Source organism: Nicotiana tomentosiformis, chromosome 1 (assembly GCF_000390325.3).
Source record: "Nicotiana tomentosiformis chromosome 1, ASM39032v3, whole genome shotgun sequence".
NCBI lineage: Eukaryota > Viridiplantae > Streptophyta > Magnoliopsida > Solanales > Solanaceae > Nicotiana > Nicotiana tomentosiformis.
Genome location: NC_090812.1, coordinates 28,681,229 through 28,825,407, shown reverse-complemented (window position 1 = coordinate 28,825,407; position 144,179 = coordinate 28,681,229). Strand labels below are relative to the sequence as shown.

Genomic DNA, 144,179 nt, shown 5'->3' with positions numbered 1-144,179 from the left:
GGTCTACTATTTTGATAGGGCTTGAAATGGCTCGTCCACACTAGCCTTACGTGGATCACGGCTCCCACGAGCCGGCCCACCATTTTTAAAAATTATTTTTCATATTTCTTAAAATTTAAGTTTTAACCTAAAATCCAATATATATAATTACAAGCCTGAAAACATACATATTGGATAGAAAGTTTCTGCAAAACTTAATAGCTTTTGATATTGTTCTAATAGATTACTGTAAAACTCAAAAAATGAGGACAGTATTTCATTTATTAAAAGTCATTACTCAAAACAAACTACTCAAAAATATTTTCAAGATGCTCATGACATATCCAACACCAACAAATCATCATCATCAAGCACATCTGAATCCTCTTGTAAAATAAAGATGTATTAACATCTTCATTTTCATCTGTATCTATAATTAAATGCAATGTTAATTAGCTAAACATTAAGAAATAACTAAAATTTTAAGAAAAATATATTTAGATTCACATAAAAATATTACTAGTTTGAGATTGGACTACCCTTCTTGTTATTTTTAGTTGCCTATATTTTTTATATTTTTAATTAAATATATTTATTAACCCACGGGCCGGCCTAACCCAGCCTCCGTCAAGCCTCCTGGATCACGGGCTTACTGGGTCAGGCTTAAAAACTTTGTTTTTAAATGGACTGTAAAAATTTTAGCCCAACCCTATTAAATCACGGGCTGGATTAGGCCGGTTTAACTGGCCAAGCCCATATTGACGGCTCTACCTATAGACTACCCGCATAAAATTTAAACTTAATAACATTATAAATTATTGATAAGATGATTCACAAAAATGGTTGGCATGAGAATCTTATTAATTACTATCAAATGTCTGGTCACATAGGAGGTGCATGCAAGTCATAACGAGCCCAGATTTGGTCGAGAGGGCAAGAATTGCCAGAATTGAGCCTTAGCCAAGGTTTGCCACCTCCACTCCAATGCAACAAACTAATAGGACCAGCATGTATATTTCTGCAACTTCCCCTCAAATTATCCCCGCCTAGTCCATGTTGGTTCCATTTTTGGTGAATTGGTGCTATCTTCCCTCCAAACACCAATAAAAATGGTGGCAATGAACCAAGCTCATATATTCTATGAACTCTCTGAATCTTCATCCATCTCTCTAGTTTCCTTGTATATCTATATTTCCTCCATTTACTCAAATCAATCACCATCACACCTGAAAAATGTCAATAGCTTTAGCTATATCATCTAGTTCTTTCAAAAATCAATCTAGACTTTAATGTGTTAAGGTGTTCTGCAACAATAGGAAACGATATATAGTAAGCCTTATTCTGAAAACTAAACAGTGCGCTACATAAGTTATTATAACATGTTAAAATATAGTCACAGTGTAAAAAGTCAGTGTGGATAAGTTAAATTTGCATGATTTAGTAGTTGACTCTTCCACAAATGGCTCTTTCTTCCTAAAGCGCAAAAGTATTATTAACTCAAATTGCAGCCCACCCTACTACATAAACTAAAAATAGCTGGTGTATGTATAATATATGCATAATTTATGCATTACATGTGTGTAATTGTGTATAATCAATATATAATCTATGTACATGGCTAGAAAAAGTAAACAATTAATATGGTCGGCTATTTGTATAAAAAATACCGTATGTTTTAGCTCCCGTTTGCCTTTGGGAGTTTTTTTTTCAAATTTTATTTTTAAATATCTATTTGTTTATAGATTGTAACCATTTTTTTGGCAAATTTTGAAAATAAAATCTTCAAATTCCAAAAACAGATCTAGAGTAATTTTTGAAGTTTTTTAATCACAAAACTTCAAAAACAATTCAAGTAAAATACATGTTCAAATACAATTTCAACTTTCAAAAACCATTTTTAAGACTATCTTCAAAAATTTATTTGTTCAAGTTTCAATCAAATCTATGTCCAAACGCTTGGTTGTTGAAACATGGTAAATTAGGTAAGGATGGACATATATGTATATTCTTTACTATTTGCATTTTGTCAAAGTGCTAGAGTCTTGCATATTGGTTGAACCATTCTTTAGAAAGACTATCCAATATGATCATAAACAATTACATTTAAATATATATATCATACCTGTGTTGAAGTAACAAGGTCTCCGGCCACGGAATACGCGAAAAAACTTCTTGTGAGACCAAAATTTGGGCGTAAAATAATTGGTGAAATTAGCATGGCAGTACTCAGGTGATCCCACAGTTCTTGATCCAAGACTTGTTCTCCACAGACTGGAAATGTCATCAACTAAAATGATATCAGAATCCAAGTATATTACCCTTTCAACACATGGCTCTAAGAGTTCAGCTAAGTAATTCCTTGCATAATTCAATGGATGTTCAAGAGCATCCCTTATGGTAGAAGAAATCTTCTTCTGCACAATCCCTGGATTGAAATAGTAAATCTTGAATGCCAATAAAGGGAAGATTTTTTCCAAGTGGGGTTCAGGATTTGTAGTGTCTGAGGAAATGAAATGGAAGAAGAGATTTTCAGGGCAGTGAGAATGTCGAAGGATTGAATGAATTGCAGCAACCGAGCCGCGAAGGAATTTAGTGTCAAGGGTCATGGAAATATGGACTAAAGAAGGATTGCAGATTTTTGAGCTAGTAGAACTTGTGGGAAATATTGCACATTTGGCTGAGTTCTTGAAATGAGCTGATTGTCTATAGTTGAACAAAGGATCATGATTTGAATTTGATGATTTTATTGCTTCTGTAGGAGGGGAGGATTGTAGAAAAGGATAGGCCAAAATGATCACAATTGAAATGGTGATCATCAAGCTTGAAATTTCAGTAAAACAAGTCATTTTTTTCTCTGTGCTAAGATCTTCTTGGCTTCCCTTTTTAGAATTGAATCTCATAGAAAAAGCAGAAGATAAGGGAAGTAAATTGGAGTGATAATCCTTTTTGCTGCTTTCCCTTTCCCACCACCAGAAAGTTCTTCTTCTACGTATACATATCTTCTCTTCTTCTTGCTTCAACTTTAGTGTCTTTTCAGGTTTACCAATAAGAACAAATTGACTGAAGGGCAGTTTAATAGGAACAGGTGTTTGGACTCTGTCTTCTACCGCAGTTATCATGTGGAAAAGAAATTAAAGTTTCACTCTTTGTTTTTGGAGGTGGGACCCTTCCTACTTACCTTGTAGGCCAATTCAAATATTTGAGTCTCTCACTACTACTAGTGACTAATTACCTTTTTTTTTCCTTTTTGCCCAACGGAGATTAAAGTGAATATTGGCTTAACATATACTTAGATTTCACCTAATATCCCCTTCATCTAAATTTCTAGACCCTTTCCAATGGTCTTAATCAATATCAAAGTTCAGATAAAATTGATTCATTTTTCCTATAGTATGTTTCAAATATTGGTTTTAAACTACATGAATATCACTCCATAAGAGATTTTTTTCATATCAAAATAACAAAGAAATACATCTGTAATGTTAGTCAAAATTAACTTGATAATCTTGGAATAAACTTTTTGAGACATGGATTATTACATCAAGAGAAAAAAAGGCATTGAGAATTGATAAGTAAGAAAAATATTGATTGCAGTTGAACTTTTGAATTATATAATATTCGTAAAGAAATAATATAACGCAGGTATGATTTTAGATATTTAATATTAGTTGTCGAAAGAAGCAACGCTATATATATACCTTATGAATTGTTGCTTCTCTAGAGAGGAGAAGAAGAAAATTTCCACCATATGAATCTTCCTGCACCTTGCTATGATGACATGATTGAAGAAAGTCAAGGTGCATTTTATTCTGGAAAAAAATAGAAGAAAAAAAGAGAGATTAAAGTTCTATATATTTATCCTTATCGTGATTATCTTTATTTGCCTATCTCTAGGAAGATAGAGTTCTACAGCCATATGTAATATACAGTTATCTGGCAATATGATCATCATATTTGTACTGTGTTAAATAAAAATCTGAGTAGTGATTTTGGTTTTAGTTTTATACTCCAATGCTATCCTTTAAGTATCCGAGTAGTATTATTGAATATTCCTTCATTAAAGTTCTTACATGAAAATTCATATGCTAATTATATGGACGATGCTTTACGTTAACACTTAACAGTAGGTGAACATTATGAATTATAACGTATTCTACTTTAATTTAATTAATTTTGTTGCTTTTCGAGAGTAGACTCTGTGCGAAGCGAATGAATCCCTTGGTGCGAATTGCAGGATCATTAATTTCGTTCAGAGTATTATTTGAATGGTTCCATAGCGTGTAGACGGGATTTGAGATTGTGATGGTTTTATTATTTACTTCCTGTCCCAAAAGAATTGAAGTGCATTCAGATTTCTTAAGAGCTGAGGATGTAATTCTATTCTACATAATATCCAAAATTTCTTTTAGGGAATCCTAATCTTACGATACCTTAACTACCAGCTTTCAACTATTCTTAACAAATCAATTTTTCTTAGCACTTGAAATTTTTTAGTTCTTCTCAACTTGTTATTCTTAATTGGAAAGCTATCTACTTCCGCAATTTAGGTTAATGTACCACACAATCCCTTAACATCAAATTTTTCTTAAGTTAAAAAGTCAAATTAATGTGGGGGCTACACGAGGAAGCTGAACTTGTTCGCAATTCAACTTTACCATACTTAAGTGCATGATTTGAATCATTTTCGTAATTCTAGATATTGAAATTTGGTTCCTCCAAACGGTAAATAATGCCAAGTTGCCAACAATATTGCCTCGGAAGTTTCCACCCAAAAGCATGGTTCATTTTGCAAAATGTAAGAGAGTTTCACTTTTATATTGGCATTGAAATTTACACTATTAACACTTGAACTATAACATAACAATATAATAAGCGAAATTAGTAACGATAAATAAGATAGGCATGAGATCGCGATATCAACCTAATTATATGTGTTGGTGATGGAATTCGACCTCACTCTCACCATTTCAGCTCCTCAACTTTGACAGAGAAACGAGTAAATGAAGAAGAAAGAGATGAGTCAAAGAGTTCGGAGTCTTCGATGTGTTTGGCAAATGTTATCAAAGAGAATTAAAAGGCTTGATAGATAAGGAGTCATGTGTTAAAATCACAACGCTTGATAAATATTTTGATGGATTAAATCAGAACCATCCGATTAGAATCCAAGGAAGACTAAATAATGATGAAAATTCTGGAAGCTTCCTACACAGTGAAAAACTCTCTACACGTGAGGGGAATAAAAGTTAATAAGGTTTGTTATTTTGTAGCCAATGTAATTAATACACATAGGATATACATCTTTCTTTTTTCTTTTTCTTTACTAGATATAATTTTTATTTATGCACAGTCCCTGTACAGATTGATTCATTCAATTCAATGAAAATCACATAAAAATTTTCCAAGTCTCGTCTCTGATTTCCAATATGGTATCAGAGCATTAGAGTTTTCTAATTCTTTCTTCTTTTCAATCTAAGCTTTCATCATCATCATGACACCATCTTCAACTGTCGATGAAACATCTTCAGGAATAACTATAATTTCCATTGATACAACTCATCCCTATTTTCTACATGCCTCCGATGCTCTATGAATGGTTCTTGTCAACACCCCTTTTGATGGACGTGCTTATCCTGTATGGAGGAGATCTATTTTGATCTCTCTTTCAGCTAAAAATAAGTTGGGATTCATAAATGGGTCTTCTCCAACCCCAGCTCTCACTGCCACTGATTTCAAAACCTGGAGCAGATGTAATGACATGGTTACATCCTGATTGTTGAACTCTCTCTCCAAAGTAATAGCTGACAGTGTTCTCTACTCAAAGACTGCAAAAGACCTTTGGACAAATCTGGAGCATAGGTTTGGTCAGCCTAATGGTTTTAAGTTATATCACCTACAGTAAGAACTCGCAGATTTAGTTCAAGGTTCCCTTAACATAGCTGGTTACTTCACAAAAATAAAAGTATTATGGGATGAGTTGGACACTCTGAACAGTAATATGATTTGTTCTTGCGACTGTAATTATGGTAAAAAATAAAAAATATCGTAATTTAAAGAAAATAAAAGGCTAATCTAATTTCTTATGGGATTGAATAAGACCTATGGACCAGCAAGAAGTAATATCCTAATGATTAACCCATTACAAACTTTTAACTATGCCTATTCCCTATTGATGCAAGATGAGAACCAAAGAGAGATACATGTCAACACGCACTTCTCAGGAGATGGCTCTTCATTTCTGGCAGGATGTACACAACATACTACACAACTATCTTCAAGAAATTATTTCAGCACATAACAGAAAAATGGAAGCATAGCTAACAATGGAAATAATGCCTATAAAGGAAAGAGAAATGCTATGATGTGTTCTTATTGTAAGATGCCTAATGTTAAAAATTCCTATAGAATCATAGGATTCCCAACCAACTTCAAGTTCACAAAGACTAAAAAATTTCAAGGTCCTGTGAAGGGAAATTCTGCTGCAGCTATGGATCAAACAGAGGGAGCTAACAACAACATCACTGAGGGTCCTCAGTTTGCACAGCAATTGGCATCAGAAAGATTCACACAGTCGGTCTCTCTCTTAAACTAGATTCAAGTGGAAAAACCTGCTGAATTTAATGCAAACTCAGCAAATGGTATATTTCTTACAAACTATGTCTCGTGTTATTCTTTAGCTAATTCAAATTTAAGTTTCTGGATCATAGATTTTGGAGCATCTGAGCATATGTGCTTTAATTCTGAGTCTTTCCAATCTCGATTTCCCTTTTCTACTTCATTACTTATCAAGCTACCTAATTCTTCAAAGGTAAGAGTCACTCATGCAGGGAATGTTTCTCTTTTTTCAGGGCTAGTTTTAACTAGTGTTTTATATATTCCCGGTTTCAGATATAATCTACTTTCTGTTCATAGACTTTGTAAGAGGTTCAAATGTCTCTTAGCATTCGCTTCTTTTGGGTGTATTTTGCAGGGCCCTCCCATGAAGAGCCCTCAAATTTTTGGTAAAGCTCGGGATGGTCTTTATCTTTTGGAGTATAGTATAACAAAGTTTAGTAGTCACTCTTCAGTAGTTGTAGTTCCTTTACCTAAAAAATGTCATTCTAATTCTGTTTCAGTTAGTTTACCAATTTCTACAAGAACAAAATCTGATGTAAAATTATAGCATGTAAGACTGGGGCATTTTCCTTCTCAAGCAATGAAATACATCAGTTTTATTTTATTTTTACCCAATTCTATTTGTTCTTGTGAGATATGTTCTTTAGGTAGACAATCTAAGTTGCCTTTCCCAATCAGTCAAATTAAATCTAAAAGCATTTTTGATTTAATACACATTGACACTTGGGGTCCTTTCAGAGTTCCTACTTATAATGGTTATAAATATTTTCTCATAATTGTGGATGATTTCAGTAGAGAAACTTGGACATATTTGCTGAGTACTAAGAGCAATGCATTTCCAGTTTTAAAGTGGCTTCTTAGTATGGTGGAAAGACAGTTTGCTTCCAAAATTAAAGTTATAAGATCAGATAATTCTTTGAAATTAGGGAAGGGTACAGAAGAATCTGCATTTCTGAATTCCCAAGGCAGTTTGCATTAAAGATCATGCGCGGCCACACCTCAACAAAATGGAATTGTTGATAAAAAGCACAGGCACCTTCTAGAGATTGCTAGAGCATTATTGTTTCAGTATAAACTTCTTATTTTGCTATTGGGGAGAATGTATTTTGACTGCTACCTTTCTTATCAATACATTTCCTTCTAGGGTTCTTCAAGGCAAAACTTCTTATGAACTACTGTTTTCTGAGTCACCCTCTTATCATTTCCTCATATCTTTTGGATGTTTGTGTTATGTTTCCGCCTTATCTCATAACAGAAGCAAATTTGAGCCTAGGGCAAAGGCTTGTGTCTTCTTAGGATATCTTACTGGGCAAAAGGGCTACGAAGTGTTGGATTTGGAAACTAAAAAGGTTTTTGTCTCAAGGGATGTCAAGTTCTGTGAAGACATATTTCCCTTTTCCTCTTCTAATGCTGCCTCACCTTTGTTTCCCTCCCCTGTTCCCTCAGATCATTCTGCCACACATACATAGTTTGATTCTCCTCCAATCTCACATCCAAGCTCACCTTCCTCACTTGTACATTCTCCATTGCCCTCACAGCCTGCTTCCCCACCTACTTCCCATACTTATCCTATATTTCCTAATCCCATCTCTCTTTCTTCACCACCCATACAACTTCTTGGGCTCAAAAGATCTCAGAGACCCAATTTAGGTACTAAGCCTAGTCATTTGAAGGATTATGTTTGCAATAACATATACCCCACTGATCTTACTATCACCTGCCTTGCTACTCCATCTACACCTTCTATTTTTTCCTTCAATGCTCTATCTACTCAGAGTCAACATATTCTCAGTTCTCTTTCACCTATCATAGAACCTACTAGTTATTCCCAAGCTAGTTCTCATGCAGGATGGAAACAAGCAATGGATTGATAGATTGAGGCTTTAGAATCTAATCAAACATGGGATGTTGCAGTTCTTCCACCTGGAAAGAAAGCTTTACCATGTAAGTGGGTCTATAAGGTAAAACAACATGCAGATGGGAGTATTGAGAGGCTAAAAGCTAGACTAGTCATCAAGGGTGACATACAAAGAGAGGGGATCTATTACACTAAGATATTTTTCGTAGTCAAAATGATTACTATCAAGTTTCTTATCTCAGTTGCTATCAAAAAGGGGCGGCAATACATTTCTACATGGGGACTTGCAGGAAGAAGTTTACATGAAGTTTCCTGCAGGTCTGTCCCCACCTAGTTCTCACCATGTTTGCAAATTAAGGAAATCCCTTTATGAACTTAAACAAGCCTCGAGACAATGGTATGCACGGCTTGCAGGGGCTCTTAACTTTAAGGGTTTTTCATCATCTCTTAATGATTACGCCTTATTTTTTAAGAAGACTGGTGATTTCATTTCTATTATTGTTGTCTATGTTGACGACATTCTAATCACACGCAATCATCCTATTGAACTTTCTGAGCTCAAATCATTTTTACATTCTGAATTTAAGATTAAGGACCTTGGTCGGCTACACTATTTCTTGGGTATGGAAATTTTAACAGAAAATGAGGGGCTCATTGTCACTCAAAGGAAATTCATAGAGGAATTACTTATAAAGTTTGACTGCACTGATCTTCCAGTTGTTTCTTCTCCGTTGGACCCCTCCTCATAACTCACTGCTGACTCTGATCCTCCTTTAGCTAATGCCACTGTTTATCGCAGACTTATAGGTAAACTCAACTACTTGACTCACACTCGCCCTGATCTTTCCTTTGCTGTTTTGACTCTAAGTTAATACATGCAAAGGCCATGTCTTGGTCACTTTACTGCTGCTTTAAGGGTCCTCCGATATATTCGTGCAAATCCAGGGCAAGGTCTATTCCTGAATGCCAAACCTTTATTTTCTCTATTGGCTTTATGTGATGCCGATTGGGCTACCTACCGTGACACTCGCTAGTTCATTAGTGGTTTTTTCATCAGCTTGGGTGGATCTCCTATCTCTTGGAAATTATAGAAACAACCATCTATTTCTTTATCCTCTGCCGAAGCTGAATATCGATCAATGAGACGACTGGTTGTCGAACTCACTTGGCTCACTCGTCTCCTTGCTAGTACTAGAAAAATCCCAAACAAAATTATTTGGACTTATATAAATTTATACTACGACTGGGAATTGGAGAAAGGGGGGAGGGGAGGGGAGATTACAAATATCTAATAGTGAAAAGTCAATATTATACTACAGCTCCATGTGCTTTAACCATTTAGTTTCCAGAAAAATCAACATTGTTATAAAAAGAAAGGAACAAAAAGATAGGAAAATTGGATTTGGAAAAAAAAAAAAAGGAAAAAAGAATCATTACTATGTGAAAAAGAAATATACCAAACTCTCTTTCACCGCCAGTTCTGGTGCCCGTTTATTATGATAGCAAGGCTGCTATACACATTGCCCGGAACCCTATTTTCCACGAACGAACTAAACATGTTGATCTCGACTGCCATTTTGTATGCCAGTAGTTCCTTTATGGGCTGATATCTCTCTCATTAGTGCCTTCACGCTCACAGCTTGCTGATTTATTCACCAAGCCTTTGCTCGGCCCTTTGCACAAATCCATCCTTGGCAAGTGTGATGACCCAAAATGTTATCTTTAAATTTAATAATTAATTACATATTCTAAGACTTCGAAAAGTACTATTTATCATTCCTCGACTTGCGTGAACAGTCCGTACAATCTTCCGAAAATTTTTCATGTGAAAAATAGATTAAAATATAAAATAGAGCTTTAAAACTCAATTGAGTTGACTTTGGTCAATATTTTAAGCAAATGACTAGGATCAGTATTTTGACAGTTCTGATAGGTCCGTATAATGATTCGGTACTTGAGAGTATGCCCGAAATCGAATTCCGAGGTCCCTAGCCCGAGATATGAAATTTTGATGAAAAATTAAAAGTTTGAAAGATTAAGGATTCTTAAGAATTTACTGATATTAGATTTATTCACACCGGGTATGTATTTTGGTTCTGGAGCTCGGTATAGGTCCACAATAATATTTGTGACTTGTCTGTCAAATTTGCTGAGAATCGGAGTTGATTTGACATGATTCGGACGTCCGATTGTGAAAATATAAGTTTTAAAGTTTTCTTGAAAATTTCATTCGATTTGGGGTTCAATTCGTAGTTCTAGCTATTATTTTGGAGATTTAAACGCGCGAGAAAGTTCGTATGATATTTTAGGACTTGGGTGCATGTTTGGTTTGGAGCCCCGAGGGCTCGGGTGAGTTTCGGATAGGCTACGGGATGATTTCGAACATAGAAAAATCTAGTTTGCTGCAGACTTCAGGCTTCTGGTGTGTTCTTCTTCGCGTTCGCGAACGCGAAGAGCAAATTGGGCTGGCACATTTTGTGCTTCGCATTTTCGACAGAGGGAATGCATTCGCGAAGGGTCGAGGTGCAAAGTTTCGCGTTCTCGATCGAAGCCTCGCGTCCGCGAAGGGAAAGAGACTAGCCAAGAAAATTGCCTTCGCGTTCGCGAAGGCCAAGCCAGGCAAGCATCGCGTTCGCGAGGTAGCCCTTACGTTCGCAAAGAGTAAAATTGGACAGCGTAAATTTGTACTTCGCGAACGCGAGGCACTGACCGCGTTCGCGAAGGGTAAAAGTTCTAGAAATAGTACTTAAGTTCTGAAAAATGGGATTCGTCCCATTTTCAACCATTTTTTATTTTTGAGCTCGGGTAAGGCGATTCTTGGGCGATATTCACAGAAAAATATTGGGGTAAGTGTTCCTTATCCTATATTGGTTATATTTCATGATTCCTTGCTCATTTACATCATGAATCCGTGAATTTATGGAAGAAAAATCAGATTTTAAAAAATCTTCCAAAAATAAAAATTTAAGATTTGAAGGTCTATTTGACATCGGAATTCGAATTTCGCAAGTTTTTTCTGGATTTGAGACGTGGGTCCCACTGTCAAAAATTTAAATGAATTTCGAATTTTAGTCCGAAAAATTAGTAAATTCATATGGAATTAATTCCTATGATTCGTATTGAGTATATCAAATTGTTTGTGAATAGATTTGACACTTTTGGAGACAAATTCAAAAGGAAAAGTTGTGGTCGAATAATTTATTAGAATTTGCAAAGCGAGGTAAGTGGTTAACCTTGACTTGAGGGAATAGAACCCTTAAACTATTTGTTATGTGAAATGCATGTGAACGACGTATAGGCGAGGTGACGAGTATCTATACGTCGTCAAATTAATTGTTTGCATAATTACTTGAAAAATCATAAATCGTTTTAAATCATGAATTAATTATTATAATAATTATTTCTCTTCAATTCTTTGTCAAATATTAATTCTTGAATTCCTGCAATAATTGTTACATGCTATTTGATTTATGTGTCTTAATTGTTATATGACATTTAGCACACTAAATATTAAAGTGTCTATTTTCTCTATGATTTTCATAACTAATTGCTAATTGTCATTATTTGTTCATAAATAAATTATAATTATTGTATGCCTTGATGCTTAATAGTTTCTCATTGGACGTGGTACTTATTGAAGTAATTTTTATTATATTTATGAGTTTTTTAAAGTTATATTGGGGGAACGGGTTGCACGCCGCAACGTAAATGAAAGTGTGTGTATATATATATATATATATATATATATATATATATATATATATATATATTGGGGGATCGGATTACACGCCGCAACAGACTTATTAAAAAGTCTATATTGGGGGATCGGATTGCACGCCGCAACAGACTTATTTAAAAGTCTATTTTGGGGGATCAGATTGCACGCTGCAACAGACTTATTTAAAAGTCTATATTGGGGGATGGGATTCCACGCCGCAACGGACTTATTTAAAAGTCTATATTAGGGGATCGGATTGCACGCCGCAACAGACTTATTTAAAAGTCTACATATACTTGATTAAAATAAATATATGGGAGGGTTGAAAATGAATATGTTGTGTGAGTTGGGTATGCTGCAACGGAAATTGATTGAAATAATAATTGGTTATGACTGCTGAGTTGGCTTCAACTATTAAAAATGAGTTACCTGATTTATTTCTATTATTGTTGTTATTACTATTATTGCGTACAGGTTAATGTGAGTGACCTGCCTTAGCCTCGTCACTACTTCGTTGAGGTTAGGCTCAGCACTTACCAGTACATGGGGTCGGTTGTACTGATACTACACTCTGCACTTCTTGGGCAGATTTCGGAGTTGGTCCCAGCGACGTACCATAGACTTGCTCGGATTTCAGCTACTCAGAGGAGACTTGAGATATAACTGCACAGCGTCCGCAGTTTTGAAGTCCCCGTCTATCTTATTTCAATTGTGTATTTATTTTTAGACAGCTTTATTTTATTCAGACCTTTATTTGTATTATTCTAGAAGCTCGTGCACTTGTAACACTAATTCTGGGATGGTATTTAGACACCGTTATTTTTATGGATTATTCACAACATTTTAGACTTTACTTCCGCATTTGTTTCTTTGTTATTAATAAATTAAAAAATTATTTTAAAATGGATAATATTATTCTAACGTTGGCTTGCCTAGCAAGTGAAATGTTAGGCGCTATCATGGTGAGAAGGTGGAAATTTCGGATCGTGACAGCAAGTTGGAAGTTTTTTCGATTCCCTCCAACTTGAGGGGGATGATGGAATTCGACCTCACTCTCATAATTTTAGCTCCTCGCTTTTGACAGAGAAACGAGTAAATGAATAAGAAAGAGATGAGTCAAAGAGTTTCGAGTCTTCGATATTTTTGGCAAATGTTATCAGTCAAAGACAATTAAAAGGCTTGATAGATAAGGAGCCACGTGTTCATATTACAACGTTTGATAAATGTTTTGATGGGTTAAATCAGAACCATCCGATTAGAATCCAAGGAAGACTAAATAATGATGAGAATTCTGGAAGCTTCGTACACGGTGAAAAACTCTTTACACGTGAGAGGAATAAAAGTTAGTTAGGTTTGTTATTTTGTAGCCAATGTAATTAATACACATAGGACGTACATTTTTATTTTTATTTTTTTTACCAGATATAATTTATATTTATACACAGTTCCAGTACAGATTGATTCATTCAATGAAAATGAAAATCACAGAAAATTTTCTCAACCCTCGTCTCTGATTTCCAATAGTTGGGTCACACGTAGAATAATTGAACGCTTCAAATTAGAAACACCACAATTTCACATCCGTGCAACTTGTAGTATATATCCGTTTAGTCAGCCCATTGAAGAAAACTTGGAATTGGCAAAAAATTTGAGTGATCAACTTTACAAAACAAAGCAAAATAAACTTTTGCAGAATCTCAATTGTATCATCCAATTTAGGAAGCAAACAACCAACAACTGACATAACTAAAAAGGCATTTCCAATCATCAGCACCTTAATACATCATACTACAATTTCACTTTCTTCCTATCTTTTGCCGAATACCAAAATCAAGCACTTTCTTTTGAGAATTCGGAATCAAAGTGTGATTTTTTTGGACTCAAGCGACAAAAATAGGTTAAAAAAAATTGAGCACAATTTTATATATAGCGCGGTTATTCACCGCGCTATACCTTAACGACAGTTTTGTCCGTTAAGGTATAGCGCGGTGAATAATCACGCTATATTTGAACTTAAAATGGGCGGAAGGTATAGCGCGCATATATAAGGTGTTATAATATAGCGCCTTATATATGCGCGCTAGACCTATATAAAATACCGTGCCATCTCCTTCCCCCACCAGACGCGAACCGGCACACCCCCAAACAAAAATATCGCCCCCCCCCCCCCCCCCCTTCCCCCTTCCCCCTTAAAAGAAAAAAAACTCAGGGAGCCCACCCGTCCTACAAAAAGTGTATCTTCTAGGTATTGTAGCAATCTTACACTGGATCTAAGGCGTTATTACGTAGTGGATTGCTCGTTTCGGCCCCCAAATCATCAAATCTTCACCTTTCAAAAAAATATAAATCGAAGTATTCCGACTTACTTTTTGTTAAAACTCGTGTATAAAAAATACGTATTAGTTAATTTTTACTGTGATCTATATTTTTTCGTGATTGTTTTGTGATTTAATTAATTTGTTATTTTTTATCCGGATTAGATTATTGTTGTGGTAAAAAATAGTAAAATAGATAAATTATTATTTTATGAATAATTAATGTTATTAGTTGTTATAAAAATATTTATTAGTTATTTTTTACTGTGGTATATGTATTTTCGTGATTGTTTTGTGATTAAATTAATTTGTTATTTTTTATCTGAATTAGTTTATTTATGTGCTAAAAGATTAGTAAAATTGATAAATTGTTATTTGCCCTTTAGTGTTATGTTGTGCCCGTAATTATAATATAGTGCCCGTAATTATAATCTAGTGCCCTTTAGCGTAGTAAAATGTAGTGTTATTTAGCGTAATATCTTTGTAGTTATTGAAATTAATTATTTAATTATATGTTAACCCCAAAAATATTTGAAAAAAAAGATGATAGTTCAAACACAAACTCTCTCGAATGTTAGTCAACAAATATAAGAAAATAACATTAAAAATAACAATATTTGTCAAACTAAGTATTTTTACATGAATACTTATTAATTATATCATGTATAGTTATAAAATAATAAACCAACATATAAAATAAGAAACAAACATATAAAATAAGAAACAAACATAGAAAATAATAAACTATCATATAAAATAATAAACTAAGATATAAAATAAGAAACTAACATATAAAATAAGAAACAAACATATAAAATAATAAACTAACGTATAAAATAATAAACTAACATATAAAATAATTAACTAACATATAAAATAATAAACTAACATATAAAATAATAAATTAACATATAAAATAATAATATAGAAAATGTATCAACTTAAATAATAATATAGTAAAAATATCAATTAAATATTAATATAAAAGATATTGCAATATATTTAAAGACGTTAAGCAATCAAAAAGAAAAATACTTTAATTAATATTGTTCAATTTACAGACATCGTCATGGAGGTTCCCTCTATGCATCCCGGACCTGCATCTCGAGAGCTATTGTTCCTATATGGCAACCATAGGTCTTCATACATATGGGATGGGTAGTGTTCCTCCCAGACATTCCACCCCAGACGTATAGACGATATGTGGAAGTTCATTAGGGACCACCCACTCCATCCTCGTATAGTTAGACTCCTTCAGGATACGGGTTTCTACAGGATCATAAAGATCGGCCAGTTGCAGTTCGGCTGGGCGTTGATCACGGCTATGATAGAGCGGTGTCGATTGAAGACGCACACATTTCATCTACCCATCGGCGAGGCTACCATCACGCTTGAGGACGTGGAGGTTCTCTTCGGGCTGCCGGTTGATGGATTACCTGTAGCTTACCCGCATGCCCTTAGAGACTATAGAGGAATGCATTACCTGCATATGTTGCAGCGACTCATCGGTTTCTAGCCAGCGGAGGGGACTGCATTGAGTGGGGCGAGTCGATTGCAGTTGACGGCCGTCTGGCAGCATCTGCAGCATGGATGCGGAGATTATGAATCATTCACCGGCAGAGGATATCGAACAGCACACGAGATTTTTGTTGCTACTGATATTTGGTGGTGTACTATTCCCGAACACTTCGAGAAACCTAGTTAGCTTGATATTTCTACATCATCTGGAGCGGCTAGATAATTTACCTGGTTACAGATGGGATGCAGTTGTTCTAGGTTACCTGTATAGGCAGATGTGTCGGGCGTGCATGGGCACCCACAGAGACGTTGCCGGATTTTTACTGCTGCTGCAGGTGAAAATATAGTCAATTCTTTTCATAGTTATAACATACATAGTAAAAACATACTTTAAATTTTACGTCCACAATCTATATTAGGTTTGGGCCCGGGAGCGGTTCCTGCAGTTCCAGCCACCTCTACCACATATGGCTCCAGATGCACCACCTTCACCGTTTCTCCCTTTTGCTTGGAGATGGGTTGATAGGCGAGGCTACGAACGTGAGTTTGAGGCTCGACATTTTCTCCCCTATTACAGGGAATTATTGGATTTGCTTGAAGGCGCGCAGGTACATATATACTTAAGTTTACTTGGCCTGGCTTTATATGTGTTGCGTTTACTGACGATTCCTGTGTTTAATTAATAGTTCGTATGTAGGCCATACAGCGACGCGCTCATAGCTGGTTTGCCCGATTATTGCTCTCGCAGCCGAGCTATGTGGAGCTCTTCCGTCCCACTAATATGTCTCAATATTGTCGAGCATCATGCCACCGAGCAAGTCCTTCGCTAGTTTGGTATATCGCAGCTTGTACCTATTCCGCCCACTAGGATTAGGACACATTACCAGCGGGATGATCGTTCCAAGGTTGACCAGACATACTTGGCCTGGCTAGAGGCCTAGATTGAGGTTTGGGACCAGAGGTATGACCTGATTCCGCCACCCCCTCCACCTGAGCGTACGGATGGCGAGCATGAGTATATAGGTTAGTATCGCAGCATTACCCGACTTCTCATCGAGAATCCCGTTCATCGCGCTGGTGGTCGGTACATTCCATATGCCTGGAGGCATGAGGCACTGGTATGTTATTTATTATACTTACTTTTAACGTTACATTATTCTTCCGTAATTAATATTTTACATGTTATGTAGGTTATTGGCTTACATCAGTTCTACCAGTTGGATTACAGATGTTGCAGTACACCGGCGAGGGAGCGACAGCTTTGCATGAGTATAGCCGTCGGGTTACTGATCTTGCTACCGAGACATTGAAACGTGCCCGAGATGATGAGCGCTTAGGATACGAGGCTGCTTATGTGCCGCCACAGGAGTACCATCATGGGCCACCAGTTGAGCATGAATGTGGTAGACGAGGCAGGCGTGGGCAGAGAGGAAAGGGTGTCCCACGAGGTCGTGGTGGTCGGCGAGGACGGGGTCCCCAACAAGGGGGTGCTGAGGCACCCATGGACGATATTATAGATGATCAATCGGATGACCACCCTGAGCCACACGATGCTCATCATGACATGCCACCATTCAGCCTTCAGTTGTCGCCAGGGACTTCGCAGGTGACCCTGTCACCTCCATTATTGATCGCGGGCAGGGCCATTACGCGATAGGAGTGGGATCAATATTTTCTTGATCCCCCAGAGCCATCGACGGTTGCTGATTCCCGTCCGACACGAGAGGTGCATAGTGAGCGACGACTGAGTTATGGATCATCACCGAGGGATGCTGAGGATCTAGCATATACTTCATCTACTCCAGTACACCTCGATGTTCCGACAGAGCCTTGCGGCGCTACTCATGTGCAGGTTTGTTTTTATTACTATTATTTCTATTTGTTTTTATCTCATTGATTAGTCAGTAATATCTAAAGCGTTTTTAATTTTTTTTAAAGACATCGGCATCACCCATCACGGAGGTCGCATTGTGCGATACTGAGATGCCGGAAACGGATGATCTTATTCAGGAGCCCGCTGAGACCATGGTATGACCATTAAAAAAAACTCCTAACACGTACGTTAGTAATTATTATTTCATATAGTAAAATATCTTATTATTCTGTAGGTTACTGCCAGCCCGACGGCCGCATCTACCGAGTTTGTCAGCCTTACCAACGATCATGCTACATCGCATCCTCCGATAAAGAGGCGACGCGATGAGGATGAGCCTGATAGCGTAGCTGGGCGGGGTGGGATGCGCCTCAGGCCAGCCAATGTTTTAAAGCATACAGGCTGTGGGACACATTGATATTTATTATTATTATTTGTATATATGACATTAAATATTTAATAGCAACATTATTTATGTTTTAAATAATTTGCGCATGTGTTTTTATTTCTCGAGATATTTATTAGTTTAACACTTCAACACAAAACAAAATGACATCTTAACATAAAATTTAAATTCATTACCAATTAAAGATAATACATGACACGTACAACATAAAAATAAAATACTACACTCAACGCATCAATGTGTTTGTTTAGTCACTATCGCCCATTATTCTGTGCTTCAACCACTTAAATTTCTCCTCCAACCTATTTTTTTCTTCTTCTGCCTCTTTTAGTTTCTCCTCCAATGCTGCAAGTTGTTCTTGTAGTTTTACGATCTGGAGTTCGTATTCACCGGTTAGATTCCAAATGTTTAGCAAACATGATTTGTAGTATTCCTGATTAATGGGTTCATCATACCATTCATCAAAATCATATTTCTTTCCGTCCTACCAATGAGAGAATAACACAAGACTGTTACTTAACATGTTATATAAAAAGTATTAACAAACATTTCTTCCAAGAATAATAACTTACAACTTGTTTACCCATCCAACGTTTGCGTCCCAAATTGCAATTTGACCAACATGGCTTCAAAATCGCACGTTTGCCACAGTAACACTTTAGTACGTAATTGCATCCAAACATGTCGTAATGCTCAAAAATGGAAAATTAATGGAAAGTTTTTCACTTCGTTTTGTTACGATGCAAATAATAACTAAAATGCGTGAGGTTTTTATAGGTAGTTAAAAGTGATTTTAGGTTACATAACGCATATTAGTGAGGCGTTATGTTTCACGTGATAATGATTCTTTCGGGTACAAGTGGGTCTAGCTTTTTCAGGTCATCAGCTTTTTCAGTCCGACAGCTTTTTCAGGTCGACATGACAATACACATAGCGCATATTGGTGAGGCGCTATGTTTTGCATGATAATAATTCTTTCGGGTACAACTTGGTCCAGCATTTCAGGTCATCAACTTTTTCAGGTCGGCAGCTTTTTCAAGTCGACATGACAATACACATAGCGCATATTGGTGAGGCGCTATGTTTCGTGTGATAATGAATCATTCGGGTACAAGTGGTCCAGCATTTCATGTCAACGGCTTTTTCAGGCCGAAAGTTTTTTCAGGTCGACATGACAATACACATAGCGCATATTGGTGAGGCACTATGTTTCGCATTCTTACAGGTCGATATGCAACTTAGTTCTTCTTAAGTTGAACCAAGAGATCAATATGCAAATACCAGTTGAAGAACAAAAACATCATCCAATTCAGAAATGCCACTAACACTTAATAATTAGTTTATGAAGAGGCAAAAAGGTGAAGGTAGTTCAAAAGATCCAAATGAAACACGTCATAACACAATCGATCCCTACCTTGTAAAAAATATGCTAGGTTGTTATACTGATTTGGTTGATGACAAGTGGTATGGTGTTCTGCGTCCCTTGGAAAATAAGCCTATCAATATACACACTGATCTCAAAGTTGCAGGACACATTATTGAGGGTGAAGCGCATTCTACAAAGCCTGAGGGTATGCGAATTTGGGGTGAACGACATTTGATGAAGGAGATTCTAGAGATGGAAAAGGCACTTGTTGTTCATCATGCAATGGATGATCTTAACTACCTGGAAGTAACGGAGGATTAGTATTGGGATTTATTAGAAAATGAAAAATTGCATAGAGACAAAGATTATCCTATTTTTCCAACAGTTGTCGAGTGGGAGGGACTACCTAAGTTTCTACCACAGACGTTGGATGTAGGAGTCCCATATTGTTGTAGAAATCAAGAAAGCGGTCTTATTGATGATAGCGATGAAATACGAGAAATGTGTGTCAACTAGGGCCTAGATTACGATGCCCTTGGTCACGAAGGGTGCGTACAAGATGTTGACGAAGAAGATGAAGACGGCGACAATGAAATAGTGCCAGACAGCGACGATAATAGGGAATGACAATTATTTTTTATTCCTTGGGGTGTATGTTAAATTATTGTATTAAATCTTTAATTCAAAATATCAATTAGATTTAACCCCATTGGAAACAGAATTTTATTTCATACATCTTGCACCCTGAACATTTACATAAATTTAGTACAACAAAATTCTCCAATAAAACACAATGTTTATCCTTGATAATTGGGCACACTGGATGAACTGCCACCTGGAGCTGAAATACCACCGCTTCCCAAACCAGATGAAGGACATTTATGGCGATCGTGTCCAGTTTTGGAACATATGCCACATTTACGCGCATAAACGGTATCACCAACATCCATTTGGTTCCGTATACACGAAATGTTTTGCACTTGCCGTTGACGCACATAATCCTTGTTACACACCATTTTAAATAATTCTGGCAGGCAATAATGCTCAGCACCCACTGGCTGTAACTGCCCACTATGGGTATTTAAGTATGCAGCAACACTATATTCTTTATCAACGTACCTCATTGCCGCGAAACCTGTATGTTGAAAGCACTTCATGGCATGTGAGCATGGCAAGTGATAGATTGACCATTTTCCACAAGAGCATAATCTTCTGGCTTTATTGACGGTGTGTTTATTATTCCCACGGTTGTGATGCAGACCAGTGTGAACTTCAAAAATATTTCGCTCGCTGCAATACTGCAAAAATGAATGTCATTGTGCTTATTTCCTATATTTCTCAAATCGTTTCATTGATTATGGCATAAATGCAACACCCAATTCCATCAATGACGATGCACCTCTAGATCTTTCAACAAACCTCTACACCATCTGCTTGAATGACATCCGCACCATGGTAGTGACTGGCAATCCACGTGTAGACTTCAATAACCCATTGAAAGACTCTGACACATTTATAGTCAGAATTCTCCATCTTCTACCACCATCTGCATGTAAAGTCCACTTGTCAAGATCATGTCGCATCAACCAACGATAGGCTTCTGGGTCTTCCTGCCTAATCAATTCCATTCGCCTCCTGAATTTACACTCTTGGTGATCTGTTACGGTCATCCACATTAAATCATGCAAGTCCTTATTCGGATAAGCCCTCTGGAAATTGGCCTTCAAGTGCCTAACACATTAACAGTGGTAGGCATATGGTTTCTGCCATGCACGCAAATTCTATATAGAACTTAAAATACCGACATGCCGATCAGATATTAGACAAATACCTTAACGTTGTTTGATAACATGCTCCTTCAAGTGGTTCAAAACCAATTTCCACGTCTCTTGGCTTTCATTGGCACAAATAGCAAATGCTAGGTGGAATATAATTCCATTAGCATCTACAGCAACGGCGATCAACAACTTAATATCATACTTTCCATAGACATGAGTGTCGTCTATGGATATTACCGGCTGACAATGCAGAAAACCATCAATGGCTGGTTTAAATGCCCAGAACACATATCTAAATATGTATTCTGGTATTTCCGGACTCCATTCAAGCTTCCATTCAACAACCGTTCTGGGATTAAAGTGTTGCAATGTAGCCATGTACCTGGGTAAAGCGGCAAATGAATTATCCCAGTTACCATAAACAATTTCAAACGCACGTTTATGCCCAAAAAATGCCTTTATTTTGGTAATGGTACATCCATATACCTGGTGGATAGATGGTATACACTTTTTGATCTTTTACCTTATGGACGCTTCAATATGTGAAATCAAGACAAGAGAAATTAAGTCAACATTCAAGTTAAAACGATTCCCACTGAATGTATCCATTTCACAATTGTGGGTTCCAATGTATTTCCCTACAATCCACATATTTATTTTCAACTTTCTCGCACGCAGCATCCAATTACAACCTTGAAACCATCTACGACAAATAACCTTATTGTAACGACCCGATCGGTCATTTTGAGTATTATAATCCCACTTCCCTATTTACTGCTCAAATTGTACTTTACAGTTGTTGTGTGAATTGCCGGGGTAATTGGTTCGGGTCCGGTAAGGTTTTGGAATGAATTGGAATACTTAGTTCCAAGGTTTAAAGCTTAAGTTAAAATAGTGATCGGATTTCGGTTTATGTCTAAACGACCCCGGAATAGAGTTTTGATGATTCTAATAGCTCTGTATGGTGATTTTGGACTTAGGAGCGTGTCCAAAAAATTATTTGGAGTTCCGTAGTGGAATTAGGCTTAAAATGCCGAAAGTTGAATTTTTGAAAGTTTGACCGGGGGTTGATTTTTTGATATCGGGGCCTGAATCCGATTCTGAAAATTAAAATAGGTCCGTAATGTGAAATATGACTTGTGTGCAAAATTTGATGTCATTCCGGATTGATTTGATGTGTTTCGGCACAAGATATAGAATTTAAAAGTTCAAAGTTTATAGATTTTGATTTGAGATTTGATTCGATGTTTTGATATTATTTGATGTGATTTGAGGCCTCGGGTAGGTCCATGTTATGTTATGGAACGTGTTGGTATATTTGGTTGAGGTCCCGAGGGGCTTAGATGTATTTTTGGATCATTGGTTGAGAGATTAATAAACTTAAGAAATTTGGGAGTTTGTACATGGTCAATATCGGGTCAAGACGACTTCTTATCAGTGTTTTGAATGCGCGAGCAGGTCCATAGCGTATTTTATAATTGAAATTCATATATGGTTTGTGTCCGAGAGGTTCCGGATGAGTTTCGGGGTGAGTTTTGAGCGAGTCCGGGCATTTCGGCACTCTAATATTGTTCTGGCACTTTTGGGGGTGCGGACTGCACATTTTTGGGTGGTGAGGCAAAGGAGGGGCGCGGACCGCACATAAGAGTGTGGACCGCAGCAGAATTTCGTGGCCGCGCTTGGAATTTCGCGGACCGCAAAATTCTGTCCGCCGCCGCGCTCCAGGGAGTTTTGCAGATTCGCCGGTCCGATTTCGGAAGCCTATAAATTTTGATCTACAAGGAATTTTGAGATGATTAAAAAAAAAAAATTGTAGCTCTTCGTGTCTAGTTTCTAAAAAGATAAAGAAATCATCATTTATATATCTGTAGAGAAATCTGTAGCAAAAATACTAAAGCCTGGCAGTGCAACCACCAAGAATTTCGCGGACCGCACCAGTTTTTCGCTACCACAAGACCTGTGAGGCGCGGCTGCGCTCAAAATATTTTGGACCGCGAAGTGGGAGATACGAGGTGCACTATATAAATGGGGTTTAGGGTATTATTTCACATCTTTGGACCTAGGGAGCTCGGTTTGTGGCGATTTTTCGTGGGTTTTTTAAGAAATTCATCGGGGTAAGTGATTCTAACTCGAATTTGGTTAATATGCATGAATATATCAATGATTTCATCATCTGATTAGTACTTTGAGGTGTAAATTTGGGGGAAATTGTAGAAACTTCATAAAATGAATTTTCGAGATTTGAACATCGATTCGGAGTCGGATTTGAGTGAAATTAGTATGGTTGAACTTGTAATTGGATGGGTTATCGGATTTTGTGAGTTTCGTCGGATTTCGAGACATGGGCCCCACAATTGAGTTTTGGGGCATAAATTTCAAATTTTATGGAAAATATTAGTATTTTGATATGGAATTAATTCCTATAAATTGTGTGGACTGAATTAAATTAATTGTGGTAGATTCGAGCCGTTCGGGAGTTGATACGCGCATAATGGGATTATTGGAGCATTGTTTAGCTTGCTCGACATTGGATTTGGCACGTTCAAGGTAAGTAACTCTTCTAATCTTGGAGCTGAGGGTATGAACCCTGAATATATGTATTTCGTGAATTATTGGGAAGTGACGCACATACTAGGTAACGGGCGTGTGGGCATGTACTATAGAAATTATGATATAATTATTTCTGTGAAATTTTATAGTTAAATAATCTTGGCATTTTCCATGCGATTTTATGTGTTAAAGAAATCGAGCTAAAAAGCATATTAAAAATCTTGTTAAGGTTATGTGCCAGTATTTTGGGACCTACAGAGGTCATATTGCTGGGAATTATTTGTTTTAAATAGAAAATTCATACTCAGTCATATTTATTTCATTGCATATCATATCTCAGTCTCTGTTGTAATTTATTGATACATTATATCATCATTTTCGGGTTGTTTTCATGATATTGTGAGCCCATGAGAGAGAGAGACTGGAGAGATTGATGAATGAGTGCGGCCGAGGGCTTGATTGATTCTGATATTGATACTATGGCACGTGAGTTGTCCGTGCGGTTATTAGCGCTTGGGCTGAAGGAGCCCCTCCGGAGTCTGTACACACCCCCAGTGAGCGTGGTTGATATTATTGAGGGATGGATCTTCCCTGGACATGGATCTTGTCCAAAATATATATATCTGGAGATGGATCTTCTCCACGGGCTGGATTGGCTCTACTCGGTACTGAGTGACTGATGATCAGTTTATGTGTATATTCCGGGATGGAGCTTACCTGGGCCGGATTAGCCATATACAGTACCGAGTAATTGGGCATGATGAGTGGAATGTGTGAGAAAGGGAGATTGAGTACTCTGAGAGTGTAAGTACATGAGTTCATCTATGAATGAGTTCAAACTTATTCATAGTTTTGGCAACTTCGGTAAACGATTTGGGTTTTCATTGATTTACTTGAAAGGCAAAACTATTTTCAAAAATCATGTTTTGTTGAGCATTTAATTGTTGAGTTACTTCTGATATTATTTGCTTTATTTTGTTTTGGACTAGTGGTTTTGGACTCGACCTTGGTAGAATCTCGTCACTACTTTCAACCTAAGGCTAGGTGTGTTACTTACTCCGTACATGGAGTCGGTTGTACTGATACTACACTTTTGCACAATGCATGCAGATGTTGGTTGTTATTGTTGCTGTGCTCGATGGTTGCGGGATTTGAAGATGTACCTGCATTCCTGTTGTATCTGCCTCTTGTTCATGGTAGCCTTAGATTTATAAAAGCTTTGTTTATGTACTATTCAAACAGACTAAGTATTATTTCATTTCCGTTTTGTATACTCGATTTTTAGAATCTCATGATTTATACTACCAGTTCTTGGGAATTGTATAAGATTAAGACCTTTATTTACTTAAATTGCTTAAATAATTATTATTGGAATGGGATAGTTGGTAATTGGCTTACCTAACGGGTTGGGTTAGGTGCCATCACGATTAGTTGGATTTTGGGTCGTGACAAGGTGGTATCAGAGCTCTAGGTTCATAGGTTCTACAAGTCATGAGCAAGTGTCTAGTAGAGTTTTGCAGATCGGTATGATGACGTCCATACCTATCTTCAAGAGGCTACATAGAATTTAAGATATATACTTCCCATCTTTCTTTATTTATCGTGCGAAATTGATTCAGCTTGAGACATAACTCTTTGAATTCCTTCCACGTATTCGTATGCGCACATGAGCGCTCGATATCAGCTATGCATCACCGGCTTGTGATTCTATGAACGAGGTTCGAGATGTGTATTATGTGTTTTGGTGATGGGCCAGTCTGGAGGATTTGAGGCCGGGTTTAGACCGCAGCTTAAGTTCGGTAGCTTCAGTTGTAACTTGTACAATTGGACTCATATGTCCGGTAATGACCCTACAGTGGAATTTGTGGCTCGATGAGCAGTGGAATGTCTTTGTGATGAGTATGATGTAACTGCGAGTCATGTTAAGACGATTTGAATATGACGAGAAGTGTTTCCTTGAAAAGTAAAGGAAGGCCATTGAGTGCTTGATTTTTGTTTTGATATGACGTACGGTCTCGAGTGTGAATATTTTGAAGGATCTTTCACGTTGTTAAGTTTTTGGAAAAACTAAATTCTCATGTCTTGTTAATAAGTTTGGACTTGGAAAGACTAAGTGATTTCGTAGTAATTGTGACTGCGAAAAGGGGTATAACAAGATACCAATTTGAGGCTAAGCAGGTGGGTTATCCCCTGCGGAGTAATCTACGTAGGTATGTTCCTTATATGTGAGTGGAGAGTTTCTTTTCCGCCAGCAGGGCCTATGCGTGGAGATTTGAATTTGAATCTGGCTGAGAAAGTTGATTTGAGTGTCAAGAGAATGATTGCGATCTTAGCGGATGATTGAGGTATTTTTATGGTTGGCGTTGTATGAGCTTGAGAAGGATTTTTGCTTTACGGACTACATTATTATGACAGTAACAGAGTATGGGTATTGTGAATTATGGAGTGTTTTAATCTATGGCTTTGAGCCAAGTGGGGGGGTCTGCCATCGACAATTTGATTTCATGGTTATGTGTTAAATTTTAATTTTTGGTCTGAGGCATACTTATGGGTTAGTTATGACTTGCAGAGGTGGAGTTTGAGAATGACTTCAGTAAGGAAATTTCTATATACGGGTTATGGCACTTTAGGAGTATAGGAAAATCGTGGGATGAGTGAGTTATTATTAGTGAATGATATAGTGCGCACGGAGTATGAATTTAATAGGTAGTGTTAAAGTGGAGTTACTTCTTCGAGTGTCATTGTACTAATGGGGCACGAGTCTTTTGGCCCTTTTGGACGGTGTAATTTGGATTTAAATAAAGTGGGTGACTCTCAAGAAAGTTCCAATAGGTTCGAGGTTTATATATAGCAATTGAGAATTTCACCGGACTTGTGTATGGATTCTACATTTTTGTATAAGAAAGGTAAGAAGAACAATTTCAAATTCACATGAGGTATTCTGAGAGTGAGTGTTACAGTTGTGGTATTTTTGAAGGTACTTAAGAAGAATACAGTTGCTTATGGGTCGTAAGGCATTGTGGTTCTATGCTAGGTTTGTGGGGTGAGCTGTGGCTAAAGATTGTGGCATTTTAGCAAGGAGAAGTAGCAATCCGAAGATAAATTCGGAAGAAACTCGAAGAAAATAAGATGACTGGGTAGTAGGTTGGATCAGTATGGTAATGGATATGATCGGTTCTTTGGGTGCTTATGATGTTGGGGTTTTCTACAGGTGCTTTGTGGCAATACACCTGGGTTTGGCGACCTACATGACCAGAGTTGATTTGGGGGTCCATTGGTAGGCCCAATTAAGATGTGTCATTCTGTTGATGTTGAACTTATTCGTGTTCTGAAATGATCTGTGAGCTACTCATTTATGCTATGAGGAGTTGTGATTCATTGGTTATGTGCATGATGGTGCGGTTCTATTTAAGCTTTATAGCAGAATTTGAGCGTATTTGGGTATTGCATGATCGACCGCATAATGGTTATGTTCTTTCAGGTTTTGTGTGGCATTTTTGTCATTTTCCTCTCCGTCATTATTGATTTTTGAGCAGGGTGACTCGAGGTATATGTTATGGACTAGCGCTTGGATGGGGTCACGCATTGCAGTGGAATTATGTTAAGGTATGAACCTTGTGTTAGAATCGGGTGATGGTTCTATGGTGTATGATGAATTTTCAGTGTTTCTTTGTGGCGGTACTTGTTAATCTGGTGGGGCAGTTCTCTCATTTGAGTCATTTTTCATGACTGGGTACATTTGAATTGTAGCTTATTGGTGCTCGGATTGCACGGGTTGTGGCTCTAAGTTATATTGGAGTGGTATGTCTTTGGAACAGTTATGTTTAGTAATATAAGGTCATTGGACCTGGAATGGGTACTATCAGGTTTAAGTTCGGTATATTCAGCAGCATATTATTGAAAGTCGGCTCAGAAAGTGATTACGGTTCTGGTTGGGGCGAGAGAGCTCCGTGACTTGGTAATGTGGTGAGTGGTCATGAAATTTCGCATGTTTCTTTTATTATCAACAATGTGCGAAGGTTTTGGGATAAGGTTTGGTTTGATATGGGTTTAATACTAGTAGGTGGTTGGTTTTGGAGTAGTCACTGCGATCAGGAATAGTGTTACGAGCATGCGAGTTGTGTAATATGTTAGGTGATTATGCCTGTGGTTATGGTGATGGTTATGGATTGATACAGCTTTTTCAAACTCATACATTGTGTAATGTAAGATTCGTGTCTTGAAAGAAATTCTAAAGGTTGGAAATTAAATTCCAAGGTTTATGGGCTAAAGTTAAATCAATGATTGCAGTGGTATTGTGTTGTCAAGCCTATATGGATTAGGGTGACGGAGGTTCATCCCCGGGTATGTGTGTGGTAAGATGGAACAGTGATTTGATGGCTTGGAAACAACTCTTGGCACGTTCGAGGACGAACGTATGTTTAAGTGGGGGAGAATATAACGACCCGGCTGGTCGTTTTGAGTATTACAACACCGCTTCCCCATTTACTATTCAAATTGTACTTTACAGTTGTTGTGTGAATTGCCGGGGTAATTGGTTTTGGTCCGGTGAGGTTTTGGAATGAATTGGAACACTTAGTTCCAAGGTTTAAAGCCTAAGTTAAAATAGTGACCGGATGTCGGTTTATGTGAAAACGACCCCGGAATGGAGTTTTGATGATTTTAATAGCTCCGTATGGTAATTTTGGACTTAGGAGCGTGTCCGGAAAATTATTTGGAGTTCCGTAGTGGAATTAGGCTTGAAATGCTGAAAGTTGAATTTTTGAAAGTTTGACCGGGGGGGTTCACTTTTTGATATCGGGGCCGGAATCTGATTCTGGAAATTAAAATAGGTTCGTAATGTGCAATGTGACTTGTGTGCAAACTTTGAAGTCATTCTGTATTGATTTGATGTGTTTCGGCACAAGATATAGAATTTGAAAGTTCAAAGTTTATAGATTTTGATTTGAGATGCGATTCGACATTTTGATGTTATTTGATGTGATTTGAGGCCTCGAGTAGGTCCGTGTTATGTTATGGAACATGTTGGTATATTTGGTTGAGGTCCCGAGGGGATTGGGTGTATTTTTGGATCATTGGTTGAGAGATTAACAAAGTTAAGAAATTTTGAAGTTTGGCCATGGTCAATATCGGGTCAAGAAGACCTCTTTTCAGTGTTTTGAGTGCGCGTGCAGGTCCGTAGCGTATTTTATGATTGAAATTCATATATGGTTTGTGTCCCGGAGGTTCCAAATGAGTTTTGGGGTGAGTTTTGAGCGAGTCCGGGCATTTCGGCACTCTAATATTATTCTGGCACTTTTGGGGGTGCGGACCGCACATTTTTTGGGTGGTGAGGCGAAGGAGGGACGCGGACCGCACATAAAAGTGTGTACCGCAGCAAAATTTTTGCGGCCGTGCTTGGAATTTCGCAGACCGCACAATTCTGTCTGTGGCCGCGCTCCAGGGAGTTCTGCAGATTCGTCGGTCCGACTTCGGAAGCCTATATCTTTTGATCTACAAAGAATTTTCTGATGATTCAAAAATAAAGGTTGTAGCCCTTCGTGTCTAGTTTCAAGAAAGGTAAAGAAGTCATCATTTATATATCTGTAAAGAAAGTTATGGCCAAACTACTAAAGCCTGGCAGTGCAGCCACCAAGAATTTCGCGGACCGCACCAGTTTTTCGCGACCGTAAGACCAGTGAGGCGCGGCCGCGCTCAAAATTTTGCGGACCGCGAAGTGGGATATAAGAGGTGCACTATATAAACGGGGTTTAGGGTATTATTTCACATTTTTTGACCTAGGGAGCTCGGTTTGTGGTGATTTTTCGTGGGTTTTTCAAGAAATTCATCGGGGTAAGTGATTCTAACTTGAATTTGGTTAATATACATGAATATATCAATGATTTCATCATATGATTAGTACTTTGAGGTGGAAATTTTGGGGAAATTGTAGAAACTTCATAAAATGAATTTTCGAGATTTGAACACCGATTCGGAGTCGTAATTGGATGGGTTGTCGATTTTATGAGTTTCATCGGATTTCGAGACGTGGGCCCCACGATTGAGTTTTAGGGCGTAAATTTTGGATTTTATGGAAAATATTAGTATTTTGATATGAAATTAATTCCTATAAATTGTGTGGACTGAATCAAATTAATTGTGGTAGATTCGAGCCACTCGGGAGTTGATACGCGCATAATGGGATTTCTGGAGCATTGTTTAGCCTGCTCGACATTGGATTCGGCTCGTTCGAGGTAAGTAACTCTTCTAATCTTGGAGCTGAGGGTATGAATCCTAAATATATGTATTTTCTGAATTGTTAGGAGGTGACGCACATGCTAGATGACGGGCGTGTGGGCGTGCACTATAGAAATTGTGATATAATTGTTTCTGTGGAATTTTGTAGTTAAATAATCTTGAAATTTCTATGCTGTTTTATGTGTTAAAGAAATTGAGCTGAAAAGCATATTAAAAATCATATTAAGGTTATATGCCAGTATTTTGGGACCCACAGAGGTCATATTACTGTGAATTATTTGTTTTAAATTGAAAATTCATACTAGTCATATTCATTTCATTGCATATCATATCTCAGTCTCTGTTGTAATTTATTGATACATTATATCATCATTTTCGGGTTGTTTTCATGACATTGTGAGCCCATGAGAGAGAGAGACTGGAGAGATTGATGAATGAGTGAGGCCGAGGGCTTGATTTATTCTGATATTGATACTATGGCACGTGAGTTGTCCGTGCGGTTATTAGCGCTTGGGCTGAAGGAGCCCCTCCGGAGTCTGTACACACCCCCAGTGAGCGTGGTTGATATTATTGAGGGATGGATCTTCCCTGGACATGGATCTTGTCCGAAATATATATATATGGAGATGGATCTTTTCCACGGGCTGGATTGGCTCTACTCGGTACTGAGTGACTGATGATCAGTTTATGTGTATATTCCGGGATGGATCTTACCTGGGCCGGATTAGCCATATACAGTACTGAGTGATTGGGCATGATGAGTGGAATGTGTGAGAAAGAAAGATTGAGTACTCTGAGAGTGTGAGTACATGAATTCATCTCTAAGGTATATTGCATTGACATGCACACGTGACATACAGGCATAGAGATGTATTTTTCTCATGTTGTACGTTATCACATTAATCATGATTTCTCACATATGTTGACATATGGGCATAGTGATGTATTTGTTTTTCACTGGTTATTTGGAAAGAAAATGAAACATCTTATTTATTATTGAAAGGATTTTGGGAAAATTATTGTTTTTAAAACTTATTCATAGTTTTGGCAACTTCGGTAAACGATTTGGGTTTTCATTTATGTACTTAAAAGGCAGAACTATTTTCAAAAAGCATGTTTTGTTGAGCATTTGATCGTTGAGTTACTTTTGGTATTATTTGCTTTATGTTATTTTGAACTAGTGGTTTTGGACTCGACCTTGGTAGAAGTTAGTCACTACTTTCAACCTAAGGCTAGGTTTTGTTACTTACTCAGTACATGGGGTCGGTTGTACTGATACTACACTTCTGCACATTGCATGCAGATGTTGGCTGTTGTTGTTGCTTTGCTCGATGGTTGCGGGATTTGAAGATGTACCTGCATTCCTGTAGTAGCTGCCTCTTGTTCATGGTAGCCTTAGATTTATAAAAGCTCTGTTTATGTACTATTCAAACAAACTATATATTATTTCATTTCCGTTTTGTATACTCTATTCTTAGAAGCTCATGATTTGTACTACCAGTTCTTGGGGATTGTATAAGATTAAGACCTTTATTTACTTTAATTGCTTTAATAATTATTATTGGAATGAGATAGTTGGTAATTGACTTACCTAATGGGTTAGGTTATCTCGACTAGTGGAATTTTGGGTCGTGACACTTGCATACTTCCGGAGATGACTCATGAACCAAGATCTCACGACACCCTTTTAAGATGTTCATTCGCATCGCCCTGGTTAGGCGCGCTTTATCAGCAAAAAGCATGCCCTTTGACAGCATCGTTGCTCTAGATTCATCCCACATTGTTGTCCGAATTTTGTCAAGATCCCTTGTGAGGGCATCAACATCCAGCATACTTGGCAACTGATCAAGGTAGGGAACATCCCTTGTATGAAACGGTACATGGGACTCATACACTCTTAGTCTAACGGGAGGTGGAGCGTGCTCCCTCGTCAAATCAGATTCATCATTCTCGTCCTCATCACTGTCACCCTCATCAGGGAATGGTGTGTCATCTCCAGACTCGTCAGCACTGTTGTCATAATCTCTATCATCTTACTAACTCTGCGCATCTGCCAGATCCCGATTAAAGATGTCGTCTTCGGGCAATTGAGTAAGAACATGACCTTCAAGTTGCTCGTTTTCACTGCACAACTAATAAAATAATGAGTTTCTCAAATTCATCCAAACTTTACATATAAACTTTATCACTTCACTTACAAAGCATAATTTGTTCATATCCCATGATGCACATTATCCTGTTGGTGATGACTCCCGGATGGACCACCATGATACATCACACCAAAACTAGGCATATTCTAACTGTTTGTTGGTTCATAACTTGTAAAATTTATATCTGGTTGGTACCCCCTGTGGAATATATGAGTGTTAATACAAATTCAATATATAAAAATAAACATCGTAACCCAAAGGAAAATTGTAGTTTACCATTCGGCTTGTGGATTATGTAAACTTGGGGATAAATTATGTCCTCACTCCTCATTCGCCCGTGGAGATAAGTTTAGATCAGGTCAAACTCTTTCACCCGGAACCTGTTCGGCTAAAACTTCTCTAAAATAATCACCCGATGATTTAGGATATCTCTACTTTGCGGAACCTCATTATTGCGAACATCTTCAGCCTTGACGTACATTTTCAACATTTTTATCACAAGAAGTTCCCGGTGTTCATTCGCAGTACTCAAAAAATCTATCAGAGTTTCATCGTTTTCGATGTTAAATTCGGTATAACAAGCAACCCCTTGCGGAGTAATAGAATACGGATATCTTCCGGTTACTTTAATATTCATCGAACATTTGCTCACACTAATATTTTTTCATGGTAGCCTTAGATTTATAAAAGCTTTGTTTATGTACTATTCAAACAGACTATGTATTATTTCATTTCCGTTTTGTATACTCTATTCTTAGAAGCTCATGATTTGTACTACCAGTTCTTGGAGATTGTATAAGATTAAGACCTTTATTTACTTAAATTGCTTTAATAATTATTATTGGAATGGGATAGTTGGTAATTGGCTTACCTAACGGGTTGGGTTAGGTGCCATCACGACTAGTTGGATTTTGGGTCGTGACAAGGTGGTATCAGAGCTCTAGGTTCATAGGTTCTACAAGTCATGAGCAAGTGTCTAGTAGAGTCTTGCAGATCGGTATGATGACGTCCATACTTATCTTCGAGAGGCTACAGGGCATTTAAGATATATACTTCCCATCTTTCTTTCTTTATCGTGCGAAATTGATTTAGCTTGAGACATAACTTTTTGAATTCCTTCCACGTATTCGTATGCGCACATGAGCACTTGGTATCAGCTATGCATCACCGGCTTGTGATTCTATGAACGAGGTTTGAGATGTGTTTTATGTGTTTTGGTGATGGGCCAGTCTGGAGGATTTGAGTCCAGGTTTAGACCGCAGCTTAAGTTCGGTAGCTTCAGTTGTAACTTGTACAATTGGACTCATATGTCCGGTAATGACCCTACAGTGGAATTTGTGGCTCGATGAGCGGTGGAATGTCTTTGTGATGAGTATGATGTAACTGCGGGGCGTGTTAAGACGATTTGAATATGACGAGAAGTATTTCCTTGAAATGTAAAGGAAGGCCATTTAGTGCTTGATTTTCGTTTTGATGTGACGTACGGTCTCGAGTGTGAATGTTTTGAAGTATCTTTAACGTTGTTAAGTTTTTGGACAAACTAAATTCTCATGTCTTGTTAATAAGTTTGGACTTGGAAAGACTAAATGATTTCGTAGTAATTGTGACTGCGAAAAGGGGTATAACAAGATACCAATTTGAGGCTAAGCAAGTGGGTTATCCCCTGCGGAGTAATCTATATAGGTATGTTCCTTATATGTGAGTGGAGAGTTTCTTTTCCGCTAGCAGGGCGTATGCGTGGAGATTTGAATTTGAATCTGGCTGAGAAAGTTGACTTGAGTGTCAAGAGAATGATTGCGAGCTTAGCGGATGATTGAGGTATTTTTATGATTGTCGTTGTATGAGCTTGAGAAGAATTTTTGTTGTACGGACTATGTTATTATGACAGTAACAGAGTATGGGTATTGTGAATTATGGAGTGTTTTAATCTATGGCTTTGAGCCAAATGGGGGGGTCTGCCATCGATAATTTGATTTCATGGTTATGTGTTAAATTTTAATTTTTGGTCTGAGGCATACTTGTGGGTTAGTTATGACTTGCAGAGGTGGAGTTCGAGAATGACTTCAGTAAGAAAATTTCTATATACAGGTTATGGCACTTTAGGAGTATAGGAAAATCGTGGGATGAGTGAGTAGTTATTAGTGAATGATGTAGTGCGCACGGAGTATGAATTTAATAGGTAGTGTTAAAGTGGAGTTACTTCTTCGATTGTTGTTGTGCTAATGGGGCACGTGTCTTTTGGCCCTTTTGGGCGGTGTAATTTGTATTTGAACAAAGTGGGTGACTCTCAAAAAAATTCTAATAGGTTCGAGGTTTATATATAGCAATTGAGAATTTCACCGGACTTGTGTATGGATTCTACATTTTTGTATAAGAAAGGTAAGAAGAACAATTTCAAATTCACATGAGGTATTCTTAGAGTGAGTGTTATAGTTGTGGTATTTTTGAAAGTACTTAAGAAGAATATAGTTGCTTATGGGTCGTAGGGCGTTATGGTTCCATTCTAAGTTTGTGGGGTGAGCTGTGGCTAAAGATCGTGGCATTTTAGCAAGGAGAAGTAGCAATCCGAAGATAAATTCAGAAGAAACTCGAAGAAAATAAGACGACTGGGTAGTAGGTTGGATCAGTATGGTAATGGATATGATCGGTTCTTTGGGTGCTTATGATGTTGGGGTTTTCTACAGGTGCTTTGTGGCAATACACCTGGGTTTGGCGACCTACATGACCAGAGTTGATTTGGGGGTCCATTGATAGGCCCAATTAAGATGTGTCATTCTGTTGATGTTGAACTTATTCGTGTTCTGAAATAATCTGTGAGCTACTCATTTATGCTATGAGGAGTTGTGATTCATTGGTTATGTGCACAGATGGTGCGGTTCTATTTAAGCTTTATAGCGGAATTTGAGCGTATTTGGGTATTGCATGATCGACCGCGTAATGGTTATGTTCTTTCAAGTTTTATTTGGCATTTTTGTCATTTGCCTCTCCGTCATTATTGATTTTTGAGCAGGGTGACTCGAGGTATATGTTATGGACTAGTGTTTGGATGGGGTCACGCATTGCAGCGAAGTTATATTAAGGTATGAACCTTGTGTTAGAATCGGGTGATGGTTCTATGGTGTATGATGAATTTTCAGCATTTCGTTGTGGCAGTACTTGTTAATCTGGCGGGGCAGTTCTCTCATTTGAGTCATTTTTCATGACTGGGTACATTTGAATTGTTGTTTATTGGTGCACGGATTGCACGGGTTGTGGCTCTGAGTTATATTGGTATGGTATGTCTGTGGAACAGTTATGTTTAGTAATATAAGGTCAGTGGACCTGGAATGGGTATTATCAGGTTTAATTTTGGTATATTCGGGAGTATAATATTAAAAGTCGACTCAGAAAGTGATTACGATTCTAGTTGGGGCGAGAGAGCTCCGTGACTTGTTGATCTGGTGAGTGGTCATAAAATTTTGCGTGTTTCTTTTATTATCAACAGTGTGTGCATAATAGAATTTCTGAAGCATTGTTTAGCTTGCTCGACATTGGATTCGGCTCGTTCGTGGTAAGTAACTCTTCTAATCTTGGAGCTGAGGGTATGAACCCTAAATATATGTATTTTATGAATTGTTGGGAAGTGACGCACATGCTAGATGACGGGCGTGTGGGCATGCACTATAGAAATTGTGATATAATTGTTTTTGTGGAATTTTATAGTTAAATAATCTTGGCATTTTCCATGCGGTTTTATGTGTTAAAGAAATTGAGCTGAAAAGTATACTAAAAATCATGTTAAGTTTAGGTGCCAGTATTTTGGGACCCACAGAGGTCATATTGTTATGAATTATTTGTTTTAAATTGAAAATTCATACTTAGTCATATTTATTTCATTGCATATCATATCTCAGTCTCTGTTGTTATTTATTGATACATTATATCATCATTTTCGTGTTGTTTTCATGACATTGTGAGCCCATGAGATAGAGAGACTGGTGAGATTGATGAATGAGTGAGGCCGAGGGCCTGATTGATTCTGATATTGATACTATGGCGCGTGAGTTTTCTGTGCGGTTATTAGCGCTTGGACTGAAGGAGCCCCTCCGGAGTCTGTACACACCCCTAGTGAGCGCGGTTGATATTATTGAGGGATGGATCTTCCCTGGACATGGATCTTGTCCGAAGTATATATATCTGGAGATGGATATTTTCCACGGGCTGGATTAACTCTACTCGGTACTGAGTGACTGATGATCAGTTGATGTGTATATTCTGGGATGGATCTTCCCTGGGCCGGATTGGCCATATACAGTACCGAGTGATTGGGCATGATGAGTGGAATGTGTGAGAAAGGAAGATTGAGTCGTCTGAGAGTGTGAGTACATGAGTTCATCTCTTAGGTATATTGCATTGACATGCACACGTGACATACATGCATAGAGATATATTTTTCTCATGTTGTATGGTATCACATCATTCATGATTTCTCACACATGTTGACATATGGGTATAGTGATGCATTTGTTTTTCACTGGTTATTTGGAAAGAAAATGAAATATCTTATTTATTATTGAAAGGATTTTGGGAAAATTATTGTTTTTCAAACTTATTCATAGTTTTGGCAACTTCGATAAACGATTTGGGTTTTCATTGATGTACTTGAAAGGCAGAACTATTTTTAGAAATCATGTTTTGTGTAGCATTTGATCGTTGAGTTACTTCTGGTATTATTTGCTTTATGTTATTTTGGACTAGTGATTTTGGACCCGACCTTGGTAGAAGCTAGTCACTACTTCCAATTTAAGGCTAGGTTTGTTACTTACTCAGTACATGGGGTCAGTTGTACTGCTACTACACTTCTGCACATTGCGTGCAGATGTTGGCTGTTGTTGTTATTGTGCTCGATGGTTGCGGGATTTGAAGATGTACATGTGTTCCAGTTGTAGCTGTCTCTTGTTCATGGTAGCCTTAGATTTATAAAAGCTCTGTTTATGTACTATTCAAACAGACTATGTATTATTTCATTTCCGTTTTGTATACTCTATTCTTAGAAGCTCATGATTTGTACTACTAGTTCTTGGGGATTGAATAAGATTAAGAACTTTATTTACTTAAATTGCTTTAATAATTATTATTGAAATGAGATAGCTGGTAATTGGCTTACCTAACGGGTTGGGTTAGGTGCCATCACGACTAGTTAGATTTTGGGTCGTGACACTTGTATACTTCCGGAGATGACTCATGAACCACGATCTCATGACACTCTTTTATGATGTTCATTCGCACCGCCCTGCTTAGGCGCGCTTTATCAGCAAAAAATATGCCCTTTGGTGATGACTCACGGTTGCTCTAGATTCATCCCACATTGTTGTCCGAATTTTGTCAAGATCCCTTGTGAGGGCATCAACATCCGGCATACTTGTAAACTGATCAAGGTAGGGAACATCCCTTGAATGAAACGGCACATGGGACTTGTACACTCATGGTCTAACGGGAGGTGGAGCGTGCTCCCTCGTCAAATCAGGTTCATCATTTTCGTCCTCATCACTGTCACCCTCATCAGGAAATGGTGTGTCATCTCCAGACTCGTCAGCACTATTGTCATAATCACTATCATCTTCCTAACTCTGCGCATCTTCCAGATCCCGATTAAATATGTCGTCTTTGGGCAATTGAGTAAGGACATGACCTTCAAGTTGCTCGTTTTCACTGCACAACCAATAAAATAATGAGTTTCTCAAATTCATCCAAACTTTACATATAAACTTTATCACTTCACTTACAAAGCATAATGTGTTCATATCCCATGATGCACATTATCCTGTTGGTGATGACTCCCGGATGGACTACCATGATCCATCACACCAAAACTAGGCATATTCTAACTGTCTCTTGGTTCATAACTTATAAAATTCATATCTGGATGGTACCCCGTGTAGAATATATGAGTGTTAATATAAATTCAATACATAAAAATAAACATCGTAACACAAAGAAAAATTGTAATTTACCACTCGGCTTGTGGATTATATAAACTTGGGGATAAATTATGTCCTTACTCCTCATTCGCCCGTGGAGATAAGTTTAGATCAGGTCAAACTCTTTCACCCGGAACCTGTTCGGCTAAAACTTCTCCAAAATAATCACCCGATGATTTAGGGATATCTCTACTTTGCGGAACCTCATTATTGCGAACGTCTTCAGCCTTGACGTACATTTCCAACATTTTTATCACAAAAAGTTCCCGGTGTTCATTCGCAGTCCTCAAAAAATCTATCAGAGTTTCATCATTTTCGATGTTAAACTCGGCATAACAAGCAACCCCTTGCGGAGTAACAGAATACGGATATCTTCCGGTTACTTTAATATTCACCGAACGTTTGCTCACACTCATTTTTTTTACATAACAACGATACCAATCTATCGTACCCCATTGTAAGTGGCAACTTAATATGACACTGTGGAGAACAACTATAGCGTATTGAGTTATTATCTGCCACAACCTCACCCCCTCCCCCTCCCCAATATAATGAAACTCTAATTTTTCGCTTTTCGAACATTATGACAAAATACAAAATAACTTAACGAACAAATATTTCGGAAGACTTGAAGGATCCTGACTGGATTTTTATCAAATTCTGAAACTCCTTAAATAAGAAAAACAAACCAGTCTGGGGTACAATTATTTGATGTATAGCGCATGCATAATAGGCGCTATACCCATATAAATTATTAGTGGGTCAGTTAAGTGCAGATAAATTATTGGTGGGGCCACATTTTATATATAGCGCGGTTATTCACCGCGCTATATTTTAACGGACAAAACTGTCGTTAAGGTATAGCGCGATGAATAACCGCGCTATATATAAAATGGTGCCCAATTTTTTTTTTAAACCTATTTGCGTCGCTTGAGTCCAAAAGAACCACACTTTGGTTCGGACTCTTTCTTTTGAAGGCTCTGATTATTTATCCATATATTCAAAGGATGGTATTTTGATTTATTTTTTAAAATACTCAAATTTGACACAGTCAGCATTTACCGTTAAGGATAAGACTAGATATTTCTCCAGATTGAAGGTTCTTTGTAATTCTGTTGTTGAACTAAAGGAGAGCTACAAAAAAATTGAACCAAGACCAGATGTATATTAAGCAATAATTTTAGTACTATTATAATTATAAATTTATCTGTTCGAATAACACAATGCAATTATGTGAGTGTTCATTGGCAGACCTCTTCTCTCCCACATTTATTTCACAAAGCTCTGGTAGAGAATTTCTTTAACATCAGATTGCCTTTTAATTGAATGTTGCCTTAGACAAGTTTATAGTTCACAATCAGATGTAAGTTGTATGTACTATATATTGGCAATTTCCTTTTCTAGTTTGAAGGAAAATTTAGGACTTAAATACTACTGTAGTAGTTAAAAAGAGACACTCACTTTTTCTCTCCTACAAGTTACAATTAATGAATTAGCATAAAACAGAACGACAAAAGTTGAAATTAAACTCAGTGTCTTGAACATCAATTGAACAAAACATGAAATTGGCAAAAAACTTTTGAGGTTCTTCATCAACTTTATAAGACAAACATAATTCACAATTGCAGAATATCAAATGATAATCCAATTTTGGGCAGCAAACAGAGAGAGAGACAATAAAGTGCAAAACTAAAAAAAAAAAAAAAAAAAAAGCATATTCGATCATCAGCACCATCATATATGTACAATTTCACTTTCTTCCTTTCCTTTTCCTAAGCTACCAAAATCAAGCCATATCTTTAAAAGGCTCTAAAACCAGATCCTTTTTTCTGTTAACCCAATCTGGAATATTTTTATGGTACCCCTAAAAGCTTTGACTAAGCTTAAAAACAAGGGTTTATCTACTTTAATAAGCAAAAAAAAGAGGTTAGGGTTTAGTAATTAGTACTGACTACAGGTGCTGACTTTAGGCAAAAACAGAGCCACAAGACAGAGCCATCAAAAGAAGAGCAGCTCTTTCAACTTCACCAAACTTCCTATGATTTCTTGGCTTCTTCTTCATTGAAGATCTCTGTCTCTGTAATATCACCACCTCTTTCCCTAACATCATAAATCTCACTTTCAATCCTTTGCTTAGCTTCCCATCTTTTCCAATTTTATCCTTTTGGCTGTGAGCTAGTTTGTCCGTACTACTGTTAGAAATGTCTCTCTCTTTCTTCTTCTTCTCTGGGTCTTTGCCAAATCCAGATGGGGTACCCTTTTTCTTCCTATATTTGATCCCACAAGCATTGCACAGTGACTGCAATAAAGTGATTAATAATGCGAATTAGCAACTGATCAACTGATATGGAACAAAGCCCAGATTAGAAATCGATGATTATGACCCGAAAAATGGGTGTAATTAACTTACCTTAGGCCCATAAGGACCAACTCTCCACAAGGGTGTCTTTGTAGTTTTGCAATCAGTGCAAGATTTAGTACTCTCAGTTGTCTCATTAGCCAAAGAATCTCCCTGTATAAGTAACAATTTATAAGAAGCAAAACCACAATGCTGGCAAATTGAAGTATAAATAGGGTCTACTAAATTTACCTTTTGTATTGGATCCATGAACTAATGAAGAAAGATTGACCGACAGAGGACGTAGTTGAAGTGAAGAAAATGCAAAAAATTGGAGAAAACAACCAAAAAAAGTGATAATGCGGGGAGTAAAGGAGGATCAGAGGGAAGGTGGTGGGAGAAGCAGGGGTGTGGGGGTGAAGGGGCTGATGTAATGATGGGTCTGAGCTCGATATTATAGAAGGACAGACATCAAAAGAAAGTGATTCAACCCTAATTTTTCGATGTCAAATGACAGAAATGGCCTTCAATTTTGCGTTTTGACGGCACAAAGACCTGCCAAATTAAGTGTTAACTCTACCACGTGTCGACCTGCATGCACTAGACCTCTGGTTTTTGAGGAGATGTAAGTGAAGTAATTGACAAGAAAAGATAATACATTGTGGTAACAAAGGAAGCAACAAAAGATGATGGAAAGTTCTGTAATATACACAAATATTAATGAGAAAATAGTCTAACTGGAGTAGTCAAAGGGAATGTTCGGATTCCACCAAGTTTAAGGAGCTACCTAGCCTTTTCTTCAAGACTCCAACAAAAGAATACAAGCCATGCTCCTTAATTGAATACAATTATTTTAGCGTTTAATTAGAGTTTTTGAGTATAAATTCTGGAAATGAGAAGAATTTTGGTAGAAAACACTTTGACTTTTAAAGGACCTTACGAATCTGAATCATATACAAGTGCGGAATGTGCGGATTATTTACTTGTAAATATCAAAAAATGTACAGTAAATAATTGAAAATAATAATAAATGTGTTACAATCCTCTCGATCTCGCTATCTGAATTCTAAAAAAGGTCCATGCTCAATCAATTCCTCCATTGAATCCATAGACCCACGGAAGGAGTTGCCACTGACACGAAAAAGACTAATACGGTTGCTGAAAAATTTCTTAACAAATTAAGTATACAGTCAAACGGATTACATTAAATGAAATGGAAGGAATACTATTCTACTTCTTTAGCAATAAAAATAGAAAAAAAGAACAATCTTTCTTTCATCCAAACACCAAGAATCAATCTAGAGTTAAGTATATAAATTTAAGTATGATCGATCATAGAAATTGGTGACTTCTCTAACATAGATATCTATGACTGTTATCAGGTAAACGGATATATGCCCAATGTATCTTCCATTGAAGATGATACAACATGGAACTATTAGAAAGAAAATTGGGGTTCTAACATAAAAAGTTAATTCACATTTTCTAGAAAAGGTTATTACTATTAATATATACTGATAATTAAGATAAGAATAGAACTTAATATCTTATGATTCGACTAAAGAAAATTGTTCAGATGGTTAGCACCCCACTTACAATCTCAAAGTGGGTTTGAGCCACCAAAGGAGTAATAGCTTCAATAAAAGGGATTAAAAGGGTGGGGAATCAAAACAAGAAGAAAATAATACCTTATGATTCTGTTTTGATTATAGAAAATGGAAAGATTAATCGCCTTTAAGAAATTAAAGGTGAAAATATGCTTGTGCTGAGGCATTCTTTTACCTTAGGAGCAACTATATTTTTCTCTATCCTTTTTCTTTTGGTTCAAACTATATTTTCTTTATGGAATAAACTATTCAAACAATATATTGAAAACAATCCAATAATCATTATATTTTAATAGAGTTCAACTTATAATCACTTATAGTAGCCACAGAAAAAATATCTACGCTATCTGATCACATGATGTAAAATAGAATGTTATTATTCATAAAAATGTGAGATTATTGACGTGAAAGATAACGTTAATATATGCTATAATAAATTAAATATATTGACTGTATAAAATTTCACGGTATATATAAAGTTAGATTCATCAAATAAATACACGGTAATATAATTGTTGGGCTAAAACGGCCCAGAGTATGCTAAAACGGCTCAGAAATACTCTTCACATGACGTGATATTGTATACTTTGGGTCAAGCCCGCATGGATTTTCCCAAAAAATCTCACACCATTAACAGATCACTACACCTAGACTTTCAATCTTTTCGGTAACGCGTTCCAATGTGATACTTTATTCGCACACCCAACAATAATGCTTTCTTATTCCACACTGTCTCAACAATCGGCCAAAATTCCAAATGTCCAAATCATAAACATGAAAGGGTCAAACTAAGTAATTTGAGTTAGTAAGGATCAAAATATCATAATTATTAAAGTTGAAAGAACTATAATTCCATTTTAGGAAAGTCTCCATCTTCATAATCCTAGTTGAACTAGTATTCTTTTCATAATCCCACTTGAACTAGTAACAGAACTACGGTTCTACTATCCCATTTGGGAAATCCCCTGCTATTTCCTACTCCGAATCAAAGTAGTGAAAACTCTTATTATATAAACACCCATCGGTTTAATCCACCACACATCATTCTCATTACTTTTAGTTTGATCAATTTTTAATTAACACCTGAAGTATGTGCATCTTCATCATTGATTCCGACGAGTCCCACCCGTCAAAAACCACCACCACCACCATCGTCGGCGTCACTTACGACGGCGGCGTCATTCTTGGCTCCACTGACATAATCACACAGCTGACTGCGAATGTTTTCTTGTGTCACTGTGCACTTGGAGCAGATACACAAGTCCTTTTAGAAGATGCTCGCAACTTTCTTGATCAAGAAACTACTGCTACGGTTGCGGCCGAGATTGTTGGTATGGTATTATCTGCATATGACATTAACAACAAGAAAAATATGTTACAAACTGGTGTGCTACTTGGTGGATGGGACAAGAATGGAGGAGGCAAAATATATGAGATAGGTTTTAGTGGGGTGGTAATGGAGAAGTCTAATTTTGGTGTAGGAGGACATGGGGCTGTTGATTTGAATGATTTCTTGGAAAAAGAATGGAAGAAAGGAATGACTGAAGAAGAAGCTGAGCAATTGGTGGTGAAAGCATTGTCATTAAACAACAACATTAACAGCGCCTGTGGTGTTCAAACTGCGAGTGTAAACTCGAAAGGATTCACGACAGCTTTTCACCCTTATGGTACACTTCCTATTAATGCAGAGAAGTTGGAATTGGAGCATATGAATGAGAAGTACTTGGGAAAGTTGGAATTGGAGCATGCGAATGAGAAGCCATTGCTCGAATATATACGAGCACATTTACTTTTGTTACTGAACATCAATGAGGGACTCTAGATTCGTATGTTTCTAACACAATACAGTGCCAATCTACTAGTGACTGCAAGATTATGTTTAAATATTAATACCATAATCTTGATTATATATTATGCCACATATTAGTTATTTTCTTCTTTCTTTAATAAACAATATCCTTCATTAGGCGGCTATTCTTGTACTGTAATTCATTCAAGAGTATAATAATTTCACATTGGAATTACTATCATTTTTTAATTTTGTTGCGGAAGCGGGGTCTCACTACAATAAATCGCAGATCAGAGCTTTATAGATTATAGCAATTTTCATCGAGATTTTTTGGCTAATATAGTTACCACCTATTCAGTTAAAAACCTAATATACACTTACCCCGAACTTAAATTCTTTGTTAAATCAGAGTTCAAAAGCATATAGCACCAACCACAACAAATGTGTTAATTCGTTCGAGATTTAAATCAAGCCACAAAGTTAGACGTCTCCAACAATAGCCTTGATGCATTCAATGGAAGTAGGTTAATGAGGGAACTTGATGATAATAATAAGAATGGTTCGTCGAAATAATAGTAAGTTAGTAAACATTCAAATTTGTAGTTTTAAACAACTAGATTCAAATTTTCTACTGAAGACTGTTGTGTAATTCTTAGTCTGCAAATGAAGAAGCGATTAAAGATAAATCTTGCAACTGACAAAACCATCACGCAATTAATAGTTTTCGTCAAAAGGAACACTCCCAACCTTCAAAGGGAAGAACATGAGTAAAGAAATTGTTTGGGACTAAGTTGCAGTTGTTGTATAGAAATTACTTTCAATACTCAAATGCTACCAACTTTCATCATCGAAACAGACAAGGAAAATAATACTAAGATCTAAGCAATTAAATTCAACATCAAGAAGAGGTGATGCCAATAAATCATTTAAGTCGGGTGAACAAAGAATTTTAGGGAACGTAGCAAATTCCCAACAAAGGTGAAACGATAAAAGAACTTTGACTTAGCTATGAAGAAATAGGCAACGAGAATATTTGAGGATCCTTCATAGAGAATAGATTGAATGGCTAATGCTCAGGACACTAATATTGCTCCTACGCAAGCCCTTCAGCAATGCAAAACCTTAAACTGGAACCAGCAGAATCAGTTTTCACTTGTAGAGGTAATGCGTCACCCGAAAAATCCTGCAGTTGAAAATTGATGCTCCATGCTTAAAAAACAAAGATATATATATAGGAACATTATATATATCAAGCCACAAAGTTAGACGTCTCCAACAAAGTTAGACGTCTAGCAAACCACTCCTTGACCAAATTCTTAGGAACATTAAGGATAAAAAAAGTTCAGTTACAGACCTTTCAGTTGAAGTTGAATCCACCTGATGGTACAGAGACATTCCCGCCTCCAAACTGGAAACCCTGTTGGGGCGCATCACCAGGTGGCATGGTCTCATCATCTTCTTCCAACCAGTACGTCTCAAGAATCTTCACAGCCTTTTCATAAATCTCTTGATTGTCATGACTTTGAAGATTCTCTATTTTTTCTATACCTTCTGCATCATCAATCATTTGAGCATACACGTTTATATTTCCTGCCTCACCCAAATTCTCAACATCGCCAACCTTCAAAATATTTTCAAGCCCTTCAAGACAAACTGTGACAATCCTCGGGTCAGGACAAACTAGGAGATCACAGAGTGGTTTGATACAACCTTGACTTACAAGGTATCTGCAGGATAAGATACAAAACAAAATAAGGTCGTCTGAGTGTATGCCAGAAAAATTATGGTTCTAAGAAACCAGAATGTCAAATTCTTACTTGATCTGTTCATTAGTACCACCAGATGTGGCATTGGAGATTGCCCATGCAGCCTCTTTTTTAATATCAAACTCCGCATTTTGAAGCAAATTAACAAGAGGACCAAAAACACCAGCCTCAATTACACACTGCAGCAAGAAAGAATACTTTGACCGTGAAGTGCAGTTGAAACAATCAATATACATCTTCAAGTTAAAGGATTGCCAAAAGAGACCGCTAAATTTAATCCAGATGTTTTTTTGTTGGGGGTGTGGACGGAGGAGGGTGAGCGATGTTATACTGCTAGCAATTGTTTACCTGAATTTGTTGAAACAATCAATATACATCTTCAAGTTAAAGGATTGCCAAAAGAGATTGCTAAATTTAATCCAGATGTTTTTTTGTTGGGGGTGTGGACGGAGGGCGAGCGATGTTATACTGCTAGCAATTGTTTACCTGAATTTGCTCCTTGTTGCCAGCTGTAATGTTTGAAATTGTCCAACAAGCTTCCTTCTTTATACTTTTCTTGTGATTACCATTCAACAAGACCAAGAGACAGGGCAAAGCCTGATGATTGATGATACACTGAACGAAACAAAGAGATAATTGTTTAGTATTTAAAGAGAGAAGAGAGAATGTCCTTATTAATTAAAAAAAAATGATCCCTTATAGAGTTTGGGGTCCTAGTTAATATTACATAATCATTTATAACCACTTATAAGATGTCATATATATATATATATATATATATATATATATATATATATATAGCGTGCAACATAATAAAAGCACAGTTTGTCAACGGAATATCATCCAAAGATTCAGTAACATGTGAGGCAGCAATTGAGTTCAATGTGTTTATTTCTACAGCCAATTTCTTGAAAGTTCAGAAATTTCTGGTCTTCAACATTCTACACCTCTAATACATACATCAAGAAAAAAGAGTTTTATTGGAAGTTGTTTCACACATCACATAAACGGAAATACTATATGTTATTCATCCATGAGGTCAAGAAACATCAAAATATCTTTTATTCCATCGTCCCTGCTTTTAGTTTCCGACATCAGGTTAAGAGCATTTCAAGAGCTAAGAATAAAGAGAATGACTATGCACAAATTCCAAAGTAGATTAATGGGGTGGGAAATTAAAAGAAAGCAAGATAATAGTCAAGTGAAACTTGAAAACTCACTCTCACAGAAAAGCAATCAAACACTTCCCACCAGATGAGTATACCATCCTCAAAAATCAAAAATCTAAAAGGCAGTTGCAAAATAACAAATTAACCTAAAGTCATCAAGTAGAGAGGACAAACATAAATGTAATGCTGCTTGATGCAGATTCAACCATAGGAAATGAAAAAAAAAAAAAAAAACATACATTCAGCAATCATGCACCGGAAGAACCAAGGACTACTACGAACGCAAGGCAGACATTATTTGTATAAACTGAAAAATTATTCTAGCATATACCTGAGTTTGCATATCATCTCCGGTGACAATATTTCCAACTGTCCTTAGAGCAGGAATCAGCACCGACGGAGAAGGATGACTAAAAATATGAAAAACAATCATTAATGTCAGGACATACAAATGCCACCCATCAGTGAGAAAGATAATAATTATAGAACTCGATAACCCAGAAGTACACTAAAAAAATAAGGGTACTTACCCTAACAACTCAACCAGTCGGGGACATACTCCAGAATCAATAACAGCTTGAATTTTATCATTTGTACCATCGGAAAGATATGAGAGTGCCCAGCATGCATCAGTTAAAACTTCTTCATCGGTCGAATGTATTAGCTGTTGAAGAGCTGGAAGAGCAGGCCTTGTCTGTACATCCAGTTTACAAATTATGAGAGGCATAGCTTCCAGTTTCCTCAACATTTGTTCCTCATAACATGTTCGTTTCATTCATTTTCCAAATAACATGTTTCTTTTATACTTTGGATAATAAATTATACTCCCTCTGTTTCAATTTATGTGAACCTATTTCCTTTTTAGTCCATGCCAAAAATGAATGACCCCTTTCCATATTTGGAAAAAATTTACCTTTATGCAATGATTTATAGCCACACATATATATGTGCCTCATTTTACACAAGTTCAAAAGTCTTCTCTTTTTTATTAAACTTCATGCCCAGTCAAATAGATTCACATATCATAAAACAGCAACTTAAAAACATACAAAATTTGAAAATGAAATCGTAGTAATGCTAACATTATTCAAACAATAAATAAGATAGAAGTTTCCACAGCTTTTGTTCAGAAAACATATCTTTAGTTTTCGACAAAATCAGTAAATTATTAATTGCTTCAAAAAGAAGACTGTAACAGGTAAAATGCATCTAGGACAACCTGGTGGTTTGTTACAGTCTTGAAAAAAAACCTGCTTTGTCCAATGAAACAACTTCACCTTAATTGAACTCGGGGCATTTGCGTTTTATTTGTGATAAGCTATTAAGAAATGAGAGAAGGAACAACCTCCCACAGTATTACTTATGATAAGGGAAATGGAACTCCTCGCTCATTCCTCATCGGCAAGGACTAAGAATATATGACTACTGTTAAAAGTTTGTATCATTGATCACTGATCAACAAATAAATCAAGCGTTTAGGACACACCTGATCAAAAGAAGGTTGTGGCTTCCCTCTACAGAAATTTGAAAGTGTCCAAGTGGCATTTCTCAGCATAGATAGCTTGGCATTTGGGTTAAATTGGGCCAACAAGGGAGCCAAAGCACCACAGCTAAGGACTAGATCACGGCATTTTGGTGAATCACCAGCAACATTTCCTAGAGCCCACACAGCCTAAATGATGAAAAAATCATGTTGTCAGAACCACAAATACCAATGTTATTGCATACCTCAGAAGTATAATAGAAGAAGAGCAAGGACAAGACAAATCCATTATAAATAACTACGAACAAAATTTAATCTATTTTTTCTTGTGTATACCTGCTCTCGGACATCATCGCTAGGAGAACCAAGAAGTTTCACAAAACTTGGGACTGCACCAGAATCAATTACCACCTTTGTATGCTCAGATGTTCCAGATGCAATATTTGTGAGAGCCCAAGCTGCCTCAAACTGAAGTAATGTTGATAGATACAAGGAAACTCATAGTCAGACTATCTATCTTGCAGGACGATACAAGGATAATGCAAGTAGTGGAGGGGTTTAACACCTGAAGCTGTGGAAAGTCATCTCTCATAAGAAATTGAACAAAACGAGGAACTACACCAGCTTGAATTACTTCCGTTATTGGGGGACTCCTTTCTGTATAGTTATCAAAATCAAAAAATATGTCTACTGGGTAAGAAACCACCAGAAAACTCGGCAATAAAAACAGGAATATTTGTATCTACATAACAATGGTTACCGATTGAGAGCATTTTTCTGAAATAAGAAGTAGCCTCAAGCTGTACATTGCCATCTTCGCCCCAAACACCTGCAACCAATTGTGGTATCATCTCTAACTGCAAAACAAAGGCATTTGAAACAAACATCAGTAGCTACACATGAAGAAAAGAGTAAAATATATTTCAAGTATTGTAGATCGATACAACAAAACTTTGTCGCAAAACCAATATGTTCAATACGCTTCACAAAACCATGCAACTTCTTTCACATGCAGATATAAACAAACCAATGGATACTTGGAAGAAGTCACAGTCTAGTACAAAAAGAATATTCAAATCTATACAACACCTCACTCATCGTTTGGGCATATATTTACAAACAAGTCAACAACGACCAAACATAAACATTCAGAAACACTTCATAGCAAGTCAATACAAGTTTGTCAAAAGCATAACGACAACTCAACAGAAAAATCCTTATTCAATATCAATCCATGTTCAGAAAAATACTACTAGGAAAATCCTAAACTTCACCAAACAGACAAATACATGATGAAAATCAAGGAAATCATAAGTTAATATTCTAACTGACAATAAATAACAGGAAAGGTCAATATTCAATCCAATCAGAAACTTAATCTAACAGTAGTAGTCGATAAAACATAAGGAAATGAAAACTACAGATCTATTTTCCACCTTTTCGCCAGAGGTTGTCTGAACGGGAACATTATGTAGCTGATCCGGTTGAAGACCTTCACGTCGCTTCTTCTGTAAGCTTTCCTCTCTCCTATTCTTACGAATCTCAACCATGTTATCCTCTCTCCTACGCCTTCCTTCCTCCGCATCCACGGCTACCTTATACCGGTTCCGACGAACCTCCGTCCTCGCACTCGGTCTCAGCGACATTTTTGCTTCGGATGAATCAATAAATCAAGGGAAAATGTATATACCTAGAGCGGCACAGTGTGTGTATATATATATACGCACAACTGGAGCTGTGGGGCAGAGAAGAGAGTGATGGCGGAAGGGTTTTGGCTTTTGATTTGAAAAAGGGGAGAGAATACGAGGGCTTATATAGGGTTTGTTGAAGGTATAGGTGCCGTTGTGGAAAAGGGCACTATTTAAGAGGTATTTGCGGAATGAGGACTAAATTTGAATTTTGAAAATGAGGGAAGTGGGACGGCTCTCTATTAAAAGGAAGAAAGGTGAGCCCAAACATCATCGGATGTGTCTCGGCCCAAATGGGTAACGTGAGGCCCAAGTATTGTATCTGATCTGATCCCATGCTAAAACTTACAATGAAAAAGTACAAGAATTAACCCAAATAGCCGTTCACCAACCGCTTAAACTTAGGTACCAGAAAGTATTATATATATATATATATATATATATATATATATATATATATATAAAATTCATGTATTATATATATATAATCGTGTATAATTAATATATATGACCAAAAAAAAGTAAATAGTAAATATGGCCTGCTAAAGATCCATGAAATTAGGAATTTTTTCGTTCATATACACTATTTAAAACTTTATTACCAAAAATGTCCATGTTTAGTTCATTACCCGACCTAAACAAGTTTTATCTACAAAATATATATACTCCACCTTAAAAGGCTCTTAATCCATTATTAGTGCCTTCAATTAAGGGATTTAGTTACACCATTTTTCTTTTTTTCTCCTCTTCTCTTTCTTCTCTCCGGAATATTGGTACGGGATCCCTTTTGCGGCTGCTTTGAACCCTTGGGATCCATGAACAGATGTGTCTACTCAATAAACTATTCAAAGTTGTTTTCTTGTTACAAATTAATATTAGAAAAAGTGAACAAATATTTGTTTATTATAGAAGAAGATGACCTCACAAACATGAAAAAAAATCAAAGAATAACCACAAGAGGTTTCAGTGTTTGGTCAATTGCTCTGAACTTGTTCCATTTACTGTAGTAGTATTCTTTACCTGTGAAAACCGTATAGAATTTTAGCAAAAGTTCTGATGTTGATAAACCTGCTCCTTGGCCTTTCGAGGCAGAGAAAAGGTTCACATTGAAACAAGGACGAAACTGGAAACCAAACAGTCAAATCCCGTGATTGAGCTTAGGATAGGTAATGGAAAGTCATTAATCGAACAACTCAAAGTTAGGAAATTTATTTTAGTTTAACTCAAATTTATTTTTCTAATATCAATGTGAATATTTTTCATACAATTAATTATATATTATACAACTTATCTACAACTTATCTGCAACTTTTACATATTATTTCTACCCAGTTATATACAACTATAATATTATACCACTTAAATATAATTTTTATACAAAATTTATACAATATGTCTTTTGTATATTTTGTATCTGATTTATACATAGTAAAAACAAAATTCCATACAACTAATTATATATTATACAACTTATCTACAACTTATCTACAACTTTCATACATTATTTCTACCCAATTATATACAACTACAATATCATACAACTTAAATACAATATTGTTCAACTTTCAAACAATATTTAAATAAAAATATATATAAACAACAGAATACAATTTACCTACAATTTTACTACAACTTTACTACAATTTCGTAAGTATAATGTATATCATGCCTTCTTCTTCTTCTTCTTCTTCGAGTTTCATTCTGAAATTCAGCAAAAATCAAGTTTAATCTTCACCGAAACACTCTCAAAATTGAGATATAAACTCCAAATAATATTCTCAATTGTTTGCAACAACGCCCAATCCAAACAAATAATATTTTTTGAAAACTCAAATTCGAATTCAAAACTTCAAAGCTTTTTAATGGCTGTCAATGGTGGAATTGATACTCTCTTTTCCTTTGCTCTATATTACTGAAATTAGGGATTGAGAGATAGAGAGAGCGCAGGAGAGAGAGAGAGAGAGAGAGAGAGAGAGAGAGAGAGAGAGAGAGAGAGAGACGGAGAGAGAATAAGGATGAGAAATAATTGATTCCTAATATAAAAGGGATACTCATTTAATTTCTAAAGTGTATATAATTGGTAAATTTGTATATAGGATGTAATTAAATTGAAACTTGAGTAGGGAGGGTAATAAAGTTTCAAATAGTGTATAAGAATGTAAAAATTCCATGAAATTAAGCAAAAATTTGTGCAATCCAACATAGATTAAAATTTAAGAAGAATTAACCAAAATAATCGCTCACTTAATCTTTTAAACTAAAATAAGCGGTATATATATATATTCGGCTAGATTAAGTAAATATTATATACAGTTGCTTATCAACCATTTCCCTTTTAGGCCTTAAGAAACCGAACCAAACAGGTTTTAAAACTTTTTCTGTGTTTTCAAATCAGAAGAGCACCTTCTAGTAACGATTAGTCCATCATGGACCACGCCCTATTTAATATTGAGGAAAATGTTCCCTTTTCAAGGTGTATCCACTGTATCATATAATCCAAGGTATTAAAATACTTCTTCAAATGAAATAATTTGAATTTACAAGGGATAACCATGCCTCTACTGACCAATAGAAATCGGTGCGACCTATTTGGGGAGATTTATTTTTTACATAAAAACGAAAAATGTCCGGACTAAACATTTTCTCTTGTCTCATTTATTTAATGGTATACCCATATTCTAAAAAATTTAAATCCGTCTCTATACGAGGCTCCTTGTGTTAGATAAATTCAAGAGCTTAAACGAATGAGTTGAGGTTAAAGTTTAATAAGTTTTAAAAAAATAAAGTTCAACTAAAAGTGTTGATCATGACTTACGAATAAGCCTGGAGTAATGCACCTAACCTAGCAGTTGTTGAGTGGGACCGAAATTTTCTCTTTATCCATTTTTATTCTTATTTTTGCTTTTTTTAGCTTGCGAAAGTTATTTAATCAGTACTTCTAGTTCAGGCTTTCAACACCAAGTTGATAATCACTAGATTCATTACGTTAAGTCACAATCGCAAAGCTCATTTCAAATAGATTAAATCCAATATGAACCTGTCTTTGTTTACATCACTCACCTAATCCATTAAATTAAATTCAGATGGCATAAGTGAGTTAAATTTAAATTAATCACTAGATTTAATGCACACATATATACATTGGATGGTATATACAGGTAATTTTTTACCATTTAAGTATTTTCTGAACGAGTTAAATCATAATCTATTTTCTGAATCAATCAGTTTGGTGCTTCGAAATTTACTATTCCATGTATAGTGTTATCCCCGTCAATATTGCTATATTTGTAAATAATAATTCTGCAAAATATAAGTTATCGTAATGAAACAATAAATAATTCGAGCCCACTGAATTCACAGTGTTTCCTTAAGGAATTTAATCCCCTCCTAGTACCCAAGGTAATGGATTATTTTCTCCTAGGATAGAACGAATCACACACTGGTATAGCGGTACTCCAAACCCCAGTGTTTCAGCGAACACAAAGTTCGGTAGCAAATCACACTTACAGTTGCTTTGTTTGAAGTTAAAACAATGCAGAATGAAGGAGTAGATACTCAGAAAATCGTATGGAAATACTGAGAGGAAGGAGTGCAATGTATAGCCAAATCTGTTGAGCGATTTCAGTTTATGTCTTGTGTGTTGTGTGTCTTTCTTCAACAGCTGCTGCACATATATATAGCAACCAGTGTTGAAGAAGAACAATCGTCCACCCTCCATGGTGGAGCAAGCATTAGCTTGTTTGTGGAGCAAGCACAATCATGGTGGGAAGAGCATTAGGCGGCTGCCTTGTGGTCAATACACTGATTGAAAAATATTCGTTACAAATGCGGATAATCTTACGTTAATATTTACTATTAACAAATAAATTTGGTCCAAAAAATTAATCAATCAATCGATCATTTGACCAAATCCAAATCCAAATCCAAATCCGAAGCCGTAGCCGTAGCCGAAGCCGAGCCGAGCGAGCGACAACGACGACGGCGCGAGGCTTGCTTTCTTCTTAACTCTTTAAGAGTTACAAGAAGAGCAATTATATATATACCCACCAAAAATCTCTTCCTCTTCCAATATGGGACAATGTCTCATTGTCAAGAGGGGAAAACTTAAAATTTTACTCAAAAATTTTATTTTCCCTCCATTTCCCATTCACCCTCATTTTAAGACTATTTCATCTTAAAAACAAAAACCTCAACAATCCCCCACATGAATGGGGAAGGGCTATATCACGGAAGTATGCATGGAAAAACTGTGTGATTTACAAGCAAGGATTAATCGCATCTGGATAAGTAGGTTTCCCTTTGAACTTTCCGTAATAAACTTATGTCGGATATACTCGGTCAATCGGTAGATTTGATATCTTTGAACCGTCGATCTTTGGTGTATACCTAGACAACCATAAGTCACACAATCAACCCTTAACCGTCTTTAGTTCTCATTGTTGTGTTCGTTTCAGCCATGAACACCGCCTGGTTTCATAAGTGCGTAGAGAACTGGCCTTACAAAGTTCTCCTTGAAGCGGCTAACACTTCACACTTACATAGGTGATTCCTAAACGTGTCATCATGTAGATACACTAATTGATATACCCCGTATCAAATTTAAAAATTATTAAAAAGCCTTAATACTTTATCCTTGGTACTGAACATTGTCTCATCACGAGAACGGACTAAAATTTTATTTGACAATGTTGAACCGTCATTAATGACTTTGTTTGATCTCCTTGAACCTAGATCTTGGGATCTCCAGTCTTCTAGGTAGAGTTACCGCCACAATGACTTGTTCTCGGCCATAGCCCCATTCCCCTTGATAATTTCTCAACTACCTCTCTAGTTAGGCCTTTTGTAAGTGGATCCGACACATTATCACTTGACTTTACATAGTCAATCGTGATAATTCCTCTAGAGAGTAATTGCCTAACGGTTTTATGTCTTCGTCGTATATGACGAGATTTACCGTTATACATAACGCTCCCAGCCCTTCCAATTGCCGCTTGACTATCACAATGTATGCATATTGGTGCCAACGGTTTGGGCCAAAATAGAATGTCTTCCAAGAAATTCCGGAGCCATTCAGCTTCTTCACCGGCTTTATCTAAGGCTATGAATTCAGCCTCCATTGTAGAGCGGGCAATATATGTTTGTTTGGACGACTTTCAAGATACCGCTCCTCCACTAATAGTGAATACATATCCACTCGTGGACTTAGAATCAGTTGAACCGGTGATCCAATTTGCATCACAGTATCCCTCAATCACCGCAGGGAAATTACTGTAGTGCAATTCAAAGTTCTGGGTATGTTCTAAATATCCCAAAACTCGTTTCATTGCCATCCAATGAGATTGGCCTGGATTGCTCGTATATCGACTCAGTTTACTTATAGCACAAGCTATATCTGGTCGTGTACAATTCATGATATACATTAAGCATCCCAACACACGAGCATAATCCAATTGTGATATGCTTTGGCCTTTATTCTTTGCTAATGCAAGATTCACGTCAATTGGAGTCTTTGCAACTTTAAAGCCCAAGTGCTTGAATTTTTCAAGTACTGTCTTAATATAATGAGATTGTGACAATGCCAGACCTTGAGGAGTCTTATGGATCTTAATTCCCAGAATTAAATCAGCAACTCCCAAGTCTTTCATATCAAACTTGCTATTAAGCATACGCTTAGTAGCATTTATGTTGGCAATGTCATTACTCATTATCAGCATATCATCCACATATAGGCAAACAATGACTATGTGATTTGAAACATTTTTAATGTATACACATTTATCACATTTATTTATCTTAAAATCATTTGACAACATTGTTTGGTCAAATTTCGCATGCCATTGTTTGGGTGCTTGTTTTAGTCCGTAAAGAGACTTAACAAGTCTACATACCTTCTTTTCTTTACCTGGAACCACAAACCCTTCAGGTTGTTCCATGTAAATTTCTTCCTCCAACTCTCCATTTAAGAATGCCGTCTTAACATCCATTTGATGAATTTCAAGACCATACACTGCAGCTAATGCTACTAACATCCGTATGGACGTAATTCTTGTAACTGGAGAGTATGTATCAAAGTAGTCTAGACCTTCTCATTGTCTATACCCTTTGACTACGAGCCTTGCCTTGAATTTATCAATAGTGCCATCATATTTGATTTTTCTCTTAAAAATCCATTTAGAATCCAAAGATTTATTTCCAGGAGGAAGATCAACCAATTCCCATGTATGGTTGTTCAATATGGATTCTATTTCACTATTGACTGCCTCTTTCCAAAACAATGATTCCGAAGAAGTCATAGCTTCTTTAAATGTTTGAGGCTCATTCTCCAATAAGAAAGTCACAAAATCTGGTCCAAATGAAGTAGACGTTCTTTGACGTTTACTACGTCTTGGATCCTCCTGATTACATGTACTTTCTTTTGTTTCTTTCCGAGGTCGTTTAGATCCTTCACCAAACGACTCACATTCCTTTTTATATGGATATATATTTTCAAAGAACTCATCATTATCTGATTCTATAACCGTATTATTATGAATGTCGGAATTTTCTGATTTATGAACCAGAAATCGATATGCTTTACTATTTGTCGCATATCCTATGAAAACACAATCAACAGTTTTCGGTCCTATCTTTACCCTTTTAGGTTTAGGAACTTGCACTTTTGCCAAACACCCCCACACTTTAACGTCTCCACGCTACTGTATACATTATACAGATTATCATCCAGTCCGCTAAGAATATAATTCTTGCATAAAAAATCAGAATGCTTCCACGCTTCAATCACGAGAAAGCGTTCATTCTCTGGAGTTTTATCTGACAGATCAGGAACATCTTCCTTGATGAACTTCTGTAGACATAACGTAGTTAAGTAGAAGAACATCTTCTGCTGCCAGCGCTTGAAATCAATCCCGGAAAATTTTCCGGGTTTTTCTGCCGGTGGCAACGCCGGTGTTCGGCTTGTCGATGCGTTGGCAGTCACCATCGGAATAGCTTGGTTTTCGCTTTCAGTCGTCATTTTTTCTGTAAAAGAATGACACAAACAAACGTTTAATACACATTTTCAAACTGGAGTAAAAAATCACGTAGATTTTAATCTCCAACAAAACGCCACGAAGGCTTTACTCTCCAAAACGGGAGTACACAAAACCACAAAGGTTTTAGTTTGCAGAATAATAAGAATAACACAAATACATAAAGAAATATTAAATTCCTTAAGATTGTTATCCCCGTCAATATTGCTGTATTTGTAAATAATAATTCTGTAAAATATAAGTTATCGTAATGAAACAATAAATAATTCGAGCCCACTGAATTCACAGTGTTTCCTTAAGGAATTTAATCCCCTCCTAGTACCCAAGGTAATGGATTATTTTCTCCTAGGATAGAACGAATCACACACTGGTGTAGCGGTACTTCAAACCCCAGTGTTTCAGCGAATACAAAGTTCGGTAGCAAATCACACTTACAGTTGCCTTGTTTGAAGTTAAAACAATGCAGAACGAAGGAGTAGATACTCAGAAAATCGTATGGAAATGCTGAGAGGAAGGAGTGCAATGTATAGCCAAATCTGTTGAGCGATTTCAGTTTATGTCTTGTATGTTGTGTGTCTTTCTTCAACAGCTGCTGCACATATATATAGCAGCCAGTGTTGAAGAAGAACAATCGTCCACCCTCCATGGTGGAGCAAGCATTAGCTTGTTTGTGGAGCAAGCACAATCATGGTGGGAAGAGCATTAGGCGGCTGCCTTGTGGTCAATACACGGATTGGAAAATATCCGTTATAAATGCGGATAATCTTACGTTAATATTTACTATTAACAAATAAATTTGGTCCAAAAAATTAATCAATCAATCGATCGATCATTTGACCAAATCCAAATCCAAATCCAAATCCGAGCCGAGCGAGCGACGACGACGACAGCGCGAAGCTTGCTTTCTTCTTAACTCTTTAAGAGCTACAAGAAGAGCAATTATATATATACCCACTAAAAATCTCTTCCTCTTCCAATATGGGACAATGTCTCATTGTCAAGAGGGAGAAACTTAAAATTTTACTCAAAAATTTTATTTTCCCTCCATTTCCCATTCACCCTCATTTTAAGACTATTTCATCTTAAAAACAAAAATCTCAACATATAGAAAGAAGTTAAAAGAACATGAGACGCGGAGACGTCATTGATCACGTGAAGTTCAGAATGAAATGATGTGGAAAGTAGATAACCAAGATAAAAAAGTAGTCCGGTGCACTAAGCTCCTGTTATGTGTGAAATTCAGAGAAAGGCCGGACCACAAGGGTATATTGTATGCACCCTTACCCTGCATTTTTGCGAGAGACTATTTTCACGACTTGAACTCGTGACCTCCTGGTCACATGGTAGCAACTTTAGGCTCCCTTCAAAGAACCAAAGATATTTTTTACTAATTGAAACAGAAACAAAAAGGTAAGCAACTTGGCTAAATTTAGCAAAAGAAAGGAATATAAAAGAAAGAAAAAGGAAAGAGCTATTCGCATTAAATGACATTTGCTCACCTCCTTCATAAGCCCGCCCCCTCATCCACTTACTTTCGGAATTTTTTGTTGATAACTACGTATTCCCCATTATTGTTATTTTTTATAAACTATTATTCACAGAAAATAAAACAAGGATTGGACATTCCCCTCTTTCATTTCTAGCTACATCTGTGCCACATGCTATGTCGTGCTTGTACATATAGATAATTGAGGCGGATACAGTATATTGTTGCCAGGTTCATCTGTTCATATGAACCGGCGATATTTTCGACCCTGAACAACAGTCAATATAAATTCATAATTTCAAAAGTACAATGGGTTCAATATTAATAACCGTAAAGACTAAACACATAGAATTTAAATTATTTATTGTTTAGTTTCATTTTTGTGAACAAGAATCTGTATGGTGAAATTTATATACTTGAAAGAATGGTGGGGACTGGAACTTGCAGAGTTGCAATTTTCAGGTCACATCATTTTGACATGTTGTTAGTTGTGGGCCTTGTGGTCAGGACATATGGTTTCGGATTCATACCGAGAAAGATCACATCATTTTGATGTGTTGTTAGTTGTGGGCCTTGTGGTCAGGACATATGATGGTTTCGGAGCGCAAAATTGAGCACTTCACATACCGAGAAAGACCAGAACATCGAGGACTTCAGCGTTAACTAAATTACTCTTCTTTCTTTTTTAAATGAAAATTATTGATTTTCAGATTCATGAAATAGTAACGGTGAAAAAGAAAATATATTAATTTTTTTTTGAAGTGCTAAATATTTTTAGACGGATACCTTTTAAAATGTTTGTTTACCTTAAAAATTGAGTAGCAATTAAATTTATATTGTGGTTTTAAGGATATGTGATTTAATCCAGTATCAATTGATAAACAACGAATTGAATAAATAAATTGGACAATGAAATGAATCAAACCGATCTGCAAACAACACCTCGACCTCGATTCGAGACAGTCTCAAGGCTAGTTAATAAGAACAATAGAGGATGGAACAAACAATGATAAACAAAGAAAACAGCGTATATATATATTCTTCTCAGTGAATAATAATTCCCTCACAAGTGAATGAGATCCCTCTTTATATAATAGAGGAATCCTAAATAAGGTACAACTCTAATAACGGAAGTAGATCCCATGATTGGCACTAATAACTGCTTTGATTTGATCTGTTCCGGAATTTCCGCCGTGATCTTCGACCGGTTACTGATATCTCGCCATTCCGTTATTACGCCTTACTCGACGTCAGTCATGCTTGATCTTGATTGTTGATGGCCTCGATCTCATAGAACACTTCGATCTCTAGGCTCGATGTTCTATCTTCGAGCTCGAGCCCGATCTATTATGAGGTTACCCTCAGGGCAACTCCCCTGCCAACGAAATCGGGTATGCCCGATTTCGACCATATACAGATAGTCCCCTCGTTTTTTGGAGTGTAATGAGAAAAAATGAATTTTGAGATTTCGATTTAATACCTCGATTAATTATGACGTCAACATCGTGACGTAAGCGACAGAAGCGATTGAAGTGTCGTGTCTGCATAGTTCCCAAGGTCATTAATTAACGCCAGTTGATGGTCGGCCACTAATGCTTTCAAACCATCAAAGTGGCTATTATAAATAGACCGCCTTCATAATCTTCTCAAACTTTACTTTCAAACTTCTTCTAATCTTCAAAAGCTCTTCTATTCTCTTCAAGTTCATCAACTTTGCCGATTTCCGTTTGCCAATCTCTTATTAAAACACAAATTCTGCCTTCTTCTTAATTAAATCTCATATAGCAATGGAAAAAACATCAAAGACCATTCCTTAAGAGGAAAAGGCTTCCTCATCGCGGTCGGCCGTTGACAAAACACCGGTGGAGCCACGTATCGAAGAGTGCATCCCCAGGCCATGTGAACTCACTTCCGACTTTAAAGTCGAAAAACCCTCTTTGGTTCCTGGCCGATGCGAGCCCATGTCTAGATACATCTGTTCGATATCCGAAGGCGATCTCGAGCATGTGAAAAAAGACTGTCACTGGGAGAATAAAGAGGTGGTGATTCCTACCCCCGAGGAGGACATCACTACTTATGTGAAAGGGTTCTTAAGTGTGTATACTTACCCTTTCACACTGGGTTCCGTCGATCCTATCATAATCAACTTCTGCCACCAATACCGGGTAACCCTAGGCTAGATCTACCTCTCTTTTTGGCGCATTGTCATTTTGCTCAGATTCTTCTTGAGCAGGGTCGAGGGTGTGTCTTTCACCCTCGATCATCTCATTGGGCTATACAACCCCCATCTTTATCGGGGCGTACTGATAAGGCTTCAGTGTTGGGCCACAAAGGTGTTGTTCTCGAGCATAGACGAGGACAAGAATCGAGGGTGGATGGGCCGGTTTGTTCGAGTCAGGACCTCCGACTTAATCCCGGCCGAGAAGATGCCATTCCCCGAAGAATGGAACATGAAGCGTAAGTAGAACCTCACCGATAACGTTTGATTACTTGTTATGTTTCCTTTATCTCTTCTCATCTATATTCTTCTTTATGGTGCAGCTTCCCCCTGGTTTCCTGGTGCAGTCCCCGACCTTGCAGGTTGGGTTCGACAACTGGTTTCAACCTCTTCGTATGCTGAGCGCTCGTGGCGCGATTTGGCCAAGGGTCGATGGGAGGCCAAAAATCAAGGTAAGTTCCACTGTCCGTGTTTGATGCTTTTCAGTAAAATACTTATTTTTAACTTGATTTCTTCTCATACAGGTCTTGGAGATAATGTCTTCATGAGGTTGCCTCCCCTCGGGGAAGGGGAGGCCCCGAAACCGATCAAAGACAAGAAAAGGAGAAGGGCCTCGACTCCAGATACTCCAAAGTCCAAGAAAAGCAGGGCTCGCATGTCAAAGACTGATCCTTCCGTTCTGTCTGCCGATATAGTCCAAACGCTATGAGATAAAGACGAGGATGAGGAAGATGCCGACTGCTTGCTGGTGGCTCGGAAGAGGGGAGGCATCGAAGCTTCGAGAACTGCTGAGTCGATGACGGTCGAGGAGGTTCAGCCGCAGATCGAGGTGATCTCGGGGGAAGGTCCGAGAAGGGTCCCTGAGTCATCGGGTGTTGATGATGCCTCCTGCGGTGATGAGCAACCGGCGGGTGTGCCCGAAGGGTTTAGTTCTGAGGCCCTTCAAAGATAAGAGAATACCCCAAGTGACTCGCTCGGGGCAATTAACATCTATGATTCGCTGCCCGGCCCCACGTTCTCTGAGGGGCAGTTTCTGGATGCCCGGTTCATGGGGACCCTGATGTGGGGACGGCCCCCGAAGGGGATGGTATATTTCGTGGCTGCTTCGCGGGGGTCGATGATATTCCCGAACTGGACGCATCACTCATTTTTGATAAGGCTCAACGGCTTTTGAACCAAGTGAGTTTTAGCCCATGTTACCATGCTTGTGTTTGTTCTTATTTCTCTAAGTATGATTTTCTTCCTTTCTGTACAGGCTACAACGCTCCATCGAGAAGCGTCCTCCAAATACCGAGCTGAGCTGGCCCGATGCGAGGCCGATCTCAAAAATCTTACGGAGGAGTGAGACGCCCTTAAACTCCTCTATGTGCACAAAGAAGAGGAGATCATGAGTATTCGAGCCGAGCTGGCAAGAGCTCATCAAGATCAAACCGAGCTCATTGAACGGGTAATGTAAATTTTTGGGAGCTTGTTTTGTATTAACTTAATATTGGCGACTAACACTTTGATCCTGCAGGTTCAATAGAAGGCCGAATTGGTTGAGCAGCTTCGTGAGGAGGCCAAGATGAAAGAGGCAGAGACTTTGGGGTGGAAGCAGAACATGGACCGTCTCGCCTCGGAGAAAGAAGCGGTTCGGGCCCAACTGTCTTCGGTTGAGCGTCAACTCCAAAGTGTGAAGGAGGAGAACTTGGCCCGAGCCTAGAAGGTTGAAGAGCTCAAGATTCGGTTGGCCGCTGAGCTTGCAAGGGCCACATCCGAGGCAGAGGTGCTCGTGGCCTCATACCGAGCTGACGCCGAAGCCGCTAACACTCAGGCAAATGAAATTTCTGACGCTACTGAGGTTAGATTGTCACGTGTTGCTGGACATGCTAGGTGCCAGTCTTGAAGAGAGACTCTTGAGGAGGTACATGCTCGTGGCTTCGACCTCACGGCTGATATCGAGAATGCGAAGGTTTTGGAGGACGAGGCCGGAGTTTTGCTTTCCGATGAAGAAGACTTTGCGAGTGGAGGAGATGAAGATGAAGCTCCCGAAGCGGACTAGGCATTTGGGATTTTTTTTCTCCTTTTGTTTTTTTGTTTAAGACCATGTGTGGTCTTTGTAAATACTTTGCATATATGAAAGATTCCTTTTCTTTCCGTTTCGTCTCCGATTTCTGATTTATGATAAATTCTATTTTGCATTTGCCTTGTGAAAGCTTTGTTACAATCGGGTTGTTGTAGCCTCTATAATCGAGTGAGCAATAGCTCGAACTCAGAGTAGAACAAACCCTTAGGTTTTTTAGTTAAGCGAGGGCGAGTCCCCGAGCTTAACAATATGTTCGGGATTTTGATTTCGGACGGCTTAATCGAAGCCGTAATTGTACTATTTTTATAGCCGAGTTCGAGTAAGTTTCGAACTCACAAACTCACAGTAACAAACCCCTTAAGGTTTTATATCAAATAATGATGAATCCTCGAGCTATATTCAAGTTAATTTTATTTGAGCTTGGAATAATGGAACCCTTAGGTTCGAATTGAGTGAGAACAAAATCTCGAACTCTAAGTGTATTGGCCCTTAGGCTCTTTAGATTGGGCTGATATGGCCTCTAAAAGATGGCTATTTTTCCCCTTTTTCGGCTTAGAAGACTTAGTAAAAAATTTCTTTATGCCTTAACACGTATTCTTTACCCATTAGATTTTTTGAGGTTCGATGTCAATTGAAACCCCTTTGCTTTTTGTGCCTTAGCACGTTTGTGTTAAGATAATTTGATACCTCTTAAGGTTTTTCGAGGGCTGATTTTATCGAAGCCCTTTTGATTACTTCCCGAGGGTAGCCTTTTTTAATCGGTTTTTCAAAGAATTCGGAGGCCTATTTTTATTGCGGGATTCGGACTTTTCCGAGCCGCCTTAATTTGACCGTAGCCTTTGGGTATGCCTCTTGGGCTTATTTTCCAATAACACTTCGAACTTGTTTGAAGTGTTAGTCCCCGAGAATGATGGCCTTGGACTGTAGATCGAGGGGTGACTCTTTGAGGTCTTATGAATTTGAGTTTAGATTACTCGAATATGTACGACTGTACGAGGTATATTTGCACTTGGCCCTTGAGCTATTTCTCACAAAATCATAAGTATGGAGCTTGTATAGTAGAAAATTTTCTTTGAGATACAAGATATTTGATATAAAAAGAATGCTTCTTTATATAATTTATACATGCGTACATGTTTTACCATCGGGGCTCGACTAATCTATACGGACACGGTTCATTCGACCGTTTGGCCTATTATAAAGTTTCTCTATCGAGACCCTTTGACACGAAGTATTTTCCTCGAAAGTGTAACATCAGAGGGTGATGTCACCCAGTATTCGAGGTTGATTGTAAAGAAGCCTTGGATACTGTTGAATGGTCCTCAGGTAGCACATAATTGTTGCCTCGTTAAAAACCTCACCGGAAAAACCCACTTGGGACAAAAACCGATCTAAGGGAAAAATAGTGCAATGCGTGCTTTAAAACCTGAGGTCTCGATGTCTTCAATCGATCACCTGCAGTGAGTTAGTGTCGAATATATAAATGAAAAAAAGGAATAAAGTCATACCTTAGCAATAATACCATTTGAGAAGCGATATGTTCCAATTATTTGGCAGTTGTTCGCCGTCCATCGTGCCAAGCTTATGAGATCCCTTTCCGACGATGTCGAGGATTTGGTAGGGTCCTTCCTAATTTGGGCCGAGCTTCCCTTCATTAGGATCTCGAGTATTGATGGTGACTTTCCTCAGGACTAAGTCCCCGACTCTGAAGTGGCGAAGGTTGGTTCTCCTATTGTAGTATCTTTCGATTCGTTGCTTTTGTGCAACCATTCGAACGAGTGCGGCTTCTCATTTTTCATCCAATAATTCGAGGCTAGTATTCATAGCCTCGTGATTTGACTCTTCTGTTGTATGTCAAAACCTGGCACTGGGTTCCCCGACTTCGACTGGAATCAAGGCTTCAGAGCCAAATACTAAGGAGAACGGGGTTGCCCCCGTACTAGATTTTGACGTTGTTCGATATGCCCAAAGGACTTCAGGTAGAATTTCTCTCCATTTACCCTTAGCGTCGTTCAGCCTTTTTTTTAGGTTTTGAATGATAGTGTTGTTCGTCGATTCGGCTTTTTCGTTTCCACTAGGGTGATACGGCGTTGATAATAACCTTTTTATTTTCTGGTCTTCGAGGAATTTCGTCACTTTACTGCCGATAAATTATTTTCCATTGTCACACACTATTTTGGCAGGTATCCCAAATCGACATACGATGTGATCCTAGATGAAGTCTATAACCTCTTTTTCTCTCACTTTCTCGAACGCATGTGCTTCAACCCATTTAGATAAATAGTCAGTCATAAATAAAATGAACTTGGCTTTACCTGGGGCCGATGGCAGAGGGCCGACGATATTCATCCCCCATTTCATGGATGGCCATGGGGATAGGACTGAATGATGTTGTTCTCCGGGCTGATGGATCATCGGTGCAAACCTTTGACATTTATCATATTTTCGAACAAACTCCTTAGTGTCTTTTTCCATGCTATCCCAGTAGTATCCTGCTCTAATGATTTTGTGAATCAGTGATTCGGTGCCGGAGTGGTTCCCACAAGTGCCTTCATGGACCTCTCTTAGAACATAATCGGTGTCTCCTAGCCCAAAGCATACTGCCAATGGTCCATCGAATATCCTTCTGTATAATGTTCCATCTTCAGCCAATGTGAATCGAGCAACTCTAGTTCATAGGGCCCTCGACTCTTTAGGGTCCGATGGGAGCTTTCGGTTCTTCAAGTATTCAATATATTTGTTCCTCTAATCCCAAGTTAAGCTTGTAGAGTTTATCTCGGCATGACTTTCCTCGATCACGGATCTCGAGAGTTGGACGACAGTCCCCGAGCTGATCTCATCTTCCTCGACTGATGACCCCAAATTTGGAAGTGCATCGGCCTCACTGTTTTGTTCTCTAGGTACATGTTGTAAAGTCCATTCCTTGAAACGGTGCAAAGTTACCTGCAGTTTGTCCAAATACCTTTGCATTCTATCCTCTCGAACTTCGAAGGTTTTGTTTACTTGGTTCACCACCAGTAAAGAGTCACATTTGGCTTCAATGACTTCTACTCCCTAGCTTTTACCTAGCTCGAGACCTGCAATCATGGCCTCGTATTCGGTCTCATTGTTAGTCAACCTAGAAGTTTTGATAGATTGCCTAATAGTGCTACCCGTGGGCGGCTTCAAAACGATGCCTGGCCCGGACCCCTTCACATTTGAAGCATTGTCTGTGAAGAGGGTCCATACCACCGATGATGTACCTGATTTTAACAAGAGTTCCCTTTCAACTTTGGGTACGAGGGTTGGCATGAAATTGGTCACAAAGCCCGCTAAAATTTGAGACTTGATGGCCGTCCGAGGTTGATATTCGATATCGTACCCACTGAGTTCGACGGCCCATTTGGCCAATCGGCCCGATAGTTCGGGTTTGTGCAAAATATTACGAAGTGGGTAAGTGGTTAATAAGCATATGGGGTGACATTGAAAGTATGGTCTTAACTTTCTAGAAGCGTTTATCAGTGCAAGTGCCAATTTCTCCAAGTGTAGATTTCTAGTTTCTGCTTCTCCTAAGGTTCGACTTACATAATAAATGGAAAATTACGTATCTTGCTCTTCTCAAACTAGAACACCACTTACCGCGATTTTCGATACTGCCAAGTATAAGTAAAGTTTCTCATCTGCCTTTGGAGTGCGAAGCAGTGGTGGGCTTGATAGGTATCGCTTCAATTCCTCTAATACATGTTGGCATTCCGGGGTCCAGGCGAAATCGTTCTTCTTTTTGAGTAGAGAGAAAAATCTATGGCTTCGATCCGACGACCTCGAAATGAATCGGCCTAAGACAGCTATCCGTCCAGTTAGCCTCTGCATGGCTTTTACACTGTCCACGACGGTGATGTCTTCTATGACCTTGATTTTATTGGGGTAGATCTCGATCCCCCGATTCGATACCATGAAGCCAAGAAACTTGCCCGTACCGACCCCGAAAGCACATTTCTCGGGGTTGAGCTTCATGTTGTATTTCCTTAAAATCTCGAACATTTCCTGCAAATGAGCCAAATGGTCCTTTGCGCGCAGGGACTTAACTAGCATGCCATCAATATAAACTTCCATTGATTTATCTATTTGTTCTTCGAATATTTTATTTACTAGGCGTTGGTAAGTAGCTCCTGTATTTTTTAGCCCGAAGGGCATTACATTATAACAATATGTTCCATACTTAGTGAAAACATTAAGTCTTTTCTTGGTCTTTCGGGTTCATTTGGATTTGATTGTACCCGGAATAGGTATCGAGAAAAGTAAGGATCTCTTGGCCGGTTGTGGCATCGATCATGCGATCGATGTTAGGCAGTGGAAAAGAATCTTTGGGGCACGCCTTATTTAAATCCTTATAATCTATACACATCCTAAGTTTGTTCCCTTTATTAGGGACTACAACTACATTGGCTAACCATTCAGGATATTTTACCTCCCGAATGGACCCTATTTTGAGAAGTTTAGTTACCTCGTCCTTTATGAATGCATGCTTTACCTCGGACTGGAGTCTCCTCTTTTGCTTCACCGGTTTGAACCTAGGTTCCAGGCTTAGCCGATGCTCGTTATCTCCGGTGGGATCCCTGTCATGTCTAAATGGGACCAAGCAAAACAATCTATGTTATCAATAAGAAATTGAATAAGCTTTTTCCTGAGTTCGGGACTCGATCAATATAATCTGTTCCAGCTCTTCGATCATTGATTTGGTAGCGTCAGAATCTTCGGGAACAATAAAAGTTCGAGGGGTCAAAAAATCCTCATCATCTTCTTCTATTTCCTGCCTCACTGACTCGGTCGAGGCTGGTGGCTGTGATTGCTATTTGACTTCCTGTTTACCTTTGATGCTCGACCTTTTCGAGGTTGATAGTGTCGATATCGGCGTTACCTCATCGATCGTAAACATTTCCTTTGCAGCATGCTGCTCCCCGTATACTATTTTTACACCGGACGACATCGAAAATTTCATCATTTGGTACAGAGTCGAAGGGACTGCCCTCATATTATGGATCCAAGGCCTTCCGAGTAGGGCATTATACCTCATGTTGCCCTCGATTACATGGAACTTGGTATCTTGAATGGTTCCAGCCACGTTCACCGGTAGAATAATCTCCCCTTTAGTTGTTTTACTGGCCATATTGACGCCGTTTAAGACCCGAGTTGCGGGCACGATTTGATTTTGTAGGCCGAGCTGCTCCACGACCCTCGATCGGATGATATTCGCCTAGCTACCTGGATCCACTAAAACACGTTTAACTTGAACTTTATTTAATAAGATAGAAATTACCAGAGTGTCGTTGTGGGGCTGAGAAATGCCTTCTGCTTCTTCTTCGTTGAATGATAAAGTGCCTTCGGGCACATAATCTCGGGTTCGTTTTTCCCTAGTGATTGATGCCTTAGTGCGTTTGAATATGGGTCCATGTGGGATGTCGACCTCATCGACGATCATATGAATGACATGTTGGGGTTCCTCTTGTTCATTTTTCCTATTGGTGTCCCTTTTTCTGAAATAATTCTTGGCTCGATCGCTGAGGAACTCTCGAAGGTAGCCCTCACTGAATAGACGAGCTACCTCCTCCCTTATTTGCCTGCAATCCTCGGTCTTGTGACCATGCGTGCCATGATATTTGCACATCAAATTTGGATTTCTTTGGGAAGGATCGGTTTGTATGGGTCTAGGTCACCTAGTATCTTTGATCCTTTCGATTGCCGATATAATGCCCGATGCATTGATGCTAAAGTTATATTCCGATAATCGAGGTGCCTCTGTGGGATCGACATACTTGTCAAAACCATTTTTTCTCATAAGTCCCCGAGAATTCTGTCCTCGATCACTTCTTCGATCATTCTGAGCGGTATTGCATCCTGAACCATTGTTCCTTCGATCTACGGTATATGGTTGATATCGGTCTCTGTTCGATCTTGGCTCCCTGTCAACATCCCTTTGATTTTTAACTACTGCCATGTTTGGATGTACTGAACCAGAAGGGGCTCCTAATTGGTCGTCCTCGACCCTGATCTTTGCTTGATATCGATTGTGCACATCTGCCCAAGTTACAGCTAGATACTAGATCAAATTTTGTTTCAACTGACGTGATGCTATCGAACTCCACTCGTTCAACCCTTGGGTGAAATCTTGAACGGCCCAATCATCTGTGACCGGTGGCAACTCCATGCGTTCCATTTGAAATCGGGACACGAACTCCCTCAGCACTTCATTATCCCTTTGTCTTACCTTGAGGCTAGTTAATAAGAACAATAGAGGATGGAACAAACAGCGATGAACAGTGATGAACAAAGAAAACATCGTATATGTATATTCTTCTCAGTGAATAATAATTCCCTCATAAGTGAATGAGATCCCTCTTTATATAATAGAGGAATCCTAAATAAGGTACAACTCTAATAACGGAAGTAGATCCCATGATTAACACTAACAACCGCTTTGATTTGATCTGTTCCGGGATTTTCGCCGTGATCTTCGACCGGTTACTGATATCTCGCCATTCCGTTATTACGCCTTACTCGACGTCAGTCATGCTTGATCTTGATTGTTGCTGGCCTCGATCTCATAGAACACTTCGATCTCTAGGCTCGATGTTCTATCTTCGAACTCGAGCCCGATCTATTATGAGGTTACCCTCGGGGCAACTCCCCTGCCAACGAAATCAGATATGCCCGATTTTGACCATATACAATGCTATTACTCTATTTTTATTTTTCTTCATGTCGTTAGTTTATTGGAAACAATCTCTCTATATTACTGTAGGGGTAAAGTCTGCGTATTATCTACACCCTTTCTAAAACCCAATTGTGAGATTATACTGGATTTATTGTTGTTGTTGATATTTTATTAAAGTGACAAATATATACATAACAAGAAAAAATAGTGCTTTTCCCTTTTTTTTAACTACGGAAAATACTAGATTTACCATTTCATGACCTTGGAGCATCGCTGGTGAATTCTCTCTTCTTCATCTATTTTTCTGCTAAATACATCGACGATATATTTGGCACGAAGCTTTATTTTAACACCTAAATTTTAGGTTAGATGTATTAAATATCTTATGTTGTCAAAATGTGCTTATTAAACATAAATTATACAATTACGAATGAATCAAAGTACATGAAATGTTAATCTTTTTGACGTGGCAAACCAATCCAATATAAAATAAATATAAGAAAAAAAGTGATACGCAAAAAGTTAAAGAAGATATGAGATGTTCAATAAATATCACGTAAAGATATGATGCCAAACTAATATATTGTGCCATATTTATGAGACCAACGATGTATTTCAATTCTTCTTTTCTCCAACCACCAATGAATTATCTAACTCCAAAAAAAACATTATCTATCTATACTGCTATCTTTTTCACTTTTTTAAACATGAGGAAGAATGCCGCGTGTCTTATTAGAAGCTCCTTTTTGTTTCTATTCAATTCCTTCAAGCCATTGCTCATGCTGTACTATAAGGTCCATGGTCGGGCTATGTGTTGTCTCTTTATCTTCACAAGGTAAATAATGTTTGCGTACACGTTATTCTTTTCAGATTTTACGATATGAAATAATGCTGAATATGTTGTTGTTGTTGGTCGGATTATGTGTCATTTCATCCTCCCTACCACGTTACACGTCTTACCTTACATTTAAATATTTAATTTATAATTCTAAACACCCGCTCTTTTCCGATTCATTCCGCTACTTTCTCCTAGGAACCATCCATTCGCCGTTTGCCTCTCTTGCTCAATCATTGCCCAAGCTAATCTATGTCACTATATATCTTCTTCGTGAAATAAGAGAAAAAGGAAAGCACTATAATATAATGATAAGCTACTGTGAAAATCGAGTTTGCCTTACGCATAATTAGTCAAGATTGAAACATAATGGACCGAGGGTCGTCATTATAATTTCGAGATACGATGAGAAGACGGGTTATCAAGCTCGAGAGCCAAAGACCGATCAATGCCGAGCTCGAGTTAATATCGAGCTCGAGATCCAGAGACCGACCACTACCAAGACCGACCAAGATCGAGCTAAGAGACAACAAATCCGTTATAGCCGCACTAAGGGAGAGAATCTCGGCAGAAATCAAAGAAAAACTAATTGATTATTCTATCATGGGATCCCCACTATGTATTTTTAATTATATCCAAAATAGAATTATTCCACTATATGAAGAGTGACTATCATTTCTGTAAAGGGGGGACATTGAACATTCAACATCAATACACTCACATTTCAAAGATTTATTGATATTTACACAGAAATATAGAGGTTATTCTTTTTTGGGCTTGGACATTGATTCATCTTGCTTGTTTATAAATTATTCTCTACACAATTTGATTTGTATTTCATTCTTTTTTTACAGTCAATATTCGATATATTTTTACTTATTTTTCTGATTTGTGCTAAGTTATAACACATATCTTTAGAATTACGTATAAATTCAACTCTATTCGTTTTTTGTGTGAACAACTACCAAGCGGAAAGAATTAAAGAATGATTAAAGGAGTTAATGATTTTTTGGCAATGGTTCATAATAAATTTCCACACTTCGACAATGCAATGCATCTCAATTCTTACCGTGGTATTACTAACGTTTATTCAGATTTTTAACTTTTGTGTGAATATGATAAAAAGTTTCAATAATATTAGAAAGTTGATGATCCAAATCGGATGAAACTTGAAATTAAGGGTGTACATAGGTCGGGTTGGTTCATATTTTTTAATTACCAAATCAAATCAATTATATCGGGTTATTAAATCTAGGCCAAACACATATGCGGCCACTTAAATTTGACACCAAAATTCATTAAAACACCTCAACTTAGTCATGTTTCATTTAAAAACTCCAACTACATTTCAACTGTTTCACTTAAATACAATTTTGACAACTCTAAGCAAAGCTTAAGTGCGTGAACGATACTTGCCATTGACATGACAATTAACACCACTAACAAAAAGACAAGTCAATAAAGGAAAAAAATAAAAATGGAAGAAGAATCATGTATTATTTCTATTTTTTTCGTTTTCTTTCTCCTTTACCATTTTTTTCGCTTAAGCCGTCGATCACATTATTAGAATTTTTCATGGCCTTGCTGCAAAATTCCATCACTAATTGCCAAGCCCGTTTCTCACTTCTTCCCCAGAATGCCACCACCTAAACACTTGAAAAAAAACCCAGATCTGAATTGAAATTCAAGAACAAAATTGCCCATAGAAATTTTCATAACCACATCAATCATCTATTGGTCAAAATCAACCAACCCACATCTATGAAATTCAAGTGCAAAATCAAGTGGGAATGAAAACAGAATAAAATAGCCTCCAAATTTGAAATTCAAAATTCGAAATTTAAAGCTTTGAACTCGAGTGGGTGTTCATGGAGCTTTTAGGTTTCAGCTTTAATCTTTAACTGATATTATCAGCAATAATATGAAATTTCTAATTTTTCTTAAAGCTTCAAATTTTTGAAGAACCGGGTAGCAAGAATTTCAAACTGATGTTACCCGAATTCATTATCGAACAAAGCAACATAAATGTGGGGGGGGGGGGGGGAGGGGAGGGGCGGCAACAATCTTCTCTTTCTATGCATTTTATTTTGTAAAAAGCTTCAACACATAGATTATCTCTTTCTATGCATTTTATTTTGTAAAAAACTTTAACACATAGATTATGTCATTATCAAGCCAGCAAAATTCCTACAAAATTTAAAAGGTTTTCGGCCTATTGCTTCAAGACAGTGGAGGGGGAAGGGGAAGAAAATGGTGACAGATGAGTTGTAGCAATAGGCCAGGGACGGTGGTGATGAACTTTTGGGGGAAAAGGGATATAAAAAGAAAAGGAAAATATTATATCAGATCCAGTCACGCGCCCAAGAGCCGTGAATACAATCTTTTTGCCACGATAGTATTTTGTGTTTAAATGGCACTGTTGAAATGTAGTTGAAGTGTTTAAATGAAACATGACTAAGTTGAGATGTCCAAATGGATTTTGGTGCCAAGTTTAAGGGACCCAATATGTATTTGGCCTTAAATCTAAAGACCAAACAAAACCAATAAAAATAGAGTTTTTAAATCTCGATTTTTCTCGGGTTTTCGGGTTGTTTCGATTTCCCCCCCCATAAAGTCTTCATAACACAAAACATAGAATTTGTGCTCCAATTATTTCTTTAATCCTAGTAACGCAAAACTATATAAGGTGTTTTTAATAAAATAACATAAATATGAGATGATTTATGGCATTGTACTAAAATATTCAACAATAAAGATGAGAATCACATAAAATAAATATTATTAATAAGCCATAATGAAAATAAATATAATTTAAAATTACTAATAAGTTGCTAAAATAAGTACGACTAATAAGTACTATTATTTACATGACTAAACACTAAAAAAAAAAAATAAGTTATGCATTTTATCTAAACCTTGAAAAAAACTAAAAAGTAAATATCCAATACTATTTTCATTCATAGTACAATTGAATTGAATGTCTTTTATTATCATTAGTATTGATTTGATTTTGGTTTAATTTAGGATTTATTTGAGTTACTAACATTTATGGACTATAAAACTTATTGAAACATCCAAAATTTATAAATCCAAGCTTGAAATAATACCTTAAAAGATAAATTATAAAAAAATTTAAGAAATATTTATAAACTACACTACAATAAATATTTTCATGTATTAATTTAAAACTTTTATACATATAATGTCGGGTTAATTTGATTTCGATTTGATTTTTTTAAGTTAAAAACAAACCAAACCAATATTGTCGATTTTTTTTTCCAACACCAAACCAATCAAAATAAATCATAGTCGAATTTTTTTTCGATTTGACTCGAATTATCGAATCGATACGATTTGTCGATTTTATTTGTACACCGTTGCTTAAAATTACAAGATATCAACAATACATTCAAAAAGCTAATCACAAGGTAAAGGGAACCACTCACCACAAATCTAATGCGATGCGACGATATTTCGAAGGAACCACAAAAGATATTTAAGCAAAGAGAAGCTTTATTTACGCAACTCAACAGCCCCCTAATTTAATACTCCACACTTTTTCAAAGTTTGCGAGCCACCAAACAACTTCCTTAGAAAAGTAAGAGTCTAAAAAAGTTCTTTTTGACTAGCCAAATGTACCTCCAATAAACCAGTTAAATTCCTCCCTGATTCATCTAATCCAGCCCACTAAATCAACACCAAAAGGTTTGTACAGGTAATTCACGTAGGGGCTGGGTAGGGACCACTTCCCTACCGTTTGATTAAAATTAACAGCGATAAGAGGTGGTGTTGCGTTTTGGAGCAGCTCTTATGTTGGAACCTGAATCCCTTGCCCTCTTCTTCACCGTTGGATTTCCCTCATCCATCATCTTTGCTAAATCTCCACCGAACATTTTTACGAACGTCCTCTGCAAATCCTCTAGACTCTCCTCCTTTCCAATTAATTCAAAAGAAAAAACATACAATATTTCAAAAGGCATCATACACTTAAAAAATGCATGTAGGAGTAACTAATTAATCTCTTACCGCCGCCCCTACATTTTGATCCATTCTGTTCATCAAATCGTGCAGGAAATCACACATTCCCTGCATACAATTTCACCAAAATCTTAGGGGGTAAATTTATAATCACCCTAAAGTAACATGAAGAAAACGGAGGGATGACAAGGTAAAATGTAAAATGATTTGCTTCTTCGTTGTCCCGAAAATTTACATTAATTTGGACTTCTCCTCCTTCCATCCCATTTTAGCTACGGCATTTAACTAAACATTAGATTTTGAGAATAAAAAAACATATTTAACATAAATTGTAAAAATTAAAAAGACTTTCAAAACATAGATTAAATATATGATATCAGACTTGCTCTTACCATTAACAATTACATAAAATGTAGAGGAGTTCCATATGTCACTTTCTATTTTTTCTTTCTCCTAATAAAAACTACTCCCTCAGTTCCAGTTTCTTATCAGCGACGGAGGGAGTAGTTTTTATCAGAAACTAGTAATTGTGGAATATCAGAAACGTGAGGATAAAAATCTGGGAATTTCTTAATGATTACTTGGGAAAAAGGAGGAAAATTACGTACTTCGTCTTCCTCAAGTAGATCAAGGAAACCGGCGTCATACATTGACCTCTTGTCTTCATCGGAGAGAACTGCCAACACGAAAAACGGAGAACACGACATTTTATTTTTCAACAAGCTAAAATAACTACAGACGTCCGTCAACGGATTCCATCAAAAGACACTACTTTTATATCACTGTAAATAAATGAATCAATTGTAACCTGAGTAGGCCTCTTGGATTTTCTGAAACCGGCGTTTCGCTTCTGCCGCTACCGACGGATTCTTTGCCCACCTATCCGGGTGCCATTTCTTCACCCAAAAATCACACGCATGTTAGTACTATACTCGCATATGCACTTACACATAGTACTCACTATATATTTGTACAAAGGTTTAACTTTTTATCCAATTCCGAGTTAATTGAAAAAAAAAAAATACTCTGCGGCTTACCAGAGCTAGTTTCCGATAAGCTGAGCGAATGTCGGAGCAGGAGGCGTCCTTACGAATCCCAAGCACTGAATAGTAGCAAGATCCGGCGGATCCTCCTTCTCGATCCATACCCGTTTTGCTTTCTTCTAACCCAGAGCCAAATTCCCAAAAATCGATGCCAAAACAGAAATTGTACCTAAATTGACAGGTACACACATCCAAGTTATAAATTCTGTTAAACCATTAGTAAATACGGTTACGAAAATTTGAGAATTTAAAGAGGGGAAAAGGGGAAGATATTGAAGAGGAAAAAGATGGAGGCAGAAACGTAATATGTAACGTGGAAGAGATGACTTGTAAGATTTGTGTTTTAAGGGAGGAAGGGAAGATGAAAATATCTGGCAGGAGAAAAGATTTGTGATCCCAGAAGGAACGTTCGAGAATTTCAAATTTTCCAAACGGAGAAGATATTTTTTGGGTGAGTTTTGGAATTGGGTTTGAAGGATTGTGGAATTTACGAAACGTACCACTGGATCCGATAAAGTCGCTGTCGGTTCCCGGGTCATGATGTAATGTGTAACCTTTACGGCTTCGGGTTGTCCTCAAATAGTGGGAAAGGTTACATGATTTTTTTTGTTTGTTTTTTTTGGGCAGAATAGCTTTCTAGCCACTTAAACTTGTAGGGGTTTTAAAAGTCATATATGAACTTTTAACTTTCTTATTTGAATACTCAAACTCATTTTTTCTGTAACAAATAAATATATTTGACCATTGATCATGCGCGCGTGTATTACATATACACATACGTGTCCATCCAGTCAACAAATGATCAATGGATGTCTTACACATCAAGGCCGCGAAAATCCTAACCCAACAGATCGGGGCTCCCTCTTTTATTCCATAGACCGACCCCTTCCTCATTGTAACCTCTCTCTAACCAAACCCTCCCATGTTAAACCTGGGTTACCAATGGGCTAATAATCACTGACCCCTTCCAAAATCGATCATAATCACTTACCCATTTTTTTGTTTTCGTTTATTATATGTTAATCTCGTTCTGATCGAGTTTCGTTTGGTCCGTGATTTCGATTCCAGTGACATTATATGATATGAAGGTTCATTTGTCTCTTTTCGATTCTATCATTTTCACGGTCTGAAAAAAGAAAAAAAATTAGAAATGGAACTTCAGATTTTAGATTTTACAAAATGAAGGAATGGAGCTTCAGATTTTACAAAAATGGATAAATAGAGTATTTTAGAAGAAATGAAGAAGAAGACACTTAAATACAACCCATTTTGTATCATTGGGCGTCGGAAAGGGGGCTTTCACGCTCCTGTGCGTCGTGTTCCTCACGCGACCTGCTAATTAGGACCAACTGATGCCACATGGTCATGGTCAATATTGGTCAAATGTGTTTCTTAGTTATCGAAAAAATGAGTTCGAGTGTTCAAATGAGAAAGTTGAAAGTTATGTATCAGCTTTTAAAAACCCTACAAGTTTAAGTGGCTTGCCTTTTTTTTTTTTCCGGGCTGAAGTTCATGATGTAATTCAGAAAGGGGTTATTTTTGTTCCATCTACCTTTAGAGGAAAAAATAATTGTTTCTTTTTTTGTTTATTTATAATTATGCTTATTAATGTTAAACTCATAGTTAAACTAATTGTTCATTTATTAGGCATATGGCTCCCCAACTAAAGTTTTTTGTTCACCATTTATCTTAGATATAAACAAATGCAGTTACATTAAATTTTAAATCTAAATAATTCAATATTTGCAGAATACAAGTTCACAACATATAGAGTTATCGTTACGATACTTAAGAGGTATGTATTCTCCTTTAATATACAATTGTCAAGGTTAAATACATTGATTCGATATAAACAATGAGTGCGATTACGTGTTTTCCAAAGAGAGATTTGCATTTCCAGTAACATGAACATCATGAATTGTGTCAGCTCAAATCCAAAATGTTGATGGGTTTTCTTTCAGATTGTTCTGAATCTATTAATTAAAGGCAAAATACCTTAAAACACTTTTAAACTTGATACCGATTATTAGTTTCCTCCCCAAACTTAAACTATACCTAGTACGAATTACCACCCTACAATTGAATAATAAATTTAAATACCCCCTCGATCTCATACACCTTAGTTTGAGTTTATACACCTGCTAGCCTTGTTGGACATTTTATCCGATGTGTGCTCCACGTAGGCCAAATAATAGGGTTTTATATTACCTATACTAAAATTAAGAAAAAAAATAAAAAGCGGATTAAAACCTAAGAACTTAATAGCTTATTTGGATGGTTGCTATGTATCATTTCATAATGTATCGTATACTATTATATTGTATTGTATTGTATCATTTTGATGTATACAATATATGGATAGATTGTATTGTTTGTCGTCATTTCATGATGTCATACACCAACAATATGAAGAATAAACGTGCAATATTATTAAAAAATGTAAGTTACGAGATAGAATTATTATTTAAACAGGTAGGGTAAAGGATAAAATAAGATTTTTTAATAATAAGGAAGTGCAAGATGAGAAAAAAAAGGTAACGATGCCGCAACACCAATCGATTGTTTCATAAAGTGGCACTTTCCACCGTTATGTAACGATGGATTTAACGATACAATACAATTGAATTTAAGTAACAATCAAAATAAATATTGAATTTAAAGTAACAAAACGATACAATACAAATGTAACGACCATCCAAACAAGTTGTAAAAGTAGCTAAATTAAATCATTCTGCCCAAACTCCTCTGTATCTCAGAACTCTCTCAAATTCCCTCAAATGCTTCTCCCATTTGCTCCTTCGATTTACCTAGAAATCTTAGGGTTCAAGTCTAGAAATTTCCATTAAACAATTTTCAGTAAGCTTCCGTTTATATTTTGTTGGTTTTGGTGTTTATTTAGTGTGGATGGGTTCCAATCAAATGGAATAATATTTAAATTGTGGTGGGTCTTCAATCGACAAAGTGGGTTCATCTTGAATGTCTCGAAGAAAGTTGGAGAGAAAACCAAGAAATATGTCTAGAAACTTTTGCAATTAAAAAAGAAAAATCAGAATTATAGGGAAAGCAAAAACACTAGTTGTGCTTTAATAAGGAAGTTATAAAGAGGAAGGTTGAAGGTATAGGAAGAGTAGCCATGAGAAAGATGGGAAAAATAACGGAAAATGTTAATTAGGGGGCTTTTTGACCGTTTGAGCTGCTTAGGCCTCATTTTTTATACACCTTCACACACCAAAGGCTGGCTAAGGCCACTTGCTATGCCATGTGGTAGACCGAGGGGTATTTAAATTCACTTATTCAAGTGTAGGAGTAATTAGGACTAGGCACAGTTTAAGGTTGTCTTAAGACATTCTGCCTTAATAAAATAAATCTCTGAATACCCCCTTTGATTATTAAGACATTCAAAGAAGACGAAGGAAAATTGTTTTCGTCTTTCATGAGCTTCATTCTTTTTTTTATGAGATTCATTCTTTGATTACTAGAAATCTATGAAAAACTTTCTGAAGAAATGTTTCATAGGCAAATAATTCAAATATTGACACAACATCTAATTATTATAATCTCATATTACTTCCTACATAAGCACCAGTTATTACATCTGATGCAGAAACACACAAGAAGACTACTACAGTACTATTTAATAAAGAGTTTAGCACTAAACTCCTCGAAGGACGATGGCATTTGGGGTAGCATAAATTTGAATGCTTGCTATTGTTTCTGCAAGCAAATTTATCCTACATGCACCTTTATCCTGACAAAACCCTTACTATATGTACAATTTACTCTTTTATGCTAGATGCTATATGCTATATGCAATGTATATTGACATAGATACCGAAAGGTTCAAAGAATAGGCTGAGACATGGAGGTGAAGTTTGCTGGTCAAAATCTCCAACTAACTTCAGATATCTACATGCAAAAGCCTTTCCATCTTCAAACATTTTCGCTTAACCAATGTTTTCCATTTCAGGACAGCACGGATTGTGCACCATATTGCTCTGGGATTTCCACGTCTTGCAATGTGAAAGCCTAAATCAGGAGAAACTGGCTGAATGCTTGAACTCGCGAACAATCCGTTCCCTGGCAATGCTGGTGTTCCAAGCTGATAATTGTTGTTGGGAGGTAGAAAATCGGTCATACCCAGTGACTCAATTGAACCACTGGAACCCCAGTCGTAGTCACCAGGGTAGATACTGCAGCAGGGATCACTGATCAAGAAACTGCTTGCCAAGGTCGAATTAAATGCTTGCATTCCATGAAAGCTTTCAGGCATGGAAACTGCAGTTGGACTATCTTGTTGCGCTGTGTATAGTGATGGTGAAATTGTGGTATGATCAGAGTTGCTCTGTAACTCCACTTGATCTGCAGAAAACATTTTCTTAGTCATGCCATCATTTCTCAGGCAAGAAAGAGGAATAACAACGAAGTTTGGTTCAAAAGCCATTCCATCACTGGATATCAAGACCGAGATTTACTGTACAACCGCTAAGAGGACCAAGTAATTGCTAATGCAGGTATTTTAGTCTTTACTCTTTAGATGGTTTAAACATTGAAAGAAGTTTATTATTGGCTCCAAAGTCCAAACAGGGACACTGTTTTCAGGGATACAACTTATTTATGCTCAAACAGAAGCATGGACATGCTTGGTTAAAACATTGAAAGAAGTTTATTATTGGCTCCAAAGTCCAAACAGTGACAACGTGTTCAGGGATACAGCTTATTTATGCTCAAACAGAAGCATGCATATGCTTATCTGAAAGCATACTTCTGCCAAACCCCAACCCTTAATCCCCACCCCCCAAAAAAGAAAACAATAAAAGGCAATAGAAAATGGAAAATATAAGGTAAAATAAGAGGTTTGTGACTGAAGAAAGAAGATATTGATAATTCGTACCTTGTTCAACTGGGTAGTTCATAATCTGCTGGCTTGAAATAGGAATATGAGAAAAGCCAATTTGCAGATTTGATGCTAGGACTGCTTGGCCTATCAGAGAGGGGTCTTCAAGGAGAATGAGATGATTCAAATTTTTGTAAGCACGACGCTTAAAGTCTTCTACCATCCGCTGGCAGTTACAAGAAATACTATCAGCTTCTGAACTCTTACTTAGAGAACCAAATAAATTTCGAAGTGGGATACAGACCTTCTGAAATGCATCTAGTTTGTCCAAGGACAGGCAATTTTGTCCATCAAGAATTGCTCCTACAAGCTCGTAGATGCAGTTGAACAGAAGTATAATACTTTCTCCATCATTGTATATGTACCACTCACTGTTGTCTAACACACAAGTGTTCGCATGTTCAGTTATTTTCTCCCATGTGGACGTCCCACAAGCTAGCATCTACAATTATCAAGAATAAGGTTACATGACACCACAAAACTACACTTTATTAATACAAAAGGTTAACTTTGAGACCAAAGACGAACAATTCTAAGTGTTATTAAGGATGACCTTACCTCGCGTAATAGAGATGGATCCATGACATACAGCCGTAGGAAGTCTTTCACACAGGATATTCCTTTCTGACTCAACCGTTTGTGAGATGCGCCATCTTTTCCAATCTTTTCCAACCGCCATATTTCATCGCCCAAAGCGGGAGGGTAATGCTTCTTGTAAGCTAAACCAAAGGAATAAGAAAATAAAATAATGTCAGTACGAAATATGACATCCAAATAACAGGCACAAAGACTGGAAAGCAATAATACAATCAAATCTCAACGAAATGGTTATCCCAATCCGCTTGAGACAAGTAGAAGTGGATAATATAGCAGAGCCTAAACAAATTTCTACCGAACAATCCTCTTTTCCCTCTTTGCGGGGGAGTTATCAACAGGTTACTAGGGATAGGGCAGGTAATGCAGAAAATGAACTTACCCTCCCCACGATGATCTTTCACAGTAAAGGGCTTGCTAACTCCTTCTCTGACCCTCAGTTCACCAGAACGGTTAATCAATTTCAGTCCCAACCTGAAGGTCCTGCTCTTTATCCAGCTTGAATTGTCAGTGAAGCTGATATCACCCAGATGTCCCACACCGTCCCTTAGCTGAATAATTGAATCTCCTGTCAATAATGGACGTTTTCCTTCTCTCTCACAAACAACTTTTCTGTTGAACTCTTCCTCAGTCCAGTCTTCTCGATCATTGGGATTAAATTCCCCATTAAGCACTACCACACTAACTTTTACTGAAGATATGGGTCCAGATGTTATTCTCTGGTTGGAACTAGTATCATACAAGACAACTTTAATGGGCTTATTGTCCACATTTTCTACTTTACTACCGGTGAAAAGGGTAGAAGGAAGTATATCATCAAAATGTAGATGAATAGCCCTGGATTGAGTAGTCTCCTCCTCATTAAGTGAGGATCTGCAACAAACAAAGAAAATAATGTCAAATCATGTTTAATAACATAAACATCAGCATGGTAGAGGAAAAGTCACGGAGATCATCAACAGCCATTTGGTTAAAAGCAAGAACTAACCTCAGTGTTGATTGAAGTGTTCTCTCAATCTCTTCACGCACCTATCACCGTTTAAGAAAACAAACGATGATAAATACAGAAACTTTAACATAAGACAAATCAAAGTAAAAAACAAAATAAAACAAAATTACTCCAATTGGGAATTGAACAGAAATATTTCAAGATTTTGCCTTGTGAAGGACATTTTCACAGGCACTCATATACCGGCAGAATTACATACATGTACTGGTATTGTTTAATAACTGAACAAGCACATGAATCATATCAATAATAACACGAAGCAACAACAATCATCCAATGAAGAACCAGACACAATCAGATAAAAGGGAAGAACAACAAGTTAAAGAAATAAACAGTGAGAATAGGAATTACATAGTGCAGATATTCAATGGCAGGTACAAAAGATTAAGAAAAGGTAAAGAACACTTCGGGTAGCAATAAAACTGAAAAAACCTTGTAACTTGTTAAAATGCAGGCAAAACTTACAGAAATATAAACGCAACTTTATCAACAAATGCGAATATATCTTGTCAAGGAGGTCCAGGCTTTAACCTGATGATTCACTAACCAAATAAATCTTCCAATCAAAAAAGGGCTTGAGAAGTTGCAAAATTTAACGAATGACGTCCCTTTGCACCTCCACAAAGACTTAATGTATTTATTCAGCAAATACAAAGATAACGTTTTCTTGCTTTGAGCATAGAATCATACCCATTTTCGGATTGAGGGCTCCAGCCTTAGTGCAAGTTCTTGTGGAGAAGAATAACTCCTTAACCTTGTAAAAAGCCTGTGAAAAAAATGTCATTCAGAACAACGGAATCCAAATTCACAAAAGACAGCTGAAATACAGAAAATTTAAGCAACATACGGGGAACAAGGATGTTGGCGCTTAGATTCTCGAGCTGGAAACTCAGAGCCGTCATCACTATCCCGATTGATATTCCTTTTTTGTACCATCAAAGTTGAATTGAGTAGTGAACATACAAAAACTAATGATGAAATAGTCCTGCTCAATATGGACAACAGGTAACGTTCAATTACCAATTACTAATGTCTTATATAGAAACTAATGACCCCATTTGGCAGGAAACTGTGCAGGAAGCTTCAGTCACAAGAGTCAGACACGAATGGTGTGGTTCTTTTATGCATTAACACAAACACACTGTGGGTGCTATGTGGTGAGGTGGGTGCTGTGTGGTGTAGTGTGGTGGGTGCTGTGTGGTGTGGTGTGGTGTGCGCGCGGGCGTGTAGTTCTTCACAATTATATTATTCAAACTGGAAGACTTCTTTAAGTCAATGTCGTCATCTGCATAACACGAAGACAATGTGGGTGGGTGTTCTTGAATAAATTATTGTTGCTTTTTTTTTTCCCTGATTAATCAAGGTTACATCAATGGGGTTTTCAAGATTTGAAGAAGAAAAATCCAAGAAAATAACCGAAATTAGTAATGTTATTATATTAAGAAGAAGCAACGATCAACTACCTACCGCGCTAATTCAGAAAAGTACAAGGAAAATGCAGATAGCAGAAAATGAGGAATCACAATCATACCAAACTATGTGAAAGTGCGGCAAGACACAAAATTTAATGCAACGCGTATCGGCTGATTAGACTGATAAAGAATTCGGGTCTGTTTGGTCGCAACTCGCGACAAAGTCACAATCAAATGTTTTTGTCCTCCATTTTCTTACTAGGAATAAACTCTCTTTTTTAAAAAAAAAATTAAAAAATCTATTTTTGTCAGAAACAATGTGTTTTTGGTAATAACGAGAAAAGATACTGGAAATAGATTTTTAAGAGGAAAAAAAAAAGTTTAGGTCATTTTCTTATATGGAGGATTTATATACTTCCTCATTAATTTTTGTAACCCCTTCAAAGTTAGACAGGAAAGAGGTATAGTAGTATTCATTGTGAGTTCGAAACTCATAAACAGTCTGAGACCATTATTCTCACAAAAATAACTAGGGACCAATCACAATTTAAGAAGAGGATGTTAAATTATAGCCTAGGCCAAATTTCTTTTGTGTTAAAAAGTGTTTTTCTTTGAGGTGTTTGGTCCAGTTTTTAGAAAAAAAAGTATTTTTGAATAGAATTTAAAATAGATTTTGAAAAGCGAATGTGCTTTTTAAAAGATTAGTCCAAGCACTAACTTATGCTCAAAAATGCTTTTAAAATTCAATAGTAAAATACAAATTATTACTCACAAAAAGTAATTTTTTAAAAGTACTTGGCCAAACATGCTAGTATTAGTTATAAATACTACTTTAAATGACACTTTTACAGTTTTATTACTTCTACGTTGTTAAGAAAAAATGTAATGAAGCGAATGTGCATATCCCCACACCAATGGACATGTCTGTTTATAAGCATCATATTGAAACTACTATAGTAATATAGTTCAAGTAATGATCTATTACTCCTAATAATCAATCATACATTAAAAACCCATCAAACATTAATCATGTATATACTATGCAAGTATTTCTAGATTTGATCCAAAACCACCATATTGTCTTATGTGGAAATTAAAATTAGATAAAAGCAACGGGTTGATTGGGATAATAACTAACCAGCATGAAAGAGACTAACAAATTTGAACTCAAACCAGAAAGTCTTTGATATAAAGTATAATAGTTCCATGATTTCCAATCCAACGAGGGGGAAAAGATAAAAAAGTACTTAGCAGTACCAAATAAATAATTACGAAAACCACTGCCTAGAGTTTCTCTTCGCCTTTAGCTAACATTAGTATTAGTATGTTATTTATTATTATCTAGAGTTTGACTGCATTTTTGGATTCGATCTTATTTCATTTTACTGTTATTCCTACTTGTTGCAATTACTTTTTTTTTCCAGTCGTTCTCTAGTCGAAGATCTCCCGATTTGCCCTTTTAGGGATAGGGGTAAGACTGCGTACATCTTACCCTCCCAGACCCCTAGTGAAAAACTACTAGATTTGTTGTTAGTTGTACTGCCAATGACAATACCAAAAATTTATATGCTTTGTTTTCTCGTCACAGTGATTAGTATGTAACACAACCCAAGATTCGAATTAATATTTCTAATGAAAGCCAAGTGTATCAGCATCAGTGCCTACACAACTATACCTATACCCAAAGGCCAGTGAAAGGAACTTGTCATTGTTAATTTCATTGAAACTGGTAAAGAGACCTGCCCTGTTATTTTTATTGGAAAGTTGAGGAAAACTTTTTCCTCCTTTTTAACAAAGTTTTCCTGAATGTTATTTTCTTGGAAATTCAAGGTTTCTGGAGATATTATTGGAAGCTGTCCAATTCTCTCTTGTTTTGACTTCTTGTCTGTGTGGAAATGTTAAGATTGTTTGCTCATATTTGTCTCATGCCTGTCTCTCCTCCAATTGAACTATGAAAACTTAATAAATTATTAGTCTCAGCAAAAAGAGATAGCTTGTTTTGTTTATGTTAAAAGATATAAATATTTGGTAACTTTCTGAGAAAATTCTTATAACCTATGTTGTTTACGGCTGTGAGAAGAGTCTTATACTTTCTTTCTCTTCTTCTTACAACTTTTTGACTATTTGATGCATGTCGGTATGTATGTATGTATGTATATATATATATATATATATATATATATATATAGAGAGAGAGAGAGAGAGAGAGAGATTCTGCAGAAAGTGTGAGTGTTTTGAGTAAAATTAATCATTAAAAAGATAATCAAGATAGATTAACCTATGTTGTTTACGGCTGTGAGAAGAGTCTTATACTTTCTTTCTCTTCTTCTTACAACTTTTTGACTATTTGATGCATGTCGGTATGTATGTATGTATATATATATATATATATATATATATATATATATATATATATATATATATATAGAGAGAGAGAGAGAGAGAGAGAGAGAGAGAGAGAGATTCTGCAGAAAGTGTGAGTGTTTTGAGTAAAATTAATCATTAAAAAGATAATCAAGATAGATTATTTATACCAAGTAAAGAGGTATTAATGATAATTTCTATTTCACAAATTAATACCTCAGTATACGGGTAAAATCGAGTCTAATGACTACCCCGATTTCCCAGCGAGGCAAACGGAGCAGGGACGTGACTGTAAAGAATCAGAATCAAAATCAGGAGCCTATCGTATCAGGGCTCGAGCAAAACATCTACCCTCGGAGCCATCGGGACCACGTTCCCCGGATCCGGTTCGAGTCCCAAGACTTCAGGGAGCATTACCAAACGACTGCACACGACTAACAAAGTGTCGTGATATCCGTGCCCAACCGAATATCACGACGTGAATCTCGGCCCGTATCGACAGAAAATAAGTGATTAGCGAAAAGGAATTTTTTCACTTTTCTTAGAATTGTACCTAGGGTAAAACTCCCCTACTATATAAAGGGGAAGCTAATTATTCATTAGATACATTGTAACACGCATGCCAAAGCAATATACTTCTATTCTCTCTGTTTATAAAAGTTATTTAAAGTTCTTATTTTTGTTCATAAATTCTTCATAAGTGCAAGTTCGGAACCGAAGGCAGGTTCCTCGTTAAGCTATTAACCGAGCTCGGACTCACTCTTATCATTGGTTTGGCCATTTATTACGTCTTTTATTTGCTTAATCTAATGTCATTGATCACTCGTATTGAATTAATCTCCATATCCTTAAAACCGCGTATAAATTTAATTGTTATCCGTTTTTAAGAGTAAACAGTTTGGCGCCCACTGTGGGAATAAGGATAATAGTGGCAATTTGATACAAATTTTCATAACGCACTCTGTTTTACACTTGTTCTTTGAGATTTTAATTTCATGTCAACTTAAGAATGTCAAACTCTCAATCTACTCACGTGAACGTTGATGCTGAGTCTGGCCACCATGGCGAAAACAACAATATAATACCCAGCAACGAGGTGCATCCTGTTGACCCCAACGGAGTCCCGGTTGCGGACCCAATCGATACCAACTCACATGTGGCCATCGATGCAAACTTGCCGACCGACCCCGAGAACAACGTTTGCGGAGAAGTGATAAATGGGGATTTTGACTGCTTATTAGCATTTGTTTTAGTCCAAAAGTATTGAATTGTATTCCCGAAACTAATAAAATTATGCAAAATTGCAGGAATGCTGGAAGTTTGGTCTCCCGGGATAAAATCTGACTCAAAAAGGAGTATTCCGAAGCATAAGGCAATAAATGGCGCAAAATCACAAATGTGCGGTCCACAGAAGAAATTGCGAACCGTAGAATTCCATCTGCGGCTACAAACCAAGAAGAAAAGTTTAGCAGAACTTTGCGCAAAATGCGGAACGCACATGAATTGCCGTAAAACTGGGCTAAGAGTCGAAGATCAGAGAGTATGCAAATGACAAAGTCGAGGAGCCTATGTGAATTGCGGACCTCACAAGAATTGTGTGGCCGCAGAAGAGTTGCCTTACGGCCGCAGTCCAGAAATGTGAGGCCGCAGAAGATTGTCTCGCTGCCGCAATTTAGAAATGTGCAGCGGCAGAACTCCACTTCCTGCCATATGAAGAAATATGTGGACCGCACATGGAATTGTGCGGCCGCAGAACCTCCCAAGGGGCATTTTTATCCAAAATTTTCAGCCTTGTATAAATAGACTAGTTTCACAAAATTAGGTCAAGTTGGAACATCTGAAGTGGCTGTAGCCGTTTTTCTTTACTACTTTAGGAAGTTTTACATTACTTTGGTGTATTTACATTCGATTTAATCATTTTAAGCTTCCATTATGAGTTTAATTAGTTTTTCTTCCTTATTGTTTTCAAATTCTATTATGAGTAGCTAGACTTTTACTAGGGCTGTGACCCAACCCTAGTGTGTAAACCTTATGAGAATCTAATGTAGTGCTTGTTTATGATTGGGTATTGATTATTTAGCTTAGTTCATGCTTTAATTATAAAATTAATGGTTGCAAACATTAATTCATGCCTATTTGACTTAGACTCTACTTGAGAAAGATGGACCTAGTCTAGGATAACTTAGCTAACATAGAATTGGGTTAATTGAGAGATTGATTAACCCAATTAAAGGGTTCAACCCAGAGATAGTAATAATCCGACTTGAGCTCTTATAAACTATTTTGGGTGATACCCATTTGGTCTTGAGAAACCCAAATTGGGCAAAACCTCTCTCTGGCCGAGAGGTATAGAGTGGGGTAATGTAAAGTTGAGAGCTATAATACACCCCAGTCAGTAAAACAAGCATTAACGTCTTTATCCCATTAGGCAAACACCTAGGTTATGGTCACAGCCCTAGGTCTTTTACCCATTTGGAAAAACCTTAAAAATAATTATCTCTAGTCTACTTTCTTTATCTTGCAATCATTAGATTAACAGTAGAAATAGAAAGCAAATTCTTGTTGTGGAAGTGCAATCTAGATAATCCAATTGCTCATTTGAAATATATACCCCTAACTCCCATCCTAGCTCCTAGTGGATTCGACCCCGACTCCTAGTTGGGTATTTATTATTGCATACGATCGTTTCATATCTCTATTGAGGTGTGCTTTGGACGTGATCAATTTTTGGTACCATTGCCGGGGAGTTAAAAATGGTGTTAACTATATATTTAGGTGTGTTTTTGGAATATCTTCTTTCCTTCCGTGTTACTAACTTGTTTGAGAAATCGTAGGTACAACCATAGCGAACAATGAGCTCGAAAATTTACTTTTAGGGGATATGGACGTCGAGGATGAGCAAGTTGATGAGGTTTATCTTGAACCTCAAGCCAATAGAAGAGGCCGAGTGCCTCTTGACAATGTCCCCGCTCCAACCCCACCTCCACCACGAGTGGCTCCACATCGGGTGTTACCCAATGAAGGATTTGCTAGTGCAATAGTCCCTCCCCATATAAGGGCGAGCAACTTTCAAATCACCAATGTGATGCTCACTTTGCTAGAGCAACGAGATTTCTTCACCGGTGCTCCAAGTCAAAATGCATACAAACATTTGAAGGGGTTTGTGGACACTTGTTGGAGGAGCAAACAAACAAATGTCTCTGAGGATGCATTAAGGCTAAGGCTTTTTCCCTTCTCTCTATGAGGGAAAGCTTTAGATTGGTTGGAACATTTGTCGAACCATTCCATTCACACTTGGGATGGGTTGGCGGAAAAGTTTATTTCTAAGTTCATCTCTCCGGGGCACATGGCTATACTTCGGGATGAGATTTTGGTATTCAAGCAAGAGCCAAATGAACCACTACACAAGATATGGGAATGTTATAGAACAATGGTAAAGGAATGTCCCAACAACGATATGACAGAGAATATGATTCAACAAACTTTCTATCGTGGGATTAATACAACCAACCAATGTGTAGTGAATCAACTTGACGGTGGGAACTTTATGACTATGCCTTATGCAGAGGCATATGAGATTTTAGATGAAATGGCGGAAACATCATCAGCGTGGCAATCCCGGGCTAACGTTCCACAAGGTGATCCGAACGTGATCCACCTTCACAAAGAGTTGCATGACCATGGGCAAGCCATTGCCGAATTGACTACCACCATGAATCAATTAGCAAAGGCTCGACTTTAACAAGTTCAAAATCCTAAGCAAGTCAATTCCATAGAGGGAGTGAACATGATAGTGAACAAAAGAAGGACCAAGGGTCCACAAGTGCAACATCGAGTGGAGAATTATGTGCAAGAAGATAGTGGTTTTGATCAAGATGATTCTTACAATGAACAAGAAGAGGAGGTGAAATATGTGAACAACTTTCAAGGGCAATGAAACAACTTCCAAGGCCCAAACCAACAATAATGGAGACCTAAAAACAATCAAGGCAATTGGAATTCTAACAACCAAGGAAATTGCAGTGGTGGCAACAATCAAGGGAATTGGCATAACAACAAGGAAATTGGAGTGGCAATAATCAAGGAAATTTGGGGAGGGGGGGTAACAATCAAGGCGGATGGAACAATAATCAAGGAAATCGGGGGTCGAGTTTTCAAAGGCCCCCGATGTATCAACAACCGAGCAACCTGCCTCCTTATCCTTCCTATGTTCCAAGTTATTCAAACAATGAGATGGGGCGTATTGAGAATATGTTCAAGCAAACGATGGAAAAGAATGCCGATTGGGATGCCCAACTTGCCTCACACAACACATCAATCCGCAACTTAGAAGTTCAAATGGGGAAAATCTCTCAAGCTCTAAATTCTCTTCCTAAGAGAGTACTACCAAGTGACATGGTAGTAAACCCAAAGGGTGGAAACAACACGCGGCATGCCATGGCCATTATTACAAGAAATGGAAGAGGTGGGAATGCACACACCTCAAGTCAAAAGCAACTTGTGGATGATGAGCAAGTGGTACAAGAAGAAGAGGTCCCGAACAATGTGGTGCAATCAAATGATGAAGTTCGGATTGATATTGATGATAGTGTGGAAGAGACTCAAGAAGAGGTGAACCCATCTAGGGATCACATTATTGATATACCAGAACCGGTAGTGCAAAAGGCTAAAGCACCATTGCCTAAGCCTCCACCTCTATACCCTCAATGACTTGACAAGCAAAATGGAGAGAATCAATTCAAATGATGAAGAGTCTCTCAATCAATGTGCCATTAGTTGAAGCTTTGGAACAAATGCCTGGTTATGCAAAGTTTATGAAGGATTTCGTGACAAAGAAGCGGTCAATGAATTTTGAAACTATCAAAGTCACTCATCAAGTGAGTACAATTGTGCATTCAACGGCTCCTAAGTTAGAGGATCCCAGTGCTTTCATGATTCCTTGTACAATTGGAAGTGTCGAGTTTTCTAAAGCTCTTTGTGATCTTGGTGCAAATATCAATTTGATGCCCTATTCTGTTTTCAAGTCCTTGGGAATTGGGCAACCAAGACCCACCTCTATGAGATTGCAAATTGCCGATCGTACTATGAAGAAACCTTTGGGAGTGATTGAAGATGTCTTGGTTCATATTGATAAATTCATTTTTCCAAATTTTTTTGTCATTCTAGATTGTGAAGTTGATTATAAGGTACTAATTATTCTTGGAAGACCTTTCATTGCTATAGGGAAGGCTCTTTGTGATGTTGAATCCAGATAACTCACCTTTCGGGTGGGTGATGGACAAGTGGTTTTCCATGTGTGTAATTCCATGCGGCAGCCATATAGCAATGAGGTGTGCTCTTTTGTGGACTTGGTGACTGATGTTATTGTTGATGACACAAGTGCTATGATCAATGTTGATGATATGTTGGAGGCCGTCTTACTCAACTTTGATGATGACGAGATGGATGGCTTTATGGAATGTGTGAACTCTTTGCAAGGAATGGGGTTGTATAATTATGCACCCCGAAAATTATTTTTGGATCTTGAAAATAGGACAACTCCTCCTACAAAGCCTTCCATTGAAGAGCCTCTTACCTTAGAGTTGAAGACATTGCCTCCATATCTTCGATATGAATTTCTTGGCCCTTGTTCTACTTTACCAGTTATTCTTTCTTCTTGTTTGACTAACGTGGAGGTAGATTCTACATTGGAGGTGCTATAAAAGAGGAAGAAGGCTATTGGCTGGACATTGGCGGATATTCGGGGAATAAACCCCACATTTTTCATGGATAAGATCAACTTGGAGTAAGGTGCCAAACCATCTATTGAACATCAAAGGAGACTCAATTAGTCTATGCAAGAAGTTGTCAAAAAGGAGATTATCAAGTGGTTGGATGCCGGGGTTGTCTACCCCATCTACGATAGTTCGTGGACTTCTCTAGTTCAATATGTCCCGAAGAAGGGGGCATGACGGTGATCACCAATGACAAGAATGAGTTGATTCCTACAAGAACGGTGACTGGATGGAGGGTGTGTATGGACTATCGACAGCTCAATAAAATCACAATGAAGAATCATTTTTCACTTCTTTTCTTAGATCAAATGCTTGATAGTTTGGTCGGTCGTGCTTTCTATTACTTTCTTGATGGGTATTCGGGCTACAACCCTATTCTTATTGCTCTGGGGGATCAAGAGAAAATAACCTTTACATGTCCCTATGGTACTTTCGCCTTCAAGCGGATGCCATTTGGTTTGTGTAATGCATCAACGAATTTTCAAAGGTGTATGATTGCTATTTTCACGGACATGGTGAAGGACTACCTTGAAGTTTTCATGGATGAATTCTCGGTGATTGGAGATTTTTTTGATGATTGTCTTGCAAATTTAGATAAAGTATTGGTAAGATGTGAAGAAACAAATTTGATGCTCAATTAGGAGAAGTGTCATTTCATAGTCGAGGAAGGCATTATCCTTGGCCAAAAAATCTCAAAGAATCGAATTGAAGTTGACAAGGCAAATATTGAGATGATTTCTAAACTTCCACCTCCAACTTCGGTGAAGGGTGTACGGAGTTTCTTAGGCCACGCGGGGTTTTACCGGCTTTTCGTCAAAGATTTCTCTAAGGTGGTGAACCTGTAGTGCAACCTTCTTGAGAAGGATGCTAAGTTCAACTTCGATGATGGTTGCATGAGAGCTTTTGAATTGTTAAAGTTCAAGTTGACAACTACTCCCATCATCACCGCTCCAAATTAGAGTGTCCCTTTTGAACTCATGTGTGATGCAAGTGACGTAGCAGTTGGGGCTGTTTTGGGGCAACACATCAACGAGATTTTTTACCCGGTCTACTATGCTAGTAAGACCATGAATAGTGCCTAAGTCAACTACACCATTACGGAGAAATAGCTCCTTGCCATTGTGTTTGCAATTGAGAATTTTTGCTCGTACTTGATGGGTGAAAAGGTCATTGTCCACATGGATCATGCGACACTTCGTAATCTTATGAGCAAGAAAGATTCCAAAGCTCGGTTGATGAGATGGGTGCTTTTGTTGCAAGAGTTTGATATTAACATCCAAGATAGAAAAGGGAGTAAAAATCAAGTGGCGGATCACTTGTCTCATTTGGAGGAGGATGGGAGGCCGCATGATGGCCTTGAAATTCATGACTCCTTCCCCGATGAGCAACTCTTGGCTATTTCAATGAAAGAGGTGCCATGGTTAGCAGATCTAGCAAATTTCCTTGCGTGTGGAATCATCCCGGATGAGTTCTTTTCAAATCAAAGGAAGAAGCTCAAACGGGACTGTCAAGAATATTATTGGGATGAACCATACCTTTTTCAAATTTGTACCGATGGAGTGATTAGAAGATGTGCACCGGAATAAGAGCAAGGTAAAATTCTTGGGGCTTATCATTCTTCGCCATATGGTGGTCATCATGGTGGAGTAAGAACGACGGCCAAAGTGCTAATTTACGATTTCTATTGGCCCACTATTTACAAGGATACTAGTGAGATAGTGAAAAGATGTGATGAATATCCACAGGCCGGTGGAATCTCAAAGAAAAATGAAATGACTCTCATTACCATTTTGGAGAATGATATTTTTGATGTATGGGGTATTGACTTCACGGGTCCTTTTGTGAGTTCTTGTGGAAACACCTACATCTTGGTCACAGTTGATTATATTTCCAAATGGGTTGAGGCCATTGCTCTACCCAATAATGAGGCGAGAAGTGTGGTGACATTCTTGAAGAAGAATATTTTTCACAAGTTTTGGTACTCCGCGGGATATTATAAGCGATGTGGGGTCACATTTTTGCAACACGACTTTCGACACTTTACTTGGCAAGTATGGCGTTACTCATAAAGTCACAACTCCCTATCATCCACAAGCTAGTGGTCAAGTGGAAGTCTCCAACCAGGAGATAAAGAGTATTTTGTCCAAAACGGTGAATGTTAATCGGACGGATTGGTCCAAGAAGCTTGATTATGCACTATGGGCTTATCAGACGACTTACAAAATACCTATCGGAATGTCGCCATACCGGTTAGTGTTCGGAAAAGCTTGTCATCTTCCTGTGGAACTAGAGCACAGGGCCATGTGGGCTCTAAAGAAGTTGAATCTTGAGTGGGATGTAGCCGCTAACTTTGAGGGTTACACATTTGAATGAATTGGATGAGTTCCAGTACCATACTTATGCAAGTTCGTCCCTGTACAAAGAAAAGATGAAATATCTTCATGACAAATATATTTAGAACAAAGGGTTCAAGGTGGGCAATCTTGTATTGTTGTTCAACTCATGGTTGAAGATGTTTCTCGGGAAGCTAAAGTCTAAATGGAGCAGTTCTTTTGAAATTGTGGGTGTGACACCTTTTGGTGCATTGGACTTGAAGAACAAAAATAATGAAGTATTCCGAGTCAATGGTCACCGGGTGAAACACTATTTGGGAACAGTTGGAGATAGACACGTCGTGGTGGTCATTCATTTCAATTGATGGTATTCTGCATCGTGCCGCGAGGTTAAATTAGGCGCTTCTTGGGAGGCAACCCATGTTTCTTTTTTCTTTTGTAGTTAGGTGTTATTTTTGTGCTAACTTGATTTGAAGTGTGCTACAAGTCTGAGTGTGACTTATAGGAATTGTGGACAAAAATCTGGCTAAGTGTTGCAAGAATTGCAGACTGCAGTTGAATTGTACGGACCGCACATTGGTAGTTGTTGCAGCAAAAATTGCACTGCGACCACAGAATTATCTCGTGGACCGCATAAATGAAAGGGTGAAAATGCAAACTCTCTGAAGTTTATTCTGTCAGAAAAAAGGTCGATGTGCGAGCGCAAGAGGAAATCTGTGGCCGTAACAAGAAATCTGCAACCGCACACAAAATTTTGCGGACTGCAGATGAAGAATCAAAACCGAAGACCCAGGTAACATAGTGCAGACCGCACTTGAAATTGTGCGGCTGCACTCGACCTTCTTCCCCCTTAGATGATCAAATGGTATAAATAGAGGAACTAGGGCATTTCTTAAGCTTTTTCACTCTTTGAGCATAAAAAAATAGTCCTCTGTTAAATTTCTTAGTGATTTCATCTATCCACATGCCCAACAATTTGGATCACTCATTCCTTACACTCATTCACATTTGGTATGCCTAAATTCCTTGTTAGAATTTTTCATTTTTTAGTTTAATTTGTAGTTATTTTTGGGCCATTTGTGAGTAGAACTCAATTGTACATCTCTGTAGGGGTAAATATGTAGTGGGTTAACTAATACATGCTCATTGGGGACTGGGTCAATGCATTTTCATGCCTCTATGATGTTACCATGTCGAATATTGCACAAAAATTGCAAAACCTAGAATGACCCAACTGAACTGTTCGAATTTTTTGAATTCTGCGGCCGCAGGTCTATTTGTGCGGTCCGCAGAAATGGATTCTAAGGCTTTATTAGTGAATAATGGGTCTACTGTCGCAAGGTAAAATGTGCGGACCGCAGAATTCTCATTACGGCCATAGAACAACACTTTTACTGTCATCAAAGAGTCAACACTTTTATTGTCATCAAAGAACTCAAATGTGCGGTCGCAGGTCTAATTGTGCGGACCGCAGAAATCATGTAGCGGCCGCACATTAGCCAATTCTCTATCATTAGAGAGTTGGCATATTTTGGGTTTCTGAGTTGTGGCCGCAAATGAAATTGTGCAGATCACACTTCACTTTTTGTGGCCGCAAAACTAAATTGTGCGATCCGCAAGGCCTCATTTGCGGCCTCAAGAAAATTGTGCGGACCGCAGATCCTTATCCTGCAAGCATGTTTAAACTGTGAACCTCACTGTGTTTCTTGGTGTATACTTGCATATCTCCTTGTACGTCTGAACAATGAATTGCAACTAAAAATCGCCTTTGCTTGATACAGATAATGGTTCGATCTAGAGGCAGAGGTGACACTTCTAAAGAGAGGTGTGAACCTTCTAGGGGTCGAGGCAAGAGTGCCTTACCCCTCGGCCAACAAAGGACAATAACAAAGAAAGCTACAACTGGCATAGGGAGAGATGTAGATCTCTCCGAGACGAGCTCTTATGTCCCGTCTGGGGAAGCATCACAGGGTAACTCAGCCTCGGTTCAAGAGCAGCCGTCCGTACAGTCAAGGCCACAAGGGAGATACCAACTCAGGGACGAGTCGTTCTCATCTCATAGCACTTTCAAGGGATCAAAAAGTGCTGTTAGGCTTCTGAGCCATCAAATACACCTGTTCTTGAGTCACAAGATAGACCAGTTCAGGATATCCCCGATGATGGCAGATTGGGAGATGCTACAGCTACCGGCCTTGAAAGGTCAAAGAAGAAAGAAGTCTGGAAGGATCGTTTTGTCAGCTTGGCCGCCTTTACCAGCTTTCGTACATGGTGTCCAGTGAGGTCGCTTACTCTTGAGTGACAATTTTAGTTGAAAGCTTTGGAGAGGTACAACCCAGTAGGGTTGAGATAATTCAAGGAATTCAAGGGGTGGATGTGGTTCACCCAGAGTGTCGTGGATGCCAAAGAGTACCTTGTCCGTGAATTCTACACCAATGTGGCGCATATCAAAAAGGGGACAAAGGTCACCAAAGTGCGTAAACTTAAAGTGAGATTTGATCAGCATACACTCAACACATACTTAGAGTTTGAAGATATTGAGCCAAATGAATATTTGGAGATGTTTGAGATGGGAGATGTAGCCCGACCTTGGTTAACGGAGATTCTAGCAGCACCAGGGCCACCACCACCATGGATTGTCATTGGGGTTCCTATCCACATGAGCATGCTGAGTTTTAAGGCGAAGGGGTAGCAAACCTTTGTCTGCAGTAGACTGTACCTGTGCTAGAATGAGACTTACCTTCCGATTCATCGGGCTGTCTTGGTTGCTTCTATTATGGCCGGGTACCCAATCAATATGGGGGCCGTGATGTCGGCCAACATCTCAGAGATTGCTCGGCAAGACGACTCATGCTATTTGTATCCCAACACTATCACAGAATACCTCATAAATGCAAGGGTGGACCCGAGGAATTATGACACAAAGGTGAAGCCGAAGAAGCCTTTTACTTGGTATTCACTGATGGATGCGAACAATCAGAAGAAGAAAGTTCAGCCTCCTACCACTGCGGGCCAATCTGATGAGCCAACCATGGTAACTGGTGAGGCAGTTGATATTCCCTCCACTTCGGCTGAGCCTTCCTCCAGTGCCGCAACTATGCCTCCGCCATCATCCACAACCCATACTACAGCTCCTGCCACACCTTCCACATCGGCTTTGAAGCCGGTGCCCATGCCTACTGTCCTACTTTCTGCGCTACGAGTCTCCCAGACATTGGAGAGCCTCAAAAACTGGATGTAGACAACAAATACAAAGTTGTCTAACTTATCTAGTATTATTGCAGCACAGTCTACTGCTCAGGCACCTCAGTTTTCCCGACAATTGAGGACACATTGAAGAAGATCCAAGAGAACCATAATACCATTATGGCTACCTTGGTACAACACGGGTTAGTGATCGAAGAGCAGAGAAAATAAGTAAAGAAGATGAGAAAGTCCCAGACCAGCAAGAAGTCAATGGACAAGCTCCAGAGATAGGTGACCAAGCTTGCTGCAGTCGGGGATTTCCCCTTGGACATGCTGATTGACCCATATCATTCAGGCACAGATCCTACAGCACCAGCAGCACCAGTGGCACCAACTGGCCAGTCTGAGGAGCCAGACTTTGCTGCCGACACTGCTGAGGCAGTGCATCAGATGTTCACCAACCCAGCCACACCCAGAGTAGAGGATGATGAGATTCAGTTGGATGAGACTGAGGGCGATGACATTGCTGGGGACACAGAGATGTCTAAGGAGCCATATGGAGTTTTCTTCACTTTTTTCCCCTCTTTTACTCTTATTTTGTTAAGCATTAGGGTCAATGCTTATCTTTATTCGGGGGGTGTCGCACCCCATTTTCTTGCGAAAGCAGGTTTCGACGTGTGACAACTCTTTTAAAGGAGGTATTAAAAAATAAGAGTCGTCACCTAACGATTTTAAGGTGCGTTAGGACACCTATTTGCGAATAACTCTGTTTGACTAGTCCGTGTCACCAAAGATCGGGTAAGGGCTCAAATTACCTCAAAGAGAAGGTGTTAGACACTCTTCGAGGTCCACAACTGTGGGTCCCGATCGAACTTTAAACTGTGTGGATTATGTAATTAGGTCAAGTGATCAAATAAACAAAGAAGATACAGAAGTCGAAGAGTCTTATCATAACGCATGATAATCGGTACAAATCTTAATGACTATAAGAATACAACTACATTGATCTATGTTAAATGACTAGGTGTACATAACAAGTACATAAAGAAAGGGGGGTCCTAAATTTTTTTGCCTAAATGATCACCCCGTGCAACATAATAATACTTCGCAACTCCCTTAAGGTAGGGGGTGCTCATATTATTCAGTGGGCACAGACTATCATCTCCTGCTACCCAATTACTGTGTTGAGGTTGTTACTTAAAAGCGCTCTAATTCGATTTTAAATTGTACTCTATGCGTGCACTACCCGTCCCATACCTATGGTCCATAAGGCTTTGGACCTACTATTAGACGGTTCTAGACTCAGCTTAGGTTGCTCAAAATGATAAAACTAGGCGATATTCAAAACAGATAGGACTTCATGTAAAGATAATTAAGGGCCCAAGTTAGCCTCCATACATAAACAACAAATGCACGCGGGCAGTTCAGGTAATATATAATTTCAGAATCAAAATTTAAACTCCTATAGGCATGGTTTCTAGGTGATTCTGGATTCCAGTATTATATAAGCAGCGTATAGGCAGGTTAAAACATCGCAAGTCCTATAGGCATAATTTCTAATTGTTGGTGAGGAAATAAAGTGATACGAGTTACCAGATTACTAATGCTGATTTTATAAGCGTGCCCTTTAGGCATACGTTAATGTCCTATAGGAATGGTTTCTAATAGTTACATAATTAGGAGTGAGACATCTTTGAGAGCCTAGTAGTAACAACAATGATCTCATAAACAAGTTCTTATGCGTGCAACAACATCCTATAGGCGGGATTTATAACAATTGACAATTAGGATTGATTTTATAACACTTTATTCCTATAAACATATCATATATGCATGATTTCTATTAGTGTGCAACGTACCAAACAGAATAACAAACAAGGCATGTTGAACGGAATAGAAAATATAACACAAAGATCCTATAGGCATGTTTTCTACCCTTTCATGCAAATATTAGAATGCCCCAACCCCTCCTTTCATTAATCTCCCCATCATTTGTCATAAAAATTATTATAGACCACACTGAATGATTACAGGCTCAAATACAAATAAAAAACAACCCAATAACACATTTGGGCCTTCAAATATGCTTAGAACTTTATGCGGACAACGGGCCCAAACTCTAGGTGCTGACAGTGTGCTTCAGACCCCCCAAATACTATAGACATGCCCAATATACCATGCCCAAACAATCCTAGTAATTAACCTAATGGATACCAGATTAGCCATACATGTAATAGAACTGGAGTAATTTAAACACTTAATTTTCACAATTAAAAGAACCGCAGTTTCAGCCAATATACAGGGCCATGCTAAGTTGACAAGCACCAAAAACAGATACGGGCAAGTAATTACAGAAAAACAAGATTAACAAGGGCAAGATAAGGTACCACCAAACCACTGCAAACATTGTTTCAAAACAGAACCAACTCAAAGAATTGCATACGATAGCCCAAGCAGAATCATACACATGAAAAAGGTGGAATACAATCTTCCTATGAAGATTCTAACAGGAAAGCCTTGCATAACAATCATACTGGTAGCATAATTTGGCAAACCTACTTAGTTGATCATGAGATTTAACAAGATGACACTAACTGCAACACAAGTTTCTAAGAACTCATAGCAGGTAAATAATTTGTCAACCTTAAGCTAACAAGACAAACAAACATTAGGATTCATGATGGATGAAAGTATCAACCTTAAGTTAATAGGATAGGTAATTATCAAGCCTAGTGCTAATTGATAATATATAAGAAGAGGCTGAACATTGAAATTGACACTAGAAAGCCCTGGGCAACATTTAGCAACATAGAGTCGAGCAGATCACACAATGGAATTACAGGAAACATGGCATGCTATTTTTTAGAGATTCAGGTAGTGATAATATTAAAAAATTACATGATCATTAAAGAAGGTAACAAGCTACATATGAATGATTCCATAGGGATTAGAACACATTTCGGGCATGAATTGGTTTAATCACAAGGGTTCGGAACAAGGCAGGAAAGTAAACTCATGCCATGCAACAGATATAAGCATTCAGGTACAAACACACTAGGCTAAACGAGCTTAAGAGGGCCAAAAATCATTCATATTAAACACATGTAATAGACATATCTCAGAGTTGGAAATTTTAGACAAGTTCAAATACTAGAAAAGTTTAGAGTCACAAAACAATTTCAGGGCTAATTGTTGATACCCAATTTTGCCCTCATATTTTTTCAAATAGTATATATATTTTACAAATATCATTTTGCATCATTACCTAATTTAAAGGGATAATATAAGTATTTTCTATAATTTTTAAAGCTTTAAAATTGATTTTTCTTGCATTTTAATTGTTCAAAATATTTATTACTCCTTCAAATTATTTTGTGATGACTTAATCATCTAAATTTATTATTTTTATCCACATATATGTTTCATAATATTTTTACTTTGTTTCATGTAATTATATTTGCATTCTTTGAGTTATTTACATAATTTTGCAGTAATAGCCTATATTCTACGCATAATTATATTTATTACATTATTCATGTTAAAATAGCATTTTTATATTTTTATAATGTTAAGTTATTATTTTTAATTATTTTATTGCATAAGTAATATTTTTATTATTTATTAATTTTTTTTATATATAAACTATTTTAAACAATTTTGGTATATTTAATTTTTAGCCCAATATAGGACTAATTTTCGGACCAAAACCTTGGCCCAATACCCATTAACCCAATATCAGCAGCCCATTACCCTATACCCATCTCCTGATCCGCCCCACTCCCCCTTTAATCATGGTCGTTGATCTTAGATGATCAACGGCCCACAATGGTCCTTCCCCTTTTCTTATATCTTCCTCACCCAAACCCTAGAGACACCTCCGCCTAATAGCTGCCCCTAAATCCTCTCTACTCTCTTCGTCTCTGAGAAACCCTAACCACCGTATCTCCGAATCTTCTCCAAATCTGACCCCAAAATGGAATCAATCCATGATTCCCTTACCTTCTATGCAATATCTCGTTGTTTCTTACAAGACTATGGTATTACATAGTACTTGCCCCATTTTTGGCAAGTACCGATCTCCCAAATCAAGTCCTATCGCCTTCAACTTTTGAGACTTAAATGATAATTCATCTGGATACACTCACTACCGGGCTATATGGGTCCGATTCAGTGATATTTCCACCATCTGTGTTCTCCTTTTGAACTAGGGTTTGCCCGATTTTCTCCTAAATTGATTCTGAGTGATTTTGCATGCTTCTCTTTCCTTATTTATGTTTGATTGACTGTATTTCCTTATTTTGTGTGTTGATCTTTTACTACTATATAGACCCCTCCCCAATTTCCCCTTTAACATACTCTAATCGCTAAAAAAAACTACTACTGTCTTTCTTATTCTCGCCTTACACTATTCTGAAACTTAAACTCTTGGCCGACTGAAATCCAAGGCCACCAGAATTTGATTATTCGACCTTTCTAAGTGCGAGCACTGCCCGGGGTTCATCCGAAATCCTTGGGAACTCTAACACACTGAGATTTTGGGGTTCTACTGTTCGTTCTGCTACTGACGTTCGAGATATTGCTGAAATTGTTCTTTGTTTATTCATTTGTCAATTAGTAACTGGTAAGTACCTATGACCCTTGCAATTTCATTCTCTTTCATTTGAATTCCTCTTCTGTATGTCTATGTTTTTAAGATTCTTTTTATGAATCAACATACTATTGTATGCTCTGAAGTTCTTCTTGAGGGTATATACCTTCTAGTAATCGAATTTGCCTATTTGTTGCCTTAAATCTGTTTGCTCTACTGTATGTGTTCGAATGCTTATTACTGTTGCTCATTCTGAGTTTAACTTCTTGCTTTGTTCTGTATCATGCCCAGAACCTGTTCTAACTCTTGTTTAATCATTCACGTGCAAATTTAATACTCTTCTAGAGTTAACCTCTGATCATGTTATTAGCCTAAACGTGCTACTCATAAACTAATGTGTGTTCCCCACCTTGTCCTGTATCTCTGTGATAAATCAAAGCCTGTGTTTCAGATCTTGTTGAGTTATTCTTGTCCAACTTGCTAAGTATGTGAGGCTATACTGATTAGCTAAAGCATGTTTTCATGCCATTTAAGTTCTAATGTATGTTTGATTTGTTGTCTTTAGCATTGCTTCCAGGGCAAATTTCTATGTTAGCTTCTTCTCTAATATCTGGGTAATTGGTATGAGTTATTATGCTTGCCTGTCTTGTTCCTCTTACGTTGATATGCTTTCATGAATTCTTTGGATTTTAGCACTGTTGCGGTCTGCTGTAGACCATGCTATTAGGATTGTTGTACTGATTGTGATCATGTTAGGCTCCCATGTTAGAAATCTTTATGTGAAATTGCTATCCCTCTAACTGTAACTACTATGATTAAGGCTCATATGTCTAGAGTCTTTTTGACTAATTCTGGTAAATACTTTATGCTAAACTTGATTTCTGGAAACTTAGCATGTGTGTGTGTGTGTTTACCCTGTTAACCCAATAGACCTGCTTCTTAAGTCCTCCTAATGTGTGATTGTGTCCAACATGTTATATCATTTCCTTTGTTGAATGATTGCTCAATATGGTGTTAGTTTTTCTATGTCAACTTGCTATGTTAAAGCTGGTTCTCACTGGTCCACCTAGTTGGCATGTTCAAGCCCTCTTGTTTGATCAATCTTGTTCCCTTAGCTTCTAAATAACAAGTGCCTATATTTTTATGTAATCTTGTCCCTATGAGGTAATATAGACTTCAGAGTTGTCAATTGGTTGCCATGTATAGTTCTTCTATCTAAGCCTGGTATGAGTTCATGTGTGTCCCCGAGTTTTGCAATTGATTCACTCTCCTATTTGAGGTGTACTTGGATCTGGGTTTAGTATTTGCGTGAAAAGTGAGCTTGCGGAAGGCCCAAGCAATGCTGGTTATTTTTCTTTGGGGCCTGCTCTGTTTATTGGGCATGTAGTCCTTCAGTATATAATATTTGCATTTGTATTCATTGTTTTGGGCCTGTAATAATTTATAAACAAAACAGATGGAAAGTTAGTGAAAATGGGGATATGGCACTTTAATTCTTTCATGAATGGGTAGAAAGTATACCTATAGGGTTTTATTGCTTTACATGTTAATTTGTTTGACATGCCCTATTTTTTATACACTGATAGAAAGCATGCCTAAAAGAACTTAAATGCGTTACCTGCTAAAATCAGAAACATGTCTAAAATATAAGTATTTCCTTTGTTCGCATGCTTTATTTCTATACAATATTAGATAGCATGCCTATAGGATTCAAATATCATGGATTATTTTCCCAACTTCTGCTATTGCTGTGAGATTGTTTGATAACATGCATATAGGATCGTGTAAAATAATTAAGAACAGCTTCCATCGATATTCATCTGGATACCATGTCTATAGGGCCTTAATTGACTAATCAAATTGTTGTTTTGTTGTTCTTGTCATACTGCCCACCTAGACAACATGCATATAGAAATAAAGATGACGAATTTGTGTTCGAATATAAACTACTAGAGAGCATACCTATAGGATATTGCTACTCACTTAGAAAGCATACCAATAGGATCAAAATGAGTAATTTTGAGTTATTTTTCAATGTCTTCACTGCCCAGGCGCGTACCACCTAGAGATCATGTCTCTAGACTTTAATAACACTTATAACCTGTAATTTCGATAATCTAAGTAGCAACACTGCCCATGAGATTTTATTAAGCCATGTGATCACATAGAAGCCATGCCTATAGGTTTAAACGTCTTTCATACATCTTAATTCTAAAATTGCTCACGACTCTTCACTGCATAATCTGAAATTTGTTTGCGTGCCTTTGTTGCTATGTGTGGATGCTAATATGAGCCACTCATTGCTATTATGTGCAGTCCTACTTGTTTTGAATGTGCGACTAGTTTTATCATTTTGAGCAACCTAAGTAAAGTCTAGAACTAGCTAAATAGTAGGTCCAAAGCCTCCTGGACCATAGGCATAGGACGGGAAGTGCACACATAGGGCACGACTTAGAATTGAATTAGAGCGCTTTTAAGTAAATAATTTCAACATAGTAATTGGGTAGCGGGAGATGATAGTCTATGCCCGCTGAATAATATGAGAAACTCCTACTTAAAGGAAGTTGCGAAGTATTATTTATATTGCACGGGGTGATCCTTTAGGCTAAAAAACTTAGGACCCCCCATTTTTTCCTTACATGCTTGCTAAAGGATTCTAAATATAGATCGATACTTTTTTAATCCTTAAATCTGTACTAATTATTCATATATTTTATTTTTCCTTACGCTGGTTTATGCTATAATAGGACTTTCAACTTTCATATCTTTATTTATGTGCTCGCCTAGTTTAATCATATAATCCACATAGTTTGAAATTCGGCCGGGACCCATAGTTGTGGATCTTGAAGAGTGCCTAACACCTTCTCTTTGAGGTAACTCGAGTCCTTACCCGATCTTTGGTGGTGTTGACTAGTTAAAACAAATTTATTTTCAAATAGGTGCCCTAACGAAGCTTAAACCGTTAGGTGGCGACTCTTCTCTTTTAATACCTATTTAAAAGAGTTGTCACATGTCGAAACCTACTTTTGCGAGAAAACGGGGAGTGACAACATGGTGACTCTGCTGGGGATTTATACTTAGGCTCTTACCATAACGATTTTACTTGTATGGATTATTGGATTGCTTGTTCGACTTCTTTCATGTACCTCCCTTTCCCCGTCCCTTTATTTGCTCAAAATTGCTACATAATGAACCTCTCTTCCCCGTCTCCTTTATTCTCTTCATTTAATTATGTTTTCGAATTATTTTTGAAGTATGCTAACCTTTTTCCCTTTGGCTTTTCTTTTCCCTTTCCCTCTCGCTTATTTTTGTTGCATTATTTAATACTATTGTTATGTGCTTTCACCATGTGAACTACTTTACTACATGTTATCACTTTCGCATAAGTATGTTCCACATCATACTCCACTTGTGCCAATTATCAACATAGCGACGCTTGATGAGTGTCCGCGCTTTCCTAAAAATTACCATTTAAATCGGAAAGGTTTATTTGCGGTAGACTAGTCGATCAGCGGTGCAATCGATGGTTACGTGCCTTTCCCTTTCAAGTTGTCCACTTGGGAGTACCAGTCTAGACCATTCTAGAAACCCTACTCTGACTTGAAATGTACAAGCATCATGCTAAACCTAGTATGGGTTGGAGCGTTATTAACGTAACAACCCACTAAGATGAACCCTATCCAAAGTACGACGGGATTTCCACAATCCCAATGGACACTATCATATTATGTGTATTACTTGGAGAAAATGTGCCAACATGTCGATCATTATTGCATAAATAGTCAGATCTCGAGGGGGAAAGGGCTAACCTTTGTTTGTCTGCAGAAAATGAAGCATGAAATCCCAGGTTCGGCATGGTTCAAAACATCCCACCTTTATTACTTGAATGGTGGAAAGACCTTGCGCCTTGCGACAAAAATCATGTGAGAAGAGTTCTTGGTAACCTGCCATCCTTGCTAAACATTCAACCAAACAGGGAATTGATTGAGGCTGCTACCATGTTCTAGGACGAGAAAAGAGCTGTTTTTCGATTTGGCAATATAGAAATGACTCCTCTCTTAGAAGAAATAGGGGGCTTCGCCAAGTTTCCATGGGATAGTCCGGGATTACTGGTACCAGAGAATTGCACTCCCCGCGGTTTTCTGAAAATGTTGGGTTTTAAGAAGAATGATGAGTTGCTCTGTCTAAAGAAATCATACATCCCTTTTGAATTTCTTTACGAGTGTTATGGGCATAGCAAGTCGTATCGTCTTCACCATGATGAACTAGCCATTACTTCATTGGGATGGGTGCACTGCCGGGTTTATATGTTTATCGTCTGCTTCTTGGGGTTGTTGATATTTCCGATGAAAGGGGGAAGGATTCATACTCGCTTAGCCATGGTCACCAGGACCTTGATGGATGGCATAGAAGGACAAACTTATACCATCATCCCTATGATCTTAGCTGAGATGTATCATGCTCTAGATCGGTGCAAGCATGGATTTGGACACTTTAAGGGTTGCAATCTATTGCTACAAGTCTACATGCTGGAACACTTTCAGATGGGAGAGTATCGTCAAGAGCTTCTGTGAAGGCCATTAAATGACTACATAGCCAACCATCACCTAAATAAAATGTCGTTTATTCCAGAAAGGTTTACAAAGCTTGGAAATGCTGTAAGTTTGGTGCGTTTCTTCAACAATCTGTCAAACGAGCAGGTGCATTGGATGTTCGAATGGTTTCCTAGTAGTAAGTTTATTATCTGGTCAAAGGGGAATACTCATTTGGTACTGATCGGGTTGCGAGGCATCTAATCATTACACTCTCATAAGGGTAATGAGGCAAGCGATAAGAAAACAGGTCATACCTCGGGTTTCCAACATGGTCTAGTACAAGGTAGATTTCAAAGGATATGTCATCCCATTTAAGTTAGAGGCACAACATATGTGGAACCAAAAGATCATTGTGGAAAGAGAAACCAATGAGCCAGACAGGTATCACGCCGGTCATATGTACTACTACCTATCATAGTGGGAGGACGACGTAGTAGGGGACGTCAAGCCAGGAGTCAATCTAAAGGATAGGATCATAGATGAGGTGGCTGAGGCACAAGTTAAGTATAAGAGGCTACGTAAAAGGGTGTTCGAGTGTGAAGCAAAACATCTAGAACAACACAAAGTGAATATGGAGGCGATAAAAGAATGGAAGGAGATTGCCACTAAGTCAACAGAAAGATTGGAATACTTGGAACAAGGATTGATGGAGCTCGAGGGGAAGGTGAGAAAGAGACTCTCAAATTGCCAAGGCATGGATAGCAGTGAAGGAGGACATCTAGCAAAAGCTTTTTACTGTTGGATATGCGCGATCTGGGGAACCTGATTGATGGGGTCAAAAGAGCCAAGCATGGAGAAGGTCCTTCAGGGATCAAGTAGACTAGGAAATGATGGTCTTTACTACTTTCTATCTTAGCTTTAGATTTAGATTGTAATAAGGCTAAATGCCATTAGTAACTTTATTCTTATTGTCGATTTAGTAAAGGTTTGACTCATTTTTCGCATTAATAAAATGACACAAATATTGGCATCAATTTTCTCTAAGTATGTGTGTTGCCTAGGCCTACCTCAGGCACAATGAGGTCCCCAAATTAGGACGCGAATTATTGCATGACTTTGTGAAACATGTTTAAATATTGCAAACACACTTTTATTTCACCTTACTAACTTGATTACCTTTTGCTCTTTTCTTTTCTTTTTGATTATTCCCATTCCCAAAGGTTGATTCGTGCATACTGGCATCATCAGCATACCATACCAGATCCAAAAGTCATCCACCTCCTCTTCCACCAAGTGACCCCAAAGGCAAAGGAAAAGGGAAAATGGATGATTTGAGCGGTATCAGGAAAGACAATGCTACTATAGCAGAAAATGTTGAAACTTCAAATGGCCGAATTACTCCGGCAAAGAATGAGTTGGTCTTACGTTTGGAGTAGAAAATCCTGGAATTATAGGGCGAGCTTGAGCAGGTCTGGAATTTGGCAAACCTCTCCCTTAATCTCAATATTCCCGACATTAACTAGCAAATCTCGACTACCCAGAACCAAATACCACCGCAGAATACACAAAACCAGAACCCACCACCAAATCCTCTCGCACCACACCAATATCCCACACCTCCCCAAAACCTTAACCCACCACCAGTACCGACCCCTCAACAACACCACCATCACCCAACTCAATACTAGCAAACCACTACTTATCACACTCCCCAGAGTGCACCACAACCTACTCCCGATCCCCAAAACTCGACCAATGAACACCCTTATACCCAAGTTCCAGGAATCCATCAAAGCAATCCGATATATGTGGAAACCTTACCCCACACCTCGCAGCAAACCCTATACATACCCGAATCGACTGAGAATGACTTGCTCATTAAAAACATGACGGAGAAACTCAAGAAACTCATTGGTAGAGTTCAGAGTATTGAAGGTGGTAAAGGCATTGAATGTCTAAACTATGAGGACCTATGTATTCAGCCGGATGTGGAACTGTCTGAGGGTTACAAACCTCCCAAGTTTGAAATGTTCGATGGTACTGGTGACCCGAAGGTGCATCTGAGAACGTATTGTGACAAGCTTGTAAGAGTGGGCAAGAATGAACAAATCCGCATGAAACTGTTCATGCGAAGCCTTACAGGAGATGCCTTGTCATGGTATATCAGTCAAAACCCAAAGAAGTGGGTTAGTTGGGTGAGTATGGCATCAGACTTCATGGATAGATTCAGGTTCAACACGAAAAATGCGCTAGATGTTTTCTAGATTCAAAACCTCAAGAAGAAGCCGACAGAAACCTTCTGCGAGTATGTTACTCATTGGAGATCAGAAGCCGCAAAGGTAAGGCCAACACTTGAAGAGGAACAAATAAATAAGTTCTTTGTCAGAGCTCAAGACCCCAGTATTACGAAAGGTTGATGGTTATTGAAAATCACAAGTTCTTCGGCATTATCAAGTTAGGATAAAGAATAGAAAAAGGAATTAAGAATGCGATGGTGACCAATTTCGAGGCACTGCAGGCCACAAATAAAGCTTTGCAATCAGGAGGCATTTCGAAAAAGAAAGAAGTGGGTGTCGTGATGGTAGCCTAGGGCCCTAAGTATCCCCTCACATACCAAACACCTCCACCCACATATCAACCCTCACCCACAAGATAACAACACCCTGCTGCCACCTATCATACCTATAATACTCAAACTGCATATTACCATTCACCTCCACCCCCCCCCCCCCGCCAAAACTACCCGAAACCACGTCCAAATTTTGACCGCAGACCTCCTAGACAATACACCCCAGTTGCTGAACCCATAGACCAATTGTATGAAAAATTGAAGGTCGCTGGTTATGTTACTCCTATCCCTGCTGTTGTTGTGGAAAACCACTCCCAATGGATCAACCCCAACAAAACGTGTGCTTATCATTCAGGCATGAAGGGTCATACTATTGAGGAGTGTCACACGTTGAAAGATAAGATTCAAACGCTGATCGACACTAAGGTCATAAAGGCAAAGGAAGCTAAGCCAAATGTTCGTAAAAACCCTCTCCCGGATCACAGAGGTGAGGGAGTGAATGTGATAGAAACTGATGAAGAATGGGATCAGGAAGGATACATCGGACTCATCCGAGAGGGAGACATTCCTAAAGCATCTCCAATCACCCTCACGCCAGTTGTGATACAAACCCAGGCACCATTTGAAGTTGAGGTAGCTACACCCTTCACTGTGATGGTAGCTCCCATGCCATTTTACAAGTATGATGTCATTCCATGGGATTATGTTGCGGAAGCAATGAGAAAGGGAAAAGCAAAAATGTAGGAAACAGGTGCAGCGCAAGGTATGACTAGAACTGGAAGAGTTTATACACCTGAGAATCTGGGAGGAACAAGCAAGGAAGTTGCGCCTAAGCCGCCTGTTGTCGAGACTGGCACTGATGATCTTTGGAGGAAGATACAAGCAAGGGAGTATTTTATTGTTGACCACCTGAACAAAAATCCTGCTCAGATATCCATCTTATTACTGCTACAAAACTCAGACGCGCACAAGAATGCTTTGATGAAGGTGTTAAGTGAAGCTTTTGTGCCTACCAACATCACTAGTGGAGAAATGTCTAACATGGTCGGATAGGTATTGGAAAGCCACAAAATCACCTTCCATGAAGACGAATTACCACCAGAAGGACTGAGTCACAATAGGGCGTTACACATTATGGTGTAATTTGAAGATAAGTTCATCGCCAGGGTCTTGATAGATGGGGGTTCAAGCCTCAATATATGTCCATTGACCACTCTAAAGAGACTAGGTAAAGGCGTGCACGAGATACGAATGGGAAGCATAAATGTGAAGGCATTTGATGGATCTCAGAGAGCCACCATTGGAGAAATCAACCTCAGTCTACAGATGGGACCGACTTTATTTGATGTCGAGTTCCAAGTGCTAGATATATCTGCTACTTACAACCTATTGTTGGGACGACCATGGATACATGCCGCCGGGGCAGTGGCTTCAACTCTGCATCAGACTGTGAAGTTTGAGTGGAACCATCAGGAGGTGATCATCCATGGAGATAGAAGTAACCCCATCTACACTAATCAGATCGTCCTGGTCATCGAAAACAGAAAAAGGCTGGGTGGAGAAACATACCATCATATTGAACGAGTCAATGCAATTGAAAAGCAACTGATGGTGGAGCAACAAGATAGAAAGCATACTGCTATAGATGAGGTATGAACCCGGCAAGGGTCCCGGCAAAAAACTTCAAGGGATCACCAAAACCGTACAACTATAGTACCATGGTACGACTTTTGGACTCGGGTATGAATACACATGGAAAGAATACCACGATTGGTCACTACCATGGAATGCTTCTTATTATCCATTTGAACAACCGATACCACCTCTGCACCATACATTCCCTCAAGCTTACATGATGTGGGGATCTGAGGAAGATGAGGTTTTGGCTGGCATGAGGAAGTTGTTTCTAGATGAAGAATACATGGATTGCAGTACAATTGTTGAGGAGGAGGAGGAGGATGGGAGGAAGATCTTACCATTCAAACCATGGAAGAAGACTTGTTCTCAAGAATTGGACCGCTATACCATCCCGGGCCCGTCGAATTCCTGGGTAGCCTGACAAATTAGCATGAATTATTTTAAAATAGTTTTGAGCATTTGAGACATTTTTCAGTATTTTGTTTTGAAATAATTACTCGAGCCATCGAGCCGCACTTGTTGATGTTTTAAAAGTTTTATTAATGCATTATTGCTTTTTATATTTATTATTATCTTTCTACATTTCTTTTCAGCATAATTATTACATATCCCGATGAACGTATGACTGTGACATATAATGAGACAACGCAACATAAGGACAGTGATTCAGAGGATTTGGAAGATGATATAAAACCTGAGGAAATCGTCAGAGAAGTAGAAGACTTTGAAAACAAACCGAAGTCTAATTTGGAAGAAACTGAGGCCGCTAACTTTGGGGATTCTGAAACAGTCAAGGAAACACGTATAAGCATTCATCTATCACCGTCAGAGAAGGAAGAGTACATCAGATTCCTAAAGGAATATGAAGACATCTTTGCATGGTCCTACAATGATATGACTGGTTTAAGCATATCCATAGTAGCTCACAAACTACCCACTAATCCTATGTGTCCACCAGTGAAGCAAAAGCTCAGAAAGTTCAAGCCGGATATGAGTTTGAAGATAAAAGAGGAGGTCACCAAGCAAATCAAAGCCAAGGTTCTCCGAGTGGTCGAATACCCGACTTGGTTGGCAAATATTGTGCCAGTTCCGAAGAAAGATGGGAAAGTTAGAGTATGTGTCGATTACCAAGATCTAAACAGAGCAAGTCCTAAGGATGATTTTCCGTTGCCCAACATACACATATTGATTCACAACTGCGCCAAACATGAATTCCAATCCTTTGTGGATTGCTTCGCAGGATACCATCAGATCTGGATGGATGAAGAGGATGCTGAAAAGACAGCCTTTATCACACCATGGGGAATATACTGTACAAAATGATGTCGTTTGGTTTGAAGAATGCTGGAACCGCCTACATGAGAGCCATGACAACCATCTTCCATGACATGATATACAAGGAAATAGAGGTGTGCATGTATGACGTTATCATCAAATCTAAAAGGAGTTCGGATCACATAGCAGACTTGAAGAAATTATTCGACCGGCTTCGAAAATACAACTTGAAGTTGAACCCTGCAAAGTGTGCCTTCAGAGTTCCTGCTGGAAAATTGTTAGGTTTCATCGTTAGCCGCCGAGTTATTGAGCTAGACCCGTCAAAAATCAAAGCTATCCAGGACCTACCGCCTCTAAAGAATAAGAAAGATGTGATGAGTTTTCTAGAGCGCCTCAATTACATCAGTCGCTTTATAGCACAATCAACCATGATATGTGAGCCAATCTTCAGAATGCTGAGGAAAGATGATGTGACAAGCTGGACTAAAGAATGCCAGAGAGCCTTCGACAAAATTAAGAAGTATTTATCTAAACCGCCTGTGCTGGTCCCACCAGAACTGGGAAGACCTCTACTGCTTTATCTGTCTGTGTTGGATGAGGATTTTGGTTGCGTTCTAGGACAACATGATGAAACAGGAAGAAGGAGCAAGCGATATATTATCTGAGCAAGAAATTCACGCCTTATGAAGCCCGGTACTCTTTGTTGGAACGCACTTGCTGTGCTTTAACATGGATAGCTCAGAAGTTGAGACATTACTTCTGTGCATACACTACATATCTCATATCAAGGATGAATTCGCTAAAATACATCTTTCAGAAACCCATGCATGCGGGTACATTAGCAAAGTGATAGATATTGCTAAGCGAGTTCGACATCATCTATGTGACTCAGAAGGCAGTCAAGGGGCAAGAATTAGGAGATCATTTGGCAAAAAATCCCGTAGACAGAGAATACGAACCATTGAAAACGTATTTTCCCCATGAGAAGGTGTCGTTCGTAGGAGAAGATATCACCGAGGCATATGATGGTTAGAGGATGTTCTTAGACCGATCAACAAACTTCAAAGGAGTAGGCATCGGAGCTGTCTTAGTATCAGAAACCGATCAACACTATCTGGTATCCGCAAAACTCAGGTTTCCATGCACCAACAATATGGCAAAGTATGAGGCCTGCATCCTAGGACTCAGATTGGCTATTGACATGAACATTCAAGAGCTACTGGTAATCGGAGACTCAGATCTTTTGGTGCACCAGGTTATAGGGGAATGGGCTATAAAAAACACCAAAATATTGCCATATTTGCACTGTGTACAAGAGCTGGTCAAGAGGTTCACAAAGATAGAGTTCAAACATGTTCCAAGAATTTAGAATGAGTTTGCAGACGCATTAGCCACTTTGTCTTCCATGATACAACACCCAGATAAGAATTTCATCGATCCTATCCCAATAAGAATTCATAAGCAGCCAGCTTATTGTGCTCATGTTGAAGAAGAGATTGACGAAAACCCGTGGTTCCACGACATCAATAAGTACTTGGAAAAAGGAGAATACCCAGAGAGCGCTACCACACTCAGAAGTGCACACTTCGAAGATTGGCCAACCATTTCTTTCAAAGTGGAGGAATTTTGTATAGAAGGACTCCTGACTTGTGATTAGTGCAATATGTCGATGCCAAGGAGACATCCAGATTGCTCGAGGAAATATATGCCAGAACCTACGGACCCCACATGAATGGTTTTATTTTGGCCAAGAAGATACTAAGAGCAGGGTATTTCAGGATGACTATGGAAATAGACTATATCAAGTATGTTCAAAAGTGTCACCAATTCCAGATACATGCTGACATGATACGAGTACCACCCAACGAACTTAATGCAACAAGTTCACCCTGGTCTTTTTCCGCTTGGGGTATGGATGTCATCGGACCAATCGAACCCGCTGCTTCAAACGGACATAGGTTCATTCTGGTAGCCATCGACTAATTTACAAAATAGGTTGAAGCCGCATCTTACAAAGTTGTAACTAAGAAGGTTGTAGCAGATTTTGTTCGGGACCGCATTATTTGTTGATTTGGGGGTACCAGAGTGTATCATTACTGACAATGCCGCCAATCTCAACTGCGATTTGATGAAAGCCATGTGTGAGACATTCAAGATCAAACTCCAGAACTCTACAACATACAGGCCGCAAATGAACAGAGCCGTAGAAGCCGCCAACAAGAACATCAAGAGGATATTGAGGAAAATGGTAGACAATTACAAACAATGGCACGAAAAGCTACCATTTGCTTTACTCAGGTATCGTACCACAGTTCGTACATCAACTGGGGCAACTCCCTACCTACTGGTTTATGATACTAAATCCTTTATTCCCGCCGAAGTGGAAATTCCTTCTTTAAGAATCATACAAGAAGCTGAGCTCATCGATGCAGAATGGGTACGAAGCCGGTATGAATAACTAGCTCTCATTGATGGAAATAGAATGAACGCGGTATGTCATGGTCAACTCTACCAGAACAAAATGGCAAGAGCTTTCAACAAAAAGGTCAGGTCGAGGCAATTCACGCCAGGGCAGTTGGTGCTAAAGCGAATCTTCCCACATCAGGATAAAGCAAAGGGGAAATTCTCACCCAACTGGCAGGGCCCTTACATGGTTCACCGGGTATTGACAGGAGGAGCACTTATACTTGCAGAGATGGATGGAGAGATTTGGCTAAAACCTATTAATTCGGACGCAGTCAAGAGATACTTTTCTTAAGATTATGTTTGCACTTTCTATTGATGTAACTAAACTATACTTGACATGATTCTCGTTTAAGAGGGGATACATAGGTAGCCCTGTGGGTTTAGTCATATCACAATAAAATCCTCATTTTCCCTATGGTCAGAAAATACGTAGGCAGCCCTGTGGATACATAGGCAGCCCTAGGGGAACCGTAAGCAGCCCTGAGGATACGTAGGCAGCCCTATGGGAACCGCCGAGGAATGTGTTGTCGAAAGTATGCATTTAAACTGGGGCAAAATTTTGAGGAGGATCCTTTGATCTCATCACAGTCACCAGTTCATCAAAATCATTTGATCTCGTATATTATCACGTATTTCAAACAACTGCATTTTTGCAAATAATTTGTCAATTACATGCATTTTTTTTGAAAATTTTATTTCTATGGAAGCCAGACGTTACCCAGGGTGACTCAAGCAAGGCCTCAAGGAAAAAGGCGAAGCAAGGAAAACGAGAGCACGAACCAACCTTTTCCCCGCAAAACTCACGACTTTTCTTTCGATGCAGACACAATGAACATAATAGGAACGTTCGCAAATATATACACACAACAAGATCACTATCTTCACAACAACAAGAATTGCCAAACGCAAATGCATCAAGCTAAGAAATGCTTTATCCTCTCGCACTTAGTCATTACATTTTCTCGTATAGGGCTAAGCATTGCCCTCATCACTGTATAAGGCCAAGCATTGTCTTTCCTTGCATGAGGCTAAGCATTGCCTCCATTATTATATAAGGCTAAGCACTGTCTTTCTTTGCATCAGACTAAGCACTGTCTCCACTATTGCATACGGCTAAGCACTGTCTTTCTTTGCATGAAACTAAGCAGTGTCTCCATACCTTGCATGAGGCTAAGCATTGTCTCCATTACTGCATAAGGCTAAGCACTGCCTTTCTTTACATGAGACTAAGCATTGTATCCATACCTTGCATGAGGCTAAGCATTGCTTCTATTACTGCATAAGGCTAAGCACTACCTTTCTTTGTATGAGACTAAGCATTGTCTCCATTCTTTGCATGAGACTAAGCACTGTCTCCACTGTATAAGGCCAAGAATTATCTTTCCTTGCATGAGGCTAAGCATTGCCTCCATTATTACATAAGGCTAAGCACTGCCTTTCTTTGCATCAGACTAAGCATTGTCTCCACTATTGCATACGGCTAAGCACTGCCTTTCTTTGCATGAAACTAAGCATTGTCTCCATACCTTGCATGAGGCTAAGCATTGTCTCCATTACTGCATAAGGCTAAGCACTGCCTTTCTTTGCATGAGACTAAGCATTGTCTCCATACCTTGCATGAGGCTAAGCATTGCCTCCATTACTGAATAAGGCTAAGCACTGTCTTTCTTTGTATGAGACTAAGCATTGTCTCCATTCTTTGCATGAGACTAAGCACTGTCTCCACTGTTGCATACGGCTAAACATTGCCTTCTTTGCATGAGACTAAACATTGTCTCCATCCTCTACATGAGACTAAGCACTGTCTCCACATTGCATAAGGCTAAGCACTGCCTTTCTTTGCATGAAACTAAGCACTGTCTCCATTCTTTGCATGAGACTAAGCATTGTCTCCACTATTGCATATGGCTAAACATTGCCTTCTTTTCATGAGGCTAAACATTGTCTCCATCCTTTGCATGAGACTAAACATTGTCTCCATCCTCTGCATGAGACTAAGCACTGTTTCCACATTGCATAAGGCTAAGCACTGCCTTTCTTTGCATGAAACTAAACACTATCTCCGCTACACTGCATAAGACTAAGCACTATCTCCCTTCTTCGCATAGGGCTAAGCACTGCCCTCATCTCATACAAGACTAAGCCTTGTCTTGTCTAGTCCTCGCATATGACTAAGCATCACCTGTTTTCTCTATCAAATAATTGATATTTCCACATCTTTGTATTTCATGGGCTGAAACATCGCCACATTATCCGAAGGCATCATAGTCCGAAGGAACCATCCTCATAGCCTGAAGACACCATTCCATGGCTTAGGGATCTCTCGAAACTGCATATTATTATTATTCAAAGGCGTCATAGTCCGGAGGCATCATCCTGATAGCCCGAGAACACCATTTCATGGCCTACGAATCCCTTATCATACGCTTCATGGCCCAGGACGTCATGGTCTAAGGACATCATCCTCATCGTCCGAAGACAACCCTTATGGTTCGGGGGAATTTGCATCATGTTTAAATTTTCACAATAACCTACATATATTCGTGTGCATTGTGTTTTAAGTTTTGCAGGTGACTCAGGAGGTAACTGTTCTAAAAACGGGAGCAATTTTCACTCCGGTTTTCGTTCACAATGTTCACATCCCTGACTATCTCAAACATAACCGACTGTCAGTAATTGATTACCTTTTGTCCCATAACCGTTCAAATATTGGCCTTATACATCCATAACGTTCAAATTTGCATTCATAGCTCTACCTAGGATTATCCGACACTATCCTACCCAAAAGATTTTTTTTCGAAACATATGACCACTCTTATAACAACTCCATCGGTTTCATTCGTCGTTGGATCGAGAACTACACACGGCCTGATTTCCGTAACACCAGAGATATGTAGGCAACTCAAGAACCAGGATTCGATCCCCCATTTTTTCAAAACACATCATTCCTCACTTACTTCGGACAAAATTGGTCATCATTTTCTTTACCCGACAACTCTTTCATCATTCTCGGGTAAAGAGGGGCAGCTGTTGATACCTAATTTTGCCCTCATATTTTTTCAAATAGTATATATACTTTTAAAATATCATTTTGAATCATTACCTAATTTACAAGGATTATATAAGTATTTTCTATAATTTTTAAAGCTTTAAAATTGATTTTTCTTGCATTTTAATTGTTCAAAATATTTATTACTCCTTCAAATTATTTTGTGATGACTTAATCATCTAAATTTATTATTTGCATCCACATGTATGTTTTATAGTATTTTTACTTTGTTTCATGTAATTATATTTGCATTCTTTGAGCTATTTACATAATTTTGCAGTAATAGCCTATATTCTACGCATAATTATATTTATTACATTATTCATGTTAAAATAGAGTTTTTATAATGTTAAGTTATTATTTTTAATCATTTTATTGCATAAGTAATATTTTTATTATTTATTAATTTTTTTATATATAAATTATTTTAAACAATTTTGATGTATTTAATTTTTAGCCCAATATAGGGCTAATTTTCGGACCAAAACCTTGGCCCAATACCCCTTAACCCAATATCAGCAGCCCATTACCCTATACCCATCTCTTGACCCGCCGCACTTCCCCTTTAATCATGGTCGTTGATCTTAGATGATCAACGACCCACAATGGCCCTTCCTCTTTCCTTATATCTTCCTCACCCAAACCCTAGAGACACCTCCGCCTAATAGCCGCCCCTAAATCCTCTTTACTCTATTCGTCTTTGAGAAACCCTAGCCGTCGTATCTCCGAATCTTCTCCAAATCCGACCCCAAAATGGAATTAATCCATGATTCCCCTTACCTTCTATGCAATATCTCGTTGTTTCTTACAAGACTATGGTATTACATAGTACTTGCCCTATTTTTGGCAAGTACCGATCTCCCAAATCAAGTGCCATCACCTTCAACTTTTCAAACTTAGACGATATTTTGTCGGGATACACTCACTACCAGGCTATATGGGTCTGATTCAGTGATATTTCGACCATATATGCTCTCCTTTTGAACTAGGGTTTGCCCGATTTTCTCCTAAATTGATTCTCAGTGATTTTGCATGATTCTCTTTTCTTCTTTGTGTTTGATTGACTGTATTTCCTTATTTTGTGTGTTGATCTTTACTACTATATAAATCCCTCCCCAATTTCCCCTTTAACATATTCTAATCGCTAAAAACAAAACTACTAATGTCTTTCTTATTCTTGCCTTACACTATTCTGAAACTTAAACTCTTGGCCGGCTGAAAGCCAAGGCCACCAAAATTCAATTATTCGACATTTCTCAGTGCGAGCACTGCCCGAGGTTCATCCGAAACCCTTGGGAACTCTGACGCACTGAGATTTTGGGGTTCTACTGTTCGTTCAACTACTGACATTCGAGATATTGCTGAAATTGTTCTTTGTTTATTCATTTGTCAATTAGTAACTGGTAAGTACCTATGACCCTTGCAATTTCATTCTCTTTCGTTTGAATTCCTGTTCTGCATGTCAATGCTTCTGAGATACTTTTTATGAATCAACATACTATTGTATGCTCTGAAGTTCTTCTTGAGGCTATATACCTTCTAGTAATCGAATTTGCATATTTGTTGCCTTAATTCTGTTTGCTTAGGACTGCTTGCGCTACTGTATGTGTTCGAATGCTTATTACTGTTGCTTATTCTGAGTTTAACTTCTTGCTTTATTCTGTATCATGCCCAGAACTTATTCTAATTCCTGTTAAATCATTCATGTGCAAATTTAATACTCTTCTGGAGTTAACATCTGATCATGTTATTAGCCTAAACGTGCTACTCATAAACTAATGTGTGTTCCCCACCTTGTCTTGTATCTCTGTGATAAATCAATGCCTCTGTTTCAGACCTTGTTGAGTTATTCTTATCCAACCTGCTAAGTTTATGAGGCTGTACTGATTAGCTAAGGCATGTTTCCATGCCATTTAAGTTCTAATATATGTTTGATTTATAGTCTTCAGCATTGCTTCCAGGGAAAATTTCTATGTTAGTTTCTTCTTTTATGTTTGGGTAATTGGTATGAGTTATTATGCTTGCCTGTCTTGTTCCTCTTACGTTGATATGCTTTCATGAGTTCTTTTGGATTTTGGCATTGTTGTGGTCTACTGTAGACCATGCTATTAGGATTGTTGTACTGATTGTGATCATGTTAGGCTCCCATGTTATAAATCTTCATGTGAAATTGATATCCCTCTGACTATAACTACTATGATTAAGGCTCATATGTCTAGAGTCTTTTTGACTAATTCTAGTAAATACCTTATGCTAAACTTGATTTCTGAAAACTTAGCATATGTGTGTTTTTACCATGTTAACCCAATAGACATGCTTCTTAAGTCCTCCTAATGTGTGACCAACATGCTATACCCTTTCCTTTGTTGAATGATTGCTCAATATGGTGTTAGTTTTTCTATGTCAACATGCTATGTTAAAGCTGGTTCTCGCTGGTCCACCTAGTTGGCATGTTCAAGCCCTCTTGTTTGATCAATCTTGTTCCCTTAGCTTCTAAAAAATAAGTGCCTATATGTTTATGTAATCGTGTCCCTATGAGGTAATATAGACTTTAGAGTTGTCAATTGGTTGCCATGTATGGTTCCTCTATCTAAGCCTGGTATGAGCTCATGTGGCCCCGAGTTTTGCAATTGATACACTCTCCTGTTTGAGGTGTGCTTAGATCTGGGTTTACTATTCGCGTGAAAAGTGAGCTTGCTGAAGGCCCAGGCAGTACTGGGTTATTTCTCTTTGGGGCCTACTCTGTTTATTGGGCCTGTAGTCCTTCAGTTTGTAATATTTGTACTTGTATTCATTGTTTTGGGCCTGTAATAATTTATAAACAAAACAGAAGGGAAATTAGTGAAAAGGGGGGATATGGAACTTTAATTCTTACATGAATGGGTAGAAAGCATGCCTATAGGGTTTAATTGCCTTACTTGTTACTTTGTTTGACATGCCCTATTTTCTATACACTGATAGAAAGCATGCCTATAAGAACTTAAATGCGTTACCTGCTAACATCAGAAACATATCTAAAATATAAGTATTTCTCTTGTTCGCATGCTTTATTTCTATACAATATTAGATAGCATGCCTATAGGATTCAAATATTATGGATTAGTTTCCCAACTTGTGTTATTGTTGTGCGATTGTTAGATAACATGCATGTAGGATCGTGTGAAATAATTAAGATCGGCTTCCATCGATATTCATCTAGATACCATGTCTATAGGGCCTTAATTGACTAATCAAATTGTTGTTTTGTTGTTCTTGTCATACTGCCCATCTAGACAACATGCATATAGGAATAAGCATGACGAATCTATGCTCGAATATCAACTACTAGAGAGCATGCCTATAGGATATTGCTACTCGCTTAGAAAATATACCAATAGGATCAAAATGAGTAATTCTAAGTTTTGTTTTCAATGTCTTCACTGCCCAGGCGCGTACCACCTAAAGATCATGTCTAAAGACTTTAATAACACTTATAATCTGTAATTTCGATAATCTGAGTAGAAGCACTGCCCATGAGATTTTATTAAGCCACGTGGTCACATATAAGCCATGCCTATAGGTTTAAACGACTTTCATACATCTTAATTCTAAAATTGCTCCCGACTCTACACTGCATAATCTGAAATTTATTTGCGTGCCTTTGTTGCTATGTGTGGAGGCTAACATGAGCCACTCGTTCCTATTATGTGCAGTCCTACTTGTTTTGAATGTGCGACTAGTTTTATCATTTTGCGCAACCTAACTAAAGTCTAGAACCACTTAAATAGTAGGTCCAAAGCCTCCTGGACCATAGGCATGGGACGGGTAGTGCACACATAGGGCATGACTTAGAATTGAATTAGAGCGCTTTTAAGTAAACAATTTCAACATAGTAATTGGGTAGCAGGAGATGATAGTCTGTTCCTGATGAATAATATGAGCAACTCCTACTTAAAGGGAGTTGCGAAGTATTATTTATGTAGCACGGGGTGATCCTTTAGGCTAAAAAACTTAGGACCTACCCCCCTTCCCTTACATGCTTGCTAAAGGATTGAGTCACTAAATATAAATCGACGCTTTTGTAATCCTTAGTGATCCTTAAATCTGTACTAATTATTCATATAGTTTATTTTTCCTTACGCTAGTTTATGCTATAATAGGACTTTCAACTTTCATATCTTTCTTTATGTGCTCGCCTAGTTTAATCATATAATCCACATAGTTTGAAATTCGGCCGGGACCCAAAGTTATGGATCTCGAAGAGTGCGTAATACCTTCTCTTTGAGGTAACTTAAGCTCTTACCCGATCTTTAGTGGCGTTGACTAGTTAAAATAGAGTTATTTACAAATAGGTTCCCTAACGCATCTTAAACCGTTATGTGGAGACTCTTCTCTTTTAATACCCATTTAAAAGAGTTGTCACACGTCGAAACCCACTTTTGCGAGAAAATGGGGCGCGACGCCAATACGGCTGCAAACAGAGATGGCATAGGAACATATTGATTCACAAAAATTTCAGTGGCATGAGTATACAGAATATGAACACAAACGAAAGAGAATGAAATTGTGAAGGACAAGGAACTTACCAGTTATCAATTGGTAAATATATAAACAAGAAGAACAATCTCAACAGTACTCCAAACGTCAACAAAGAGCAGTAGAACCCAAAGTCTTAGTGCGTCAGAGTTCCCAAAGGTTTCAGATAAACCCCGGGCAGTGCTCGCACCAAGAAAGGTTAGTTAATCGAATTCCGGTGGCCTTGGCTTTCAGCCGACCAAGAGCCAAAGTTCAGAACAATATAGAGTGAAGGAGTAAGAGAGTAATAGTTCTTAAGGTGAAAAAAAGTCTGTCTAAAGGGGAAATTGGGGAGGGGTTATATAAAGGTAGAAATCGAACAAGAAAATATGGAAAACAATTAATCAATCACAAAATAAGGAAAAAATATCACATGTAATCAGTAATAGAACTGTTAAATAACAAAAAAAATTGAAATTTCAAACCCTAGTTCGACGGAAATCAAAGATTGACCGAGGATCTTGGTAAATCAAACCCATATAACCTGGTAGTGAATGTATCAAGTCAAGAATATGGCAATAATACAGAATCGGAGTTGAACGCATGCTTGTTGATGAGATTCCATAAATAACTCAGTACCAAACGAGTAATGTCAAGAAAACGGGAAAGAAACAGTGTGAGTATAGAAAAAGGAAAGGAAATATAGAAGATCTTCATATTCTCTTGGCTACATGCTAGGATTTGGGTGAGGCGCTAGGGTTTAGTGTAAGAGGAGTGGAGAGCATTTAGGGGCGGCTGGGCAGAGTGAAATATGAGGAATAGGGTTGGGGCGGGTAATTAAAAATGGGAGAATGGTTGTGGGCCGTTGATTATTTAAGATCAATGGCCAGGATTAGAAAAGAAGCAAGACGGGTCAGAGAACGGGTCCCGATTGGGTTAATATTAAAGCGGTCATCTGGTTTGGGCTGGGGAAAGTGGGCCAGGGATTTGAGGAGTTTGGGCCACTAATGTGGTCCGAAAAATTGATATAATTTGGGCTATATTTTAAATACACGAAATTGTTTAAATAAAATAATTAATAAATAATAAAATATTACTTATGCAATAGAACGTTTGAAAATAATAACTTAACATTATAAAAAATATAAAAAATGCTATTTTAGCATGAACAATGTAATTATTGTAAATATGCATAGCATATAGGCTATTATTGCAAAATTATGTAAATAACTTAAAAATACCAATATAATTATATGAAATTAAGTAAAAATATTATGAAATATATATGTGGATGCAAATAATAGATTTGGATGATTAAATTATCACAAAATAATTTAAGGGGTAATTAATGCATATTCAAGTAATTTAAATACAAGAAAATCAATTTTAAAGCTTTAAAAATTATGAAAAATTATAGAAAACACTTGTGTGACTCTTTGTAAATTGATGATGGTGCAGGAGTGACATTTATAAAAATATGAGGGCAAAATTGGGCATCAACAGTTGTGGAGTTTATCGATCATATTTGGTACATTCTGAGACATTTGGCGTGTAATAACTTGATATTATTTTCTTTTTTTTCTTATTGTGTATATATTCTCTCTATTTCTCTCATTATATGTATTAAGTAGTTTTTGTTTATTAACTTCTTTATTTTTGTTTCTTTTTTAGTTCTTAGTTTGATTTAGTAGCTTCTTTGTTTGATTTAGTAGCGTCTTTTTATGTTTTAGTAGATAATAAGCCTTTGGTGTTCTTAATGCCACGGTTCTTTCCAAAGGTAGTTATTGTGTGAACCAGGTGACTCGTCCCAACGATGGATGGCGTGTCAACCTTCTTAAGGGAATGAGTCTGTATTTGGTGTTTAGGTAATAATAGTAGTAGTAATGAATAAAAAGACCTAATTAAGTCATGCTCGAAGAGTCAAACATACTTCAATTGGTACCAACACACTTAACTACGTGATTATAGTTAGAAACAAAGTTTTTGAAAGAAATAACTCTAGTTAGTGACTTTGTGACTCTTGTGTTGACTTTGGCAATCATCGAGTAGTTTAATTGGACCATAGTGATTTTTAAACTTGAATGTGGTCGTTGTGGGCCCTCGACTCTATCCTCTTTAACAATTCGGTTGCGTGAGGGGTGAGATGAATTGTTGCTAGTCCAAGTATTCGTGCGAAGGATCTAGAACTTGCCCCGAATGTGTTTCAAGGCGAAATCCTAAGTTTTGCTTGGTTTGAAAAGTGATTATAGGCCCTCCTTAGCCCGTTTGAGTTTTCTATTGCCAACCGATGTCATTATCCCTAATTAACCCCTTTGAGCCTCTAGCCTTTCAAACTTGATAACCATGTTACAAGCCTTTACCCGTTTTGCCGTGACCCTCTCTTGGCACCTGAGCTTTCCTTAACACTCTTGTGAAACAAATGGCTAAAACCGTAAACTTGGGGGAGAGACGAGGAACTTGAAAAAGTATTAAGGCACAAAAATAGAAAAGAAATGATGAGAAGAAAGGGCAAGAAAATAAAAGAACAAAAAGAAAAATGCAAAAAAAAAGTGAATAAGTGGAAGAGTTGAAGGGATTCAAAGAGAGGTAATGATCCTAAACATGGAGAAATCAAAGAGGGAGAAAAATAATGTAATGTTCAAGAAAGAGCGGTGTTAAGTTTCTCTAATCCCCCAAGGAAAAGAAAGTGCCTCAAAGAATTGGCAAAATGTAAGACGAGAAATGAAAAATGGAGTGCTTAAGGAAAGGTGTAACCACTCACCCATACTGTATCCAACCCTAATCCAAAAGCCTTCATTACATCCCGAAAGAAGTCCTACTTGATTTCAAGCCGAGTGAGCTTACATTAGTGGCAATATACATGAGGGGCAAGCCTATAGTACTTGAAACCGTACTTGCGACATTCTCTTGAGAGAGATAAGTAAACCTTTCATAAATCTTTTGATTGAGTGCTAAACTTCTTAAGTGAGATAGGCAAATGGAAAGTAGAGGAGGAAGAGTTTGGAGTCCACCATGACCTACATGATAGAGCAAGAGTCCTTGATGAGTAAAGTCAATTCTTAAAGCTCAAATGTCACATTAGAACTATATGTGCATGAATGTTTAACTTGTCGCCTTGTTTATAATACATGAGTAGTGTGAGTAATTGTTGATCCCAACTGATGTGTGGATAGCTCACCTTTGACTCGCTGAAATAACCCTTAACTTATGGAGGTGGGAACTAATTTATTTGTTTGAGGACAAGCAAAGACTTAAGTTTGGGAAAGTTGATAAGTGGGGATTTTGACTACTTATTAACGCCTTTTAGCTTTTGTTTTAGTCTAAAAGCATTGAATTGTGTTCTCGAAACTAATGAAATTGTGCAAAATTGCAGGAATGCTGGAAGTTTGGTCTCCAGGGATGAAATCCGACTCAAAAAGGAGTGTTCCGAAACACAAGGCAATAAAGGGCGCAGAAGCACAAATGTGCGGCTCGCAGAAGAAATTGTGGATCACAAAATTCCATATGCGGTCGCAAACCAAGAAGAAACGTTTAGTAGAACTTTGCGCAAAATGTGAACTGCACATGAATTATGCGGCTGCAAAACTGGGCTAAGAGTCGAAGATTAAAGAGTATGCAAAAAAACCAAGTCCAAGAGCCTCTGTGAATTGCGAACCATACAAGAATTGTGCGGCCACAGACCAGAAATGTGCGGCCGCAGAAGATTGCCTCGCGGCCGCAGTTCAGAAATGTGTGGCCGTAGAACTCCACTTCCTGCCAGATGAAGAAATTTGCTGACCGCATATGGAATTGTGCGGCCGCAGAACCCCCCGAGGGGCATTTTTATCCGAGATTGTTAGCCTTGTATAAATAGACTAGTTTCACAAAATTAGGTCAAGTTGGAACATCTGAAGTGGCCGTAGCCGTTTTTCCTTATTACTTTAGGAAGTTTTACATTACTTTGGTGTATTTTCATTAGATTTAATCATTTTAAGCTTCCATTATGAGTTTAATTAGTTTTTATTTCTTATTCCCTTTAAATCCCATTATAATTAGCTAGACTTTTACTAGGGTTGTGACCCAACCCTAGCGTGTAAACCTTATAAGAATCTAATTTAGTGCTTGTTTCAGATTGGGTGTTGATTATTTAGCTTAGTTCATGGTTTAATTATAGAATTAATGGTTGCAAATATTAATTCATGCCTATTTAACTTAGTCTTTACTTGAGAAAGAGGGACCTAGTCTAGGATAACTTAGCTAACAAGGAATTGAGTCAATTGAGAGATTGATTAACCCAATTAAAGGGTTCATCCCAGAGATAGTATTAACCCGACTTGAGCTCTTATCAACTGTTTTGGGTGATACCCATTTCGTCTCGAGAAAGCCAAATTAAGCAAAACCACTCTCTGATCGAGAGGTATTGAGTGGGTAATGTAGAGTTGAGAGCTGTAATACACCCTAGTCAGCAAAATGAGCATTAATGTCTTTATCTCATTAGGAAAATACCTAGGTTATGGCCACATCCCTAGGCCTTTTACCCATTTGGAAAAACCTTAAAAACAATTATCTCTGGTCTACTTTCTTTATCTTGGAATCTTTAGATTAACAGTAGAAATAGAAAACAAATCCTTGTTATGGAAGTGCAATCTAGATAATCCAATTGCTCATTTGAAATATATAATCCTAACTCCCATCCTAGCTCCTATAGGATTCGATGCCGACTCCTAGTTGGGTATTTATTATTGCATACGACCGTTTCATATCTCTACTGAGGTGTGCTTTGGACATGATCAAGGAGCCCGATCAATAGCCCGGGGTACGCACGACGGTGAAGGCGATGGGATCAATCTGCGGGTGATCTTCGAAATGTTACAAGCTCAACAGGCGGCGATAGCCCATCTGCAGAACCAAAGCCGTGCCCCCAGTAAAGTTGAGCCCGAACCATCTCGAGAAAACAGCCGAAGAAATGAACAAACCACGGAAAGGCCGGGTGAAGTTGAACCCGGAACCAACCCCAAAATAATAAAGATGCTTGAGACACTAACAAAGCGGATGGAATCGGGGGGGAAAGAAGATCGAAGCCAACGACAAAAAAATAGAGACCTGTAACTCCAAAGTTGATCAAATACCAGGAGCACCCCCGATATTGAAAGGCCTGGATTCCAAGAAATTTGTCCAAAAGCCTTTCCCTCCTAGCGCGGCACCGAAACAAATCCCGAAGAAGTTTCGTATGCCCAAAATTCCAAAGTATAACAGAACCACGGATCCAAATGAATACGTGATCTTTTACACGTGTGCCATCAAGGGAACCAACTTAGAAGATGACGAAATTGAGTCGGTTTTGCTGAAACAGTTCGGAGAAACCCTGTCAAAATGAGAAATGATATAGTATCACAACTTACCCCCTAATTCCATTGATTTGTTTGCTATGCTCGCAGATGCCTTCATAAAAGCTCACGCCAGGGCCATCAAGGTCGAGACCAGAAAGTCGGACCTTTTCAAAGTGAAACAAAGAGATAACGAAATGCTCAAGAAATTCGTATCGAGGTTTCAAATAGAGCGAATGGACCTGCCTCTAGTTGTAGACTATTGGGTCGTTCAGGCGTTCACTCAAGGACTCAACCCCCAAAGCTTCTTGGCTTCACAGTAGTTGAAAACGAATTTGATAGATTACCTGGTGGTAACTTGGGCTGACGTCCATAACAGTACCAATCGAAAATCAGAGTCGAGGATGATCAGCTCGGGACCCCCTACGGGTTCGTTTATCCCGTCAGAACTAATGACAAGTCTAAAAGAGTCATCGATCATGAACCAAGACTGAACAAAGGTCGATATCAACCGTATAGCGAAGATCGAAAGGGTAGCAGATCCGGGCATAACCCTGCGAGGAATGAAAAAAGGAGCGATCGAGGCCACAATAGTCAGGGACTCATGAGTAAATACGGTTTCGACAGGCCACTTGGGGCCAGGGAGGCACCGAGATTATCAGAATACAACTTCAGTATCGATGCTGCCATCGAGTGCATTAAAGATACCAAGTGGCCTCGGCTATTGCAGTACGATCCTGCCCAAAGGGACAGCAACCTGATGTGTAAGTATCATGATACTCATGGCCACAAGACCGAAGACTACCGACAACTAAGAGAAGAAGTGGCTCGGTTATTCAATAATGGACACCTCCGAGAATATTTGAGTGACCGAGCCAAAAATCAATTCAGGAATAAGGACTCCAACAAACAGACTGAGCAAGAGGAACCTCAGCACGTCATTAACATGATCATTGGCGGAGTTGACGTCCCCCAGGGGCCAATGCTAAAGTGCACTAAAGTGTGCATTACAAGAAAAAAATGAACCCAAGATTATATACCGGAGGGGACCATCTCTTTGAACGATAAGGATGCTGAAGGCATCGTGCAACTGCATAATAATGCACTGGTAATATCTATACTCATAAATAAATCTCAAGTTAAGCGTGTGTTAATTTATCCAGGTAGCTAGGCCAACATCATCAGATCGAGGGTCGTAAAGCAGCTGGGTCTACAAGACCAAATAGTGCCTGTAGTTCGGGTTTAAGACGAATTCAACATGGCATGCAAAACTACTAAAGGGGAGATAACCCTGCCGGTGAACACCATCGAGACCATTCAGGAAACGAATTTCTATGTGATTGAAGGGGATATGAGATATAATGCTCTATTCGGAAGGTCACGGATTCACAACATGAGGGCAATACCCTCGACACTACACTGGGCACTAAAGTTCCCGACACCGGGAGGGATTAAGACAGTTTACGGAGAGCAGCCGGCCACAAAAGAAATATTCGTGGTCGATGAGATAATCCCGATGTCTGCACTCTCGATATCAAAGAGCTTGGAGCCGGCTAGGAAGGGAGAAACTAAATAGCAATCACCAGCACCAGCCCCGACCGAACTGGAGAAGCAGGAAGCAGGCGAGGATGATGATTACGGAAGGTATACCTGAGCACATTACGGAAGGTATACCTGAGCACGAGGCTAACTCCCGAGCTCAAGAAAAAACTCATTAAATTACTTATAGCTGATGTAGATTGTTTTGCTTAGTCCCATCTTGATATGACAGGAATCCCGCCAGAAATAACCACTCATAAGCTGAGCTTGGATCCAAAGTTTCACCCGGTTAAACAGAAAATGAGGCCTAAGTACGAAGTCAAGCATGTATTCATCAAAGACGAGGTATCTAAACTCCTTAAAATAGGTTTCATTCGGGAAGTTAAGTGCCTGAATTGGTTGGCTAACGTAGTAGTAGTGCCTAAAAAGGAAAACAAATTAAGAATGTGTGTAGATTACAAAGACTTGAACAAGGTGTGCCCCAAGGACTCTTTTCCTTTGCCTAACATCGATCGCATGATCGATGCAACGGCCGGGCACGAGATACTCAGCTTTCTCGACTCCTTTTTCGGGTACAACCAAATCCGGATGGACCCGGGCGATCAAGAAAAAACTTCCTTTATTACTAAATTCGGCACCTATTGTTATAATGTAATGTCGTTCAGACTACAAAACGCTGGTGCCACTTATCAACGCCTAATAAACCGGATGTTCAAAGAACAAATAGGAAAATCAATGGAAGTTTATATTGACGACATGTTAGTTAAGTCCCTGTGAGCAGAGGACCATTTGAAACATTTGCAGGAAACCTTCGACATACTAAAGAAATACAATATGAAGCTAAATCCGGAGAAATGTGCATTCGGGGTCGGATCCGGGAAGTTCCTTGGATTCATGGTGTCCAACTGAGGGATTGCGATCAATCCTGATAAAATCAAACCTATAGAAGACATCGTCATGGTGGATAGTGTCAAGGCCGTTCAGAGGCTAACGGGGCGCATAGCCGCCCTAGGCCGGTTCATATCAAGGTCTTCCGATAAAAGCCATCATTTCTTCTCGCTATTTAAGAATAATAATAACTTTTCTTGGACCCCGGAATGCCAACAAGCCTTGGAAGAACTCAAAGAGTACCTTTCGAGTCCACCCTTGCTCCATACTCCGAAGGCGGACGAGCAGTTGTACCTGTACTTAGCGGTATCCGAGGTAACGGTAAGTGGAGTCTTAGTCTCGGAAGAGGAAGGTACATAATTTACTATCTATTATGTTAGTAGAACTCTAGGTGAGGCCAAAACAAGGTACCCTCACCTAGAAAAATTGGCGCTCGCTTTGCTAAGCGCCTGTAGAAAGTTAAAGCCGTATTTTCAATGCCACCCCATATGCGTCGTAAATTCTTACCCATTAAGGAAAATAATGCATAAGCCCGAGATCTCGGGCCGGTTGGCCAAATAGGCCATAGAAATTAGCAAGTACGATATCGAATACCGACCCCGATCAGCCATTAAATCACAAATTTTGGCAGACTTCGTGGACTACTTTATGCCGGCCTTAATACCCGAAGTCGAAAAGGAATTGTTGCTAACCTCGGGGACTTCCTCGGGAATCTAGACCCTCTTTACGAACGGTGCCTCGAACGCAAAGGGGTCCGAACTCGACATCATATTGAAGCCGCCTACGGGTAACATAGTTAGGTAATCGATTAGAATTGTGAAATTGACTAACAATGAGGCCGAGTATGAGGCCATGATTACATGTCTCGAATTGGCTAAAAGCCTGGGGGCCGAAGTGGTTGAAGCTAAGTGCGACTCCCTCCTTTTGGTAAATCAGGTCAATGAGACATTCGAAGTAAAAGAGGAATGAATGCGAAGGTATTTAGAAAAATTATAGGTAACGCTGCATCGATTCAAGGAATAGACCCTACAACACGTACCCCGGGATCAAAATAGTGAAGCCGATGCTCTGGCTAACTTAGCATCGTCGAGGAATTCAGCTTAGGAATGGTCGTACAACTCATGAAATCAGTAGTGGAAGAAGGCCATTGTCACGACCCAAAATTCACCTAGTCGTGATGGTACCTAACCCAACCCATCAGGTAAGCCAATTAACAACTATCCAATTTAATGAGATTTATTAAGATAAGAAATGATAATACACCGCTTTTATACAAAAATTTCCCAAGGACTGGTAGTACAAATCATGAGCTTCTAAGATTAGAATTTACAAAGCTGGTATGAAATAAATATATCATCTGTTCGAAATGTACATAAACAGATTTTGATAAATCTAAGGCTACCATGAACAAGAGGCAGCTACGACCGGAACACAGGTATATCTTCAAATCCAGCTCCCGTCGATCACAGCAACATCAACATCCAATATCTGCACGCAAGGTACAGAAGTGTAGTATGAGTACAACTGACCCCATGTACTCAATAAGTAACAAACCTAACCTTAGGTTGAAAGTAGTGACGAGCTGAAACAAAGGTCACGGTCCAACACCAATAGCCAACAACAGTTCATAACAAAATAATAGAAGTAATAAAAGAAGTAGCTCAGAGATAAAATGCTTAGCTCGTTCACAGTTCCAGAAAAATAGTCCTGCTTTTCAAATATATCAGTGAAAACCCAAATCCTTTAATTTTGTCACCAATATATGAGTAAGTTTGAAAACTGTGTTTTTTTCCAAAACTTTCAACAGGTAATTATTTTATTTTTAAATAACATGAGGAAAATTCATCTCTATGCCTACATGTCAATATGTAGGAGAAGTCATGAATGACACAATATCGTACAACATGAGGAAAAATGCCTCTATATGCATGTATGTCAAGTGTGCATGTCAATGCGATGCAACTCAGTAATAAATCCATATGCATAATCTCAGAGTATCATTTCACTCAGTCCTCCCAGTCACTCAGTCCTCACAGTCACTCAATCCTCCCAATCGCTCGGCACTCGCACTCATTAGGTACCTATGCTCACTGGGGGTGTGTACAGACTCCGGAGGGGCTCCTTCAGCCCAAGCGCTATAAACTGCACGGACAACTCATGTGTTGCACGGATAACTCACGTGTTATAGTATCAATATCTCAAAATCAGGCCCTTGGTCTCACTCACTCATCAATCTCTCCAGTCTCTCGGGCTCACACTGTCATAAAACTAGCCCGAAATGATGATATGATGTATCAATAAATAACAACAGAGACTAAGATATGATAGGCAACGAATGGACATGACTAAGTATGAAATTTCAATGTAAGCAAATAACTCAACAGCAGTAATGACCTTAGTGGGTCCAAACAGGATAAGCATATAGTCTAGACATGATTTCTAACATGAATCACAACTTGATAACTCTAGTACGTAGGGATTTCATGATTACAGATATGTTCAGGTAACTACACAGTACCACAGAAATAACGGAGTCACAGTTCACATGGTGCATGCCCACACGCCCGTCACCTAGCATGTGCGTCACCTCAACACCGAACACATAACACGTATAGTCAGGTTCATACCCTCAGCTCCAATATTAGAAGAGTTACTTACCTTGAACAAGCTGGGTCCAATATCGAGCAAGATAAACAATGCTCCAGAAATTTAATTATGTGTGTATCAACATCCGAACGCCTTCATATCTCCTCAATTCCACTCCAAATGATACGAAACTAGTCAAACAACATGCAAATTAATCAAATATACTCCAATGATAGTGGGACCCACGTCTCGGAATCCGACAAAACTCACAAAATCTGACAACCCATCCAATTATGAGTTCAACCATACTAATTTCACTCAAATCCGACCCTGAATCGGTATTCAAAACTCGAAAATTCATTTTATGAAATTATAGAAATTTCCTTTGATTTCTCTTGAAGATTTGATAATCATACACCAAAAATGAAGATTAATTCATGAAATATAATCACAAGGGAGTCAAGAACACTTACCCCAAGTTGTGTGGAAAAATTCCTCTCCAAAGTCGCCCAAACCGAGCTCTAAAATCCGAAAATGGCTAAAAATAGTGAAACCCCGAACTTAAAGCTCCTGCCCAGCGTCTTCCGCATTTGCGGTCACTTAGTTGCATCTGCGGCCTCCGCTTCTGCGAAAGAAGCTCGCATCTACAAGTCAGTGTTGGCCAGCAGTGGTCGCTTCTGCGTCGTTCAAATCACATATGTGGTCGCGCTTCTACGCGAGTTGGGCCACTTCTGCGATGCCTCCCAGCCATCCTTCCCCAGGTCACTTCTGCTACCAGTTTTCACGCTTCTGCGAGCCGCACCTATGGTCCCTCATGCGCAGGTGCGAAGACACCAGCAACAGAAAAATTTCAGCATTTCCTTAAGTTTGAATTTGATCCGTTAATCATCCGAAACTCACCCGAGACTCCCAAGACCTCAACCAAATATACCAACAAGTCCTAAAACCTTATACGAACTTAGTCGAGGCCTCAAATCACATCAAACAACGCTAAAATCACGAATCATACCCCAATTCAAGATTAATGAAACTAAGAAATCTCAACTTCTATATTCGATGCTGAAACCTATCAAATCAAGTCTGATTGACCTCAAACTTTGCAAACAAGTCATAACTGACATAACGGACGCATTCCAACTTCCAGAATCAGATTCCGACCCCGATATCAAAAAGTCAACTCCCCGATCAAACTTACATTTCCATTTTAACCAATTCAAGCCTAATTTAACTACAGACTTCCAAATAATTTTTCGGACACGCTCCTAAGTCCAAAATTACCATACGGAGCTATTGGAATCATCAAAACTCTATTATGGGGTCGTTTACACATAGTCAACATCCGATCAACTATTTTAACTTAAGCTTTAACCCTTGGAACTAAGTGTTCCAATTCATTCCAAAACCTCATCAGACCCGGACCAATTTCTCCGGCAAGTCACATAAAAATTGTAAAGCATAAATTGAGCAGTAAATAGGGGAACATGGCTGTAACACTCAAAATGACCGGTCGGGTCGTTAAAGCCATGCCGAAATGAACTCAACAAATTTAACTTGGGATTGAAGAAACAAGTATATAGACTACCTGAAGACTGGGAAGTTGCCCTCTGATCCTAAAGAATTGAGAGCTCTACGCACGAAGGCGGCCAGGTTCAGTCTCTCCGAAGGTACTCTATTTAGAAGAATATACGATGGCCCGCTCGCCATATGCTTGGGGCCGGGGGACACCGAATATGTTTTGAGGGAAGTTCATGAAGGCACCTGCGGAAACCATTCGGGGTAGAATCTCTGGTCTTGTCACCTTGGTCATTCATGAAGTGGAGAATGGACATTGTCGGTCCCCTACCATGGGCACCCGGTAAGGCTCAATTCATATTGTTTATGACCGATTATTTTTCTAAATGGGTCGAAGCTTAAGCTTACGATAAGATCCAGGAAAAATAAGTTATCAACTTCATTTGGGACCACATAATATGCCGGTACGGAATATCGACCGAGATAGTATGTGATAATGGGAAGCAGTTCATCGGCAACAAGGTAAACAAATTTTTCGAAGACCATAAGATCAAAAAGATCTTGTCAACACCCTATTACCCTAGTGGGAACGGACAAGCAAAATCAACAAACAAGACCATACTTCAAAACCTAAAGAAAAGGTTGACCGATGCCAAAGGGAAATGAAAGGAAATTCTGCCCGAAGTAATTTGGGCATACCGTACAACGTCTAAATCTAGTACCGGAGCCACTTCATCTTCATTGGTCTATGGTGCCGAAGCACTAATACCGGTCAAAGTAGGAGAATTGAGCCTCAGGTTCCGATACGCAACCGAGGAATCAAACGGTGAGGCCATGAGCACGAGCCTGGAACTAATGGATGAAAGGCGTGAAGCCGCCCTAGTCCAGTTAGCTGCCTAGAAGCAGCGGGTAGAAAGGTATTACAACCTAAGAGCCAACCTCCAACACTTCAATATCGGAGACTTGGTGTTAAGAAAAGCAACACTGCACACCCGAAACCCAAACAAAGAGAATCTGAGGCTAACTTGGGAAGGACGATATCGAGTCGTCGGGATTACCGGTAAATGATCATACAAACTCGAAGCAGAAAATAGTGCACAACTACCGAACAACTGGAATGTGACGCACTTAAAGTGGTACTACTGTTAAGGTACGACCTCATTCATATTTTTATAATATTACGAATCGGACTAACACTTGCAGGCAATAACCGAAGGAGAACGTGACTTTTAGGTCTGAAAGCACGCGTTGCACTTTTTTTCCCTTGAACCGATTTTGTCCCAAATGGGTTTTCCGGCAAGGTTTTTAACGAGGCAACAGAAAATCGTGCTAACTTAGAATCGAAGACCGGTTTTAAATCGGAGTCAATGGTCTCATCAACAGTATCCGAGCCCTCTCAAGATCGACCTCGAATACTGGGGGCCATCACTCTCGGGTCAAGCTTCTTAGCAAGGAAAGAAGGAAACTTTTTGCTTGAACAGTCTAGGCTTGGTGGTTAGGATTTATCATAAGGGCCAAACGGTCAAGTGACCGTGCTCGTATAGGCCACTGATCGTGTCCAAACCTACACCACTATAGAGTAGCGAGGATGGTCGATGTAGTTTTACCCAACGAGGTCGAGATCGATTTCCACAGTGAGTTAATTTGGTTTGGAGTTGGGTATCTAACTAATCTAGATGTGCTTGTTGTTCCTAATTGCACTTCCAAACATTGTTGCGATTGATTCTATTATAATTTTATATTATTGTATGCTGAGTGTAAGCTAAGTACAATATTTTTGGTGAAAGTTTTCAAGTGTTAAAAGGTACTAGGGAAGTGACTTCCGCCTAGGTGAGTATCTAATGGGTATCAAGAATCTAGGACAAGCTTGTTATGATTGGGGTCGTGATATAACCATCACACATAAGCGCTCACTCAATACCTCTCGGTAGTTTGAGTGACTTTGCCCGATTTGGATTTCTCAAGCCCAAATGGGTGTTCATATAATGCAAGTGAAATTGGCTCAAGTCGGGTATTACTATCTTTAGGTTTAACCCTTTAATTGGGGCTATCAATCTCTTGAGTTCACCCCAATTCCTTGTTAGCCTAATTTTCCTAGACTTAGTCCCTCTTTCTCAAGAAGATCCTAAGTCATAATGGCATGAATCAGTGTTTGCAACCACTAATTCTACAATTTTAGCATTAATTAGGCTAAATATCACTAACCCATAAATAATTAAGCCCTAAAATTCAAGACCCATTAAATACTCATACTAGGGTTGGGTCACAACCCTATCTATGGGGTCTAGCTACTCATAATAACAGCAGAAATCAAAGATAAAGATGAAATATAAGCCATAATATTAAAGTACAAGATGAAAATCTAAAGTTTGAAGGTAAATCTACTCTAAAATTGCCCAAAAAGGGAAAAACCAGCCGTTCACGTCACTACGTATACCTTTCACTACGTATTAATATTAATTTATTTATACTAGGCTGAAATTTTCGGATAAAAATGCCCTTGCGGAGGATTCGCGGACGCATAATTCTGACCGCGTTCGCGCTTGAGCTTGAGCTTTCGCGGCCACGTAATAATGAGCGCGGTCCGCGTTTCTTCAATACTGGGCTTGGATTGGGCTTAGTTTTGCGGACTGCATAATTTTAACCGCGTCCATATGTGCTTTCATCGCGGTCGCATAATTTGGACGCGGACCATGTTCTTCAGTTAAGCCCGACTTGCAGGGTCTCTGAACCTCAAGATGCGCTCTCAGCTGAATTCCCTTCGCGGCCGCGCCTTTCCAACGAGGTCATCGGTGATTTTAGTACTCAAAGCAGCTTCTCTGAATCTACTTTCGCGGACCGCGTAATAGTGGCCGCCTCAGCGGTGGTCCTTACGCGGCCGCGCTTTTCTGCCGCTCTCAGCGCTCCAGTCTCAGCCTTGGATTCGTGCAGGTTTGACTCCTTCATGAGTTGATTATGGCTTCTTTGCCTCATTTTGACCAAACCCTGCAAGCAATCACATTAAGTTAGTTTCTGGGAATACCTTTACGCATTTTTGACCCAAAACCTAAGCAAAAGAGAGCAAATAATAGGCTAAAACCCCTAGTTATCAGCCACCTTAGCTATAATACAAGCTTTTACACTCTTTCAATCTTATACACACATATTTGAAAGAATGTTTCTACCTTGCTATTACATACTTTTGCTTCTTAGAGCGTCGAGCCTAAGGGCTATTCCTACCCGAGGACTATCGTCCGAAATAAGTTCGGGCGGCTCGGGTCATCAAAACCCGGAGGCACAAAACCTATTAGGCAGTGCCTAAACCTAAAAGGCTATGGCCACCCTAAAATACGGTTAGGAGACGTCTGAAGCGCGTAATCAAAACGCAAGGCCTTCAATAAAAATTCAAAATCTGCTAAAAGGTTACCCTCGGTTGAGGCATCGTCTAAGAATACTTAAGCATCTTGGGAAAACTTACGGTCACTCTGAGTTTTCAAAAATTTCGAGCAAAATATTGCATCGAGATCGGGTTCTGTTCTTACCTCCGAAAAATAAATGACTTATTACTACATTTGATTTTATTCTAAGGCATTAGAGATATTTGCAATTATGAACAGATGCTAAAATAGTAGAGACTTAAAATTGCCAAAAGGAGAAATTTTATATATTCTGAAATATCTTTACAAAGGCCCAACAAAAACGGCCTCGAACTGAACAAAAGAAATATGTACAGAATACAAAAACTAAAAAATCGTAAGGAATTTACGCCTGGTCTTTACCGGAGCCCGATTTGTCACCAGAACCATCGGGACCTTCAGATTCTTCGGAACCCTTGGAGCCCTCCTCACCTTCAGGTTCAACAAGCTTCTTCGCCTCAGCCTCAAGTCTTTTCCTTTCCTCGATCTCGGCAGATAAGTCAAAGCCTCGGGCGTGGATCTCTTCGAAGGTGTCACGGCCCAAAATCCTAACTTGTCGTGATGGCACCTAACGTAGTACTACGCAAGACAACTCTTAACAAATAATTCCCAACACATTTAACAAGAATGAATTAAAAACAGATTTAATAGCAATGTTCTCATAAACGGGATAGAAAACCCAAAACATAAAGCAGAATTTCCCAACTATCTGGGTCTCACAGAGTACATGAGCATTTATACATCACAAGTTTGGAAAATACAATCTATAATAGTCTTAGACCAAATACAGTAAACAAGAAGATAGGGAAGGAGAGACAAGGTCTGCAAAACACGGCAGCTACCTCGGAATCTCCGAAAAATCAACTATGCGAAGGAATCAACACCCATTGTGTCAGGGAGCACCTGGATCTGCTCACAAAGTGCAGGGCGTAGTATGAGTAAAACCAACTTTATAAGTAACAATACTAAATAAAGAACTGAAGATAGTGACGAGCTTCACAACTAAGTCCAATTACAGTAATTTCCAACATAAGAAGGTATACATGCTTTCAAGTTCAACATTTAAAACTCAAACAGTAATTTCATATTAAATTTGACTGAAACAGAAGATAATGTCTTTCAGAAATTTCCAAAACAATGATATATGACAACTGAAATGCAGCAATAATGAAATCAATACATCCTCTCAGAGCAACAGTCACTCAGTCCTCCCATTCACTCCAACCTCATAATCACTCTTTCCTCATAGTCACTCATTCCTCTCAGTCACTCAGCACTCGGCACTCGGCACTCGCACTCAGTAGGTACCTGCGCTCACTGGGGGTGTGTACAGACTTCGGAGGGGCTCCTTCAGCCCAAGCACTATAACAAGCCAATCATGGCCTAAATCAATGAAATATGTTGCGGCGTGCAACTCGATCCCATAAATATCCTCATAATTAGGCCATCGGCCTCACTCGGTCATCAACCTCTCTAGTCTCTCGGGCTCTCAGAAATCATGATAAATAGCCCAACGGCAATGATATGATGCATCAATAATGAGCAATAGAGACTGAGATGTAATATGCAAGTAGAGTCATGATTGAGCATGAAACAATAATTTAGCAGATAATTCAACATGTACACGACCTCTATGGGTCCCAACAGTGTCAACACATGGTTTAAACATGATTTATAGATCAATTTCTCTAATACGTGGAAATATACGGATATCAACAGATTATTCAACTACACTGTTCCATGGAATTGACCAAGTCATAATTCCTACGGTGCACGCCCACACGCCCGTCACCTAGCATGTGCATCACCTCAAAACCAATCACATATCACAAAAATCCGGGCTTTCATACCATCAGGACCAAATTTAGAACTGTTACTTACCTCAAACCATGTAATTCCTTACTATGATATGCCTTTGCCTCACGAATCGGTCTCCAAACGCCTCGAATCTAGTCATAATTAATTCGATTCAGTCAATAAAAATTATAGGAATTAATTCCATATGAAAATACTAATTTTCCAAGAAAAATCCAAAATTGCACCAAAAATCGCAAGTGGGGCCCACATCTTGGAGCCCAACAAAAGTTATAAAATATGAACGCCCATTCAACCATGAGTCTAACCATACCAAATTTCGACATCAACTCCATCTCCAAATCTTAAATTCTTATTTTTAAATAGGCCCAAATCCTCTAATTTCACCCCCAAAAACACGTAATCTAGTCGGAATAATCGATGATAATTCAATATTATTGACTAACAATGATTACAAGTGACTTACCTCAAGATTTCCCGTGAATTCTAGCTCAAAAATCGTCTCAACCCGTGTTGGAAATGTCAAAAATGACAAAAATGTCGGAACTCCTCTGTTTTGTACACTGCCCAGTGCTTTCGCACCCGCGGACAGAAGTCCGCTTCTGCGGACTCGCTTCGGCGAAGAAGTTGTCTGCTTCTGCGACGAGTCCAAACTGCTCCCTTTCCGCTTCTGCGGTCAATCAGCCGCATCTGCGACCTCGCAGGTGCGGCAAAATCTTCGCACCTATGCAACCTGCCCTGCCCTTCACTCCTCGCCGCTTCTGCGATGGTACTTGCGCACCTGTGGTGTTGCACCAACGATCAAATCTTCGCAGGTGTGGTTACACTAGAAGCAAAATTTCTAGATTTTCCTAAGTCCAAATTTTCAATCCGTTAACCATCCGAAACTCACCCGAAGCCCCCGGGACCTCGACCAAATACACCAACAAGTCCTAAAATATCATACGAACTTAGTCAAGCCTTCAAATCACATCAAAAAATGCTAAAAATACGAATCACACCCCAATTCAGGCTTAACTAAAACTAATGAATTCCAACTTCTACCTTTGATGCCGAAACCTATCAAATCAATTTCGATTGACCTCAAATTTTGCACACAAGTCATAAATAACATAACAGAACTATTAAAATTTACAGAATCAGATTTTGATCCGGATATCAAAAGGTCAACTTTCCGGTCAAACTTCCAAACTTAAATTTTTATTTTTAACCATTTCAAGCCTAATTTAGCTACGGACCTCAAAATAATTTTATGGGCATGCTCCTAAGTCCAAAATCATCATACGAAGCTATTGGAACCATCAAAATTCCATTCCAGGGTCGTTTACACATATTTCATCATCCGGTCAATTATTTCAACTTAAGCTTTCATCTTTGAGACTAAGTGTTCCAATTCATTCCAAAACCTCACTGGACCCGAACCAATCACCCCGGCAAGTCACATAACAACTCTAAAACACAAATTGAGAATTAAATAGGGGAACGGGGTTGTAATACTCAAAATGACCGGTCTGGTCGTTACAAAGGGTCTCCCTTCAAGATAGCCGCCTCACGTACTCAGCAGTGGTCTTCAGGCGGGCCTCGGCTGCTTCGACGTCGGCCTTGTATTGAGCCACCATCTCGTCAGCATCGGCCGAGGTTATCTCCAACTTGGACCTTATTACTTGAATCTCTTTACCAAGAGTGTCCCGTTCAGCGATGGCCGAGCCCAGTTGTGTTCGGAGATCCTCATTTTGCTGGGCCCGTTTATCATCTTTCTCTTTTGCCACCCGAAGTTGAACTTCTACTGAAGATAGCTTGTCCTGGGCGGTCTCCTTCTCCGAGTCCAGCAGGTCCATCTTGCTTTTCCACCCGTCGGCCATTACTTGGATCTCGTCCATCTCCTTTCGGAGTTGGTCGATCTGGTCAGTCTTCTGCTGGACCTGCGAGGTATTGTCATTAGCCACTGCGATCAGATCCTCGTTTCTAACTTCAAAAACCTTTACCTTTTCAATCAAGTCAGCGTGCTCCCGCCTTAAGACCGATGCTTCTTTCTGGGCTCCATCCAGCTCGGCCTGAAGGTTCTTAATGACCCCTTCTTGTTGCTCGCTGAGAAGCTTGTACATGTCCTTTTTCTGGGCAAGCTCCTTGATCTCGAGCTCAAGCTGATTGACCTCAACCCGGTACCAAAGAAAGCTCTCGTGATGAAGTACTGAGGCCTGCAAAAATATGAAAAACATGAGAAATATCAAACCTTAAGTAAAGTTCGATGGAAAGTAATGATGCCTTACCTGGTTTAGCACTTGTTGCGCCTTATTGAAAAGTCATGACACGATCACCTCATTCAGTTTTGCCTGGTCCTCCTCGGTCACCAGAATCGGAGGTAGCTAGTTATCCCCACAGGAGCAGACAAAACTCGGGCATCCTCTATGACGGGGAGAATAACTAATCTCCTGCGACCGGGGTTTGCACTCGGAGCAGGGAACTGGTTGATCAATTTCGGGCTCGAGCTCGACCCACCAGCTTCTGAGGATGTGTCCTTCTTTGGAACTTCCAGGTCGCCCAGCCCGGAGAAGTCTTCCAAAGCAGATGAGTCCACACCATAAAAAAAGGAGTGAAGGGGATCGTCTGCACCATGGACTCAGTGTATGAGGGTGTCCCCAAAATCTCTATTACACTGGGCGCTTCCTTCGGAGCGGAGCCGGCGTCCTGGGAGTCCCACCCCGGGTCTCCACATCGATCTCTTGAGTCTGAGGGGGTCGACCTCACGAGTCTCCCCCTCGGATGCCTCCTGCTCCCCGGGAAAGGTCGTTCCATGGGTAACAAAAATAAGCTCATCCTCCGGCTCGTCCCTAAGTCGGAGGAGAGAGTCGGAATCTAGCACCCGGGAGCTAGATCTTCTTCTGGGCTTGCGGGCCACCCTCTTCTTTGGCTTCTTCACCTCGGATCTTGGGGAGCCCGAAGGTTTTCTCTTCATTTTCTTCTTTTCCTCCATAGCAGCCCTGCGCTGCCCCGCAACAGAGGGATCAACGGGCAAGGACACATCCTAGTACCCTTCCAAAGGCCTAAGTTCGGTGGTCTTAGGCAAACCTGCAATAACAAAAGGGAAGAAAAGTCAGTATAATGAAAGATAGAAGCACGATATTAACTACTCAGAAAGAGGCCTTACCATGAGAACGGGAATCACATCAGCCCTTCGAAAGCCCGCGCTGTCACGCCCAAACTAGGGGAGGCACGACTGGCACTCGATACTGTATTCGATCGAGTTAGCCACTAAATATACTAGCTAACTAGACTGGGGGCCCAACAGATAGGGCAGCACAACATTTGAAATACTAAGCCTGGACCGTAAGGTTATGACATGAATAACAATAAGCCATATAAACATAGGAAGACAAGCCAAAATAATAAAATACTAGCTGGCCGATGAGGCCGCGACTGAAGACATACATGCCTACACACCTATATATACATGCCAAGCCTATGGGCTTGAGACTGAAAGCAGCAAAAAAAAGAAACCCAGAATATTGTGTCCACAATAGCCTTTAAGAGTGTCATAAGCACTGCCGGGATAAGGCCCCAACTATACCCAAACTGTACAACAAAAGTAACCATCCTATGAAAGCTCCAGGAAGAGGTGGAGCTTACCAACTCACAGCTGAACCCCGAAATCCTAGCGGAGGGGTCGATCAGAGTCCCTACCTGGACCTGCACGCACGAAACAAAAATGCAGTGTCCCCAGGCAACGGGACATCAGTACGAATAAAAATGTACTGGTATGTAAGGCAGAAAGTAGAATCATACATAGCTGATGTAAAAAGGTAATAAAGATACCACCTGACACTGAAACTCTGATAGCCTCCATGGCCGACATCCGACCTCATAGTAATAAAATATGCTTATGCTCGTGTAATCGTATGTTGTGAATACATATATATTGATGTAAATGCATGACATACCCAACCAAATGCTAGCAATGGCGGTCTCTCCCGGTAGCTAACCGGTATCATATTGCCAACTTGTGGCCATCTGTACAATATATATAGTCTTTCGGGCAAATAGGCCCCTTACCTCCGATTATAGCTCGAAGTCCATGCATAATATGTCATGTATGATATGAACTTTGAATGCACATAATAGGCCATAACAAGAACTTAGCCAACCTTGGCTCATTGGTACTCTTATTCTCATAATCTCATAATCACCTTCGTATCGCATACAAATGTCTCGTGGAACCTCATATCTTTTTTAATAAGTTTGAAAACTTAACTCGACTTTTAGAAAGATAACTTAACTCTGAATATGTTCATAAAAAGCTTAAGGTGCTTCACTTAGTCCTTATACCTGATTTCTTGATAATTAGTAAAAGAAAGTATTTCAAAAAAAAAAAATCAAATGTTTTAGTAGTTTAAACATAAAAATTATATTTAAAAATTTTAAAATCGGCGTGTCACTTTAGAGATTTTAAAATACACTTTAACAAGGAAGAAGGACTGATCGCAAATACTAAATGCCTTTATTTTTAAGTCACACAACCCAAAGACGAATAAGAATTCATATATATGGACATATATTTAAGAAAGCCGACAAAATGACATATATAGATGTCGAATACCCTTTTTAACCGAACGAGTGGAATATCAACCTAATAGCATCATGAAAATACTTCAGCTACGATACCAATGCCTTTCACAGAAGGTCTTTCAAGCAACAGAATAGTAAAATATCACATTTGGCGTCTTAAGAATTTCCCAAAATTCGTGCTAAAAGGAAGGACGAAGCTTAGCCTTAACATACCTCTCCAACGAACGTCTGAATGCCTGTAGTTCCTTCACGAAAGTTGTTCCTTATGTCCTAAGCTTCGAAACCACTATATATATTCAGCTTATACGCACTTATAAATAGTTCATAAATGAGTTTAAATTGGCAGATTTGCCATATGACCCTAACTTGACGAAACGCCCGTAGAACTTTGTAAAAACGATCATAAAAGAGTCCCAAGATGATTACTTTGGCAAACCAAATATAAATCCTGAAGAACCAGCAAGAACAACAATTTCCTATCTTCCAAAAATAGCTCCAAACACAGCTAATAGAAGGGGAAAACGATTGCAAAGCGTAGAGATTGCGCTTCTAGGCACGGGGGCAAACTTTAATGATAGAAATCGTTAAACACGCACCTTAATTACTCAAGAACACCATGAAACCCTCTATTAAGCTTTCTCACTGTTTTGGGACGAAGATGAAATGTTTTGGGGTCTTAAAATTCAGATTTTCCGACTTATACCACTTGTTTGACCCGACCCGGTTCGCGACCCGATTTCAGCCCGGACAGTCCGCGGTAAAACAGTCATAACTTTTTACTCCAATGTCGGTTTGATGTGAGATTTCTTTGGTTGCAAACTAGACTCGTAGACCTTCAATTTGGTAGGTTGTGGGTCCCATAACCCTTTATATATTGGGAGAAATAGAAAATTT

At 38.5% G+C, this 144,179-nt stretch overlaps 7 protein-coding genes across 8 annotated transcripts; 1 reads left to right on the top strand and 6 right to left on the bottom strand.

The window, feature by feature from the left end:
* Positions 1–809: 809 nt before the first annotated feature.
* LOC104105836 (probable galacturonosyltransferase-like 6) lies at positions 810–3,168 on the bottom strand. Its single transcript, XM_009614241.4, has 2 exons — positions 2,102–3,168; positions 810–1,205 (listed from the first exon to the last, which is right to left on the bottom strand). The coding sequence occupies exons 1-2, from the start codon at positions 3,096–3,098 to the stop codon at positions 862–864; spliced, it is 1,341 nt and encodes a 446-aa protein (XP_009612536.1). The 5' UTR covers positions 3,099–3,168; the 3' UTR covers positions 810–861.
* Positions 3,169–40,014: 36,846 nt separating this feature from the next.
* LOC104105837 (GATA transcription factor 17-like) lies at positions 40,015–41,108 on the bottom strand. The gene is made up of 3 exons (XM_009614242.4): positions 40,911–41,108; positions 40,731–40,832; positions 40,015–40,619 (listed from the first exon to the last, which is right to left on the bottom strand). Exons 1-3 carry the CDS (start codon positions 40,926–40,928, stop codon positions 40,287–40,289), a joined length of 453 nt encoding a protein of 150 aa, XP_009612537.1. The 5' UTR covers positions 40,929–41,108; the 3' UTR covers positions 40,015–40,286.
* A 2,247-nt stretch (positions 41,109–43,355) lies between these two features.
* Positions 43,356–44,087, top strand: LOC104105840 (proteasome subunit beta type-6-like). Its single transcript, XM_009614245.1, has one exon. It carries the CDS (start codon positions 43,356–43,358, stop codon positions 44,085–44,087), a length of 732 nt encoding a protein of 243 aa, XP_009612540.1.
* Positions 44,088–44,920: 833 nt separating this feature from the next.
* LOC104105838 (importin subunit alpha-2-like) lies at positions 44,921–50,275 on the bottom strand. Its single transcript, XM_009614243.3, has 11 exons — positions 49,909–50,275; positions 49,233–49,329; positions 49,038–49,129; positions 48,809–48,940; positions 48,476–48,661; positions 47,520–47,683; positions 47,321–47,399; positions 46,307–46,435; positions 45,872–45,999; positions 45,409–45,781; positions 44,921–45,237 (listed from the first exon to the last, which is right to left on the bottom strand). The coding sequence occupies exons 1-10, from the start codon at positions 50,116–50,118 to the stop codon at positions 45,412–45,414; spliced, it is 1,587 nt and encodes a 528-aa protein (XP_009612538.1). The 5' UTR covers positions 50,119–50,275; the 3' UTR covers positions 44,921–45,237; positions 45,409–45,411.
* Positions 50,276–73,819: 23,544 nt separating this feature from the next.
* LOC104113424 (uncharacterized) lies at positions 73,820–75,937 on the bottom strand. The gene is made up of 5 exons (XM_009623584.4): positions 75,499–75,937; positions 75,270–75,357; positions 75,070–75,137; positions 74,510–74,569; positions 73,820–74,415 (listed from the first exon to the last, which is right to left on the bottom strand). The coding sequence occupies exons 1-5, from the start codon at positions 75,604–75,606 to the stop codon at positions 74,251–74,253; spliced, it is 489 nt and encodes a 162-aa protein (XP_009621879.1). The 5' UTR covers positions 75,607–75,937; the 3' UTR covers positions 73,820–74,250.
* Positions 75,938–79,036: 3,099 nt separating this feature from the next.
* On the bottom strand, positions 79,037–83,653 carry LOC104113423 (calmodulin-binding protein 60 B). Of its 2 annotated transcripts, none has more exons than XM_009623582.4 (9): positions 83,533–83,653; positions 82,849–82,986; positions 82,692–82,767; positions 81,981–82,021; positions 81,375–81,865; positions 80,957–81,117; positions 80,643–80,840; positions 80,396–80,564; positions 79,037–79,863 (listed from the first exon to the last, which is right to left on the bottom strand). In XM_009623582.4, exons 2-9 carry the CDS (start codon positions 82,935–82,937, stop codon positions 79,403–79,405), a joined length of 1,686 nt encoding a protein of 561 aa, XP_009621877.1. In that variant the 5' UTR covers positions 82,938–82,986; positions 83,533–83,653; the 3' UTR covers positions 79,037–79,402. The 2 variants fall into 2 exon arrangements, with proteins under 2 accessions (XP_009621877.1, XP_009621876.1); XM_009623581.3 differs by having other exon boundaries at positions 83,469–83,552.
* A 56,604-nt stretch (positions 83,654–140,257) lies between these two features.
* Positions 140,258–141,696, bottom strand: LOC138905047 (WEB family protein At1g12150-like). The gene is made up of 2 exons (XM_070193554.1): positions 141,643–141,696; positions 140,258–140,920 (listed from the first exon to the last, which is right to left on the bottom strand). The coding sequence occupies exons 1-2, from the start codon at positions 141,694–141,696 to the stop codon at positions 140,258–140,260; spliced, it is 717 nt and encodes a 238-aa protein (XP_070049655.1).
* Positions 141,697–144,179: the final 2,483 nt, after the last annotated feature.

Bases quoted from the DNA above. Each gene is read 5' to 3' on its own strand.
- LOC104105836 (XM_009614241.4), bottom strand. From the start codon at position 3,098: ATGATAACTGCGGTAGAAGACAGAGTCCAAACACCTGTTCCTATTAAA. The intron at 1,206-2,101 runs GTATGATATATA...GACATTTTTCAG, and splicing joins ACCTTGTTACTTCAACACAG to GTGTGATGGTGATTGATTTG.
- LOC104113423 (XM_009623581.3), bottom strand. From the start codon at position 83,530: ATGATTGTGATTCCTCATTTTCTGCTATCTGCATTTTCCTTGTACTTT. The intron at 82,768-82,848 runs GTATGTTGCTTA...TTTTTTTCACAG, and splicing joins CGCCAACATCCTTGTTCCCC to GCTTTTTACAAGGTTAAGGA. The intron at 81,118-81,374 runs GTAAGTTCATTT...CCTTTGGTTTAG, and splicing joins GAAAGATCATCGTGGGGAGG to CTTACAAGAAGCATTACCCT.
- LOC104105838 (XM_009614243.3), bottom strand. From the start codon at position 50,118: ATGTCGCTGAGACCGAGTGCGAGGACGGAGGTTCGTCGGAACCGGTAT. The intron at 49,130-49,232 runs GTAACCATTGTT...ATAACTATACAG, and splicing joins CAGAAAAATGCTCTCAATCG to AAAGGAGTCCCCCAATAACG. The intron at 48,941-49,037 runs GTGTTAAACCCC...ACATTACTTCAG, and splicing joins ATGACTTTCCACAGCTTCAG to TTTGAGGCAGCTTGGGCTCT.
- LOC104105837 (XM_009614242.4), bottom strand. The intron at 40,620-40,730 runs GTAAGTTAATTA...ACTTTATTGCAG, and splicing joins TTGGTCCTTATGGGCCTAAG to TCACTGTGCAATGCTTGTGG.
- LOC104113424 (XM_009623584.4), bottom strand. From the start codon at position 75,606: ATGGATCGAGAAGGAGGATCCGCCGGATCTTGCTACTATTCAGTGCTT. The intron at 75,138-75,269 runs GTTACAATTGAT...TCGTGTTGGCAG, and splicing joins AATCCAAGAGGCCTACTCAG to TTCTCTCCGATGAAGACAAG. The intron at 74,570-75,069 runs GTACGTAATTTT...AATTGTATGCAG, and splicing joins ATCTACTTGAGGAAGACGAA to GGAATGTGTGATTTCCTGCA.
- LOC104105840 (XM_009614245.1), top strand. From the start codon at position 43,356: ATGTGCATCTTCATCATTGATTCCGACGAGTCCCACCCGTCAAAAACC.
- LOC138905047 (XM_070193554.1), bottom strand. From the start codon at position 141,696: ATGGAGGAAAAGAAGAAAATGAAGAGAAAACCTTCGGGCTCCCCAAGA. The intron at 140,921-141,642 runs GTGAAGAAGCCA...ATATTTTTGCAG, and splicing joins CGGGCTCCCCAAGATCCGAG to GCCTCAGTACTTCATCACGA.